The 144,179-nt window shown below is 39.1% G+C and overlaps 1 protein-coding gene and 1 long non-coding RNA gene across 4 annotated transcripts; one reads left to right on the forward strand and one right to left on the reverse strand.

Moving 5' to 3' along the window:
• Positions 1-9,602: 9,602 nt before the first annotated feature.
• VIPR2 (vasoactive intestinal peptide receptor 2) lies at positions 9,603-69,135 on the reverse strand. 2 transcript variants are annotated; one of them, XM_037383765.1, is made up of 13 exons: positions 68,796-69,133; positions 65,685-65,787; positions 51,814-51,921; positions 49,821-49,918; positions 32,619-32,716; positions 27,538-27,679; positions 24,224-24,374; positions 23,240-23,300; positions 21,847-21,916; positions 18,531-18,622; positions 15,155-15,284; positions 15,027-15,068; positions 9,603-13,379 (listed from the first exon to the last, which is right to left on the reverse strand). In XM_037383765.1, exons 1-13 carry the CDS (start codon positions 68,844-68,846, stop codon positions 13,206-13,208), a joined length of 1,320 nt encoding a protein of 439 aa, XP_037239662.1. In that variant the 5' UTR covers positions 68,847-69,133; the 3' UTR covers positions 9,603-13,205. The 2 variants fall into 2 exon arrangements, with proteins under 2 accessions (XP_037239662.1, XP_037239663.1); XM_037383766.1 differs by lacking the exons at positions 27,538-27,679; positions 32,619-32,716 and having other exon boundaries at positions 68,796-69,135.
• A 130-nt stretch (positions 69,136-69,265) lies between these two features.
• LOC119147641 lies at positions 69,266-84,681 on the forward strand. Of its 2 annotated transcripts, XR_005104100.1 has the most exons (6): positions 69,266-69,504; positions 77,843-77,960; positions 78,905-79,037; positions 80,472-80,627; positions 81,852-82,042; positions 82,142-84,681. It is a non-coding gene; the product is annotated as an uncharacterized LOC119147641 (long non-coding RNA). The 2 variants fall into 2 exon arrangements; XR_005104099.1 differs by having other exon boundaries at positions 80,472-82,042.
• Positions 84,682-144,179: the final 59,498 nt, after the last annotated feature.

A 144,179-nucleotide genomic window follows, 5' to 3' on the forward strand; every position in this document is an offset into this window, starting at 1 on the left:
AATGTACCAGTTTCAGTTTCCTGCCCTGAGGGGTCTCATGTTGGTCTCATCCCAGCTGTATCTCTGATCTTGTTTTCCCCCTGCCGTAACGATTCTAAAAATGTATCCAGAGACAATAATAAGGTGCGGACCAACCCAGAGAAGAAGTGTCTATATAGATCAAAGGGAAATATGTAAAACATCATGAAGTATTCACAGTATTGCAAAAGAAGAAACTGCATCCTGAGGAAATGCAGAAGATGACTTACTAACTGATGCTGTAAGATGGGTAAATGTTGGTAAGGGATTCTCAAGATCATGTATAATTTATGTTGAAACCATGAAGCATAAGCAGGGGAAGAACAAGCACTGTTCCTTTAAACTGTGTTTATGATCAGTAAAACGCCAGAACATCTCCTTAAGATCCACTGATATTTTAGGACTTAAATATAGGTTTAAAGGTCTAAATGTACTCCGTTAGGTATTTGAATGGGCGTGAGAGAATGTTCATTTGAAGGAGATGGGCACATATTGCTAGCTGTTACCATACCATCACTTGTACACCCCCAGCAGATACAGTAGAGCAGTAGCTGAAAATATGAATACCTAAAGCAATAAAACTTTATGGTCAACAGATAACCGGATGTTTTTTGTTGCTTTTAGGTTTTGTTGTTTTGTTCATTGTAGAAGCTGAAGTAAAACACATTGCAGAAGTCTTATTTTAGAGCAGCAACTATTTTTCTCCAAAGAACTAACATGATATGAGAACATCTGTGGATCCCACTTGAAGAAAGGCTGTACGCAAAGCATAGGTCCTTCACCAGCCACAGCTTATGACAAAAATATTCCCTGATGGGATTTCTGCCCTGGGAAGGATGTTTAGTCCCTGCTGCAGAGGGACATGAAGAACAGATTGAATGAATGTCAGGAACAGCAGAGACATAGTTGAGGTTGGGATGGGCAATAAATTACATTGCAGGAATTTGATTCTGCCTGCCTGAAATGTATGGCTTTTCAGAGGTAAATGACAAACTTCATGCTGTATTAATGAAGAAACAAAATGTTAACTATTTGCAAGTAGAAAACTGAAGGGCAAATTAATGAATCATCAAAAACTGGTATTCTGTTTAGCTGGTTTTGATCTATACTTTGATGATTTGTAGAGGGATGAAGGCAGTGGGTTGATCAGCATCGATAACATGCAGCTGTGGCCTTGCCTCAGAGGCAGTGGGTTGATTGACATGGATGATGTGCAGCTGTAGCTCGTTCCTGCTAAGTGGTTAAATAGCAATGAGGCAGTGGGAGAGGGGGTGGTGTGTGTGTCAGATGGAGGAGGAGTGGTGGCAGTGTGGTCTGACTTCTGGAGGAAGAAGCAGGAGGAGAGAGAACACGTGCCCTGGATGAGGTGAGACAAGGAGAAGGCAGCAGAGGGACTGTATGAAGAGTGTGCTGGTATGAGGTGGTGAAAGACCTTGTTGCAGCTTGATAGTCTGGAGAGTGCTGCGACAATGGTTAACAGCCTGCTGGCTACTGGGATTGTACCATTACTGAACCATTTGCAATTAAATGGGTACAAAATGGACATAGTGAAAGCCAAGATCACTGTGTTTTGGTTTGGGAAAATGGAAGAATGTCATGCCGGGTCCAGAAAATAATCTCTGAAACAGTGGAAATACTTCAAGCCATATGGAAGTCTAAAGAATTTTATTTTTCTGTTATTGATTTTGGCTTTGGGAATCACAGCAAACAATCCATCAGCTGGCATAGTTAACGCCACAGTAACTAAGTTTGGTAATGAGACCAAGAATCATGATTTATATTAAACGCCTCTGAAATGTATTACCTTATATGCTTATTGGTGTAAAAATGCTGTCTTGGTCTGGTGTGAGAGACTTTTGGCTTTTCTGTCTTTGCAGATGAATCGGTGTTTCCCAATCCTATTCTTTACTCAGAAGTTTTCGTTTTGCTGCATGTAGAGAGCAAAAAAAAAAGGCCTTCATGTCACCAAAAATATGTAAGGCTTCTGTTTAGGAGGACAGAAATGTAGACCACCAGCTGATAGGTACATTCACCTAAACTTTTCAGCCTGTGTAACTTAGCTGTGAACTGGAGAAAAACTGCTCAGGTTTTATATGCAGTGCATGTTTCTAGTTTAGTTTCATTCATACACGCTGGGAATTTTTTGGAGGACTATTTGCATTTCCTGATGTATATGGTCCCCAAGTAGTGATTGACCCAAATGGGATATTCAGCAAAGCTCTTGATTTTTCTGTGACAACCCTTTTTCCACCCACCTCATACTACATGTGCCCCCCCAAAAAAACAAGCATCCCTTTGCCCCTACATCTTCCCAGAGTATATTATTTCTTCAAAGTAAGATTCTTGCTTTGATCCCATTTTCTTCCCCAATCTCACATCCTTTTTCTGTAATTTAACATTTGTGATTAATCTGAATTTTTAAAATGTACTAAAGCAGTCAACTGCAAGCTAGTTGTGAAGGTCAGAAGCCCCTTTCCACCCATAAGGCAATCTAATACTTCAGTATCCCAATTGTCCAAAAAACCCACTATTTTTTAAACCTGATGGCACATTGTGTGAGGAAAGTTAAAACTACTCAAAAGCATTGCCAAATGCTGAGATGAATAATTACAACTCAGAAAATAAACTATTCAGCCCAGACATTTGGAGAACATATATAGAAGTACAGTTGTACTATTCATGGATTGGTATTTGAATAGGTAATTGGAAGAACTTTTCTAGGCTAGGAATGAATACACAGCACAATAGAGGGAGAAGATGAACTTAGACTAAAAATCTCTTTATAGTACTCACATTTTCTTCCAAAGTATCTACGTCAACAGCAGTTGCTGTTCATCCAGGCACAATGGAGCTGTGTCAGACTAAATCTACAGCTGAAACAAATTCAGACTGAATCTACAGCTGAAACAAATGACTGAAATAGCATTAATAGGGAGTTTTATGATAGCAATTGACAACAGATCAAAACCTAATGATTTCTGTGATTCATTTACGTGTTTAGACTCTCAGATTTGGAAAAGTTTATCAATTTTTTTTCATCTTTTCCTATTTCTTCCCAAAACTTTGGGAATATTAATGCAGTTAATACCCTGCCTCCCCCCAAGATCCCTTAGTTTTATGGGAGTGTAGGAAGTATAAGCACATGGTCAGGAGGTCTGACCTTCTGCTCTTTTAGACTCATACCATATTGCTCCCTCTAAGCCATGTAAACAGGAATCTAAAAGTGGATTTCTCCCTAGATGCCATGAGGCTTTTTCAAAACCTCACTCCTCTGGTGATTACAAACAACTTTGTAGCTTCCAGCCTCAGTTTGTGATACCAGTCAATATTTGATTTTGGTATGGAAATTTGCATAGGTAGCAGAACCATAAAAAACTCCTTCTGCTAACATTTGTGCATCCAAGGACAGTTGCTCCTTTTAAATAAAACCCTCCCCCTCATTAGGCTGTTTCAAAGCTATAAATTTGGTATTTCACTGCACTGAAGCTAGAGAAGGTTGTAGAGTAAATGTCTTCCTACTGAATGTCGTGGGAGTGGGACAATAATAATAATGATAACCCTGTTTAAATTAAGATTCAGATTTCATAAGCAGCTGAAAGAATGGGAAAACCCCAACGTATCTGTAGCACAGCCCTGTCAGACTGCCAACGTGAGCGAAATGTGTGCGTGAGGAGCAGCAGCACTGTCAGGGCTGCTGACCCCACTGCAGGGACACGGGCCACCCCCCTGCAGCCCCTCGCAGGCTTCAGGCAGGTCCTTACTGGAGCCTCGGCTGGGGCAGGATGTGAGAGATCCCAGAGGCAGAATCTGTGCTTGGGCTGGATTTTTGGCTTTGCATTCAGCCAAAAAGGGGATTTATAAATAGAACAATTCACTGAGATGTTTAAAGTTAGATAGAAGTAAAAAAGGTCTAAATGACAAAACCCCAGTATTGCCTGTAACTTCCAAGCTTGAGTCAGCTCATATTTGGGGCACCAGGACAAGTAACCAGAGCTATAACCGAAGCAAGGGATATGCTGGGATTTTAAAGGATTTTTAAAAAACTTAGTAACAGTTTTAATTCCATATGTTACAAGACAAAATGGTACTTTCAAGCATCTAAATTGATAAATCATTATCCTAATGCAAGAAACAGGATGTTGTGGTCTTCACAGGCAAAATTAAGATGATTCTTTAAAGATGTTGTGTGTTTGAGGAAAAACTGTTTTTCTTCATGTTTTTACTGTTGAGTAATAAGGTCAAGTTAAGTGTTTTTAAAATCAGGCTATATGGTTTGGGTACTTATCTAAATAACAAGCTAAAATATGCAGCAATGATTACATTGTCCAATTTGTCACCTGGCTAAGACACAACCATCCTTTACAGCACAATTTTATGTATTACTCAGATTATATTTTAATTTTCAAATTGCTTCTCACAAATACAGCTCTGTATAACAAAATGTCCCCTAGTAGTCAGGATCCGTTATTAATTATATTGTTATAAACTTGCTTACTGATTCCCTCATTATTTGCAGAGTATTTTTTTCATATCCTACAAAGAGAGGCAGCCAAAGCCTGAGGCATTAATTAAGAGCAGGTGAAGAATGTAAGCAGGAAACCAGGGATAAGCAGTGGCTGAGGGCTATTGCTAAATAAAGCCTTTCCAAACAGAGGATTTCACAGCTTAACAGGATTGTGTTGAGAAGCAGTCTCAATTACAAAGGCACCAGCTCAGAAATAAAGACGGGCTTCAACATAAAGCACAGCTCTTAATTTTGATTTCTTTTTTCTTCCAAATTTGATACTCATATTTAATTGAATACCCTAGGGCACTGACCATATCCTGTAGGATATCACTAGAAAAAAAATATTTATTTTCCCTATGTGAAAAATCTGTGACTAGTTTGATGCAACATATGCTTATCAAATGGTTTGATGCAACATACATTTACTTAATGGTTTGAAGCAATAGATCAATCTAAATTGCATGTCAGCTAGTTCACAATATATCACAACCTATGTTGTTAAGGAAAGATGAGATATTCAAATATAGTCAATCATAAATAATAGAACTTAATTAATAGAAAGCATTTTATTTTATTCAGTTGGACACAAAGGATCTGATTATTTGGAACTTTGTATTAACTCAATAGCATCGTGCAGTCCAAGGAATCCCCCTTGCAAACTGGAACAATCTTTATCCTGACACGGAGCCTCCACAGCAGAAGTCACCCCCTCAAACTCCACGGACAAGGCAGTGTTGTGGGGAGGGTACACACAGACCCTGCCTTTATCCAGCAGGCTGCAGTTTGTGGTGTAGGCTGCTGCTTTTCCCTATGGCAGGCTCTTAGGCCTCCCACTGGGAGCCCAGTTTGTCCTCCTGGTCTGTACGCACTGCCAAGGGAAAACAAGATGTCCTATAACAGCAGCCTCGTTCTACAGCCCACACCCAAACTTGCGTGCACACATATATAAACACACGCACACAGTTTGCAATACATTTTCTTTTGCTGTCTGCTGTAGTTCTTTGGTTCAGCTCTCTGACAGAGAGGAGGGGAAGGCAGCCAGTCTTTCTGACTCTAGCCATCCCAGTCGCTGATCTCATTTACCTTTTCAAATGTCTCGGAGGCTTCTTGGTACAATTAGAGAAAACCGGCAGCTTTGCTGTGGTCAAGCCTGCCTGTGGGCCAGTGGTTACAAGTACAGAGCTGAGACTCCTGCAGCCTATGCTACACCTAGCACAATGATGCAGAAGTTATAGAAGCGTTTGCTTCTTGAAGCCGCTTCTTCAGTGCGGGCTCCCTTACAATCTCCCATCCCTAATGCTTTTATTCTGGGGACCTGCATTCCTCTAGCTACAGGAGTCTGTCAGCATCGATAGCATTAAAATTATCCAGAAATGTTTTAAAGGATCCATGTTTTGCATTTGACAGGACTCACTTGCCATGGAAACCTGCCTGCATGGTTGCCTGCACTGATGAGAATGGGTGCTGCTGCCAGGGTCTGGGTTCACCTGCACCCTGGCTTTCCTGAAGGTTCAGGCCTATCTGCCCTAAAGCAGCTCACCTGCAGACATCAAGGTGATCTGGTTGTGGGGCTGCCCAGTTAGCAATGGGGGAGAGAGGAGGTGCATGTGGGCAGGGACACTGAAGCGCTTTGCAGTCATGTAATTGATTGCAAGGGTTCAGACTGGTACGCAGCTCACAGAGGCACACGTGTAAGATGGGAGAGGTTGGCAGCTCAGGTCCCTCAAAAGGTCAGGAGACCCCTCTGGGTATTGTAGCTTCTGTAATACTTATGGAAACACACAGAAGGGGATGGACTTTCTGGTCCATAAGAGACAGCAAAACAGCGCTGCATGCTTTGTCCCTGTGTGGTGTTGCTGCTGGGGGAGACACGCTGCCTCATCAGGTGTCACCACCTCCTCCATGCATGCTCACCTCCCTCAATGGCCTCGCCAGCAGCACTGCCAGTGCCACCCCAGTGTGTCTCCTCTCTGTGCCCATTCCCATGGCAGCAGCAGCCTTGGCCTCTTGCTTTTAGTGCAATACAATTTAATTTTAATTACATTGTTGAGGATCCCTGAGCTGCCAAGGCAGGAGGACCATTTTCAGTTTTGAAAGTCTGGTTTATGAGTGCATCTGATTTTCTAAAATGTATACATTACAGATATATAAACAGATACATATTTTTTAGGGAAGAAATACATGTTATATTATGTTCCCTCTTCAGAAAAGATCTCATGGCTTTTTAGCCATGTTTTAGCTCCATCATAATGCACTTCTGACAGGTACCTGGACAAATTAAGCAAGACACAGTAAGTCAAAAATAGTTGCTGGCCTGGCCATTCAGGTGTTGACATACACAACATATGGGATCACCTGGGTCTGCTCTATGTGTGTGCCATTCTCACACCCCTGCAAGCACATCTTGGTTGCATGCAGCTATGTATCCTTCAGTGGAGTAGCTCAGGAAGGGGATGGTTTTCTTTAACAAGTGTGTCTTAGAGCTGTTGAATTAAAAACTGAAATACTGACTTAGCCACATCCTTCAGCATGGCTCTGATCCACTGAATCAGTAAGAAAATGGCATCATTTTACACATTTTTTTTTAAAAAACCCCACACATAACAATTTCTGTGCAAAACTTTTAAAATTTTAATTCTCTGATTCCTCTTCAGTCCATTGTGGTGTTACTAACTACTATTATCTCTAATAGCATAAAGATGTAAACACTTATTTGTTCACAGCTTTATATATAACATATCTCAGAGAAGGCTGTTAGGTATGTGACATTAAAAACTGAAAACAGAACAAAGCAAAAGAGCAAAACCAGAATAAAAGTATAGTGAATTACAGTATGAAAAGGAAATCTATTTACACATGTTAATCTATACAACATCATAGTCTGTACATTCTGTAAAAAATAATCACATTCATTTACATAATGCTTAACTTTTACCATACTTGACAGATAAAAAGTTCTCGATAAAGATGACAAAAGAGAATTTCAAAGCAATACTCATACTAATGTGCCAGGGAAATAAAGCTGCAGGACACCATAAAATTATTAGTGCTTTGGGAAATAAAGGGGCTTGGGACGTTTCAGTCACTGGTTTAGCTGACAATGGAAATGTTACCGACTTAGTTTTAACTACGTAATATTATCATTGGGCAGAAGCCAGGTTCAACACAGAGTGGTTAAACTGTATCACACAATGCTCCTTTTAAATGTTATCTTGATGAACTCTTGTAACATCCATGTTAGAAAACTTCCCCCCACCCCCACCCCTCCCATTAACAGAACAGCACTGCACACTAACTTCTGCTATTTGGTTATGCCAGGGTAGTACTGACAGCCCACAGCTTAGATAGGCACTCGTGGTAACCTGACGGTACTTCTATTAGTCAAAGTATTTCCTGTATCACTATGCACTGACAGTAATTTCTCAGACAATAACCCTTATATACATAGCAGCTTTCTCTGCAGGTTACTTGCTGGTACTTCCTTTTTACCAGGCATATTTAATGACTGATTTTTCATTAGGATGTCTGAAAAATCTGTGTAAAGTGAATTTGGACTTTATTCACAATCGCTTTGCTGAAATGAACAAATTAAGTCAACAGAGGATGTTCTTTCGAACTCACAAAAATAAGACAAAAATAATGTAAATGACGCTATTCAGTCCTTATGCATAGCATGTGAGATGTGCACTTGGCAATGCCTTATATCAGACAGATCCTCTGGTTTGCTGAGGGTCTATGCCTGATGCTTTCCCCTTCACCACGTTAAAGACAGAGGGAAGCCTGTCTGGGGTAAATCAGGACATGAAGTAGATACTACAGAGTAGGGTAGGCTACCTTCAACTTGACTGCAGAAGGCTTTTTGTAAAGCTTTTTTGCCAGCAAATAGTTATTGCTGCTACAGTACAATTCCAATGTATGCTTAAACTGGGTAGCTCCTCGGCGGCTGCCTGCAGCACCCATTGCCATGCTACTTGGGTGCAATCTGTTGGGCTCTCGTGCACTCCATGCTGGAGTGCATGGAGTACTTAAATACATCTCAAAACCTTAACATTTCAAGAAAGCCAGCACTTTCCAATGGCTAAAAGGGTGCTCTCCAAAGTTATTTTGCAAAGCACACTAATGCACCTGACCCAGAAACCAAAGCCAACATATTTTTGGAAAGTTTAAATGGCAAAAAACATGCCAGTGATAATCTCATTGCATGTTACTAGCCAGTTCCTGCTCAGTTAAAATGTAAAGTCAAATATTTCAAAGGTATGAACAGGCGAGCTGCAAGTGGGTGTGAGAAATATGGTTAATGGTGTCTGCAGTCCTGAAGGAGGAGATACTGAAATAATTTCTTTGCTTCTCTTGGCTGAAGCTATTATGAATGGAATGGGGCACAGAAGAGAATCAGGAAGAAAATTTGAGAAAATACCTCACTGTCAGAATTTGAAGCATTTGACATTCAGTTTCTCAAAGAGGAAATAAAGACATGGTTTAAAGGGTGATTTACAAGAGACTTCACATAAAGATAATTTCTGGTAGTCTTTGTAGCACTTTGTTTTGGTGTATGAGCCTTCTGCAACAGACCAAAAGCCAAACACCTAACCCAAAACAACTGCTGAAAGCTGAAGCCAGGCAAATCAAAACAGAACATAAGGCTCTTGGCTTTATCACGGAAGCCAGGCAAATCAAAGTGGGACATAAGGCTATTGGCTTCATTGTGGGAGGCAGTCAACCGCAGTGACACCCTACCAAATGAATGGAGGGATCCTCCATTGCCTGAACTTTTGAATCGTGCTGCACATGTCCTGGAGGATGGCTTTGGCCAGCCCAAGTTACCTGGCTTAAAAAGGAGTGTCTGGGTAATATTAGCCAGATAGCAGAATGGCCTTTTCTGGAGAGATTAGTCTTGCCTAATTTCAGATGTAGAGTGAGAAACCTAGGCACTAGCCAGCCACCCTGTGCTCATTTTATAGTAAGTGTAGAGGAAAAGGTGATTCAGCTTACCTACCTTAGATGCTCAGCTGAACATCAGATGAATCATCTTCAACTAGTGCCTATTTCTCTACGATGACTATGGAAGGCACTTAAAAAGAGTCTTTAGCTCAGAGACAGACATCTAGCTTTCAGATACCAAAACCAGGGCAGATGAATTTCACCCGAGTTTATCAAGCACCTAGCTGAAATTGACTCTGCAGAGGAAAATTTAAGTCAACACTCACTATATATTTAGATTTTGATCATGGTTAGCAACTGGAGAGGCCCTCAGGCATCAGCACCAGGTAATGCTGACAAAAATCACTCAGAATGAATGGTGCCACCCTGGCAGCTCCAAGGAAAGTAAAGTACAACAATTAACCACAGTATGAGAGTGAATTGTATTACCATTCTTGTTTAGTAACTTTACATGAGTTGGTGCTGGCTTTTCAGTGGGGACAAAACCCAAGGTTTCCTGCTCTGAAGACTTTCCAACTCAGCTTGGACTCTGATGCAGCCAAAGGAAAAAAGGCAGTAAAGGAAAAAAAAAAAGGGAGGAGCATGATGTCACAAGGCTGTGATGGTAAAGTGTACACTTGTCTTGCTGCCTTGACCTCCTGCCCTCACGCTGTTAGGATGAGCCAGAACTAGATTTAGGGATGACTGAGGCCAAATGATTATTTCTTGCATTTTCTTTTTGACTCTTAGTGTCACCACAGCACGGAGTAGGAGCATTTAACACCACACCCCCTGTGCAAAATGCAATGAAAGACAAAGCCACGAGAAACTATCTTGTTCCTGGGTGTTGTAAAGATGCAAAACATTGATCGAGTACTAGATGTGTCAAACTGCTTTGCAGCTTTTATATATGTTTAATATGACGTGTATCTGTGCGTGACAAGGCAGCCGGAAGTCAAACAGGTGATGATGGGGTCGATGCTGTAATATTGCATAAAATTATTTGGAAATCAGAATTTTCTGGGAGTAAAAACAAGTGAGCACAGTGCCCTGTAGGCCTTTACAGACATAAAAGTGCTTGCACCAAGCATTATGAAGTTAAACTGCCCCCCAGAAATCTATTTATTGTATTTCAATTCTATGATTTTTAATAGAGGGATAAGGCACTACAAAGTACTGCACTTTTCGCTGGTTAGAAAGAAGAATAAACACAGCATCTCTCTTCCTTGTGTGCCATTCTTCAATGTCCTTTACAAACTTAGTGATATAACCTTTGTTCTCCCACTGGTGCAACTTCATTATCTCATATGACATTAGTCCCTACATGAGAAGCAGAATTAAAGCCAAATGCATCTGTGGCCCTGTTAAAGGAAATTATGCTGTATCATTGCAACTTAAAATGTATTTTCTTTTTTAAGCTTTTCTGTTTTATAATCCAGAAATTAAAATGCAGATTGTCTCCATGCTCACCTAATAAGGACAAAGATAGTTTTTGCTGTGATGCAACGAATGAAAAACATGTATAATTAGTGATGCACCACACAGACTGACAGAAATGGTTGCTTGAAATCTCTATTTCTAACCATCATTCTGTCTGTGTGCTAACTCACTCAAAAAACACCTTTTCAAAATAAAGATGAGTACACTTGAATGCTTGTTAAGTGTGACTTTCTACCCAAGAAAATTTGGGAAAAAAGTACATCCTGCACGTCACATCTCAGCGAGCTAAGTAATCACAACGCCACTTGAGACAAACAAGCCTAAAGTGTACAGATGTGTTTAATTTAGGTATAGAAGCAGCCCCCAGAGCTCCAACATGTCTTCATATATTTGCAGTTAAGAGTTTGTTGATAAGGTTCTTCAGAGATCCAGGAAAAATACTGAAGTTTAGCAGTGGTTTCTGAGTCTGAAGCCTTTGGGAATATATTTAGTTTAAATACGTGTCTAGAGGCGCATCTTACAGACCCCATGGGACTGTCATTAGGCGGCCTACTTCACTCCAGAATCTCATGGTTCACCTAGGGTCAGCAGAAAACGTGCTGACTGGAGGTGATCAGTAGCTTCTTTAAAGTCAAACCGGAAAGTAGTAATTCCTCAAGCGGTTATTAAGTCAAATGATACCTACTACGTAAAGGTTGGTGTCACATAAGATTCACAGTTACTACCAGTTCTGCAGTACTCATGTGAACCACGGGGCCTTTTCTATCTTTGGTCTGACATAACTTTGTATCACTCCAGGGTAATCCCGTTAAAATAAATTGTGTTTGACTGATAAACAGTTAAATCAGACTGAAAGGTGTATGGATACTTTGATGGTTGCCAACAATATTTCCAGCACTTGTAATATCTTCCAGAATGTACATATATGCGTGCCAAGACATGCCCTTGCTGCTGTTCTTCCCTTTACCTGGTAATGTTACGGACCTTGGATTCTGCTAGTGCCATACAATCTGAAATATCAGGGCAATTGTTTTTATGGACCAGAAGTGCTCATGCAAATACATATTGTTCCCACTTGCTATTTAGAGTGGACATGGTTAAACGTGACATGGAAAGTAAACATCAGTGGGTTTATTTCTCTTAAACAGTGCAAAAGTTCTGTGTATATTTATAAGAATCTGTCAGTTCTATGTCTTTTTTTTTTTTTTTTTTGCGAAGTGGCTACATAAGATGCTTGGCGTTGTTGAGAATTCCTTCCATTTATGCCTTTTATGGTAATTTTTAGGGACTCATCTAATTTGTTTTGCTGGAGTCATGGTCAGGACTATATTTTAAATCAGTTCAGAGATACAGAGGATAATTAAGCTAAAAGAATTTACATTGTTCCTTAAATGGGAGTTGTAACTTTATTGTGATAGTCCTTGTTTTAGCTGCTGAGTATGTACTTCTAGAGACACATTCCAATGAAAATATTATATTAAAATGATATTTTCAAAGGGTAATATGCTATCCAAGGCTGTTCATCCTATGCCAGACTGCTTTAGCAATAAAGCACCTCTTCAGAAAATTGTTTAATAACAGATAAATACATATTTCTGATTTTAAACAGAAGAGAAGAACTGATTGCAACAGCACTACTGGAAAATGCTGATGCTTTATCAGCCCTTTCTGCATGGACTACAAAGGTAGCTCTACTTTCTGCATCTAAACATAACAACAGGATTGGAATCAAACTCTGTAGAATGTAACCTCTGAAATGTATACAACTGGCCAAGTACTACCTTTTTTCCCTCTGCATAAATAATGTTAATAATCTCCTGGATTAGCACACTAAAATCCCAGTGCGTTAATTATAGTCTTACATTATTTATTTGTATTTTATTTTCCACAATTAGGAAAGAATTTCCTAACCCTTAAGGAAAGAAATCTCTCCTTATTATAAATAAAGTGTAAGAAATTTTCTTGCTTCCCATCTTAAATTTTCAACATGTAGCAAAGCAGTCTGCATGGAACAGGATACCATACATCTTTTAGATATATTGGAGAGTAAATTTACTCATTATAGTAAATGAGGTTTTGAATAGTTAAGGCTAGTAAGCAGCAAGAGAACATCAGAATTAATATGAATACCATTTAAAAAAACCAGAAAGCATCCACAGGGCAGGTGTCTGTATTAACTGGTTGGCCGCACAAACCAATTTCTCAAATACCAACATGTAGAAAGGCAAAGCACTAAACTGTACACTTTATAAAATATCACATCAAGCTGCATAATGAATGACATCCCATAGGTTTTCATGTTTTGGGGGACATAGCTGATTTATATCATGGTGGTCTCTGTCTGCATAAATGAGTGAGCCCTTGAATTCCGGTGAAGCTGGGAAACACTTTCTGATCCATTTCGAGAAATCGAAGAGCTGTGGAATCTGTAATCCCTGCCTGCTGTCTGCTTCCAGCACAAACTCCGCCATTTTCTTTTCAGCTCCCCTTGCACCTGTGTTAAAAAGAAAATGCACGAGATGAAAATGTTCTTTTACGTGAGGAACTTTTCTATGTTTATTGGCTGTCAAATGGGGATCTCCAGGAATAGAATCGTAGAATGGATTGGGTTGGAAGGGACAATAAAGATCATCCAGACCACCTCCCCTGCCATGAGCAGGGACATCTTTCACTAGACCAGGTTGCTCAAAGCCCCATACAACCTGATCTTAAACACTTTGAGTGATGGAACATCCACAGCTTCCTTGGGCGACCTGTTTCAGTGGTCTCCACCACACTCAGAAAAAATTCCTTCTTTAACATGCAATCTAAATCTACCCCCTTTCTGTTTAGAACTGCTACCCCAGGCCCTGCTAAAAAGTCTTTCTCCATCTTCCTTATAATCCCCTTTTTTTATACTGAAAGTCTGCAATAAGGTCTCCCCAAAGACTTCTCTTCTTCAGGCTGAACAATTCCAACTCTCTCAGCCTCTCTTCATAGGACAGGTGTTCCAGTCTTCCGATAATTTTTGCGGTTGTCCTTTTGACTCGTTCTAACAGGTCCACGCCATTCTTGCACTGAGGACAGTCACCTCTCTCGATCTGTTGGCCACGCTTCTCTTGATGCAGGATACAGTCGGCTTCCTCAGCTGCGAGTGCACATTGCTGGCTCATGTCCAAGTTTTCATCCCCCAGCATCCCCAAGTCCGTCTCGCTGAACAGCTCTCAAACCATTCATCCCCCCATTTGAACTGACATTGGGGGTTGCCCCAACCCAGATGCGAGACCTTGCACTGGGTCTTGCTGAACTTCATGAGGTTCGCGTGTCCCCACTCCACAAGCCTGTCAAGGTCCCTCTGGGTGGCAACCCTCCCCTCTAAAGTATCAAATCAGTTTTTACAAAGATTACAAAACAGAGGCAAAGACTGTGTCTGTGCTGTCTGTAAGGAGATGCCCCAAGGCCACTTTCAAAATCAGTTTTGTATCACTTGTGCTGCAACATTAGCTTTTGGTATCTAGCTATTAATCACACATATTTAAAGCAGAGAATCAAATGATTAGCCCAGCATCAAGCATCTCATGAATATCAAAGACCAGAATAGCACTCAGGAGACCTGACTGCCAATTCCCTGTGCAAGCAGGTGTCGTCTTCAGACAGATTCCTCCTGTCAGACGCTGCATGCTGTTTAATGTATTTTCTACTTAAAAAGTGGCTGATATCAAAAGGAATTCCTTGCATCTCCCTCAGTTGAGATTAGGAAAGCTGTTACATGCTGAGTACTTCTGAAAATCTGCTGCTGCTCTGGGGGTTGGATTCTGTCAGAGGACTATGCCTAAATACTTACTAAATGGTGTTTCAAGTTTTAGATAAATTTCTAGACTTGTTGCACCACACTTGCACAATCCACATTACTTACAATGGATCTAGAATTAGATCATGTTAAATAACAGAAGACACATTTACTAACACCTCGGTTTCAAACAGGTCTTAACTCTTCACCCAAATACACTAATTTCTCCTGTTGTACATAAACATATATTCTATAAATAGGAATGCAAACATCTTCTGAAACAGCTTCATGTATCAGAGTGAAATTAAAGGGCCACTTATACATTTACTAAAAACAGTATTTAACATCCTCCGTAGGAAAGGTGAGACTTACTTCACTGTTCAAAAAACAATACAGGACTGCAACAATCAACCCCTGGAATGAGACAATATTTGTAAGTTAGTAGGCAGCACCAACCTAGGTCAATAAAACTTCTTTTGAATAAAAACTTTAAAATTTACCTGAAAAGATCCCAAACACAACTCAAAGATTATTTTATAATTATTGGAACTGCGGTCAGGAAACAAAGCAAACACTGTGTAGTGAACTCCAAATAACGGAATAAGCAACAATGTGGATTTTGCGAGTCTCCTGGGTAAATAAAAGAGAAAAAGCTGGAGTTTAATGATGAGCTCTTGTTTTTCTAAGATAAGAACCTGATGCAATGTTGTTTACATAAAGCTTGTATGACTTCAGATTGGTAAACAGTCTCACTAAAGCGTTGTTTATTGCAAATCGTTTTCCTGTCAGGTTTGCTATGACATTAGCCACATAGTAACCTCTTAACTCAAAGTGGGCAGTTGCATGTTATACTTGCTCTTGCTGACCTTCCAGCTTTTCAAAAGCTGGTAAAAGGCTACAGAGCCCCTCTAAACCAGCCGACCCTTTTTCAGCTGCCCTCTGGACAGCAGCAGGGTGTAGGACCTGTCCTCTGCTGTGTCCTTGACATACAGCCAGCTCCCAGCCTGGTTTCATGGCACGGTTTTTTGGCGTGGGGTTTTACTGCATTATTCCAGAGGACCGCATCCCACAAAGTGTCATAAACTGCCCTCAGATCTCTCACGTTATTTTTTACCTGGCGTAATGGGTTCAGAGTGGAAAGGAATAATGCCTTGCTGCAATGTCATACTGGTAGATCCTCTTGTATGGGAAGCAAAATCTTTCTTTTGAAATTAATTGATGTTAATTTCCTTTAAATGTGCGACCGTATGGTTAGTCTGTGTATTGCACATACACAATATCCAAACAGTACCTAGAAAATGTAATCCAGAATAATCTCAACAGTGAGATTTTCAGGAGCAATTTCAGATTTACCCTGAAATACTAAAATCTCACAACCACAGTGATGGTATTAAGCACATACCATTAGCTAGTTTTTAATATTGTCAATTACATAATAAATTTTAGCACAATACACTACTGAAGTTAAGGAAGGAGAACTTCAAATTATTAAGCACAGCAGCTCTGACAAACTGCCTGTGAAACCATTGAAATGATGCATTGCTAATTATCCCTTATCTGTCACTTATTTCACTCTAATAACATCAATTTTATGTATTATACAGGGTTAGTCATGCATTATTATGGATGTCTGGTATCAGATAAAATTATGAAATTATAATGTAGAGTCCCATAATTCATCACTGTCTTGATGAATATAACTTGATTTCACAATGAAAGGATGCTGTTGTGAATTTACCTATTTTAACAGAAAAGTCAAGGTATTTCAAGCATATTTTTTTTTCTGTGTCAGTCTTCATGGCCTGCCTTTGCTCATAATGTCTCAGTGGCTGCATCTGTTTATGTGGAAATAATCGGTTTTGACAGCGAAATTTCTCAAGAACAGTAAAACCTTCACATCTAAAGGTGATGCCAGTAGGCGGGACAAATAGGATTTCCTTAGCAGAAGAAATTAATTTACAACTGGAGAATATGACGATGCATCAAATTTCCCCGTTTCCCAAGTGAAAAGGAAAACTGATTTTATTTGAACTTAACATTACCCACTGCAAAAGTAAAATGAGCAACGAAAAGGATGGAACAAGGTACAAGCAAGTGGGACAGAGGAAGGGAAGAAAAATGGTGACTTGTATGAGTAGTATTCATTTTAGATTCATGTCTCACTTTCACTCCATTCTTGTTTTAATAATTTTTGTCTAGCTGATATTACTTTATACTGCAGTTACATTTTAGTGCAGAGACAGACAAAATAGCCTTATTCTTCTCTGTATTTTAGAAAATGCATTTGCATTTTGAAAAACAAGCCTTCCAAACCTTTAATTTGCTCTGTAGATGCAGTATTTCTTGAGGAGGTTAATCTACTGTTCTCCTGGGTATCAGCTAAAGACTATCCAATCCAAACTTAATCAGGCAATCAAATGCTAAAAGTAAAGAATTCACAGGGCTGAATAACGAAGGACAAGGTCGCTGTTAATGAACATTTTATACTATGAAGCACTAGAGTAAACTGTGGAAAATTATGAGACTGATAGGAAGGGAATGTCTCATTTTCATAAAATACATAAATACCATGGGGAATCAAAGAAAAGTTCCTGTCACAGGAAGTAAACTTGAGGAATTTTCCTGCCCATAGGTTGGTCATTGTGCTAAATAATAATGCGGCAACTGTGTAATTTCATCCCAGTTGACTTGATTCTCCCACATTTCGTTAATTCACGCAGCAAACACAAAAAAGGACCTTTGTAGCTCTATGAAGCAAAGCATTATGTCAATCTAGTTGTGTTGCCTTTCCTGCGGCACATCAGAATTCTTCACTTTTTGCATCAAATGTGTCACGTTGTTTACAAAACACATCAGGTCTTAGCTCTCTTAGTTTTAAAGATATGCTTTACTTCAGCACACCATGTTTTGTCTGCTTTTAGGACAGAAATTCAGTATTTCTTAAATGAAGAAAAGGCGTTATCCAGGAGCACATTTTCAAAGTCCATTTGCATGGGTTTGAATTTTCAGTGTTCATGTTAAGTTTTGTCATTGAAATATCGTATTAATGTCCTAAAGTGTCAAACTCAGTGCCTATTTCTGGGCTTTAAACTAAGACCTACTACAACAGACTCTTCAATCCTGCATTACTGTAACCAGCAGGTATTTAAATAAACAACAATAACTGATATGGAAATATAATAAAGAACAAATCCAATTTTAACAAAGTATTTAAATTGCCCCCCAACGTTCCTTGATTCTGAAGCTGTGGCAACGATGGATGTTAGGATTTGACGTTCAAACCAAACAAAAAAGAAGAAAGTCTAAACAGAAATGAAGTTGAGCTAAGTCAGAAACTATTGCTTTCCTCAAGAAAAATATAGATGCTATTTTAAATCAACATAAAACATTACATTTCATTTTTAACTTTTTGGAAACCACATAACTTCTTTCCAGCTCTTAAAATATATGTAAGTATCACAAGAAAAAGTATTTTAGAAACAAACAAACAAACAAATGCTATTAAGGAGGCTGAAACAGTGTTTTGATATTGAAATTTTTGTTACGTCAAAATGAAATATTTACACATTAAAAGAAAGATATTACTCTCCATATTTTTTGCATCAGCATATTCATTCATGGATTAAACTCCAATTTGAGAATAGCTTGTTGGTCTTTATAAAATTGCTTATTTTTTATTGAATTTAGTGTTTGACAAAACAATTAGGTTCATCTCTATTTCAGCATAGTGATAAGATGTTCATTAAACCACATCTAAAATATTCCTAATTAAATGTAATTATATTATCACAGAAATTGTTGGTAGCAGGTTTTGGCAGAGGAAATCTTACAGAGATTATTTTGGTTCTGTATATAATATCAAAAAATATGACTCACTTGTACTGTGACTGGTCATTTCCTCCAACATCTGGAGATCTTAACTTCTGCAGTAGGATTCTTATAATACTAATGAAAAGTATAAAATTCACCTACAAAAAAAAAAAAAACAAAGAAGAAAAAAAAACACCCAAAAAGTGATTTCTGACTTCTGCACTCAACATGCAGCACAAAGAAATGCTTATCAAGTTGGACAAATCAACTCAGCCGTGGGTGCTATGTACCTCCTGCCAGAACACATCCAGCTCTACGCTGCCAAGCCTACTGTCTGTGTTCTGCCCCACTAAGTTTGTTATGTCCAGTGCACCTCTGCATTAGCCAGGCTGGCAAAAGCTCTTGAAAGCCCCAAGTTGTCAGAAATGCCCTCCTTTCAAAATCTCAGCTGAAGACAGGTTTGGAACAGGCAGGATGGGACACTGCATGTAATTTGGTACAATCAAGCATTGTCCTAAATTGTCAGGTGGATTCACAACTGGAAACCCAAAGGAAAATGTGAGTCCGACACACTGACCCTCTCTCTCATGCCTCTCACCTTGACTTTATTATTTTCTGTCTGAATTAGGGGAAGAGAAGATCATTGCACAGATAATCTGTCCACTCCAATCAAGCATAGAAAGGGCCTTTCCAAGTATCTGTCTGTCTTGGGTATTGATGCAGACATTATCACTGAAGGAACTGAGTCCTTGCAGTCTAATTCTTGTGACAGCCCTCTGACATAAAACAGTAGTAATATTTTATTTCATATTTCATTTTCTAGAAAGGCACTTGCATAATAAAAGTTACGATCAGACCCCGATCAATCTAGAAAATTGAAATATAAAAATCAGTAGTTCCCAAGTTTTGCTCCCATTATTCGTTCATCCTTGGCTTTTGGCACCTTGTGTACAACAGCTCTTCTGGTGCTGGCTTGTTTGGTGCAGTCTAGAAAACCACACACTAAATGCAGCATGCCCGTACTAAACTGAGAGAACACCTGGAATCCACGCCTTCACAGCAACAACTATTCTACTCTTCGGTTCTTCACGCTTCCTCCTCCTAAAGGTTTTCAATATTAGCCGCATTGTGGGCTTGCTTTCATACTGTTACATAAGACAGTCAATGAGGGTTGTCAGCTTAGGTGTTTTCTCCTTTATCTTCCTGGAATTCAGCTTCTGTCAGAGTTTTTCTGTCTTCACCTCATTGACTACTTACACAGATGTCCTTCCTGCTACTGAAGCCATTTTTTATTGGTGGTTACCCTTTCCACCATTCTCTGAGAGTCTTCCAGTCTTCCTACATTCTCAAGCAGACTCAAGGCACTGTGTAAGTGAGTACGATCTAAGTACATCATACTTTTATTGAGAAGCATCACAACTCTTTCACAACACCTATCCAAAAAACTTGCAATGATCTGTTTTCATTGTTGAATGGCAGGCAGCACTGACCTCATTATTCAGATCTGAATCTTCAACTTCTCTTTTTTTTTCTAGAAGGTAATAGGAAATGTTGAGGCTTATCATGTGTACGCAAGTTGAAAATCATGTTCTCATGGATGTGGTGTTTTTCAATGACCAATTTTACATGGTGTTTCATTAGCTCCTCTTGCTCTATGAATGCATGCGCTACTTTGCACAGCTGTAAGTTTGCACAGCATCCTAGCTGCCACAATGAATGTGCAGGTTGTAGTTCAATGTTCCAACAAGATACGTTACTTATTCAGCAGGAAAGTGCGAGTATCACTGCTTTCATAACTCCCTTTCCAGCTTAACTTCCCAAATGCAAAATGCAGTTGATCAAACAGCTGAAGAATCATCGAACTGGAGAAATAAGTGGTTTCAAAGTACACATTGCAGAATCACTTGGCCATCTTTAGTTGCTCTCATCCCTAAAACATGCTGCTTAAGAGAAGAAACATATCTGGAAGGAGACAGCAGATCCTAAACATGTGCACCCAGCAAGCCAAAAAAGATTATTTGCAAAATGTTTCCCTATGTCTTACAATCCCTTTGTGTCAAATCAGTAATGGAACCATGAAAAAAAAGAATGGGGGAAAAAAAAGAAAAAAACCCCTGCCACGAATAGTGATTCTGGTCCACCTTTTAAGACATACTGAATTTTTGCTGAGTGACCAGTACTCCATTTTCTTAACTCAGAACTCATTTCCCAGTCTTTGCTAAGATCCAGCTGCCATTAAAGTCTGCCAATGAGCACTTGGATAACTTCTGTTTCCAGGTCTAGGACTTCTTTGGAGGAACACTGCATTCTGGCACATGAAGTTCAGCCATCTACCAGATAGCTGTTAAAATTGAACATCCAGAGAATAGACTCATCTTTCTGTAAACACCAGGTGGTTTGTTTTGCTTTTATCTTTCAGCATATTTTCTTGACTCTGGACCATCCCTCATTCTCCAGCTCCTTTGAGGTACACATATTCTGTACGGATGCTGTAGTTCTGTTGCATGCCCATTTCTTCATATCATAAAACATCTTTTCTGTGAGTCCTTACCTTATGTCATTTCACACATATGCCTACTCTGCTTTCTCTTTAAACACTGCAGAATTTACTCTGATGAAGATGATAGAAAGCTCTCTCAAAATGATTATCAGCAGGCACAGACCCAAAGGCAAGCCCAAGTGTAATGTGCAATCTTGACATCTTGTGTAATCTAATAATGTCCCAATTTTTCTGACTAAAATGTTAAAAATAATGCAAGTGTATCTAAATGTATTAATTTGCACTACGACTGTTTTCAGAAACTGACATACAACCATAGGATATTATGCCCAAAGTTAATTACACAATCATCACAGTGAGCAGGAATTTTATTATGCTACTCCAGTAATTCTGATGAGCTCCACATAGGAAAAGCCCCATGAAACATTCTCAAATGGTATTCTTTTGCAAATACTTCATGTTCAATATATAATTCAGTAGACTACCAATTAAAGAAAGATATACACAGCCATAGTTTTTTATGGCTGCAGTAATATCAGATTCTCAATTACAGGGTTATCTATTTACACACAAAATCAAATCTGCAATTCATTGAAAAGTATAATTAGATTTTTTCTTTCCCCCAGGCTCATAAACAGGAGAGATGTTAACAAAAGAAGAACATACAAATAAAAGCAACTGCTCATTTAATAGGAGGCAGATAAATTTTGAAGGGAACAAATTTTAATGGCCTTGGCATCTGTTTAACACTTCTCCTACAGCGCAATTTCTTTTCATTAAAACAGAATTCTTGCCTATCTGTAACTAGCAGTAAAGAATAATGGCTATATGCACTGCAGAATGCTGTACTGATCTATAATTCATGCTTCAAAGTTTACTTACTATAATAGAAATTAAAATTGGTATTCGTATAACCCACCAGGGACCACCATGCTCATTCGTATCCCAGCAACTATAAAAAAAAAAAAGGAAAATTATGTTGACATTAATATCATCTGGCAAGCAAGACCTAGGAGGAGAAGTATTTCTTATACACAAGTCAAAGCACAGTAAAATAATGCCTGTGCTAGCCTAGAATTTGGCGTTCAATCTTTTTCTGCCTGTAATTTTATTTCCCTGGTTTTAACATGCATATTCAAATCAGCTAAAACATCAGGCACACTAGACTGTACCATTAGACATCACGGAGGATGTCAGCCTTTAGGGAGACCAAGCTTAGTTTCACTTTGTGTAAGGACACTTTTCCAATAAGCGCTTAACACCAGCCTCTGGGCAGCTGACAGATACAATTGAAATGACATTATTCCTTGTGGGGTATTTAGGTTACAGATGGCTGGAACTGGTTTAGGAAAATGTGAGACTGAACCTGAAACTTAGTCTGAAAAACTGAAAATTTAAGTTTTGCTGTGGGCTCAGCACTTTTGGTGCAAATACTCTGATCTAAGTGCTCTGAAAGATTAATCTTGAGCATGGGCAATACCCTTCAGAGTTCCTCTAACTGTGATCGCAATGGCAAAGGAAATAGGAGTCAGGCTTTGCTTTACATGTTAGAGGTCTTGCAAAGAAAACTTAGAAATTAAGTAGGACATGATTTTTCAATTTAATTACAGAATAAATTGAAAAATATTAGCCAGGTTGAAAAAAGAGAGGAGTGTGAAAACTGTCCCACTAGCTAGGAATGCTCTCCCATTCCCTGGGGCCAGCATAAGTCTGATCTTCCTAGAAAGAAAGTTCTTATCTCAGTTCCCCTTCCCAGGGAGAAGCTAGCCAGGCCTAGCTCTAATTAGTCATAGTTTTACCTGACTACGTGCATCTTCAATATGTTTACATCACACTGCTTCACTTCTGGGAATGTGATTTAGATATACCCAAAGTTATCTAGATTTCAATCTTTTAAGTTGCTAATTAGCAAATTAGAATGCCCAGCATCTTACTGTGCTGTACTGCAGCACTGAACCCAAGGATCCCCTCTGCTGTTTTAAATATTATTTTGACCTCCAAAGCACATAGCTCTAAGTGTGGGTCTCAAGGGGTAACGTTAGTCAAAACCTTTCTCTGCTCTCTCCTGCCCTCAAGGTTTTTCAAATAAACAGCATAAGCAGCATGCTGAAGAGCTCCTAAACACCTGTCCCTTTATTGCCGTATCTGAAATTTCAATACTGTGCTCATCCCCTTCAAAACAGCAAACTACCTTTGTGTGAACACCACCATAGCCAAGGCAAGGATTGTATTGGCACATTAGAGGCTTTAAAATTTCTCTCCCCCATGTGCTTACCCAGTGTCCTCTAAAATGATCCGTGTCACTGTCCACGTAATAATGAATATGGTAGGAATTCCTGAAAAATCCCAGAGGTTTAGAGGATGATCAAAAAAATATACGACCACAAAAAAAGAAAAGAAAAGAAAAAAGTTCAGCCTGCTAGTAACCACTTATTCCCCAAACACACAGCACACAGTAAACATGTGCATGGAGAGGCCCATCTGATGAGCTATGTGATGTAAGCAATGTATTGCAAACAAAGACTGCAGGGATAGTGGGTTTATTTCTTATAAAAATGCAGCCACAATGACTAATATACAGAGAACATGCCTTAGGCTTCTTTCAAGCTGTCGGAGTGACCTACAGGGCAATAGATACAAGTTATGCATTCCCAACGCACTTCCAAGGGCTGCAATATAAAACTGAAGTGTAAATCATTTCATAAAGAACCATTCCCACAGACTGGTTTATTCCCATTTCCCAGCAATACCTAAATGTTTTATGACCACCAATTACTGGAAGCTTTAAAGTGCTCTGCGTAGATATCATTGCACTTTCTGGAAATGAAAGGAATACACGTATTTAAAACCAGATGGAGAATATGATTGGGCTTCTAAAAAAGGCAAATAGCATAGCTTGTGGCTGTGCAGGTAAACTTTCTTTTTCCTCCCAAATTAGGACAGCCTGAATTATACGTTTTGCAGTGGCAGTCCTTGCACCATCCTATATCTTGAACACCCCCTGGGCAATGTGCACATCGGCACGGGTCGGAGCCATGCCAAGGACCAAACTAGCACTTATGCCTCAGTACTTTTGTGCCCCCTCCCTCCCATGGTACAGCAGCTGTAACCTCTGCTGGCGCTGAACCGTGGAACTAGTGAGTCCGAGGAGTCATCCAACAGAAATGGCATGACCCCCTTGGTATGGAATATTGAACCTAACTAATATATACAGACAGAAAAAAAAAAGAGTATTATTGGAAGATGTTGAAGTTCTTACCCCATCCAATCAGCAGGTAGACTGTGAAGTGTCTGTTGGGGGAGAATATCAGCACAAGGAGGATGTGGAGGTAAAGCCCTTCAACTAAGAGCCAGTAAAAGTTTGCCATAACACCATACTGAAAAAACACCAAAATAGCCTTGCAGCCCACCTGAAATATCAGAGTACAGATCAAAGTTGTTGCAGGAAAGATGCTGTATTATTCTGTTATTAATATATCCTATAGATCTTAACTCTCCATGTAATACTAGTAACCCAGGTCCAGCTGAAATTTTTTTTTTCAGTCATGCCAAATGAGACATTGTAAACGTTACTGTGTAGATATATATATGAAGAAAAGGAATTATTAAAAAATTATTTAGATGGCTCTCAGCAAATTTGCTCAGAAATTTTGAAACCTTCAATAATTTCAAATTCAAAATAAATATTGTAAAAGGTAACGGTTATCAATAAATGCACACATTTGCAATAGTTAGTTAACACATAGCTATTAGATTAAATGACCATCTAGTAGGTGGTTTATAAATACATTAAAATCCCAGCTAACAGGAAAATTAACAAAGAAACTGCTTTATTAATTTCTCAAGACTAAATGAGAAACTGAGTGAAAAATATAACTTTACATGATGAATAATCTAAGTAGACTTAGAAGAAAAAGACTGGAATTTTAAAAATTACATTTTCCCTGTAGAAAATGCTTTAGCGTTTCTTTAGTAACAAAACACGTAAACACGTATCATGAAATGAAGTCCCAGTTACAGTCTATGTGCTGCTCTTCAGAACTGATTTTCAGCTGTCTGTGCTGCTGATGTTCCACAGTGCTGGCTGCTGCTACTTTGGTACTTCCCAGCGGGAATGTGGGATGTGAGAATTGAACATAAAAATGTTTCCGTTGACTCTGAACTGAGAAATGTGATGATACGGTGAATGTAACAGACTAAACAAAATGGACTTGTGGTGGGTTGACCTTGGCTGGATGCCAGGTGCCCACCAAGCGGCTCTGTCACTCCCCTCCTCAGCAGAGCAGGGCAGGGGAGAAAAAAAGATGGAAACAAACCCTTGTGGGTCAAGATAAAGGCAGTTTAATGAAGCAATAGCAAAAGTCTCATCAGTGGAAGCAAAGCAAAACAAAAGATGTTATTCTCTACTTCCCATCAGCAGGCGATGTTTGGCCACTTCCCGGGAAGCAGAGAATCACTAAATAAAACTTCTAGCTTCTGCCTGCTTTCCTCCCTTCCCCGTTTTAAATACCCTTCATACTTCCACTGTTTCTGTTAAAATTCCAAGTACACCAAATACCTAAGAAGCGAACTCATTAATTTAGTGACTGATTCCTCTGTCTAAACATGGGTGTCTATTATAAGGTGAGATGCCATCAGGGACCTGTCACCAGCTGCTAAGCCAGAAGGTCACTGACTTCCTAGAGACACTTCTTTGTATCCATCAGCCCCTTGTGGTGTCTCGGGTATCTCAGTGCATCCCAAGTAACATACATGCCTATATTTATACCCATGTACATGTCTACATAGACAACCAAATAAGAATCCAAAGGCTTGAATTCATTTCACCTAATTTTAGCTGCCTACAAGCAAGGTTTCTGGTGAATGCTAGCCATCTACTAGCCAACCAGCTCCTTATGCAGCCACGAAGACAGACAGGCATGACCAGAGAAAGTCTTAAAAGCAGATGAGATAAACTGTCCAGTGAGAAAGACAGAAGCCCAGAGAAACAGCGTAGTTCAGTCATCTCATTTAATAAGACTAATCTTACCTCTGGACTTTGCATCCACTGGAGGGATATCCACTGCAGACCAGTAATGGCCAGAAAATTTCAAAATGCAAGTTGTGATTTGCTTTTATGCTTATGACTACTTACAACCAGATTAACAAAGTCTAAACCTTTTAAATTCCAATACTCCCCTGTATTATATTCTCAATTTACACACCAGAACTCCGCAACAAAATGTTTTCCCTTCCTCCTGCAGCTAATCCTCTATCAGGTGTATTTCCAGATGCTGAACAGCGAAGGTATCTGTCAATAAACCGTTAGCCAGAACTGTGGCTCTGTGTCACTCAGATCCAGGACCTAGTTACATTGCATTCTGAATTGCGTGCTTTTCAACACCTGTGCATGCAGCAGAACTGTGGAACATCACACACGTGACAAAAGGGGCAAAGCCCACAGGCTGTTACATCAGAAAGGCAGCATCCAGCCAATGCAAGACAAAACAGCCTTGCTAAGCTGGCATCAGATTATCCCACGTATAATGCACCAAAAATTACTCAACGGTCCACAAAACTGGACATATTCAAATAGGAAAATATGAGGCTTTCAGGCAGGAATAACAGGAGAATAAAAGAAATTGCAGAAATCAAGCAGTATTTTGAGAGTCCATTGACTAATCTTTCAAGGACCTAAGACGTTTTGATTACCCCTGGCAGTCTGCCTTCTAACTACTTTGCCTTCTTTGCGTCTATTAACTCAGAGCCTATTTGTCTTCATTAGAAATATCCCAGATTACAAATTCATGCATACAGCTTGGTAGTCACTGCTAAGAACTTTATGCTGTGGGACAATACAGCTTCATCAATGTAAAAATATCTTCCTTTTTTTTCTCACAAGCTTAAACTGAAGTAAATTAAATTCAGAAGGGCTTCAGCAATATTTGTAGGATTCTTCTGCAGCACTTTTGACTGAAACAAGGCAGGCAGAGAATAGGGATTACCATATAGCGGTCAGTCTTCTAACAGCAAGACTTGAGAATTTTTTTAACCCCTGGGTATGAAAATGTAGTAAACATATTAGCTTGCCAAGAATGCAGATGACAACACTCCTGTCATAGCCAGAAAGTACAGAGGAATTAATAAAGATAGCTCCTGCAAATATTTAATTCCCTGACTCATTTCTCTCCCTCCATTGATACCTGTCCAAATCCTAGACTCCTGATAAAGCCACTAGAACACTTCCAGAAGAGCTGCATTTAATCACTCCCAGTTGATTGGAACTCCTGTTTCTCTTAAACTCTCCCAGCTGATTAATGCAGTGGCCATATTTATTCTGAGGTATAGCTGGTCATGATTTGTTTTGGCAGATGACACGTCCCTTCACGGACATGCAAAATGACATTAACTTCTCTTACTTGTGCTGCAACCTTCTTTCTCTGGCTACTTCTAAAAGACCATTTTGCTAGTCATTATATTCTCTATAGAACTGTCTGCACTGACAGCTTGGTATCGTTAAATATTTAAAAGGATCAGGGAGGAAAATTTAGTGACACAACAGTATTATACCAGGTAGCAAATGAGGTTCATTACCCATGAGGTTTGATCCTCTGGACAGTGAGCTGTGTTGGAGCTGGAATAGAGAATATCATCCTTGACTAAAACAGAGATTGCTCTTAGAATGAAAGAGAGGAACAGGTTCAGGTGGATGTAGTTCCGAGTACAATGAAGTTTTCTAAGAAGAGATTTAAAAACAGACATTTTAGATTTTGAGACAGAAAGCTCTTCTATTAATTTCTGGTCATTTCTTAGTAATATGAACCTTGATTAAGAGCCTATCCTTTCCTCTGTCATATTCAGTGCTACTTTGCTGTTTTCTTTTATCATCATCATCCTCACCATTATTATAGGCTGTCCAAAATACACAAAGTATGTCTTACTCCTTTTCAGTATCACAGCCCAAAAGATGCCAGTGATATTTCTCCCACACTTTAACATAAACTTACAATAAACATAGAATATTATAACCTTCTGTGTGTGCACTGATCCCAGTGTTTTTCTTGCAAATAAAACTGATTATCCTGGATATATTCCAGACATGCTTTCACCTGTTATTTTCTGGTTTAAGTTTTTATTTAACTCCTGCATTTTGCTATATAATGGCTTTTCATCCTATGATTTGAGTGTACGCAGCTACAATTAAAAAATGCATTCACAATATTAGATCGCCTATCCTTTCTATCCAGTGAGATGTAAAACTTCTTAAGTCCAGCAGGCATGTGATAGCCTGACAAACAAATGACAAATTAAATATTCCAAGTAAGTGAATGAGTGCTCAGGAGAAGAAAGTTGCAAGTTCAGGGCTTTTTGCTTAAAAGACATTTCCTTCAAGACCTTCCCATTCAACAGAATTTTTTCATAGCAAATCCTCACAAACCAAACTGCTTTTGGTTTTTCTGGTCAAAACCAGCACCTTGAACTGCACGTGGAAATAAGCCAGAAGCCAGGGCATTGTAGCAAGTACGAGCAATGAAAGAACAAAGATGCAATAGGATGTTATGGTGGTGTGCAGTGGTAGCTTCCAAGTAGTCTTCACATTTTGATTTGCACCAAAGAATGCTAAATAATCCATTCTGAAACTACTAAAACAAGGACAGCTACAATGAGTGTAGGGAAATAAATAAGAGATCTGTCTTGCTAGCCCACAGTTCGGCAAGGGACAGAATACCAGGCTGAACTGACAGCAGCTGTTCAAAGATCCAGTGGTTTCTGTGGCTCTGCATGTCCCTAGCTGAACCAGGTTCTGAGAAAAACTGAAATACCAGTATTATGTTGGACTGCATCATGTGTTCCTATGGAATTCGGAGATACATGAAAGCTGCAAATGGGAGGAAAATGTTTTTCATGAGTAACTAATTTAGATGATTAGTTCTTCACCCCATACAGTAGCTGAAATAATAAATGTTGGATATATATAAGGCTGTCAAACCAGATTTTTTTATATGGGATATGTATGATGTTTCAGAATAACAAAGAAATGCTGTTTTTTAACAATGAAACAAAAACTATGCTGCTTATTCCTTTGATGTGACTACCTGATGACACAAAACTATCATGTGAGGAAAGTTTACGGACAGTTAATGCAAATGCACATGAGAGGCCATCTTTCAGAAATGATGAAGATTCATATTTTTCTCCTCGGTAAGAAACACATATCAGAGAAACCGACATTTTGGGGGGAAGGTTTTGTTATACAGGACTAACCCTGAAGGAAGTATGGTAAGATCTAGAATGTCAGTGTTATGCGGAAATATGCTGTTCTACAATTTATTTTCACTCTGAGTTGGAACAAATAAACCTTTTCTAAAATATCTGAAAAATAATATTTATTTGTAATAATTTTGATTTCCACCTTTCTGAAATTTTATGACATATTAAGACTTAGACATTCAAAATCAAGAAATAGAAACTTGCATTCAAAGAAGGGTAAAGCAAGCAGCTTCTTTTGACTGCATCAAAATGATTAGCTTCACTGTTTATAAATTAAGGTTGGAGAAGCAAGAATGTGCCTGACAAACTGGCAACCTCCAACAGGAAAACATTGTGCCAGAAAGTTGCCAATTAACTTTAATTATGATAAATACATAGAATATTATGTGGGGAGTGGCATATAGTGACTTGAAAAACGCTGTCAGTTTAGTCTGGCAAGGTATTTACAGATATTCATGTTTTATGCCTTTGTTTTGAGATTAAAAGATTAGCCAGATATACAATCCTTTCCTTTTACAATGCTTCTGTGTTCTTTGCAGATACTAATAAATGGGAACCCTTATAATGTTTCTGTAAAGATTCAAACCAAGTCCAGTTCTTTGGAAGAAATGCAAAACAATATTGCAACTGCGTGGAAGGTTTCAGAAAAAACCCTCCTTTCCCCACTGAATGGTTCTGCCTTTCATGTGCTTACAGCTGATGCTGTGAACAACTGCAAAGCACTGACGATCTATCTGTTCTGCTAGACAGTACATAATAATGTAAAATGGACTGCAGAAGTCAAGTTGTAATACGTAAAAAAGAATATCCACTTCCTTGTCATGAACACATCACCCATAATTAAATTAAAATCCACATTATTCCATTTTTTCTTTCATTAAAAGTACTGCACAAATTCAGGATTAAACGCAGTATAATTTGAAACATACATATATAAATCCAGCAATGCACAATTTTAATAATCTCTTGTGTTACTAATATCCAGAGTTCAAATTCTAATCCTGCTGGATGAAGTCAGGATTTTGACAACCCTACTGTGTTAGTAACTCCCAATTTTTAACTCGGTACTTAACTACCAAATCTCCTTTAGATAGTTTTGCTTAGAAGAGTTGTTCTTTGCTCTCCTTTTTAAACACAGCAAGCTGAAAGTTTGCTGGTTACATTCAAAGGTGAATGTGTTTCAGGGGTGAGCGACTGGTTTAATAAACAGTATATTGACTTTACCTATAACAAACTCTGAGACCTTTTAGAGAAAGTATGTTTCTTGGATAGAAGGTGCTACCAGCTAAGTAGTGAAAAGTTAAAACTTACAGAAACATTCTTATTTTCCAAACTCTGTCCTTAAAAATGACCATAATGTATGGGATGCCTTACAACATGCCTGAGACAGACATACATGCGTAGCCATCAGCATTCTCTTCTATTATTGATAATTTACAACTGCTTCAGCTAAAGCCTTCCATGATAATTGGCTGCTTGTGACATGCTTGGGAAACTATATACTGACCAGGTTATTTTTACAACTTGTTTGGGTTCCTAACTCAACTCACTGTGTTAGGAGGTCCCTACACTCCTTGTAGATAGCAGAGAAACACGCTTCTTTAGGGGGAGACTTAGAAGACCCTGTGTTCCCCCCCTGAAAAAAAGCCTGGGTTTTCCACTGACTCAACAGAGAGATTGGGGAGCTCTCAATTTGAATATATAAGGTTTGGAGCACACCTCTGAAATTCTTGATCTGTTTGTTATAACTGACTTCTGGTGATGGACAACATTCAAATGGCTGTAACACACTGTCTTACATGCATTGTTAATTTTAGCAGTTTTGAAAATGCACAATCTGCCTGAGGCATCTCCTAGTAAGAAGAAGATAACCGTGAGTGACTGTCCTGTTTTCAGCTGGGATAGAGTTAATTTTCTTCCTAGTAGCTGGTGCAGTGCTGTGTTTTGGATTTAGTATGAGAATAACGCTGATAACACATTGTTTTATTTGTCACCAAGTAGTACTTACTCTAAATCAAGGACTTTTCACTTTCCCATGCTCTGCCAGGGAGCAGGTTCACAAGAAGCCAGGAGGGAGCAGAGCCAGGACAGCTGACCTGAACTAGCCAAAGGGATGTTCCATACCACAGAACGCCATGCTTGGTATATAACCTGGGGGGGAGTTGCCTGGGAGCCTCTGACCACTGCTGGGGGACTGGCTGGGCATTGGTCAGTGGGTGGTGAGCAATTATACTCTGCAGCACTTGGGTTTCTTGAGCTTTATCTCTCTCTTTTTGTTATCTTCCTTTTCACTACAATTATTTCTGTTGATATTATTATATTTTAATTTATTGCATTATTGATTTGTTTTTATCTCAACCCACAAGTTTTACCTTTTTCCAATTCTCTTCCACATCCCACCAGGGGCAGGGGGAGTGAGCGAGTGGCTGCATGGCATTTAGTTGCCAGCTGGAGTTCAGTCACGACAGTCTCAATTTTTTTCAAACACATTACAAAATATAATTATGGCCTATGTATCTGCTCTTAACAGTATCTGAATATTTAAATACTGATAAAATATGATGACAGACTGAAAGGCTTACAGAACTCTCCACAGGAATATTTCATCAGAGGAATAAGGCTCTGCCAAACAACATGCTTGTCCTCTACATATTACGTGTACTTTTCTACCAAATCTGAGAGATGCATTTTCTTTTTTTTCTTGGTGCAGAGCGGAACGGAGAAGTTGTGTGAAGTTTATAATGGAGAATATAAAGGTTGTTCTATTAGACAGGAAGAAGTGATACATAAAAGCATGAAGGTGGAGAGACTGAGAAAATCTATGATACTGATCATGCCATTTTGCAGTTTCTTTTACCAGCTGGAGATTGCCTTCAGTCTCAGAAAACTCCCAGAAGTTAGGCAAAACTAACAGGCAGTACTGCCTTTCCTAATACTGCCTAACAAAACCATTGCGCTCACAGCACTATCCTTCAGCATAATGATCCATACCTTTACAACCCCACTTGGAAAAATTAATGATTACCTTTGATAATAGTACCCCCGGAAACCACTCAGAAGCTTCTGCAAAATATGGCTGCCCACTTGTCCAGTGCTGAGACCAGCATCCTACTGATTTTCAAGAGCAATTCAAGGTGTCAATTTTAATAATCAAATAGAAAATGCTTTATATAATCCATTCCTAAATGACTGTTCTTTCTTACAGGGGCTGTAATGTCTGTAAATTTGTTAAGTGCTTTGAAATTTTTTAATATGGTACTAGCAAAAATCAAGTTAGCATTATATTATTGTCAGCTGTTTAATTGAGAAAAGTGTAAAATACATGCATTTTCTAAATACCTCAGCAATCAGACAAGTAAAAACCATCTTATCACTGTTCATATTTACTCATGAAAAACACCTACCTGAAAAGGCAAAGAATTATACTTCCTGTTGTAAGAGCAATCAGAGATACGCTGTGTCCAAGGGTATAAATTGCCTTCACCCTTACATAGAAGTTGACCTGCACAGAAAAATATACATGCAGAAACCACTTACTGATATATAAAATTCACTGTGAAATTACATAGTTTTCCATTAAGTAGCTCTGAAGGCTAAATAAATAGTATTGTTTTCACTCTTTGCTCTACAGTACATGATGAGAATATTTTATTGTTATTCCAACATATTTTTGCAATGCAACATCTCAAGCCAATGGACCTCAACAGAAAATTCAGCCTCAGGAACTCAAAACTTTAGACACACAAGCTGGTACAATTTCAGCTGATTATCCCATGCCAATGAGGTCAAAGAAAGCATCAGATTCATCAGCTTCCATAAATGCAATCAAACTGAAGAATGAGTCACACTGAAACAATGGATTATCTCTGAAAGAGAGAATCTGTCTCAGTTCCTTCTGCTCTACTGTACTTTATAATGCATTTATATATGAGTTTAATTTTAAAGACCTGTTTACATCTCATTAGTTTCCTAATATAAATGTTCAAATACTTTACTAAATTGTGACCCAAACAACCCTTTTTTTTTCCTTTAGTAAAGTTATTTGCTAAAACTTGGAAAGGAAATTCTTCAACAGAAGAAAAGCAGACTGAAGTGCACAGGCCACTGATTCACTGCAGCTATCTGTAAATCTACTCCTATTCTGAATGACAACATCAAGAAAACTAATGCTAAATATTCTCAAAATTAAGCTGCTTCTTTTATGCCTACAACAAAGTCATTAGACTGACATTATTTTCCACTCAAGCTAGATAAAATATTAAAACTAAAGTTTTGTACTATGGTATGAAATTAAAGTTTTTAATAGCAGTGTAGAATATGCTATGCATAATGGACAATTTCAATATTCAGTGCATATGGTTATATCACTCTTTAAATAAACTAAGATAGCAAAAGGAAAAGCAAATTATATTTATTTTATAACATGTAAAAGGACAAGTAAAGAGGTAACTTTAGCAATCCCAATTCATGATGAAATCAGCTGAACATCCACTTAGCAAATATTACACAGATACGGAAAAAACTAAATGAAATGTGAAATGAAATTAAGAATCTTGCAACTGCACTATCATAGATATGGTTAAAGGACAAGAATAAGGGAAACATAATTGCAATAGATCTCAAATTTATTCATAGCAACAGTCATGCTTGTTAGGAGCTACAAGTGGTACATGAGGTGCCACAGGAAACAAATCTCTTTTTTTAATTACGGAAGTAAGCTGAGATTTTTTTTTCACAACAGTCCTGACATTTTGTTAATGTTTGTTTTATATAATATTCACTGACTGTAGAGATAAAGAAAGAAAATAAGGACTCAATGAAGTTTCCAGTGCCATTAGAATGACCATAATAAAGTTCCTTAGTTAAAATCCTGAATAAATATTGCCTTTGTTTCTTTTGGTTGTTTTGTTTTGGCTTTTTTTTTTTTTTGGGGGGGGGGGGGGGAATTGTTTGTGGGTTTGTTTGTTGTTTTTTTAATTGGTGTCCCTGGCTGGTTAAAATGGTAAAACCTAAAGTATTACTTTATTGTTCTCTATAAAGAGTCTGCTGTATATTTGCAGAGCTCCACTGCAGTCTTAAGGACTCTGTGAGCATATATTGTAGGCTCTGTTTCACCTACCATGAGGTGTCTACACTGCAAATATAAATATCTAAGGCAATGTAGGGTGTCTTCACAGGGCCTTCGAGAAAGTACTTCTTGTACCTATGTAAGCACTGAACATGGACTTCACTGAATTTATTTCTACAGGCAATGAAGAGGCCCCCCAGTGACTAATTGAAATGTAGCTACCTAGAGCGTACAAATGCCTGCACTTAGATGGATGCCCCCAAAACATCCTAGTTTTCCACATGAATCCTGTGTTTGCCAAATAGGACTCTAAACTAGCGCAATGTTTCTAAAATGGTTTTCAAATACAATGTGAAAAATATTTTTTCTAAATTAACATAATTTCACACAAAATCAGTTCTGAAGAACTGCCCTTCAATTCCCTGCTAGAATGGCAGAATTATACTGCAGTTCAGCTCATTTTTGGACAGCTCTGAAAACTATGCCTACAGATAAACACCACAGACCACCCCTACGCTTCTTTAATTTGGCTTCTGTCACAGCAAAAGGAACATCAGCCAGTCTCCAGGCGATTTTCTGGGAACAGAGCGGTAAACAGTTTCTCAGCAGCAATTACAACAGCCCATGGCACCAACACTGTAAATACTTCAGGTGTCCCCCTTCATTTATTCAACCTGATCTGCTCTGCAAAATAATGGAAAAAAGGATACTCCGATAAATGAGTTAACAATTTGGCAGCCTCATGTCCCCATCAACAGTATTCTGGAAGAAAGGGAATTTTATTTCCCGACTTTGTGCCCATCGGGAGTTGCAAATATAGTGTAAAGCTGAGAAATGACTGACCTGTTTTCAGCTGGGATAGAGTTAATTTTCTTCCTAGTAGCTGGTGCAGTGCCTTGTTTTGGATTTGGTGTGAAAATAATGTTGATAACACACAGATGTTTTAGTTGTCACCAAGTAGTGCTTACTCTGAATCAAGGACTTCTCAGTTTCCCGTGCTCTACTGGTTCTATGTTACGGAACATCCCTTTGGCTAGTTCAGGTCAGCTAGCCAAAGGGATGTTCCATACCATAGAATGTCATGCTCGGTATATAAACTGGGGGGGAATTGACTGGGAACCTCTGATCACTGCTGGGGGACTGGCTGGGCATTGGTCAGTGGGTGGTGAGCAACTGTATTGTGCATCACTTGTTTTTTTCCTTGGGTTTTATTTCTCTGTCCTCTCTCTCTTTTTCATTAAAATTGTTGTTGTTAAAATTGTTGTTGCTATTATTATTATAATATTTTATTTCAATTATTAATTTGTTCCTAAGTGAACCCACAAGTTTTACCTTTTTCCTAATTCTCCTCCACATCCCACTGGGGGTGGGGGCAGTGAGCGAGCGCTACGTGGTACTTAGTTGCCAGCTGGGGTTAAACCATGACAGCGATGCACAGCAATTCCACAATATGTTTTATTTGTTATCTTCTTGTTGGCATTAGCAGAGCCCATTTCTGCTAAGTACGTTTACACTGAGTGTACAAATAGAAGCCTGAATGGTCTCTAAATCAAAATTTCTTAACACCCACCACATAAATATTACAAATTTCAGGGAGGTAAATGTCATTTGCAAAAGAAGTTGCAATGGCAATAAATCTGTGCCATTTAAATACAGAGTGGAAGATTTCTTGTTCACTTTCATGGAAAAAATTGATTTAATAGTAACAGTGATGTTCAACATCACATTACTGCAGAGCAGAGACAGGGGTCTCCCCAGGTATCCTAAAGCCATGCACACAACACCTGGTAAGAATGCACTCAGGGACAACTTTGCACCATTCTCATCTTCTTATCCTGGGAACTACCAAGTAGCTCAACAAATCTTGATATGTTAAAGTAACCACTGGCCTCCTGTAATTTATTTTTTAATAGCCTTCAAAAGGAAAACAAAGCAGAACTTCTAATGTAAATTGTGTCCTGGACTTTCCCAGTGCCCAGCAGAAATTACTTCTTCCCTTCTATTGAAGTTTCTCATTGTGCTAGAAAATCTTACAGCAGTTGTATGGTTCCTTTCTGCTCCTGAGCAGCTGGCGTGTGCTATGAGTTGACTATAAAACCTGCTCCAAAGAGAGTCTTGGGTTTGCCTAAGGAGCAGAAGTAACTCTGAGGCAAGAAGTGTGTGAGACTGACACACACCAACTCACGCATTTGCTGTTACATTGATGGCTAAACTGACCCAGCTGTATATTCTTCTCTAAGTACCATGGTCTTTATACTCCAGACTTAAAATTAGTTCCCTCTGGCTAGACTTTAAACTTCCCCCCATCACCTCCTCGCTTCATTAAAAAATGCCCTTGTTCTGACTCTCTCACTGCTGACATTTGTCCTCATTTTGGCTGGGTTAGAGTCCATTTCCTTCATAGCAGCTCATAGGGTGCTGTTTTGGATTTGTCACCAAAAGTGTTGATAACACACTGATGTTTTAGCAATTGCTGAACAGTGCTGTCTTGTCTGCTTCTCCTGCTGCCCCACCAGTGAGGAGGCTGGGGGTGCAAAAGAGGCTGGAAGGGGACACAGCCAGGACAGCTGAACCCACACCATATGACACGTGCTCAGCAATAAAAGCTGGAGAATGGAGGAGGAAAGGGATGTTGGGAGTTACAGCATTTGTCTTGCCCAGTCACCATTATGTGTGATGAAGTCCTGCTTTCCTGAAAATAGCTAAAACACCTGCCTGCCGAAGGGAAGCAGTGAATGAATTCCTGATTTTCTTTTGCATGCACACACAGTTTTGGCTTTACCTATTCAACTGTCTTTATCTGAACCCGGGAGTTTTTTCACTTTTGCCCTTCCATTTCTCTCACCCATCCCACTGTGAGGGAGCGAGTGAAGGGCTGTGTGAGGCTGAGCTGCTGGCCAGCGTCAGCCCACGACAGCCTTGAAACCATTTTCCTGCAGATCTCATAGATAACTATGCACACAAGATACACAGGAATTATTAGGAAGCTGACAGTACTAGAAACACTGTAATTTTAATGCACAGATCTTTAAAAATATTTGAATTAATAAAATACATTTAGGTTGCAATAAAGTTGTTAGCAATTCTGATTATATAATTCTGTTGCTAGTAGCTACTTAGCCCATATTTACATGAGAGATCAGTCGAGCAGCTATGAGAAATAACTTCAACTTGCAAGTTTCCTTTCAACAATAGAAAGTAGTTGCTCCTGAACACATTTGACATTTTTGAGAACTCATTACTCAAGGCCTTGGCTTCTATCTGACACTGAATATAACCTTAGTTTCTCAAAAATTAGTCATAACATTCTTTATTACTGATTCACCCAAAGGCTTTCTGTATCTACTACAGGGAGTGGATTTTAAAGACTATACTAGGGTCTCATATATAAAGGGTATATGTCCTTACCATTCTAAGTGACTAATCCAGGCTGTACAACATCCACAGACACAAACATACTACACATCTTACTCTCATATATCGTGATTCAGTTAAGCTGCATTAGCACCTTTACATTTAATGTCTTAAATCACAGTCAAAAGTGTGCATTCTGCTTGTCAGCATAGGAATACCTCAACTCATTGTCATTCATTCTCTTCTTTCAAATACGTAAAGGAAAACCAAACAGAGAATCATACATCACCTTTTGGTCAATGGAAGTTCCACCAACATAATAAACTACCTACTTGCCTAAATGTAGTCATCTACTATTACGTGAGATGCTCTGGGGGATCTGAGACATCTGCATGGCAGATGTGTCAGAAGACCTCTTTGCCAGAATGGCAGTGGCGAGTCCAATGGCACTAGATACCTATGTTTAGACATTCACATCAAACCCTGTTTCCACACACTCGTGATTAGACACCTACATAAATATCTGCCTTTAGGAATTTTGATTTGCAAGTTGAATTTCAGCCTTCCAGGTTTTAAAATACATGGTAAGTATGTAAATGCAAACAACTGGAGAGAATTTGATGTGGCTGTGTTGGCACAGACATGACTGAAAGACCCAAGAAATTTTTTCCAGCACCTGCTCTGATGTTCTGCTCACAGCCAAGTCAGTGCCCACCAGATAAGAAACCCTGATGCATAATGTGAAAGGTTTCACATTCAGCTTCTACTCTGAATGGGTAAGAACAAATTTTTTGTTTTCTGATCACTTCTTCTGATGCAATTATTTGCAGTTGAACAAGTTTGCTGCTTATAAAACAGTCATCACTTAAGTTATCACATAATTCTCTTATATATGCATTGCATTTTTATGTTAATGCTACTTTAAAAGGCCCAAGCATACCAGATCTAGAGAGAGACTGTATATTCTCCTTAATTTTTGTTTCATCTTGGAAGTTTTTTAGGAAATTGTAAATTGTTTGGTGCCAAGTATATAAAATTTATATCTATGTTTAGTCTGCATTGCCTTTGTCTGCTTTTTCCATATTTTTGCCCATCTTCATTTCAGAATGAATTATACTGCTCCTACTTTCTTCTCCTCCTCCCATTCCTATCCTAGACAGCACCTGTTATACTTTCATAAATTAAGAACACAGAATCAACTGATTTACAGATTCTAACAACCCACAGTCACTATAGTCTTTAGATGGCATGCACTAAAATGTTTATAAGAATGATTCTGGACCAGCAGTCATTATTGGGAAATTGCAGTCAGACCAATGTTCCCATGGGAAAGCCTTGATTCTGCTTATATGTTCTGCATTGCTTCACGGCAAGAACAATTTGAACTCAATATATCTTTTCCTTCTCCTTTTCTTGGAATCCATTACACTGAGAACAACACTGAAATTTATCTAGTTTATGTAATTCAATTAAGTATTTTTCCATTTTTTGTGGAATAATTTTTTTTGAGATCTCTATAAAGTTGATTTTAGGATAAGCAGTTTTGTCTTCCTTTAAATGTTTTCCGTGCCCAGGAATGCGGAGTTCCTGTTTACTTCCTCAAAGCAAGTTAGAATAAAGTGCAGGACAGTACAGTAAATAAGCAGATGCACTAATAGCCACTGGATTTTGCAGGGATGACTCCATCTGAGGTAGGTATCAAGAATCTCCTTACAAGCAGTGAAGCAGCAGAGTGCTATTCATGTCATCCCAAGACAGGCATCTAAAATAATTTAGAAAGATAGTGAAGTAAAACCACCTACTTTTTCTTCATTAAATACAAACAGAACCTAGAGAAACTAGTGTAGATGCAGATGCCAGACGTCTAAAGTTAGACAACATGACTCTGTCCCAGGAGTTTCTCCACTGATTTGGTCAGCTTTCCATCAGGCAGTAAAAGCATTACAAAGCTTTGGTTTTACGTCCATTAAGATTTTCGTCTTTATTCTTTTTTCCATCTTGTTTTGAAGGCCAACATTTGGAGTCTGGCATTTGGTTTTGCTTTTATTTGTCATTTTTCCATCTGAGGTCTAACTCTCAAGGGATTTCTGAAACCACAAATCTGTTTTCTCAGTAATAATATCATGAATAAAAATGTAACATTATTTTAAACTCTTTCAAACAACTACTGATGACTAGGTTAAATTAATAAAGTAAAACTCGTTTAGCTTAATACATCTAACAGTGGGCTGTAATCTTTCTGAAAGGTAGGCAACTCAACAGAATTAGTCATTGCAGAGAAGGCATAGGCTGTCTGGATTCAATGCTGTTGAGTACACTACAATCTAGTCAGATGAAGTTCATTGGAATTGTAATTCTAGTCACACAAGAGTATGTATTTTTTGCGTACTGTTAAAAAATCTCATCTTTGTAATGTCTCCATACCTTAGCAGCCATCATGCTTTTACTGGTAACTGCACACAGTCCTAGTGATGCCAGTGTGTAACACAATGAACACATAACCCCATGTTGCTAAAGACTCATGAGGAAGAACCCAGCAGTGCTTGGTACAGAGAAATTACAGGGAAGTGAGGGAGGAGGCATTTTTAAAAGGATATTTACTAAAAGATCAGCTGTCAGAAGTCCCTGATTAAGCTCTGCTTCAAGTACTATTTTCCACAGAAATATATAAAATTGTGGATTTTAATCTTGCATTGCATCATTCTCACAATAGACAGGGGCTTTAATATATACATGTACACAGATGTATGTATATTTTATACATCAGTTAGAAATTAATGTAATTCAAGTAAACTAACTTAACAAGAATTAAAGACTATGCTCATCAATTCAGCTTACTTCAAAACTACATAGTTAAATTGATTAACCTTTTTGGGTAACCAGAGTTTGAGCTTTAGTCTTTTTAATTCATTGCTTCTGATGCAATATACATTCATTCTAAGTGAGACAGTGGTTAAAAGCAGTTATCATTCTCAACAGATCCAAAATAAGCACAGAGCACATCGTGACTGCAGTTCCAAATCTAGCTGCTGTAAACTGCAGATGTTATTTTTGTTCAAAATATCCTTTGCTTTTCTCTTAAAAGGTATCTTGCAAAGACAGTACTGCAGAATGATTTTATAGCATGTTAAAGAAAACCAAGATGTCTATTTAAAATTTCTTGCTTCTTAATAGCACCTTTATGTTGCATTTGCTTGAGGAAAAGCTTGATAAAAAAATTATGAGTTAAAAGCCCTTCTCTAACACATTTTTTATCTTACAATCAATGTCTTAGAGCTATGTCTGCTCTTAATACCTCACTGTATAACTTGTCTTTTTGACTTGTACCATCTCTTTCCTGAGATGCGAATCTAAACTCAAATAGGAAGAGGGAGAGAGAATGGTATCATTGAAAGTTTTTTTTGGCCTAATGGCCTCCTTCCTTTAGGAATAAAATACTCTCTGCTGGTTTTACCAATAAGGTATACTGCACAAAGTTCTTGACTGACCTGTCTGTAATAATGCCTCCACAATTTACTGGAGAGTTTATATCTCATTCCATAATCCCTTGGTACTCACAGTTAAGTGGACAAATTGTTCCTTTCAATTCCTGCTCTTGGACTGGCCTGGCTAGACTGTATCTGCCATCATGCTGCCAAGTTAACCAACTTTGGAGGCTGTCAGTTTGCAAAGGCATCAAATAGACAAAAGGAACAACATATGGAGAAAAAAAAGTGATGTGCTTTTAAAAAAATATTTCTAAATATTCAAAAAGAAGGGAAGCGGATTAACTGGATTTGCAGGCAGTCACAAAAGTCAACACAAATCTATCTAACAGCATTTCTGAGATTATTTTTATGTGTAAGGAGTGAATTTCCAAAGTCAGTAGTAAAAGCATCTGCTAAAGGAAATAGTGAATGGTGCAGAAATCCCCTGAAAGCAATAAAGGATTCCCACTAGAGATATCCTTTACTCAAGTTCTCTTGTGCTTCAGATATTAACAACTTGCAACTCAGATAATCTCAGTGCTTAGAAAGCATCTAATGGCCAATTCTATAGCACTGGCAAGAAATACAGGAGCCATCCTATTTACATTCTCCCAAGAGTCATGCCCTCTATATATAAGCCATGTGTCACCTTTTGAAGCATACGGAACTATACCAGTTATGTTAACTATGTTCATAGCATTGGAAGTTGAAAGGTCCTTCACCTTGCCAATTTTGAAGGCATCATAAACCCCATTATTCAAGTTGGGAGCTAGACTATTGTCTAATAACTCCAACTGTGGATGTAGATACATAAATTGCATTAAACTGCATAAACTTACCAAAACTGTTGCCATCTATAAACAAACTAGCATGGCAGGTGTTGATATTACAGAATTGAAAATCTTACTTTGAATATTTTTCAGCCATTAGACTATATAATAAGACAGCATTTTGTACTTTGGCATACAGAAAGTAGCTGTGGTTCAGTGTTGGGCTGACTGAAACACACCCAACAAAAAAGCTGGACTTGTTCCATTTTTTATCATTCTGTGCCATCTTGAAAAATCTGTCCAGATTTGATTTGAGAAAAACTCCATTGACTGACTCTTTTGAAACTGGAGCCTGTCTTACTTGTATCTGATTTCAGAATTCTTAAACGATGGAAAAAAAGGTGAAATCCCACATGAACTTCCAAACAAAGCATCAGTTGTCCAGCCAGACTGGATGTAACTGCACCTCTAATTTAGCCTCTAGCTATGTACTCTGAGCTTGACAGTAGCTGTCAGGCAGGCTGCATGTGTAATGACTCCCGTCACTTCTACCCACTGGGGAGAACAGAAGATGTTGTCTTCCTCCACAAAAAAACACATTATTTAAAATAATGTTTCTGGCATTCCATACACACGCATGACCCCTACAACAAATAGTCAGAGTAAAATCAAAACAATAATCCTGTGTACTTCTAGTCCACCACAATAGCTGTCAGTGTCAGCAGGACTGAGACTATCTGTCAGTCATTCGTTTGCCAAATGGATGAACACAAAACAGCTACATGGAGGTATAAGTGACGACTGAAGCTAATCAGCCAAGAGTATTTTGACATTACCTTAATACTGACCATGGTCATTTTGTTCAAACCGAGTACAAGCAAATAAGAAATAAATACACAATTACAATTGCTTTATCATACGACAGAGATTTTTAATTATTCTCTATTCTACACTTGAAAGTGTAGCTAATAAACACATTTCCTTCTTTCAGACCATCGTACTCGTCTAGTATTATAATGGTCAGAAATCTGAAATGTTTTACTATTTTTGACTGATCAAAAATTTACCCTGCTTTTCAAACTGTTGCAAAGCTAAGTAAATGCTACTACATTTTGATCCATTACATTGAAAATTACAACTATTTAAGTTTAGGAGTTACGATATTCAAAAACAAGCAAAAATGGTTAGTATGAGGCACTTTATCAGTCTCAGCATCAAAGAGGATGCAATCATACTGCTACTTAAATTTCCTGTATGAGTGTAAATAGAAGTGTCTTAATTTGCCTGTAAGAACTCTATAAATACTACTCACTCAGCAAAACAATTGGCAAATTGTGTTCTGAAATTATGTGTTTATTAAATATACATGACCCTCGTAAAGACAAAGAATTAAACTCTGCATTGTGTTGTGGCAGTTACACCTAATAAATATTTGTCACTACTCTGTATTTTACATAATACCATTTAGAAACAAGTTCTTTATATTGTATTGCTGCAAAATAAGCAGACAAAGCAATATCAAATCTGATAGCACATAAAAATCAATATCTTTTATGTAAGATTGGCATATTTTTTTCTTATTTACTATTCTGTGTAAACCACAATTAGTCAGATCTCAATTAAATTTTAGCTTTAACCTCTGAACTTAATATAAAATGTGCAAGATCGGCAAGAATGAGTGCAAAGAAGGTAGAGATTGACCAAAACAGAAATTAAAACGAAATTATACTTGTATTTTTAAAAGATTTTAGCACAGAATAAATACAGCCATGCATATGAAATTGAAATGACATGAAATTTTCTGCAAGTCTAACAAAAATAGTACATTTGCAACAGTAGTAAGAACAGCTGGCCTCTGCGAAATATTCACATGATTATTTGAGCATTACTGATTCCAAAACTGAAATCCAACAATTTACTTTTAAAGTTTTGAGGACAATATGCTAATTAAAACCACTAAACTGAACTCAATAGGTGGTTAGGCACAGCAAAAATCAGTGGCTTATGGTTTTCAGAACAATTTTATGGAAACGTTTACAGAATCTGTAACTGCTTTCTAGACTAAAAGATCTAATCCTAAAATGTTTCCTCCTTTTTTGTGGCTACTTAACAGCTTTTAAAAGGGTACAAAACCCCACAGATATAACAATAAATTTGATTAGTACAAGTTCATGTAACTAGTGTTATCTTCAATACACTTTTTTGAAACATCTATTCTTACATTTTCTTAGAACAGACACCTTTTTCTGCTAATGTTTCCTTTAAAGTTAGTGTCATGTTATTTTTACTAAGTTCAGGAGACAAAATTCTTCTGCTTAGAGAACAGATGTAGCACTGAAGCTTCCTAGGCAAAGTTGACAGTTACTCAGTGGATCTTTTAACCTTGGTTTGGAAGGACCTCTAGGGGTGAGAGGGTAATTTAATCCTGAAGGTCAAAACGCTCTAACATTTAAGCCTTGATTCTTTGTCCAAAGGAGTTTTGCTATTGACCAGAAGCCACCCTTAATATAAAAGAACACCCCACACCTCTTTATTCATTTAACCAGAAATATAACTGATCATTAGTAAAGTACTGGCGATCATTTTCATCCCAAGGGACTTACCATTTTGTTTATTCTGTGGGCTAGTACATTCCCGTAAGAGAGTATAGTATTCGCAGATACGATTGCTTAAAGTTTGTGGTCTTACATTCTCATGATACATGTGTCAGAGTACATTCCATAATATCCAAATATTCATACTAGAAGAATATATCAGAAAACCTTAACCTGCACAAACAATGTAAATCAGAACTGGGCCTAGCAAATGAGTTCAGTGCTTTACAAGCACTGAAATGAGCAAATGCGAATAAAAGTGGAATAAAGAACCCCAGTTCTTCCCCTTTGCAAAATTAACTTCAACAACAGAGTAGCCGTTTCTAAAACCTTGTAGTACTTACTTAGAAGAGAATAAAGGCAAACTGAGATAAAGAGATGGATTCACTTTTTTCTTATCAGGCACTTCTACACATTTTTTAAGGGTGCAGAGAAAACCAAAATTTAATAAAAATGCAATATTAAAATAAAAATATAATAAAAATTGGTATTCCTCATACTATTTAATAACCTCTATACAAGTAATTAATGATAACCTTTTCTGACACATTTCTCTTTCAATTCACTCTAAGCCTAAACAACACCTTAAAAAGATGAGACCAGCAGTGCCTTAAGTATCTCTTAATAATAGTAGTATCATTAATTCTAAGTATGACAGTAAGAATATCTTCTTACTCAAAGTTCCCTAACCATAGTGAGAGTGACGACAATTTTACAGATGTACAGACCTCCATATTTTCATGTGTAAACATGCACCAGCATATATGTGTCCGTGAGTGTGAACATTCTCACTGCATACTGATATTACGCAGTGTCTTTGGACAGTCTGCAATTAATAAATTCAATTCCCACTGTGCTCTAGAAGAGAGAATACCAGTTTATATTCGGAGCTAGTACTTCTCACTTGAAGTCAATGGAAGTGTTGTGGTTTAACCCCAACCAGCAACTAAGTACCAGGCAGCTGCTTGCTCACATCCCCTGTCCCTGGTGGGATGGGGAGGAGAATCAGAAAAAGGTAAAACCCGTGGGTTGAGGTAAGAACAGTTTAATAATAGAAATAAAGTAAAATATTACAGCAATACTACTACTAATAATAATTGTAATGAAAAGGGAGATAACAAAAAGAGAAAGAGAAATAAAACTCAAGAAAAGAACACCAAGTGATGCACAATACAACTGCTCATCACCCCCTGACTGATGTCCAGCCAGTCCCCAAGCAGCAATCCCCCCTACTCCCAGCCAACTCCCCATGCTTTATGTACTGAGCATGATGTCATAGGGTATGGAATATCCCTTTGGCCACTTTGGGTGAGCTGTCTTGGCTGTGTCCCCTCCCAACTTCCTGTGCCCCCCAGAGTACTTGCTGGCAGGCCCTGAGAAGCTGAAAAGTCCTTGACTTAGTATAAACACCACTTAGCAAGAACTAAAAGCATCAGTGTGTTATCAACATTATTCTCATACTAAACCCAAAACACAGCACTCTACCAGCTATAGGAAGAAAATTAACTCTATCCCTGCTGAAACCAGAACAGGAAGAAGATTTTGTATTTATTTTAAGGAATACTGCTCTCTTAATCACATCTCATGGAAAAAGTAATGAAAAATGCAGAATGTAATGTAAATAAAAGTAGTATGAGTTATAGGCACAAAGAAAAAGCGCTGGTAGATGGCTGCCTTGCATTACATTTTGTTGAGAGGGAAGGATTCAATTTAAACTCAGTACAAACAATCCATTAGTCCAATTAGTGCAATGATCCACTTCACAGGCAGTAGTAATGCATCTGTTCTGTAAAGGTGGCTACAGACATTCAAGACAGGGCTTGTGTCAGTCCTGACCTCACTGCCTTGACTACCCTTGCTTTGCGTAACACACCTGCATTGGGTACTAGGTAGCACATCCAGGAGGTTATCTCTGAGAGCAGCCTAAGAGTGAATGCTTTGGGAATCTGGCCAGAATATGGGAACACCTCTTCCATAAAAGATGCTTCTACTTAATCACAAGTTGCAACAGTATCACCATGCTTAGCAGCCCTGAGGATCTCTTTCCATGAATTTGTCTTTGTATGACCCTAGGTGTTCAAATCTCATAGCCTGTAACTTGGATGTATTGGGGTTTTTGTGTGGTCTAATAAATCTTAGGCCAATTCATCGTAAGATCAAACAAAGCTCTATTAACTGACCCAGTCATTATTTTAAACAAAGTGGACACATTTCAGTCCTCTACATTCACCAGGCATCTTGCCGTTTTGTTAATAAAGTTGACAGCGAGTTTAATACTCTGTATGAAGACACCTAGGACACTTCTCTAGCTTGTTCAGTCTAGGCAGAAGATGTCAAAATATGTCAAGGAAAGGCTGCAGTTAGGCTCGGGTCGTGTTAACATACCTTGATGTGTGTTTCTAGCATGGTCAAATCAAGCTATTAATTTTGCCATTGTGCTGCCATGAGCTCAACAGAAGTATAAAAGGAAAAAAAACCACACTTATTTAGATAACTGAGATGAACCTAAATCTTCAAGGTTAGCAGTTTACTTATAGAAAATTTACTTATTTCCTATAAGTAGGTTTACTTATAGGAAAGAGAGTGGAAGTATATAATAAAGGTTTAGATATACAGTCTGATGTAATAACAACATGCAGATAGTTTGTTCAGACACTGTCCTACCTGACATATTGGTCCCCTATTAATACAGACAGGAGTACTAAAGAATACTAGCAGAAGACCTAATATAAGATAAAATACTCAATTTAATGGTGCTGTATCAGAAACTTACGGTTAATTTAAAAATGTTAAGCAAATAATTCCTTTTTATAAAACCTGCTAATACACCATTTGACATGGAATAAAAATTGTACATTTTAACTGTAACTAAAATCAATGCAAACTGTTGAAGCAGACAAGTTCTTTCAGCAGAAAAGGTCTGTATTTGCTTAACAATCTCTATCATTTAAACCTTCTCTAGAATATTCAAAACTGCTCAAGCCAGCAGACACATATCTGGAGAGATATCTGTCTCTGTATATGCATATATACAAATAAATAAATAAATAAATACAAAATATGTATATACATTAGTCCCCTTTGAAGTAAAGACACAAGTCCATATCCTAAAAGACAGCAAAAAAACCCCCAGGAATAAATACTTCATTGGATCTGTAATGGAAACTCATTCAGCAGTGACACAGGCACCAAACTGACGTCAGAGCTTCTACCTACTCCTTTAACATTGTCTTCAGAGAAAGCACAGAGAAGTAAACTTAAGACTCGGTACAAGAAAAGCATTTTGCCACCTTCCCTAAAGTGTTATCTCCTTAGCTACTGCAGTTTTGAGGGCAACGTCATATATCATCTGCAAAGCATACTGTTGCATGAAACTTTTGTGTCCAAAATATCTTGTATCCAAATACTTAGGATTTCCTTTTTAGCTCTTTTTTCTGAAACTCTAGGTCAAATAAAAATGAACTATACTGCTTTATGTTGAGTAAAGATACTTTGTTTTGAGGTGCTACCACTGAGCACTAAGATCCAAATTCAAGAAAGCTTTCTGTGCAGCAGTTGGCTGATGCAGAACCTCAAATAACTTCTGAAATCTCACAATTGCATGATACTTTCATTTTTTTATATTACCTCCCATGAAGAGATGGGTTTAAACATATGCTTTCCTGTTTCCCTTTTCAGATTTTATTCTCATAATTTTTGTCCTTTCTTTAACTAAAAAAAACCCCAAAAACATTTGCATAGGAACAGCTTAGCTTCTGACAAGCCAGCACTGCTGTATCCACTTTTCGACTTGTCACTGTTTAAGTCAGAAAAATTGTCTTGTCCCACTGAAACAACCAGTTTATGACCTTCAGGCAAAGAATATTCCCTAAGCAATGACACTGGTACTTGAGAAAAAGGACAGTGCCCTTGGGCCATGTTGCTTGAAGTGCAATCAGTTCTTGCATTTCTCCTTTCCCTCCCTGCCACATGCTGTGCATTTGCTCCATACCTGTATTAGATAGCTATGATACTCTAGCTGTTGTATTTTTGTTAATAATTTTTTTTCAGTATCTGCTTTTCACATCTCTTTTCTGATTTTTAGCTTCACTGGTTTCTTATTTGCTCTTTTCCAGGCTTTTGTAAATGTTACAACTATTTCCTATTTCCAGTTTTTCTAGGTTTACTACTGCAAGTATAGTCAACTTGAACTTCATTCTCCTTCTTCAAATTACTAATGAATATGTCAAACAAACTGCTCTTCTGTTATACTAGTTCATTTGCTAATTAAGTATTTCTCACTACTAGAAATGTTATCCTCTGTTAATTTGAATTTTTAAATCTTGACCCATTTTCACTCCACATGACAATTGTCTGGGTTGACTGATGGTGTCTTAAAACGGCTGTTTTAGCAGTAACGCATGTTTGCTCCCAAGCTGTCAGATGATACCAATGTTTTAGAATATGTCTTCAGAAAAGTTGGGAAAAAACATAATCTATACATTTTCTTTATTATCTATTTTCAGCTGCAGTAATGGTTAGGCTTTTGAGTAACGAAAGACATGGCATGAACTGCATGTCTTAGCTAGAATGCCAGTACATCTCTGCAGACCAGACGGAACAGATCTGCCAAAGCCACTCTACACATACGAAAATCCAGAAAAACCCAAGCAGCCAAATATCTTTATTCATAAGAGGACTCCATCTGTTCATGATAACAAGTTTTACTGATACTATGAGCTCATGCTTATAAACAAAATCTTGCTCTGTTAGCCTCAGCAGGAAAACAGATAGAAAATAGGTAAAATGTGATGGAAAAAGTACTTTCCTCAACAAAAAGAACAAGAAATAGTATCTGCAAAGTGATCAAATTAATTTTTCCATTTATAGTGTATTTAAGATATCTTGCTAGCTTCGTGAACCACTTCTAATTGCTAATTCAATTGAAAGTCCAATATAAATCTACAATAATTCCAATGACCTAAATTCGTTCTATTTTACTTAAACACATACCAGCAATCAAGTGATGCATGTATTATTAACAGATTATTACACTATTAGGATTTGTTATAACAGAAACAATGTAAAACATACTGTGTGCAAGCCAAATAACACTGCAATATTAGAAATACAGATGCATTACTGCAATTACCAACTGATTACAGCCTTGAGTTTCAGTTACTGAATTCTACATTTCTGATTTTATCTTATATGACATTTGCAATCCAAGCATATGGCAAGACTGCTACTAAAAATTACTACCGATTTTCATTAATTCTGATAGAGTAAACCAGTAATTATTTAGAAACAGAACATGTCTGATAGCTGTATTGAACATCAGCATCTAAATTCATAGAAAAAGTACTTTTCCTACCTTATAATCATCTTCATAGTCATTATATCCACAAGTACTTAAAATGTCAGGAAAAATATCTGACCATCCGTTAGTCGTACAATTTTTGCTAATATTTCCTGTAAAGCAACGATAGAGAGTTTAAATCAGAAAGATTTTAAATTCTCCTCATCGATGAATCTTTGGACAACTTTGTCATTCTCTGTTAACATCCTGTATTTCCTAGCACACCTGTTAAAGCAACGCAGCCATTTCTTTTCATGTGCTCTTCATTCATACTACTTTGGCTTTTAATTTTGCTCAGTTGCCTTTGCACTAGAGAAAAACAAAAGTAATTCCAAGCTATGATGGCAGGCTTCCACTTTGGTATAATAGCTATTTCTATTACACCTGCAAAAGCCTAAAATATTTTGATGTTTTATCTGAAGTATTCTAGAGGGACTCTTTCAGCTTACTCCATAAAGCCGATAATTCGGAGGTAAAGCAATTTGATAGAAAAGTAATTTAAGAGAGAGTTGTTCTAACCTCCTATTTCAGCTTTTCTGAGAAGGCAGTGCCAAATGATCTAGAGAGTTATAAAAGCTCTTAGATAATATGGCAATGATTTACTGCTGCAGCAAATGTTTGTAGAGTTGGCAATGCACTTTAAAGGCCAAATTACGTGATAGGTTAAAGAACAAGGAAATAAGTATGCATGCTGAATCTCACTCCTTGAGCCAATTCCTGAAACAATGTAGCCCAAGGAACATGCAGGAGATGTGCGAGTATGGCTGGAAAGCAATTTTGAGCATCTATTAATTTCAGAAAGGATTCTTCGGTTGGAACGGAGAGAAGTTGACTCTTTTCCCAGACAAAGTCACGCAGATGAGATGGGGGCAGCCCATGATTCTGCTCCTTAATCTAATTAATATGAACTAATGTTCATACAACATGGAACAGCTTCAATAGGAGAAAACTGAAGAGTCTGATGTCAGAATAAAGAATAGTCATTAAAATTATTATAACTTACTTTTACAATGTTAAATTGTAAGCAACTTGCCCTCACTTTTCATAGAGAATTTTTATATCCATCATACTTGAAATATATAATCACATATTGCTTTAGTTTTCAGTTTACCATTGTCTTAACTGACTTAAAGATGCGTGGTTTTCACCACACAAGAACAAATTTATGTGTCACAGATCAACTTTGGCAAAGAATAACCAAGCGTGTTTACATATACACTTCAAATTAAAGCTTTTGTGATTTTTATTTTGCTGATTGGTTACTGGAATTTCTTCTCCGTTAAAGTCTTCAGTGGAAAGTTGTAAATACCCTACAAATGGTTGAACAGCAAACAACCAAATCGTTCTGGCTTATAAGAAGGCCTTGACCTCAAACCACAGTGTCTCCTCAAACACCAGGACCACTTCTGCTATTTGGCATAGATATGGAATTTTTTAAAGAAAATGTAACGTATTTACACACTTTGAAGAGTCTTCACTTCAAAAGTACATCATGATTCTCTGACTAGGCAGAGAAGAGGAATGTGTTACCAGCATGACAAATTACGTCAAAGCCAGTTTTGCAAGAAAATGACTCTTAAGTACTCAAGATGCTGAAGTATTTTCTACTACATGTACTGTAAGGCCTTCTACCTTAGAGAGAATTAGGCAATGTTCTATGGAAGACACTGTTTATTTCTACACCATCATTCCACACAACTGTTAAAAAGGTTAAGGCTGCCTTAATAATGAACACAGATAGATCAAAAAGAGCAAGCAGTATCTTCAGCTTTGATGAGTAACACTATATCAGAATACATATTTAGTATCTGACTCAAAGAACACCATATGGACCACAAAGACCATTATTTGGTCTTTTCATGATCTATCATAAATAGCTCTGTTAAGAATCGATTATCATTAAAATGAAAACAAAAACCTTCAACTGCAAATAAACCATTTTTAGCACAGTATGTTATAAAATACCAAAGAGAAGTAAGCAAAAATACACCTTAAAATGAAAGAATACCTGGTTTGCCAGAAAAAAGGCTAAATACTTTTGGACAAGGGACAGTGACAGTCTCTCCAATCTTTGCAGGACGCCAACAGGTGATGTTATCCCAAACTCCAACACATCCTGAAACAAAACCAGCAGTAACAGTCTTGAAAGCTCAGTATGGCCTGAATCACTGGACTGTTATCTACCTTCTCAAGAATTGGTGGAAGTTTTGGATGAATAGCTCAAGAAAGATTAGACTATTCCAAGAAAGATGCAAAGGTGGTATTTTCTATGAAAATGTTAGGAGAATCTTAAGAGTTTGCTGATTAACCAGCTTATTTTTAGGTCAGTTAATATATTGTTTGCAAAACGCCTCATTAAAACTATGTCATTTTGATGGGATGATGCTAAGAAAAGATAAGAAATGTTACAAAATAACTTCTGAGTATGAATATGGCTTATTAACAAGATTAACAAAGTTTTGAGAGTCTCTTAATCACAGAATGAACTTTTTTATCTGCAGTAATAGGCAGATTGAACATCACAAAGAAATATTTAAGTAGTTCATTGGACTCAGCTTCACAAGCACGATACGAGCACTTCATGAGTGAAAAATGAGGAACAATGGGTGTGGACTTACAAAATCATCTCTCCTAAACTAAATAACAGAGATTTGAACAAAGAATGGTTCTGTATATTGATTTCAGGATGGGGGGTGTGGTGTGTCATAAAATTTTATAGGCATATTTTTTAATAGTACTAGTAATAACTTGTAACTAGTAGATAGTCACAACTTGTTACAGCTTTGCCCATGCTGATATCTATATAAATGTGGCTCAAAAGCGGTATCTTCTGAATGAACATAAATCTTCCTCTAGCCCGCTACAGGCACTTGGATCAACCATGCTCTATTTGCTTACAGGTGTCTACTTATAATGCATGCCTTCTAACCTAAGTGAAGAGTGATGAAGGTTTCTGAATATAAGCCTTAGGAAGAATTACGAGAAAAAAGTAAGGAAATGTTACTCATATTGTCTTAGTTCAAGTTATCTCAAAAAAATAAATTGTGCAGAATTCTGGGCATTTATGTCTTCAAATAAGGCAACTGACAATTGACAAGTTATGTTTTTAATTAGCACTAAAGAGAGAAACGAAACTTTTATCCTACCAGTGTTATCTCCATAAGATTATTAGAAACTGTAACAGACAGTTTGTTCCTTTCAGTACAGATCATGAAACTTGGATTAGGAACTGCTCACATTCATGTATAATACTGTTCTTCACAATAATTATAGTAATAGAAATTCACTATTCATTTACTCTGTACTAGTGAGGTCATGCCCAAAATCAAGCCAACTGAGTTAAATGAAGCTGAAAAAGGAATATTTAAAAGTTCTAAACCACATTAGAGCAATTAAACTTGGACAGCTTGTGTTGACTTAAAGTGTCTAGTACCCTACTTTCAAAGTTTTAGTTACATTCAAAGTACATGTAAAGTAGAGAACCCAGGAATGTGTTACAGAACTGGCAGATGGATTTGCACCTGTGGGCATGTCCTGTATGCAGCATGAAGGAGTGCCAGTGGCAAAGCATTTCCATGGGCTTTCCTTTCCTTTGGAAGACATCTAAGTGTAACAGTTGGAAGGAAGCCTCTCTGCTGTACCAAGAACAGGGTTTGGAGATGAAAAAAGAAGATGAGAGGAGGATTATGGGGCAAATGCTGCATTCAGTCACCAATTCCATAGAGTCCCCTTTACACAGTTTCCCAAGGAAATGCTATTTTCTAGAGGAGTCACTTGTTCATGGGGACTGAGTCTTTCTTCACTCCTCTTAGGATTGTACAGCTCTAAATGCAGCATCTGTTCTATATTCAGAAAGATGACACCAAATATAAGGGTTTACTAATGGGAACACTTCACAAAGTTTATCTGTGTGGATAGATAACACAAAATCACAGAATCATTTAGGTTAGAAAAGACCCTTAAGATCACTGAGTCCAACCGTAAATCTAACACTGCCAACTCCACCACTAAATCATGTTGTTAAGAGCCACTTCTACAATTCCTTTAAACACCTCCAGAGATGGTGACTCAACCACTTCCCCAGGGAGCTTATTCCAGTGCTTGACCACCCTTTCAGTGAAGACATTTTTCCCAGTATCCAATCTAAACCACTCTTGGCACAAGAGGCCATTTACTTTTGTCCTATTACTTGCTACTTGGTAGAAGAGACCAACACCCACCCTGCTGCAGCCTCCTTTCAGGTAGTTGTAGAGAGCAACAAGGTCTCCTCAGCCTTCTCTTCTCCAGACGAAACAACCCCAGTCCCCTTAGCTGCTCCTCAAAGGACCTGTTCTCTAGACCCTTCACCAGCTTTGTTGCTCTTCTTTGTAATGCCTTATCCTCCACTGCCCTGTATACCTCCAAAGAGGTACGCAAGAAATGTACTAAATGTTCATTACACACACACTGCCATATTCACATATTCTTTTCCAGCCAAGCATTAAAAATCTCCAAAGATGGAGATACCACAACCTCTCTAGGCAACCAGCACACACACAACTTCCTCTATGAAGAATTTTTCTATGCATCTAATTAGGATTTCCCTTGCTGCAGGTTGCTTCCATTGCTTTCTGTTGTGTTTCTTGGTTGGTTTTTTTTGTTTTTCTGTTCACCTTTGGGAAGACTATGGCTCTATCTTCTCTATAATCCCATTAGGTAGATGAAGAGAGCACTCATATCACTCTTCTCCGAGTTAAATAAACACAGCTTTCAGTTAGTCATTATATACGGCATATACCAGTGCCATCTCCAAGCCCTCAGTTCAGCCAATTAATGGCTTTTCTTTACACAGGAGCCCAAAACTGGACACAGTACTCCACTGAGATGCAGTCTCACAAGTGTCAAATAGAGACAGACAATTGCTTCTCTTGATATACCAGCAGCACAGTGTATGAAGGGTGCACTGCTGACTCATGTTTAAATTAACTTAAGCCAACTCCTAAAATGGGTCAGAATTTTGAACCTAAAAAAAATTGCTTATTTTTTCCCCAAAAAGCCTGAAGTTGTGAATCCAGTTGCAGAGTCTAGACTCTAGGTACCTGTGTTTACTCCAATCAACCCCATCCTTATTTTCTTAATATTGTGGGATTAACCTCAGCTTGTCGAATTCTCCAGTCACCCGAAGAGGATTAACTGTTTTGGTTCCTCTAGTACAGAGTGTAACACACTTTGAACTCCATATACGCTCCTATTTTCCCCATTGATCATGCAGAGTTTGTCCTTTCTAATTTATCTGCCCCTACAGGTGGTTCATACATTTATTTAAGAATTAACTCATGAGTTTTATCTATGCTCTGTTTTACCTGTCTACCTGGTACTCCGTTGTAGCTCTTGTGTCTTTTATCATTAGTTATAGCATGTCTGAGATGATATTGACTTGGTCATCTGTATATAATTTAAGGGGTTTACATGTGAGCAAGTCATCTTCACATCCTTTGAAGTCAACAGAACTTAAACATGCTGAAGTGCTTCCTGAGTTGCAGTACTGGATCAAAACAAAGTCCAACTCTTCATGATGCAGCACCAGGGCTTATGCAAAGTAAAAGAATGTTCACCTCAGCCAATTCAGGTCATGCTTCCTCCCCAATTGATTTTAAGCCAGAAACATCATCAACAACATGACATACAAGTAACCAGAGAGACAAAGAAACTATTTTCTTCATCTGCCAGCACTCAGAACTATAGCGACAAAATGAAACTCTTTTGGCTTTGATGGATGTACTGCCTGAGCCAGCATAAACAAGCCCTGGAGAACACAAGAATAATTAGCATCTTGTGCAACTTCAGACCTTTTTAGTTCATCCCCATTTCCACTAATAAGTGAAAGCTGAGATGAGTCATGAAAGTGTTCATGCACACCCATAAAAGCTGATTACTTTCACAAATTTTCCCTTTTGTTCAACATACTCTCTGAAAGATGGTGGATTTGCTACAGTAATCTGCAAACAGTTCAGAGGCTTTTATAAATTTTTGCTACACTGCTATATGAACTAGGTGAAGATTTTGCTTAGAAGGCATCTGAACAACATGGGACTTCAGAGCTCTGTTATTACATTTTCCACAAAATCCCACACAACTCTTACTCAGTCTTCCATTACATGAAATATTACACAGAAAAACTGAGATCCAAGTCCTATTCCCACCAAAATTAATCAACACAATTTGTATCAGATCTCGAAGCCAGCTTGCATGAAGGGAATCAGTATACAAGTTTTTGATATTCAAAACATTACAAGTCCCTAATGTTTTCTGGGGCATGTATTTTTTACCTCAATTTTCCCTCAGTATTTTAGGACTTTACAGGCATGTATGGCACAGCTGAGAATACTTTTTCAGACTCCTTAAATCAAATAGATGAAATAATACAAAAGATGTACTTCTTACACCTAGACTACATTCAAATGCATCAGCAATCATGAGAGTGAAACTTGAGTGGCTGTCATCAGAATTCCAAGATGAACATAAAGCTCCATTTCATGTATATTTACAGGCTTATTTATTATGGTACAGGATATCTGAGAAAACTGTTAAAATGTCCTGGAGGCATTTATATTCACTGAATGCCCACAGTGTGCCTCTGAAAACTGGTCTAGGACTGAATACTGAAATGATAGTGTTACTGGTATACTGCTACAGGCTGCTAGAAGTACAACTGTTAAACAACATGCACTTTTCTGGGCTTTCAGACCACACCTTTCCTCATTTCCCCTTCCTCTGTTATGACAATATTGCAGTCATGTATCTTTTTCTTCTCTTAGCAAAAAATACCCTTATGCAGAGGTGGGATACAATTAACAAGTCCATTATTACTACACTTGCATCAATTTGTCTCTTCCATTCCAACAACATATCTCTATTGTACAGCATGAGCTTAATTGTGCACAATTGGAATTAGCAATTAATTTCTCACTGGTCTTGGAAATTCAGCGTGTGGCACAACTGGACACCGTGGTGATTTTCACAGGTCTTCAAGTAGATATTGTTCTTTATGCACCACAGTACCCTTTTAAAACAATGACATAAGTGATATTGTCAGGGGATGGCAGAGGAGGAATCACTTCATCCTAAAACATATGAAAGCAGGCCAGATTAATTGCTCCCAACAATTGTCTGTTTCCCCCCAGTGACTACAACAGCAGCCTACAGTGCTATAAATACCTACACTTGGAAAATGAAGGTGCAATAAATACTAGGTTAAATGTGTCTCTTTCTGCACGTAGAATATCTAATTTGATCAAGCTTGATATTCTCCTCTCTACTCACTCACTGTCTACTGCTCTCTGTCCAACCATTAATTCAATCAGTGTTAGGATTTCTGGACTGTCATCCATCACCGCTGCACTTCATATAAACCATTATGTATGCTCTTATTCTCCAGAAACTTCACTCATCTCCCACGTATATAAGCCTGTTTCCTACTTTCTCCAAAGGATATTAATCAACAAATATACAAAACATTTTTATCTTTAGCTTTAAATAAGGTTTCGAGTTTTACTTCTAATAACAATTTTACCAATAATTCTACAGAAAATATCTCACATTTTAAATAAGACTTAAATTGCTTCAATCTTTATATCCTATAAAGTCTTCAATTTTATCATACTTTTAAAAATATTTTAAGGACCCAAAAGTATTTTCATGTACATTTTTATCCTTTTACTTTTATGTTCATTAATGGATTTAATCTCTATGTTTTGCATCCTGCTTCAATAAATTCTCAACGTTTTGGTCCTTTCACTCCGATATGTACATTTATAAAACCAGTCCAACTCTTTGTCTCTCTTAGCTCCTCAATTTTTTCTGGGCATCTCTACTACTACACTCTTTACTGGCTTCTTTACCAATTAATAAAGCTAGCAAAGAAAAAAAAAAAACAAACCCAAAAACAAACCAACCAAAAAACCAAAACCCAACAAAAAACAGCCTCCTCAGGCCTGCTTCTGTGGTGTCTAGAAGAACACTCCTGCACTGTACATACAGCAATCTCTTTTTAATCTCTTCATTTGCATCATTTATTTCTCTGGTGTGTCATTCACAGCATATCCAAGCAAAGAATCAACCTTCTCAGAAAACCTTTACTCAATGACTCGCTCAAAAGTGTGGCCACAGTGTCACTCCTCTACTGCTCTTCCCTCCTGTTCCTCCAGATGATACTGCAGATGCTATTCTTCGCTAGTTTCAATGAGATCACTTACTTTATTTGAATATTTAGTCTTTAATGCTTGTGATGCCTTTGCAGATAACTTCACAATGAAAGGAAACATAACAGACTATAAACTACATTTTGTTTCTCATTTTTTTCAGCTTACATAAGCATGGTCAACGCATTCATCACCCTGCAGTCTGAAGGCCAGTCTTTGAGCAACAAGTTTGCTTACCTACCTACATGCTTCTTCATCTATAAAAATGTGTAACACTGGGTTTGTACTGGAAAGTTTTGTTTATATATACATTTATCCATACATTAACCACTAGGTGGCACTTTGCATTTGTATTTTAAAAATTTCCAATTCAAAGAGAGGCCTAGCGTTTTTCAAACTGCCTAGGCGTGTGTGATACATGGAAAAAAGTGAGAGTGCTTTCAAAATCAGCCAGAAAGTTGTCAGCTAGTCAAGGGTTTATTTTTCGAATGGGGAAACATTTTGATTTTTTGTACTTTACTTGACAAGGCAGAAGCAATCTCACCTCTTACGGGAAAGGTTTTCCAGACTGTAGGTCTGAATGCCGCAGCATGTTATTTAGACTACATGAGAATTTATGAACGTACACAGACTGAAATTCTTTCTGCTTTTTCACACAAGTAATAATGAAGAAAGGGAAAGGAGGCACTAAAGAAATAGCGAGCTAGCAAAGTGGAAGCAAAGCCACAGCAAAACTGCTTAAAGTGGTAATAGGAATAAGACGGTAGCAAAAATACTATGGCCTCAAGCTAGTTTGCTGAAGTTATTTGTCATCTACTTTTTGTCTGGGCCCTGAGCGCACTAATAGGCCTTAACGTCCCTGTCCCGCCTCACTCCCCTGTCCAGGGTCCCATCTAAGCTCAGGTCTGGGCCTCCAGCGGTGGTATGGGGCACCTGACCAGCTTTGCCACAGCAGCACCTGTGCCACCTTCTGCCTGGGCACCCGCCCACCACTACGGCCCTGCCCGGCCATCCTAGGGCTGTGTTCGACCCTGGTCCCCTGCACCAGGCCAGATCCTGAGCCCTGCCCTGCAGGCTAACGTCCACAGCTGTCCCTACCCCTGGAGGTGCCCAATGCCCCGGGCTGGGGCTGGCCGTGGCTGCCCTTTGGCTGCCTTGGCTGCTGGTGGGACAGGCTCTGCCCACCAGCCCCCAATCCCCCTCTGCTGCCAACCTGCACCCGTGTGAAAACCAAAACACTGGCTGCAAACTGCAGCTCCAATATGCTTATGTTGAACTAAAGCGCTGTTGTGAAATTGTGTAGTGTATACAAGCTCTGATTAGTCAGGAATACTGAAGAAATGCAAATGTAAACTTTTTAATTGCCAGTCAACAAAAACTACTCCTACACAGCATGTAGAATTTTGGAAGTCTACAGTACACATCAGGTGTAACTAGTTACACAGAATGATGAAACCATTAGAGTTTATCTCATATTCACCTAAAATGATTGCAGTTTATAGGTTTTCAAAAGCCACTCCTATTACCAGGCATGGCAAAAATGTGCTTACCGAGATTTCTAGGGTACTACTGACTTTTCACTAAATGAAATATTTCAAAAGAAATGCCTTATTTCTCTTCTGAAGAGCAGTTTCCTGTTAGAGAATCAAAAATCTATAAGCCAATTATATTTTTTAATGGAATTTACCTATTTTTAGGGTTCCATGAGGGAATACAGAAATTGCTAAAAACTTTGGAAAAAATCCTCTGAAAAAGAAAACATATTTCCATCCAAATTCTTCAGCAAGTAAATCCTGCTTTCCAATTACTCAAAATGTTCTTTGGAGGCAAGAGCATTTACTTCTGTATGACTGGACCGCACTCTAACCTTACCATAAGAAAACTATTTTCCATTATAGTGCAAAGATATTAATGGGTGTATAGTCAAAGCAGTAAGAGGTACCTTCATCTTCGCATTGCTCCAATTTAGACATGCTACACATTCTTTAAAAGCTACTATTAAATCTCAATCTTCTGTTTATATAAACCACCACAAAATACTAATGGTCTCTGTAAAGTATTGGAACCGCGTATTTCCGTTAGTTTGGATTATGCCTAACCCATGTGCTATTTGTTGTATTAGCTGGAGCTTTTTTAGTGCTTTGGTATTCAAGGTGGCTGCCTTGTGGTATTTGAACTCTGGATATCATGGAGAGCGGGCTGCCATGGCCACAGCTGTCTTTATCAGGACTCAAGTGCAAAACTATGCGGGGCAGTATTTCTTTCAGAATCTTCGAAAAACACAATAAATTCACTGGCTGTGCAGTTTTCCTTTTCAGGGCTCCAAATGCCATTTATTAATGTTGACTGTTGAATTGCTATTCATGTTTTGAGGGGGTAGAAATTTCAGACCTTCAAAACTGTAGAATGTATCTGTGGCTACGTATTGCCTTTCTTCTTTCCAAAAAAGTTTGTTATTTTCACTCTTAGTAACCTTTATTATGTCAGATTTTTGAATAGAGCTGATGAGGACATTTTCTTGGTCTTCAATGTTGATTTCCTGTTGGTTATTTTTCAGTAGACAACTCCTTTCATTCAAGGTTCTTTCTCACCTATCGCCCAGCCTCCTCAAAAGATGAGCCAGCTCTGCCTCTCTTCTGCCCTCAGATAATTAAGTATAGCTTCCACAAAGCCCAGACATCGTGAACACCACAAGGACGATCAGTTTTATGTAGTGTCATTAACGATGACACTTCAAGTAACGGAAGCCAAAATAGACAAACATTCAAAGCAGCCCCTTTAGCTCCCCTCATAAAAAAAAACAACAAACGCATGAACCAAAAAGTAGCAATATGTCTTACTACAGCTAGAAAAGCAGCAGCACAGAGATTCAAGAAAGCTAAAGTTGTCCTGCCAAGAGCTCCTGCTGCTACATGAAAGGAAGTTCCATGATCCCACTCTCTCATGTAATTCTACTTTCAATGCTACCTCAGATAACTAAAGAGCATCGCAGCCTGAACTGACTTATTTTACAGAGGAAATAGCTGAAAGACCAAACAAAAACTGACAGAAGACCCTGACGAGATTGGGTGGATTAAGAAAGGGGAAACCTTGAAGAGATTCCTTTTCATGTAACAAAAGAAAGGTCTCATCTGGCTTTGTGTGTCTCCAGTTTACTGACATGGAGGCGAGAGTGATCGTCATGTTGGTTTTGTTATACTACGTCAGTCCTTTTGTGCAATACAGAGATATATGTGTGTGCGTACGTGTGGGTTTGGACAGCAAAACAGGCACCTTTCTTACTGGAGAAATAACCTTAACAGCAGAGGTTAGTTGGATAAACTAAGTTTTGGACAACTTCCCACGGGTCCAACATTTGAATATGCATCCCACTATTCTGAAGAGCTTTCAGAAAAATGTGCTCTGTTTCACTCACAAGATCATGAGCTCAGCACTGGAATCACTGAGTGAAATTCTACTGGCAGCCTAATCCAGGAGACTGGATTATATAGCAATATTGGTCCCTCTTTCTTTAAATTTATGAATAAGTAAGAGTGTCATTTTGGTAGTCCTGTCTGTTTTAATTTCCCATTACTAGCTGCATTATGAAGCCTCACTGAGAGATTTATGAAATTCTTCCAAAGATATTTCTCCTTCCATCTACATCCCTTCCTCAAAGTTAAGATGTCATATCTAAAATTAAAAATGTCATCTGGCATATGGGGTCTCACAAAAACACATTTTGGAAAGCAAGAGCCAAGAAGACTCATATAACTGTGCAGCCACTCAGTCCAAAATGAATAAAAAAATCCTAGACTTCATTTTTTCATAATAAAATCTTTTTCAAACTTTTTGTTGTAGAACCCTGTTATAAAGTCTACTGACTGAGTTTTAACACTTTTTACCATAAGATTTCACTAAAGGTGAACAGAAATGAGACAATTACTTTATAAGGAAAAATTCTAAATAATAAAGACAGAAATTTGCAGTGGGCAAATTTTTATGTATTTTCAATCACTTTTATTGGGACCTCTCTATTGGGACAAGCTGTGGGTAGTAAGTAAAAAGTAAACCAGTGTTTTTCCACGTAGACATCAAAGTTCGTAGCTATTATAAGCTATTTAGAATGCAATTCATCTGCCCTCCAAAAATGAGTATGCAAAAAAAAAATCTCTGCTAGGCTTCCAGCTAAGGTGCATCCATACCTCAGGTGTCAAATTATAGAAGCAAAGAAGAAAATAAATGCAGACAGAAGCTAATGCAGTCTTCATAAGATAAACAACTAGAATTGCTAGAGCACTACAGAGAGGAAGGCACTGCTACAGATCTTTGGAGAATGACTTTCTTCCCTAAATGGAGTGTAATGCTCTCCACTAATGGAAGAGTATGTGCTAATGCCTGAAAATCCCCCAAAGGGTGCAAAGCAGGAGGTCCAGATGTCTAACAGTTTGGCATTGGCAAATGAGCAGAATTTAGACAAACTGGGTCCTCCAGTTTTAACATATCCTTAGCATTGTTCAAAGGATGTTTACACAGTATTTATACAGTGTTTCCCTGCAAAACACACTATTGCTTTATTCAGCCATGAAGTCAGAAAGTCCTTCACAGATTTCATAGTCAGTGATTTTAGGTGTGCTCCAAAAATTACTCAGTGAAATTCTTCAGCCCATGTAATGAGGCAGCTCAGGTAAGGTAACATCATTTTATTACGTAAAAACAAAACAAACCACAATCACCACTAAATCTTTCCTTTATGTCTCCCTAACTGGGAGCTGAGAAGTATTAGATAAGGTATTAAATACGTAATTGGCATCTATGACAAAGGAGAAATTGCCTGTCCCGTAAATTTGGATCCTTCAAATTCAGTAGCTGTGCACGCCAGCCGAATTCTGGAGCATGTTACACAGAGGTGTGAAGGCTTCTCAGGTGCCCAAGAATTTAATGAAAAAAATCCCACTTACATTGATAGGGGAGGCCTTGGACTTTCACTGAGATAGTGGAAAATCTCAGTAAACCTTTATTTCCAAATTCTAGACAGGACCTTCATAGATTTCATGATAGCTTTTCTAAGGCAGGTAGCAAATACTAAAGTTAGAAAAGCTTGACAAAGGCTGCATAACCACCTTTCCAATTCAGGAAAAAGTGAAATAGGATTTGTGAATTTCTTGTAATGAATTATGTTTCAAAAGTACTACAAGTTTTAGGTGTGGAGCCAGGACTTGGACTAGTTCCAGCTTGCCAATTTTCATTAGTAATTCTTCTTTATCAGCAGTCAGAGTGTCACTGTGACAATCTGCAAGTCTCTGTTCAAAATACTCCTCACATCTTTGTATGAATACAGAGAGTTTATCAGGAAAATAAGGACACATAGAGAATGGGTATTTTTGGAAATGCAAATGCATATATTTAATGTAGGCTCTTCTGAACAGGCTCTTGGTAAAGGTATCTGTAACGTGAAACATAGGATAAATTCTCCTGTAACATTAAACATACAGTTTTTAAGGGTTCATTACCACAGGGACTTTATTTATGTCTCTGACAAAATGAAATATACCCCTAGATTCAGCCAGGCATTCAATTAAATGTGTAAGTCCTTCCACTGCTGTTTTATCACTACCTGCGGGGCTGAATCAACACCATCAGACACGCTGTCTCTTCCTAAGACGTGAAGTTCTTCCACAGCAGTTTGCCTTCAGGAGGCACCCCTCTTTTCCAGTGAAAAGAGGCTGTGAAGAAAATTTTGACAGAAAACTTCTTTCTTCCCCTAGGGAACCCAAAATAAAACTGGTGTGCATCACAAGAATACCCTTGGAGCAGGCCAGAGTCTGGATCACAAAAGTGGATCTTGAAGAAAGCTTGAATTTCAAAGCTGTATAATAGCCAACAGTGAATTTATTAATTCAAGATTTAATTCATTAAGCTGGGCTACTAATTATTTCTCCATCTGGCTTTACACCAGTGTTATTTATTTAACAGCCATCTCTCTTCACCAGTCATATAAATAAAAAAATTTAAATGTAGAAGATTTATTCCACTAAGATTTTGCTTGGAGAGATCTCCATGTAAATTTGTAACTGTTATTATAATTTTTCTAATTACCGATCTTGAGTAATAAAAAGGAGGAATTATCATAACATACAAACTGCTGATGATCCTTTTAATTATTTTAGTGTATACAAATTGGTACCAGACTATGCACTGAGGGAGTTACACATTTACATCAAGAAGACAGGTGGAGAAAGTATCGTGAGTTGGGATTCATGTTTATGCTCAAAGGGCACCGCAGATGGCAGGTCCCCGAGGTACCATAGTAATCTTCGGAGCACATTCAAAACGGACCGAATATGAAAAAACAAATACACTATGTATCACCTAGTTCAGCCAAAGGAAAACAACTGCACTGCAAGAGCTGTGGTATTCCAAGGAGCCCAGTTATTCTGAGATTATACATACCTGGACTACCATAGCAAAAGGCAGGACACCGATGAGGTTTAGGGCTTTGTGGAACCAATTTGAAATTAAATACTTCCAGCCACTTAAAGATCATTTAGCAGAAATTTAATAATTAGTTTTAGGTGTGACGTTACTTTGTAAAAATCGAAATTGTAGTTTGAACTGAAAAAAAAATCCAGTTTTCTTTAGATCTAAACTTTCTTTCCCCTTTATCTAAGTCTCACTGAAAGTCCACCCTTCCTTTCAGTATTTCACCTGTCACCAGCAAATGAAGCACTCCAAGAAGCACTTCTACTTTCGCACCAGCAGGTGTGTAGAGACTCCTTTCTGCTCAGAAGTTCTGGCATACAATTTAACGAACGGTAACTAATTATAAAACATCAATACCTTTGTCATTAAAAAATAAATACACGCTTCCAGCTTTCCTAAAAAGCCAAAAATTTTTAGCAAAGTTTTTCCCTTGTTACTTTAATGTTACAGATTTGCTTTTCATTTGGCTGTCTGGGTTTGTTTGTTGCCTTCATATTTTGCTTGCTGATCAAATGGCTCTATCAGTAGCTCTAACTCCCAAGAAAAAATGTCATTTTTTTCATAATCTTATTTTATAGTCATGAAAATGTAGCAAGGAAATTAGTAAAATCTAAAGTTAAAAAATAATAAACTACATCTTCCTTCTTTCTTCTATTAAATTACAATTGGCCATATTTGTATGTATATATTTATCTTTCTATTTAGAGAAAATAAAACCAATAAACTAACAGAGATGTAACGTTGCTCTCCAGTTTTCCCTCTGCATGACTCCATGGTACTCTGTGTGTGAATCTGATGTTACGTCTGAAACATCTTCTGCCTGGGAAACCCAGTGATTATTCCTGCCACTGTAACCTTACTTCTGACCATAGCTAGAGAGAGATGCTTGGATCCAAGGCTTTCAGCCTTTCTTCAGACTTGTTCTTTCTGCTGGTCCTGTCACCACCAGCCTGCAGCTTCTCCACTAGTCAGAAAATACTAGCAGCAACAACTAAAACATGTGAATGCATTTGCTCCCATCTAGTGTCCCACCCAGTGTGTGCCTAGCACCTGGCACACCTCTCACAACACGTTTGCTGCAGGTGTACCTTTAATGCAAAATCTGCATAAATTCTAAAATACATAAAACTATAAGTACAGACAAATATGGCAACTGCAACCACAACAGCAAATAGGGTAAAGGGAGAAAATTCTGAATACTCCAGTCGTCCCTACATCACAGCTTATCTTTTCTTACCTTTGTAGTCCACCGGCTTTACATTCTTTAGAAGTTCCATGCACCTTGTTTCTTCCTTGTGAATCTCCAGCTGAAATCTGCACTCCGGATGGACACCATTCACCTGTGTCAAATTAAAAAATAGGCCAGGATCTCGACAGATGAATTAAAATGCTTTATGAAGGATGCAACTACCAATAATGAAAGCCACAGCTTTAACTGGCACTGGCTTTGCCCAAGTATTTGCTAGGCATTTTAGAGACACAGTCATTGCCCATTTTAGCTTCTCACACATTGACTTTTCAAAACAAAATGTTAAAATAAGCTACTAGAGCATTCACTGGTCCTTCCCGTAGCATTTCAAGGCCAACTGTAATTTACAAGAAAATATTTAACTTTCTAGTGCATTCACCAATACTGTTTCATGAGACTTTTTCCTCCAAGAAAAACTGAGTTAAACTGAAAAAGAAAACACGTTTGCTTTTTTTGCTTTTGTAGTAAGTTAGGCAGCTGAAAGTTTAATACAAATCACAGAACACTAAAACCGATCAAACTGCATTCTCTTTGACATGGTAAATTTTGCTTTTCTTCCCTTTTCAGCCATGTATATTTTATCTCCTGAAGGCCCCAGAACATGATTATTTGATTCAAGCAAGCGCTACACTGGAAGAAAACCCTACTCCTTTAAAAATGAAAGCACTATTGCCTTTAACTGATTTAGAGCCCTGCCCCCAGTTCCTTGGTTTTCAGAAAAGGCTATTTATGTCCACAGGAAGAGACAGGGATGTAGGGGAAAGAAACAAGACGCTGTGAAGTTGTACTGAAGACAGGTAGATTCAAAGAGGCAGACAGAGCCTAAATGAGAAACACATGGAGTCTGTAAGGGACTGCATGGGAGAAATGACTGTAGCAGGTGACAAATGGGACAGTAGGAAACTTCACCAGAGCTGAAAGGACAGTGAGATTAGCTCAAATGAAATAACATCATAATGAAATAAAATGTGAATATGCAATACTTCAGTCACCCTCATGCTTGTTACCAAGAAAAGTGTGGGCTCTCTCCAAGTTTCTGTCTTAATTTTTTTTTCAGGAGATACTTAATAATAGGATCTGGTAATAATCTCTGATTCATGAGACAGTATTTTTTTTTAAATGGTAGTAATTAAGCTGTGATCTTTGACCCAGAAACTAGGACCCAGAGTTAGGACTGAGGACCTAGTTATTCTGCAGTCTCCTTGTGGGCAAGCCATTTGCACAACTTTTAAAAATACAGTGTAATAGCCATAAGCATAACAGCAGGAGCTCTTATGAAAACTCAAGAAAATCTGTCTCTTCTCCAAATGTCTCATTTCACCATCTACAACATCAGAACCTTACTCCTTTTCCCCCATCTTTTCTCTACATTGACTATTGAAATTGTATGTTTTCAGGGCAGATTTTTTTTCTTTTTAAAGTGAATTTGTACAAATCCTTAACAGAAATAAGGACTTCTAATACTTATAAAAGAAATTCTGTGTTATACTGAAAATTTATGTGTTTTGTTATGTATTATCTACTTGCAAGATAGCTGCCATGTAAAATAAAGTCCCATGTATACATAATAGTTTCAATTGCATTTTCCCTTTCACGTAACAGTTTTTTAATATTTTTTTTCCCTGTTGGAAACATTTGGTAACTGAGAGTAGATCTACTCATCAAAAAGTATTATAATTACTGGGTCTTGGAAAGTTAGATGCCAGTAAATATAAACGTTAATTAAATGAGGGATAAATAAAAGCAGCTACTACAATTAAGAAACCTGCCAAAGTGACTTCTCTGTCTCTCATACTTCCAAAAGAACTGCAAGCTTCCCAGTACCAGTGACCTAATAGTGATGGTTACTTTGAGAATATAAATTTGTTAGGACCCAAAGGTAAGGCATTACTTTCCAAACCTGGGACACCTGCCGCACTGTAACATACTTTGTTCTAATACATACACCCGTTTCATTCACATGTACTTCACCAAGCTAAAGAGATTTAGGGTTCGAGACTTTGTGGCACTGACCACATCCCTAAACACATCAAGAACCCCAAAATGGATTTTGAGGGCACTCTCCACCTTTCAGGGCTGGTGCTCATCCACCTTTCCCTCTGCTTTCCCAAGGGTAGGATACCCTTTGTAACCACCGAGTACTGAGCACACTGCACAGGTTCAGGCACAGCGAGCCGGGGGTCTGGCTGGGGGGTCTCCCTGCGGATTTAGCAGTTTCACAGTCATCCAGAAAAGCAGTTTGACTGGAAAAACATTTCTTCTGACAAAAGCGGCTTACATTTACCTTCAGTGCAGCTTCCCGACTTTTGGTGGAAGCGATGTTATTTTGAACTTACAGTAAAAAAAGATGGAAACATTTATAGGGCAGATTTTTTTATTTTTTCGTAAATCGCGTTGCCAGCAACGTTACAGAGTTCTACAAATAACCAAAGAGATGCTTAAAAAATACAAACACGTTAACAACAGACGCCCTAAATTTGACGACTTTGCTACTCTTGAGTGCTTTGCACGTTGTTAGGCGGTAGGAGAATTTAACCACGCGGCAGCTTTCCCCCACATGACGGCTGCCAGCGATCCTCCAGCCGCAACGGGCAGAGCTTTGACAGCTCCGGCGGACAGCGCAGAGCAAAGCCCCCCCCCGACCCACGGCCCGGCCGCCCCAGCGCCGCTCCGCCGGGGTGGGGACGGGCCCAGCCGCGCGGCCCCGCCGGGGCGGAGCCGTCCCGGCCCCCGAGGACCGCCCGGGCGTGCGGGGCGCCGGCGCCCCCCGTCTGCGCGTCCGGCCCGGTGGCGGCTGAGGAGCGCTCCCCTCTGCAAGAGCCCTGCCCGGGGCGCCCGGTGAGGGCGAGCGGCGGGCGTCGCTTGTCTCCCGAAGTGAGCGCGGTGGGGCCGAAGTGTCCGCACCTGCTACGGCTGCCGCTGAGCCCCCCGCCGCCGCGGCCGGGAACGGGGGAAGCTGTGAGGCACCCCCAGCCCGCGGGGCTCCGCGCAGGCACCCCAGGGACTGGGGCGGCGGGAACAGCCGCAGGGGTCACCCCGTCCGCGGTCTGGAGGGGCCAGTTTTACCCTGCTCCCGGCGGCGAGCGCGGGGTGACTTACCCGCCCCAGGCTCCAGCAGAGGGAGAGGAGGAGGACCGGCAGGTTCCTCATGCCAGGCGAATGCCGGGGCCGGCAGGCTCCGCTGCCCCGCGCCGCTCCGCGGGCCCCTTTCTAAGGCGGCGAGCAGGGGCCGGGTCCCGCCGCGGCACCATAGGGCCCGGGGGCCGCCGCCGCGCCCAGCCGAGCCCCCGGCCCCGCGGGCGGCTGCCGCCCTGTGGCTGCAGGCGCCTCCCGCACCTGCCCCGGCCGCCTCCTGCCCGCCGCTCCGGCGGCCGTCAGCTCCCGGCCCGACTGAGCCCCTGCCCACCGCCTCTCTGCACTCAGCTCCTCCTCTAGATCCTGGCTCCCTTCCCTCCCGCTTCTCCTCAGCCCCTCTCCTCGGCTTCCTTTTCTCCTCCTCCCTCTCCCTGCCGCGGTTGCTCCCCCCATAAGAGGTGCGAGCCGCTCCCCGCCGCCGGGACGCCCCCCGCCCGTCCCAGCCCCCCGCAGGTGCTCCCCCGCCACCCCGGGCTGCCGCCGGCTTACGGACGGCATTTACCCCTCTCTGCCTGGCTCGGTGTGCCGGGGGAGCCCCTTCTCATGGGTTCACACGCAGCAGGGCCTGGGTGCCCGTCCGGGCAGCCTGCCGGAGCCGGCACCGGAGCGCCGTGAAACCGCTGAGGTAACCGAGCGCGGACAGACACACACGACCCCCGCCCCCCGATGCGGGGTAAGTGAAATGATCCCTGGCAGGGTCAGTCTTGTCACCGGGTGGATCAGCAACTGTATCACAAAATCTTTCTTCCCCTCAAGCTGCTTCTTTTTCGAGGTCTCAACAGAGGACCAAGTTGAAGGCAACTCGGTGTGGTTGCTTGGCAGTTTACACCAGGTGTGGATCTTGGGTTCACCTCACAAGGCATATAAGATATATAATTAAGTGACATTTATGTTAGCCCATGGCTTCTGTAGAAAAAGCTGAGTTTGTATGCTGGTTTAAAAGCTGAGAATGAGAATAAAGTAGTTGTCTTTCCCCTGTATTGTATGTGCTGTAATTTAAGTACTGTGTGTGAAAAGGGACTGAGTGGGCAACGTAAGACTCTCCTAAATAGTCATATGCCACCCAAAATAACCAGCTATAAGCAAACCAAGGACACTTCTGCAAGAAAGCTGAAGAGACTTTTCACATTTTTAAATGCATTTGCAAAACTTGTTTTCATATATTGGGAAGAAAGACCTGATTATAACCTCTGATATCATTAAAAAGAAATACCACAAGCCATAATGAGCAGTGTTATAACCTGCATGCTGAGAGCAGAGGGAAACAATGCAGAAAGAAAAACTTCTTGTAGGATAGCATATGATTAAGTAACGAAAATACTTTTGTTGTGACAGAAAATAGTACCCCTTTGGACTGACTTTGATCTGTACGCGACAGGTGTACTGAAATGCCAAATTGCACCTACTCCTGAAACAGCTGGGTTGGAGAAGAACCTGGTTCTGCCGCTAGCTCTGAGATTCCTGGGCAGCCTCTCAGGTCAAACCTCTTGGAAATGGAGAATTGCACAGCGGAACCCCGCTGGTTCCCGACACCGATGCCTGAGGTTCCTCTGCAGGCTCCTGGTTATTGACACGTGCAGCCTGGGCGCGCTCCTTGCAATTTCTTAAGAGCCGTAGGTCTTTTCCAAACCATTTCTCAAAACCATTTTTTAAATCTTATCTTTCACAAGAACTTGATGTCTTATCATTATTGCAAGGCTTTGGAAAAATCCTTTCTGTCTTCTCTTTACAAGTTTGGGGTGGGTTTTTTTTCCACGTTGTAATGACTGGCATCCTGCTAAGAAAGCAGTCACTCTCATGAGTGAAATTTATACATGCCAAGAAGGCTCTTCAGCTACTTCAGCAGTAGACCCAACAGCAGTCTGTGTGTGGAGGAGCTGTCAGACAGACTGTCCACCAGCAGCACTGCCCCAGCTGCTGAGGACACAAGAGTTGCCAGACACCAAAACCCAGTGTTTGATTCCTTGAGCAGATGATTCATTAGGCTATTGAAGCTGAGTAGCCTGGGAAACCAACTAACGAATTAGTATTAACATGCTGTGTAGAAAGAGTCTTGGGAACTGTCATCATTATTCCTTCCGTGGAATGACAGAAACTAGTATCTTGGGTAGTAGGCAGTCCACATATCCCACAACTGGCAAAAAAAGTTTTGAAACTTGCACCTTTTCTGTAAGAAGATTGTCCAGAGTCAGATTTTTGTGATGTTTTGTTTGCAATGAATCAGCATTTTTAGGTGAAAAGAAAAATCATCAGTTATTTCTCAGCCGTTTCTTCTGTCGCTATTCCCAGTGACTCTGACATGAAAGAGACATCAGATGAAAGAGATGCATCAAATAGTAATATTTTTTTAGATATAGCTAAGTACTTTTTTTTTTTTCCTGAAGAGAATACAAATTATTGATGGATGAAACCCATAAAATGTGGTTCAAATTCTTTTCACTTAAACATAGCACAGTTCAGAGTCCTGTTATAGCAGAAGCAGAGGGGGGAAAAAGAACAAGAATGGAACTAAACCAGCTGTTTCATATATATGAATGGTGTATATTTATGTTATATATGTCTATGTATTATATAGATATATATAAGAATGAGACTGATGCTTTTATTCAGCAAAGAATGGATAGGGTTATGAAGGAGCCAAGGAGTCATATAAATTTAGACAGTCAGTGTAGATTTGATGCCATTTCCGAGAACAACCTGTCAAGTTCAAAGGAAAGAACAAAGAGGGATTTTGTGGAGCTATCCATGAGGCACAGGAGGACTGCACAGACATGGAAGAAAAGGATGGAGTCCAAACATGGAGAGAAATTCATCCTCTCTTCACAATAAAGCTGGTAGAAAAGTAAATGCAGTTTGATTGAAATAGATACTGTTTTGAATTCAGCAGAGCCTGAGCGTTAACAGTGAGGGCAGTAAAAGCTGAAATCAAAAGTTCAGCAGCAGGTAATGGACGTAGTGGCAAGCAGTGCCAAGGTACCGCAGGCTCTCTGCTCCCACAGCATATGCAGAAGCCAAAAGGTTTGCTCCAATTCCAGCTGTTAGATAAGTCTAGCTGCAAAGAAAGGTACATGCCAGTGCGGTTAGAAGTAGCAAGTACCTTCTGTCTGGCTATCTGTTTCTTCGGAATCCTCTAATACACAGTGTTGGCAATAAAGTAGCTGATGTGATTTTGGTCAGGCTTTCCATACTGAAGCAATGTCATCCATTCCCATTTTAGCTTAATCCTTATTTAAATTGTTTGTGGAGTTCAAGATGTTTTGACAACTTGTGTTCTATCCACAAATCATATTCATGTCATGTGTATAAAGACTAAAAAACTATTGCTTTCATTGTTTAAAAGGAGGTTGACTTTTGTTCAATCATCTAAAAATTACTGTTTACACAATGCAATAACATACAGTTGCCAGAAATACCTGAACCACATGAAAAACTTAGAAGGGTTTCCCTCAGAGCATGTGTACAAGATGTCTTGGATAACATGCCTTTTCCAAGGGTGGCCATCTCTTGAGCTGCTCAAGTTATTTCCCATGTTTTGAGTCCTGCTTTCAAGACTGTAGAGAGATTTTTTGCTTTCACTTTATGCAGAATTCTGTACTAACTCCCATTGCAAAAGGAATGCACTTCCTAAGTCTTCACACTTAGCAAAGACACTAGGTCTTCGTCAGATATTCGCAAATCTCCCAAAGGCACTCTCTACTGTCATCCTGCATTTTGTTAGGCTTTCCACGCCACCCCGCCCCCAGAATTCCAGATACTTAAGATTCCTCAGCCATGGAAATAGAGGTTAGAGAGGGTTTCCAGGAAAAAGAAATTGTGACTTTAATGTACACGCTGTTTGGACCTTTTATATGGAAGAAGATTAAACTTTCCCAAAATTTTAGCATCAGTAACTATTAACATGAATGATCCTATTGAGCCTCTTTCAATGATCAGATGGAAGCATATCAAAGAAGGTGCCAGGCCTGAGTGGAGCAAACAGCGTGTGTCCTGCTTATGACAATGGGAATCCAGATCTTGGGCAGGTGCCGGGGGACATAGGGCTACACACCCCCCTTTCAGCAGCAGTGTAGGGTTGCTACTGTCCAGCAGCTGACCCTCCTGCACCAAATGTAGTAGCTGCAGTAAAGAGGATAAGGTGAAATGTAGATTCTCTGAATAAACAAAAAAACCTCACCAATGTATTTTGTCTGCAACTCCAGCAAGTGTTCAAAAAGTTCTAGTTATTTTGAACTTCTTCTGTTGTTACTGATCATCTTACTTGAACCTTATACTTGTTTCTTAGAAAAAGAAGCAATACCATGCAGAGGGAGAGTTTTCTAAGAAAAAGCTATCTTTAAGGGTCACCTCAACTTTTTAATTCTCTTCCATTTCAGCATCCCCAACAGTGCCCCGCTGTAGTAGCTTCATGCTGTAGCTGAGAGCATGTCTTTTACTGGTGGTGCACAAACTGCTCCACAAACTGCTTTTTTTGCTGTAGCCTGCAAAATGGTAATTTACCAACCTCAGCATGCCAAATGCACCGAAACAGTGCATATTCCTAACCAACAACATAGCGATATGAAGAACTCTTCAGAGTGGTCTTTCTGTAATCTGCAGGTAGCTTGACTACTCAAAAATAGGTCTTTGCAGATTAGAAGCACAAAGAAATTCTATGAAAATAGACTTTTCTTTTTGGTATGTTAAGCCCAGGACTTTTAAACTGCTTGTTTAAAGAGATGTCTACAACCGTGAAGTCTTCGGTCAGGATATGGCACAGGGACATTTTTCACAAAGACACAGCATGTAGTCTATAATACTACGTGTGAAGTATGCAATTTTATCACCTCTCCCTCAAATTTGTAAGACTCCCGCATCTTTTGTAATTTCAAAAGAGCAAGAGAAGTCCCTTCAATATAATAAACCTCTCCAATTTCTAGGGTATTCTATTTTTCCTATTTCCATTATAGGCAAGAGAAAGGGCCCTTTCTGGCAAGTCCTTTCATTAATACTTATTGAACGCATTCCATTAGTAAGTATTCTGTTACATTCATGTATATAGGTGAAGCAGAATCTGATCTTTTAAGTTTATAAATTAAATATAAAATAAATTATTTGGGTATCTGGCATAATGGAAAATACTTGGCTAATGTAATTTTAGCCACAATATGCTACAAAGCTCCAGGCTTGATCAGTGGGCTTTGAGTCTTTTACTGGCCATGAAGACATCTAATCTTTTTATTCTGATGTATTTTTTATTCTTATGCAATGAAAGGAAAATTTTCCCTATTATTTTTAGGGGTTTTGTAATGATTAGTTATTATGATGATAATGTTTTTTTGTACAATTTAAAGGGTAGACTTTGCCACAAAATGCTAGAGGCAAAACTCAAAAACTGCAGAAAAACCCCCAAAACAAAACAAAAAACAACTGAGAAAGTGGCAGGCAAGGCTTCAGAAAAGTAGAGAAGAATACGTGCAGAAGGGAAAACAAATGGAAAATAGAATAAAATACAAATAGTATTTATCAAGAGAAGTCAGTATCAGCTTGATTCAATACTTTTCTTTACCGAGAAAAAGTAAGAAATTGTCTTACTATACAAAGAAAAGGCACTAGATTTATTCTAGACAGCTGTCAGTAAAGTATTTGATACAGTGCCATAGAAACTGCGAGTTAAAATTGAAATGATGGAGGTTAATGAAAAATCCCTTTGGCCAAAATGTGGTTAAATGAACCTGACAAATAATGCTGATGTGTAAATAGGAGGATAAAAGGAAATAGCAGCAAAGCTCCTCAGAGATCATGCTGGGGTCCTATTTTATTATTTTTAGCAATTGTTTTCATTATTGACAAAACAAAATTTGCTAATGATTCAAGGTGTTGTCAATAGTAAGCAGTATGTGGATATCCTACAGAACTGGAACAACTGAAAATGAAGTACTAGAAAAAAGCTGGAAATAAAACAAAGCAAAATGGAAGGTCATGTGCTAAAGAGCAAGTGTTTCCACCATAAGCTAAAGTGCAATAGCAGGATGTCCTGTGTGTACAAGTCAGTGTGTGGCAAATACGAATATTAATGTGACATGGCTGTGAAAAATAGCTGTGATCTTAACACATATGGGAGAGATACTTGCTGGTAGAGGTAGAAAAGTAATGAGGCTAACTAACACGCAAAGGATCGGTCAGATCTTATCTGGAGTGTTGCATATAAATTTAGCAATCCACAGCCAAGAACGATTAATTTAGAAGGTGCACAGCAAATAAATGAAAACCTAAGTATTTTAGAGAACACTTGGTTCAATCGCCTGCTAAAATATAAACCGAGATGAAATATGTTGCCAGGAAAGGAACTATGTAGACTAAGGAAATTTGGCAAAAAAACAGGTGGATTAACCTAGGTGAGAGTAAATGCATAGATTGATATCCAGATAGCTGTTCTGGACAAATATTTTAACAGTGAGGGCAAAAAAAGAAGAGTTTGAATTTGGTAGAATTTGATCAGCCAGTGAAAAGGATTTTGTGTTGTGTTCCCGTGCACAAACAGGAGGCCAGGCTTTTCTAGAGGTCTTTTCCCAAGCCCGTATCCTACCTTGTGGTAAGTAGTCCCCCTCCAAACCTTTAAAACTGTTCTACAGAAAATTGGTTGCTGGAGTTTTTTGACTTTTTACACAGAAAAAGTAATTCTCTATACAAAGTGCACACCTTTGTGGAAAATACCTGTTTTCCATCAAAAATAGGTCTATTTTTTGCCAGAAATACAAATATTTAGCTTTTGTATAATTTTTTTCATTTGGGGCTTTTCAAAACAACCATAGATTTTGCTAGAGGGGGAAAAAAAAGTCTCTACCAGGCTCTACTTTCTGAAGATTTTTCACTCAGTGGGACCTTTTCTTGGTACAAAACAGATTTTAGGCCAATTTACAAAAGCTGGATCTGGATCTTCATTTTTTGGTAATCTGGGAGTATTTGTGTCAAGAGCCCTGTACTGGGCTCTTCTCCAGAAACAGTGGAAAATGAAACATTAAGGCTTGTACTAAAGGGTGATTAAAAAGGAGATGAAAAATCCAGGCCACCCCTAGTCTTGGTACATTAGAGTGCTAATTCTGAAGGATTTTAGGTCTTTTAATACAGCCAAGTACATATATAGTGAATTCTTAGTCAGAGTAAGTTACAGCTTGAGGTTGCTTTGATTGTTAAGGTTTTGTATCTTTAGGATAGAATGTTGTTTATACCATGGGGTTTTTTTCCGACACTTCAGGAAGAAGACTGAAGCTTGGCATACCTTAGAAATCCAGAACATTATTGTGCCAAAACCTCTGAATAACCAACAGCCTAATGGGTTATACATAAAGCAAAAATTCAGAAAGGAGATGAGATTTCAGTGTAGTTATCAATATGGGACTTGATTTCTCTTGCTTAGCTCAAGTATACCCAGGAGACATGAAAGGAGAAACTTAATCTTTAGTGTAATCAAACTTCTAAACAAATGAAAATTGCTGTCTCCATTAAGACAAAAATTCAACAGCATAAGGTAGTAATTGAAGCCTAATTGTTCAGTGTAATGCGATCTGAACGATGCTCTGATCAGGAATGGATTACTGAAGTTTGTATGAGGAATTTTCCCACATAGCAGGAGGGTAAAAGAAATACATGTTGACAAAACAAGCCCCTGTAATCCACAGGAATGTTCCACAGACAAAATCAATACCACCCACTTCAGGCGCCCAAGTTAAACAGAAAAGTTGTCACACAGGCTGCTAGTGTTAGTGGGTGAAGAAAGATGGGCATTTGTGCAAAACGAAATACTAGGAACAAAGGTGTGCTTTGTCGTGTGGAGATGGCATCTTTGATACTTTCTCTTTGGTTGATATGAGCTACTTGCTTTGAAAGTTGTTAGAAATGGATGGAAAATGACAGCCAGATTCATGGTCCAGCTTCAAGAGGAGACATGGAGGATGCATTTGAGCAGAGAGAGTAGATCGGACAGCCAGGAGCTGTATGTTCAAACCCTTTCAGGCTTACATGGCTCTGGAAACCCACATTTCCCACTTCCTGGGCCAGTGCATTGCTGTGGTATTACACAACAGATGTGTCTTAACAACTATGGCTTTAAATAGATGTAATAAAGTGCTTGTAGGCCCTAGATGCTCACATCTTGCTGGAAAAAAAAGTATGTTTTTGGGCTGCATCTTGCCCCATATTTCCTGAATCATTCTTTAACAACTTGTAAGTCCTGAGAAACTAACTCTGAGATCGCTTGCTCTGATTCTAGAGGTGTGTTGAGTGGCCTTGGGTTTGTGTAGCTGAAGTGGGTATTGAGGAAGCTCAGACTGGAATCATGGAACCCTCAAGAGAAACTGGATGTTGGCTTGTTAGCCTTAATCCTGCATTTGTGGCCCAACCCTGTTCACTTTGAGAGCAATGACAACAGTCCCATTGGCTTCAGCTGGGAACACAGTCAAGCGCTTGGCTTGAAACCATGTAAATACTGCTCCAACCTAAAATTTCTATAAATCACACTGCTCTTTTTGAGGTGAGCACATAGCTGGCTGGGCTTATGATCATCAGAGGAATGATGGCACAGTCTTCTCCTTTTTTAAGTATCTTATAGTACCTATAGTGTAGGGCATTTCATATACTGAGGAATGATAAGCACTAACTAAATATGCCAGCAATTAGCTAACCACGCCTGCTGAACTGAAATGCCAATTCAACTTTTCCCCAGTTGCAAAGCTATTTTGGGTTGGAAGCTTAGAAATTAATCCTAAGAGATGTAATTTCGCTGCTTTAATATATACTGTTTTTAATGGAATTGTGCAGAATGATTAGTGAGAGGCAAATGTCAAAAAACCAGACAGAAACTGACTCACCAGTCATAGGATTTAATACTAAGGTCAAGCTATGGAAATACAATGGTGCTCAATCTTTATTACCTTTCACCTTACGTAGTGATTTACGTGGGAGAAAAATGACTGGAGTGGATGTAATGTCCTATTTTTCAGATTTTGATGAGATTTTACATATTCCTTCCACAGTTGTCAGCAATGGCACAGGGCAAAAAGCATTTAAAACAAGACAAGAACCCAACACAAAGGAACAAGTTCAGAATGTCCTAGAAGATGATTATGAGCAATTGCCTACAGAGATTTTAAGGTTTACTTTATTTTTATATTTTTGGGGTATAGTGAAATGTGACATTCTGCCCAAATAGAGCATAGTAAGAGCACACACAGTGCACTTTCCCTTCCTAGTCATTCCACTTTCCCCCTCTTTTTCTTAATGCATTTGCATATGCCGATTGGTAATAAACCTTTAATGTTGATGGTTTTTTTTTATTTGCAAAACAGCTTTCATGACAGAGCTTTGATTGCCTGGGCTGCTCTAAAGTAAATGAGCTTCAAATTACATTATGCTTGAACTAACTGCATGTACTCACTAGAAGTATCTCAGTCCGTAAGTGGCACAGGAAGACAGGAAAGATGAAATGCTAACACCAGGTTTCATGCAATACTAAATTTACATGTTGGTATTACTGATTTTCTTCTTCTCTATTGCTGAAACAGCCCCCAGCTCACACATTCTCTAAGTCTTTGCTGAAGTTCTGTCCCTTAACTGCTACTCATCACCCTATGCTACTGTTCTGCATTTTGGTTGTGGTATGGTGATGAATTACAGGACTCAGATTCAAAGTGTCATCTACTTGTGTTCTCACTGTTCATTTTTTCATCTGGCCTTTCTGCTCTGCTGTCTATCCACCTTGTACTGGCTGGGCACTAGATAGCGTTTGGTAGTAATTTTACTCTTTTTTCCCTCAACAGCTTCTTAAGGTCATTTGCCAGCTCCCACTTGTCAAGCCATGATGCTGACTTACCTGGGGAGCCCAATGTGTGGTCAATATCAGGATTTCAAATTACCCAGTGACTAAGATTCTGACCGCAGTAGCCACAGCAACTTCATTACTACTTTGTTTTGAATATATTGCTCGTAGAGGTCACTTGCCTAACTGAATTTGAAATGAACAGCCTTTCTGTTATTTCTGGAAAGAATTATGTGTTTCTGAAAATGAATGGTTGGGGTTTTTTTCTGTTTTCTTGTAGCTACTCTGAAATACGAAGGGCTTGCCATTCTGCCAAGGGATAAGTGCATTGATTATGTTAATGCTGATGGAAAGAATGATGAAGACATGATGCTGCAGAAAGGATACAGAAGGGAAGAATCAAATTCAAGGAGGTAGCACAAATCTGAAGACATAGATGGTTGCTCATGAAATGATGAAACGCAATAAATGTTCATGGAATGATGATGTATTCCATACAAGGTGTATAGGATGATACTTGACACTGTCACTTTCTGTGGAGTCTGATTCCCCTGGGCCTCTTGGGTTAAGGGATAAGTGATGTCTGGGTAAGGCATTGGTGTCATTTTCAGTTGTGGTAGGAGATACATAAACAAGAATGCTGTTCCTCTTATTTTCAAAAAGATTTGCATGCAGAGGAGGAAGGTCAATAAAAAGGATAGTCACAGGGTAACACTCTGGCAGGTAGCAGAGACTATTCAAAGATACCACATAGGGATTCGGGGCAAGTGCATCCAATTTTAGAAAGACCAAAAAAAATCCAGCATGGCTGAACAGAAGGGTAGGGGAGGTTACTGGAAAAAAGGAAGAACCTTTCAAAAGCTGAAAATGTGCCTAAATGAGGAAAACCAGAAAATCATAAAACTTCACACATTACATGTAAACAAGCAGAATAGGACAGGAGATGAGCTTCCAAATGGCATCAGTACTAATAGTAAAATCTTTCTCAAACGCATCAGAAGCAACAAGTCTACTGGAGGGTCAGTACAGCCAATAGAGGATCAAAGTACATCAGACTTTTAAAAAAATAAGACATAGAAGAAAAATTAAATGGATTCCTTGCATCTGTGATCACAGTGAAGGAGTCTAGAGAGCTCACCTTGGTAAACCCTTGCTTATAATCAGTGTTTCAGGAAAATCTGTCTCTAGTAAAGATTTTGGTAGAAGTTACAGAACAAAGAGACAAAAAGAACAGTAACTACCAGCTCTGGCAATATTCCCAAAGGATCCTAAAGGAATTGCCAAGTGAAAGATCCAAGCTGCTAACAACAGTGTGCAATTTCTTACTTAAAATTTGTTGCAGAAGATTGAGAGTGAGCTAATAAAGTACAGATTTTTAAATGGTATTCCAGGGGACATGTGTGGGTAGCAGGAAGATGAATAATGAAAGATTGCTACTACTCTCTCTCAATAGAAAAAACTAGTTAGGACATGACATTAAACGACCAAAAGAGCTACTTTTTTCACACAATGCATAGACCTTTCCAGAGGATGCTGGGGTTCCTGAAAGTTTATACAGGTTAGATATTGATCAAATTAATGGAAGAAAAACCCACAGAGGGTTAAGTACAAAAATGTTACCATTGGCTTAGGAAATATGTTAAATGCAAGTCACTGGATTCTGGGAGAATACTTATGAAAGACCAACTGTCTTTGTGCTGTTTTTATACTCTTCTCTACATTATTTGCTGTTTGCTGCTGTCAGAGACAGGGTATTGGATTAATGTGGAAATCCTGATGGTTTTTAGGTATTCTTTCTGTTCCAACAGTTTTAATAAGCAAATTTGTCTTTGCTGGTTCTTCTGCAGGTAGTTAACAGGAAAAGGGCAAGTTCCTTCTCCAGAATCATCCTCAGTAACCTGATGTGAAGCGATTCCCTGGGAGATGAAGAAATGAGGCAAATAATCCCTGTTTATTTAACTCCTCTACAGCTTTACCCAAAATGTGTTAGAAGTGACTGAAAGGTAAAGAAACAAAAATCAGGAAAAGGGCAGGCAGCATCAAAACTCTGCCTTTTAGTTAATTTTTTTTCACATTAGTTTTGGTTTTAATTTGTGCTTTGGATTTTCATACACTTTGTGTAAATGTATAGACATTAGCAAATATCTTGTTTACTAGTTTGAAGTGCACATTTATTTCTTGTTGACTGGCAGGATTATTAATAATTTTTAATGATTATATATTTGCCATTTTAAGTTTGCTTAAGCACTTTTTGGTGTTCACTTAATTGTAAGGAAACAGAAAACTGAAATCATATCAACCTCAAAAGATTTTATTAAAGGGTAGAAACAACAACTAGTAATATGTATTAGCCAAGTCCACGGTACACTGTGTTCCCAAACTAGTAAGCAGAGAAAGATCCATTTAGATTGATGTTTTATTTGGAAAATAGATTGATTCTTACACCGCTTATTCCATAAATTGATTAGGTATAACATACCTTATACAGTCTAGGAGTCCCCTCATCCTTGAAGTTTAAAATAATATTCACAACAGGAGCTCCAAAGACTTGCAGCATTATCAGGAATACTCACAGTATTTCACTGCTTCCAAAACAAAATTTGCATTAGCAATCAGTTACTCTCTGCAGCATGGCTTGCCTGCGCCAGAGATAGAACTAAAAGAACTTCCAAGATGCTCTTTATTAGCTCTTGGCAGCATAGATGTGATATTCCTGTGGAATATCATGCTCTCCTAAGCCAAACAAATGCAAGGAATGTCCGTTTAACACAACCCCTTACACAGGCTGAACATTGCAAAGTTATGGAACAAAAAGTGGGCAGGATGTAAAGGAAAAAGACAATATACCTCCTTAAAGGAAAAGCAATATACTGTTTTGCAAAGGGACTTGAAGAAGAATGATACTCTGAGGTGTAAGGCTACAGGCAAAACACACTCAGGAGAAACAGGTTTCCTCTCATCTCAAGTAGAGAGGACACGAAGGAGGAATGTCTTTTGCAGGTACTGTTAGGACTGAAAAGCCTCTGGCTCAAGAGCATGGGTGTGTGTATAAACATATCCTAAAGGATATTCCCTGAAGGGAAGCTGTCCTTGTATGAGTGTCATTAATGATTTGGCATAGTGTGTGAATGCCATCCCCAGAAAGCTTCTTGTTACTTACCAATAAATGGGAAGTAACTGATTAAGCAACACCTATTAGTCATTTGGCAACATGTTGCTTTCTACAGTGATCAGTGAGTACCTTGATAGAAAGAACCAATAGCTTCCATATTGGTATGGGAACATGGGATACTTCTTCTCAGACTGCAACATTGCTCACAAGTTTGCGCTGGTATGGCTACTGCAGCAAAATGGATATGGGGTTACTCGGAAAAAACTGCACACAGAAAGGACTATTTTCTTCCTCGAATCTCATTAGGTATGTATGGATATGGTGACAGTATGGCTGTGTTTGATTGTATTATTTCTAAAGACTATCCAGATCTCTCTCACAGTTAATTTTCTTTTTTCAAATCAGGAAAAATCTGGCATAGGCGAAGTTTAAAAAATATTGTCCAGAATTCAGCTAAAAGGAAAGTTTTATAACTTCAATTGCTAGTGGACAAAAGAAAAATGTATTTCAGCAGATTCTGGGCTCAACCCTGGTACTTGCAGACTGTCCTGAGGAGAAGAATTGCCAGCTTCTGTTTATTTTCCTGGAAGACTGTAATTTCCAAAAGCATGTATCAATGTGTTTCTAGACTTTGGCTATGATTTTAGGATTCCATCCTAAAAAAGTGCTGCTAGGTGAAGACTAAGCAGCCTTAACACCACAAGGCTGGATTGGGTCCCAATACAAATGCTCAAACTGTTTAGTTAACTCCAAATATTTATACTTATACAATGTATTTCAGTAACAAGCTGTATATTATTTAGTAAAGTTTTCCCTGGAATTACCCAGAAACATAAATTAATTTCCTGCAAGGTCAGTATTGCTAAGATGAATACATATCCTTGTTTATTATTTCTGTTCCAAACTGCTTCATTCCTCTGTAATAACTTTCTCTGAAAGATAAATCTAATTTCCAAATCCTTCCTACTGAATTATAAACAAATCAGATAAACAGCTATAAACCAGTTCCATCCACAAACAGAAGATGGAAAATTTATCCCCCAGATTTTAAAACATATAATTGGGTATCAGGTAAAAGAAAATTAAGTACATTTGTGAATGTTAGCATAGGTCTTTGTTTCCAATTCCTCATTCCAGATGAGGTAAAATAGCCCAGATATTCTGTTTGAAGGCTTTGGTAGCAGTGCTTGATTGTGAGACCAAATATTAGCCACTGGATGGCTTTCATGCCTTTCTACCTGATCTGCACTAACCTACTTCAAATAAAGTTATGCCAGAATGAATATTGCAGAATTTTTGCTTTAGCAATTTACTCTCTAGTACTCCAACTATTTAGTTCATATAAAAAGATGCCCCTTTAAAATATTTTATTTGTCTAAAAATAAGTCTGACTATAACGTAACAAAGTTCAGGTTCTCTTTTGTGCTTCTATGGGCAACATGTCTCATAAGAAAGTTTATGAAGTGCCTCCAAATTGCTACTGAACACCCTGAGCTCTCGGTAGGGGGTGTCTACCGGAGTAGAAGATAGCAGTCCCAGGTGAATTTGTTTTTTTACTTTGATCTCTGATCCTCCTCTTCAGCTGTTTGGTTTTCTTCTTAACATCTCCACAGTCTATGCATAGGCTTTTGCTATGCCAAAAGTTTTGATCAAGTCATTCCTATTTCTAAATACCTCCAACTCAACAACTTCTATTATGTCAAAGCTCTCATACTGCTCACAGAGTTCTGTAGACGTCTTTCTTCTTCTAGTTGTTCCTACTCATCCTGAGTCAAACTGTGCTCCATCAGTTCTCTTTGTCCCCAGTTACAAACATCTTTCTCGTGGTTTCTCAGACACTTGTGCATTACTTTTTCCTGTCCCTATCCATTGATCAGAAGTATTATGAAGTAAAAAGTCTCTCCCTAGTGCCTGTGTAGTGAATGTGGGGAATTGTCCTATCTCAGAAGAACTGCAACAGCCAACGCTGTGAGTGGGGACAGCTGAAACCGATCTCCAGAAAACACGGAAGAGAGATCTGTGAGCTAAGGCTCCTCTGTCACTCCAGCATATCTGCGGGAGCTCAGGGTCTCAGGCAGGCCCTCCATTGCTTGGACCTCTTGGGTAGAGTCCACTGAGAGGAAAAAAAATAATTTTGCTCCAAACCCTTGCAATTAAGAGTATCCAATCAGTGCAGGGGAGCAGAGTTCTTCTTTATGTAATGGGGCTTAAGCCCATCATTCAGAAAATGTTTGTTCCGGGAAGGAGCACTTGTAATTTCTCATGTTGAAATTTGTACCTCTGCGCACGGCATTCACAAGACCCCAGCCAGCCCAAACAAGCAGTAAAGCTGAAGTTTCTTGGAGAGATGAGGTGGCTTTCCTGAGGTCGGTCTATGGGCCAGAGGCTGAATTCCACTCTCCTGAGCCCAACGGTCCTATTTGGTCTTCTAGGCTGCAGAAAATGAAGAGATGCTCTTTTTCAATGTCTTTGAGATCAAATTGTGGCATTTGTTCAAAATACTGAGGAAAGCCTGAGAATAGTTACTGCACTTCCGAACAAACCATTAGGGCAGGAAATATGCGATTCTTCTCTTTTGTGTATATTCCAATTGCTAATAAAACAAAAAGTAAACGTTCTTTTAGCAGTTTCCAAAATGAGATTGTAGTCTCTCTCATGTACTGCCTTTTATTTCTTCACTTCGTTGTATATGCATAGGCAACTAGTTGAATGAACTTGGTATCTAAGATATCCTCCACTTCCCACCCCAGCTAGTAAAGTATCTTCCACCACTTCCTGCCCCCAAATGCATAAAGATATGAAAACAAGCTGTATTAAAATAACTAGATGAAAAAGATGGTATAAACTTGTTGAAATACTGTGTCAACATAATTTTGATAAAGGTTATTTCAGTTTCACATCAGCTGACCTGAAAATAATAATAAAACTTGTTTTCATAGTTCCAATTTCTAGAGTATTACCCTGAAATTTTCATTTTAGACTCATACTCGTATACACATTTTTTAATAGTATTTTTCCTTTGCTGAAGGTGGAGCGAAACATGGTTCAGTTATAGACCGTAAAGCATGTGTCAGTGAGGTCTCAGCCTTTAAAGTAAGAAAACTTCTTATCTCTTATGAACACACCTGCTAAGATTTAAGATGAAGAGGTTTACTGGAGATACTTGGCTGCAGATCTGAAGCCCTGTCCTAATGGTGGTCTGCAAAAAGTTGTATCTGGTTTCTTAAGGCTGTGAGCCCTTTGTGATCACACTGCTGATATGTATCTGCTCTCCACCAGTTGTAAAAATTGGGGTTTAGGTTGAAGATTGTTTGGAGGGTTTGTTTGTGCGTGTCCATCCCCCACCTCCCACACATACCCACCCAGCCCTGTAACTTAAAAAACTCATAAATATCAACTCTTACCTTGTTTTGTTGAATAATTATTTTGATAAAACGGATGTTTGTTATAATCTGTTAATGCCTGTTATCAAATGTGATGAATGCCGAATATTTTTAGAAGGGTTAGTTCAGATCCTGAAGTTAAGTAACAAATAATAAAAAGACATGAAAACCCAAAACATTTTTGTTAGCATGAAAGAAATTCTTTTCTATTCTGAATAGGTCTACTTTCACTGCCTGAAACCTGAGATGTCACTTCTGATCTAGGATATGTCACTATTCTACTGATCTTTCCAGACAGACATTACAGTCTGCCCATATTAGAATAAAAGGGATATAGCTTTTATTTTTGATGCAACCTCATTAAACTCCATATACTATACAGAGAGGAAATTATATTTTAGCTTGTGGTTTTTTAGCAAAGCAAATCCTACAGGAAGAGATTAGGGTTTCCATAAGTATTTAATGTAATTGCTTTAATTGCTTAAAAACTTGCTACTGAAACTAGCAACAAGATTTTCCAAAGTTCCAGGGAAAATTATACGCTCCTACCATTTTAAAATCTAAATAGGATCAACCACAAAATAATAATTGCAGGACCCATGGAAGAGAACAGTTTTTTTCAGGTTTTGTGTTTAGCTTTAGGTGAGAACATTACTGCAGGGATCTTACATGGAAGAAAAATCTTGAGGGTGGAGTGCATTCATCAGTGCCTGACAAGGTAAAGTTCCCACTGACATATATCTTGTGTTTAAAACTTTTCTAACATTTCTGTCTTCTACGAATTCTTTTCTTTGTAGCAAGTCCTGAACTACGACTACATTCTTCTCATATGCGAGAATTGATAGACTGATGGAATACTTCCCTTTTTGATTCAGCTAATTTAATAAAATTCCTGGCAACTTAGTATCTGTCTTTCCATAGTACCTAAGGTGTTATGACTTTGGGAGGTTTGTACTGGAATGCAAAAAAACATCCTCAGTATACTGTGCTGCATATAAAAGTCCACTGTAAACAAATTAAAAATGGAATTAACCAAAAATATTTTTCTGGCTATCACTCTTTTTAAGTGAGAGAATTGACTTATACTGCTCTAAGAATACATGTCCTCAGCTTTAGCTTTATTTTATTCACCTACCTTAGTTATATGATCCTAATGACTATAATGACTCAAAATCTGTGTAGCTTTTACTTCCAGAGCTCAGCTGATAGTTCAGGTAAGCCCATCCCCCTGGTTTCATAGATGAGAGGCTGAGACACAAACAGATTAAATAACAAAAGAATAAACCAGTAAAATAACAATAAAAGAAAAAAGTTATCATATGGAGGGGTCAAAACCTCACTATATGCTGCATTCTTGATGATGAGCTTCCCTGCTGCATGATACTTTGCTTCTGCAAATGTCCTGTAGCATCTCAGGTCTTCGCTTGCAGAGAGATTATCCAAAAAGCCATTCCAGAGTCACGAATTAGAAGACATATCTTCATTTGTTGCCCCTGTCTTTGATAACCTGAAAAAAACCACCAGTAAATTAATCATTTTGATTGCTCTTGCTTTCAAAGCACAGGCAGAAATTCCCCCTTTTATTCAGCAGCTAAGCATTTTTGAAAGACAGTCCTGAGTCCCCAAATGCTGCTTATGTGTTTTGTCTAACACTGCTTATGTGCTTCACCTAAAGAGCTCTCAGCTGTGACGCATGGGCAGCGCTCCGGGCAGCGGCAGAAATGGAGGGCTCCTTCCCCCCAGCTGTCAGCCTGCCATGGCAGACTCACATTTAGGGATGTCTATCATGAATCCTTGCTTTATGCAAAGCAGTAGAGCTTCACCAAGGGCACAAAGAATTCCCAGACCATACAATAGCTGATCGTTGCTAATTAGGGCACTTCCAGAGATGCAAGAGAGAGAACAGAGGAAGGAACTACATCTGGATCTCAGAGATAACAATAGCAGTGAGCACAATAACAGCTGTAAACATCAGTTGTGTTGCCCAAACAATTTTTAATAAGTTTTGGCACATCAGGTAATAGAACTAGCCAGACTATTTCTGTCTTAAGAGAGGCACCTCTCTGCAGCCCTGAGCAAGGACCTAGTGTGAGGCAGAATTCCAAATATGCTCCCTATAGCCTGTTCACTATTCCAGACAGCCCCCTGCTTCAAGTGTTGCCAGTTATGATCCTGTTTGTGCTTTCTTTGTACATTGGAAAGTGTGGCGGATGGTGATACCCTTCATTCTTCAGAGAGAAGCAGCAATACGTTTATTGGTATAAACCAGTGATTTAACAAAGTTTCATAGTACATGCCACAGTGGTTGAACAAGATTTGATGGCAAGGTACATAATTATTTACTGCGCAGAGGACAGGGTCATTCAAAACTGTCAGGGAGACCCTCCTACTGAGTCATGAGGTTCAGAAAGGACCCCCTTGCTTTCTGAACTTCTCAGAGGGGAATTCAGGTGTGGCTAGATCCAGACTTAGTCTCAGACTTGGTAAATGGTTTATATCTAAAGGATTATGTGTGCACAATTGATCCTTTATACTACTTAGTTAAGATTTCAAGTTAAGATTCCTCGGGCGCCATGCTGTTGGTCGCTGTTCAGGCATGTACTTTGAAGAACTGTGAGCCAAAAGAAATTAAGTGACTTCTCCAAGATCACACAGCAAGTCGACACTCTCCACATGTATCTGTTAATACTGAGGGTAGAGGCTGGGGCTGTGTTTTTGCTGCTCAGAAGTCATAGACCCTGAAATGGCCACGCACGAAGGGTGCTTTTCCTGCTGGCCGTGTGGACCTACCTCGCCAGTGGGCACCTGGGGCTGCTGCTGTGCCTGCCTGCCCGGGCAGGCAATGCAGAACTAACCGTACATATCACGCTGCACAAATGAGCTTATTATAAAGAGCAGAAACAAGCTACAAGCTCATTTTTCATCCCACCCTATACCTCAGTATTACAATGTTATCTAATTCTTTCATCACTCTGCCCATTAGCACTTGCAACTTGCAATTACAGTTTTCAAATATTGTCAAGGCAACTTAATGTAGTTCTATGGATCAGCAGCCCAAAATCTCTCTCATTGATTTAGGAATTTTATTCCTGTGGACAACATGAAGTAACAAATTTGAACTGTCACTTTGGTCTGTTGTTCTCCGAGTTCTCCATCCAAGTTCTGCTGGATCTCAGTACACAGTAAGGATAGGTCACATGCTCAGCACACATTATCGCAGAACCATTGGAGTATTCTGTTTTTTTTTCTGGATGCTATCAAGCTCTAAAAAGCTGGGGAAAATCCAGTCAGTTTGAGATGCTTGGAAGTATTTGCCTTCTATAAAGCTGTTGTATGTGTAGAAGTTGCTTTCCTGGTGGCAGAAAAGGTACTGCATTCAAAAATGCTCTTCTAGAATAAGAAAGAAGGCAAAAAGAGGGGAGAAAGGAGGATGGAAATAAAAAAGAAAAAGAAAGGAAAAGAAAGAAAGTGTACTGGGTGTGGCTGGTGTAGAGTTAATTTTTTTCAGAGCAATTCATACAGTGCTGTGTTTTAGATATGTGACAAATACAGTGTTGATATCACGTCAATCTTTCAGCTATTGTTGAGCAGTGCTTACACAGCTGCCCTGCTGGTGAGCAGGCTGGGGGGGCACAGCTGGGACTGCCTGACCACACCATACTGCATCATGCTCAGCGATAACAGCTGGGGGAAGAAGGAGTAAGGGGGGATGTTCAGAGTTACGGCATTTGTCTTCCCAAGTCACCGTTATGCACAATGGAGCCCTGCCTTCCTGGAGGTGGCTGAACACCTGCCTGCTGGTGGAGAGTAGTGAATTCATTCTTTATTCTGCTTTACTTGTGTGTGTAGCTTTAGCTTTACCTATGAAACTGTCTTTATCTGAACCAATGAGTTTTCTCACTTCTACTCTTCTGATTCTCTTCCACATCCCACCTGGGGTGGGCAGTGAGTGAGCGGCTGTGTGGGACCGAGCTGCCTGTCAGGGTTAACCCACACTGGGAAGGAGAGGAGAGGAGAGGAGAGGAGAAGGAGAAGAGAAGGTCAAAAGAAATTATGCACCAAAGTTTCAGAATGGAGGATTTAAGGTTGTCTGTAACTTTCTATTGGCTTTCTGGCATGTGCATTACAATTCAGGCCTTCATTACATGATCATATTTTTCCCCCTGTATCTGCCACAATCAGTGCATGGATATATAATATTTCCTTTTATTTTTATTCAGTATGTGACCTTAGAGATCCTACTTAATTCATGCTATCCAAACCCTCCGCAGAACAGAGATTCGTCAATTTTCTCAATGGCTGTTCTGATGTGCTCACTTGCAGAGTGTTTGGACACTACACAAATGTAATGGATTCATTTTCACAGCACCCAGCTGATGTGCTGCATTATTATTAGCCCTTTTATAGGGACCTAGAGATGAAGGTCAAAAGCTAACTACCTAATTTTGTATTCCAAGCTGAAAAGCCTGGAGCCTAATGGCTAAGGACTTCCTATAGTACTTTCTAGCAACCTACAAACTGCAATTTTAAGACACTTTGGTGACAGTGCCTGCAAAGATGATGAGGGGACTGGAGCATGTCCCTTATGAGGAAAGGCCAAGAGAGCTGGGCCTGCTTAGCCTGGATAAGAGAAGACTCAGAGGGGATCTTAGCAACGTCTGCAACTATCTTCAGGGTGAGTGGCAAGATGCTGGGGCCAGGCTCTTCTCAGTGGTTTCTGGTGACAGGACAAGGGGCAACAGGGACAAACTGCAACACAGGGAGCTCCGTCTGAATGTAAGGAAATAATTCTTTACCTTGAGGGTGCCAGAGCCCTGGCACAGGCTGCCCAGAGAGGCTGTGGGGTCTCTTTCTCCGGGGACATTCAAAACCCGCCTGGACATGGCTCTGTGCAACCAGCTCTAGGAGAACCTGCTTTAGCAGGGGTTGGGCTAGATGGTCTCCAGAGCTCACTTCCAACCCTGACTGCTCCGTGATCCTGTGATTCTCTGAGTGCTTCAGACAGTCCCAAAGAAATCAACATGGAATGCCAGACAGGCATCTACCCCACTACCTTTCTACCATCCTGCAAGGGCTTTCCAGCACTTTCCGCCTCATCGCCACACTGTGCACCCTGTGACCTGCCGTGCAGCCTGGCATGGCAGGCGCAGCCTCCTGCCTTTGACATGATCAACCAGACTTTTGTGGGAGAGAGAGAGTGAGGCCAGACTGAACTTCAGCCTCTGCAATGCCACATATTTCTGCTGTACCCGCAAGGGCCCATCTGCCCCTACAGACTGCTAGCAGGAGAGGGACAAGTCTTTCCTTCATGGTTTCAGATCTTTTGAAGGACAGCATGGGGACAACTTCTCTGGCATTCTAGGCCTTCAAGCCAGGCCTACCAAGGTGACCCGTGTATGTCATCCTGTAGGGACTGGATGCCACCTCCTGCAGGAAGCTTCCATGCTTAGCTAAAGCCAACAAAACACATCAGCACCTTGCATGGTCCCTTGGTGACAGCAGTCAGGCAACCTTCCATGTGTTTTTATGTCCAGGAGATAAACTGCTATTACACTAGCTAGGACAAAACACTTCTGGTCTCCTCAGTCACGTGTGGCTGTAGAAAAAGAAGCCCTCATAACCATTTTTAAATATTAGTTGAAGATTTGCTGCTACCAGAAGCCACTTTCCTCTGTTACCTAAGGCAACCAAACAGAACCACCAAGTCCTGGCTCAAGCCTCCCTTTCCTTGTAGTTCAGCCTTCAGCTCAAAACAATGGCTTGTTTCCTTCCATAAAACTGAGGAAGAAAACGGAGCAAAAGACAAGGCAACCCACTCTCAAATAGGAAAATACTAAATAAACTATAGGACACCCACACTTCCAGCGTGCAGCAGCCTTTTCACTGCTGGCACCCTTCACCACCAGGTTGTTGCAGACACACAAACTCTTTTGTGTCCTCATCATTCATCTTGCATGGCTCTGGTTTCGGGTGTGGCATAAGGAAAGTCTGGGAAGGTCTTTTGGCCAAAATGTTTCTGTGATACATATTATGAAGGGTCCCTAAGTGATTTGTATACCTTGTTGTCTCATCGGAATGTAAGCAGTGAAATGGAGAAGAAACCAGCATAAACTTCATATAAAGGAAGGCACTTTCCCTTTCTAGCATAATGAGCTTGAGAAGCTCCAAGACAGAGCTATATGTGATAATAATTCTAAGAGGAGCAAGGGAAGAGAAGTTTGTGGGTGGAGAGTTGAAAAATGGGATGAGACCAGACCCAAAGAAAATGCAGAGATCCTCACACTCTTGCGTGTGCCCTGCAGCCAATGCAGGCATGTGGGCAAGTGCTCCCTGACCAGCGTGGGGACGGGGGTGGCTCTGGGTGGGTGGCAGGGGCCATGAGCTCTCTGCTGCTTTGCTGTGTACCAGTAACTGAAAGTCTGGAAAATGGGAGCTTAGGAAAACAGGAATGACAGAAGCACGTGGGTGTTTGGTATCAAAGCAAAGATGACTGCTGTTCTGCTTTTCCTGCTGCTTTCTGTTAAAGCATGTCACAGTTGCTTGGAGAGGCTACTCATGGAAGCGGGGGGGCAGGAGGCAGGGAGAGGAGGAGGCAAAGGAGAGAGAGAAGAGGAAGGGAGTGGGGGTGGAGAGGGAGGGAAGAAGGAAATTAAAATGAACAATAAATAGGGTTAAATGTGCAAGTATAAGGAACAAAACAGTGAGGGAATAGCCACCACGGTGATGATACAATTGCATTCTGAGTGTGGAGGTGCTTAAGTACTGGGTGAGTTCTGCCTGCTTGGAGGCTCCAGCCTCAGCACCCTGCTACTAGTGCCAAAAAGGACTTGTGGAAAACCATGGGGGAGCACAGGCGTACGTATTGCTGCCCTGAGCTGCCACTCTGTGTGGGGTGAGTGAGCTCTGTTGGGGCCATTCATTAGTACAGCAATAATTAGAATTCAGTATTAGGTTCTTCACTAAGATTTATATCTGGACCTCACCATAACACCTGTGCACATGACACCTATGCCCACCTCGTGGTTCTTATATTTTGAAATCTTGATTTTCAGCCATTACGTAAGTTAATTTTGGATATAATTTCAATTTGTGAAAATGGTAAAATAACATCAATAGATATCCTATAGGTAGATATCCTCAATATCATTGAAGTATTTGTCATGGATTTCAGGATGCTTTTCTGGCATGTGTTCAGAATTCCAGGTTTTGCTAACTATGCATTATTTTTATATTATACCCTGAATATTGTTTCCTCTTTCTTCTTTTTCCTTCTTCTGTGCTTCATGCAGACTCTCTTTCCCCCTCTCTCCCATGCCATTACTTTTTCTTCCATACAATAGGTATATTGAGAGAACACCAAAATCTTCATAATTATTTCAGCACCATCAAGAGAAAAGAGCAATTGCAAGGAAAGAATGGCTAAAATTGTCCAGTCATGGATTGCAGCACACTGAGTACAAACAAAATCTCTAGTGAGTTACCTAGCTATTAAATGCTAGCAAGTTTCTATTGCTGACTGATTTTTCACAACTTTGCAACATACCCGGATTTGGGAAGATTTACTAAGGAATGAAGCCAGGACAATCCTCCAAACCACAGAGGTCCCCTAATTTTTCAGTGGAACAACGGTTTTAATGTGTAATTATTACATGCACACACCCCCACACTCCCACCCCCACCCCACGGAGCCTGTCCCTGTTTAAGAGGCATTTGGACAATGCCCTTAATAACATACTTTAACTTTTGGTCAGCCTTGAAGTGGTCAGGCAGTTGAATTAAATGATCATTGCAGGCCCCTTCCAATGGATATATTCCATTCTATAAATGTTGTAGGCAGCCTCAAACAGACTCTTCAATGGAAATGCAGGTCAACATTCATCAGCTCCAACCACATTACTTTCTGCCAGAATAGCTATATAGAAAAAATATTTAGTTATGCTACTTTAGCCTTATCATCGTGACATTGATGGGCTTTTAGCAACCAAACCAGTTCATTTGCAGTATATTTGCGCTTTTATTAAATGGTTAATAATTGTGGATGTCTATGACACAGAAAGTGCTGGAACTGTTTCTTAGAGTGTTACAAAACAGTATCAACAGTAACAGAGTGTTACAAAACAGAGTTTTATCTACTTTCTGTGTATTCCTGCTTCATTTGATATTGGTGAGTTACAGAGAACTGGAAACAGTAAGTACCTTTATGAGGGAGAATTAAATGTACAGAAATAATGTACCTTTTTGAGGAAGAATTAAATTGAAACAACAAAATTTGCAGTCTACCTATTAAGAGCTTTACAGTTATGCATAGATTTATTCCGTACAGGTTTAAACATGCTCAGTGCCTTTTGAAGACTGCAGTGATGAACCCAGATTAGATGGTAGCTCTAAATAGGAGCAGAATAAGTCTTTTTGTACTGAATCTGGACAAACCGACATCCCTAAGGTCTTCAAGAAAGCAGGCATCTTCCTGTTTTAAGGGTGTTGCATAGAGCGCCATCCTTTGTTTTCACTCTGCTCTGGTTTGATCTCTAGCTGGTATTTCTGGCTTTCAAACTATTGCCATCAAATCTGTGCAGTGCCGATGAACTCAATGAGTTTGCCAAGCACACAATATTTTTAGTCAGTAAAAAATCCACACTGAGTATTTCAACCCTTTATGAACAAAGAATAATAACCTTTCTAAATTTATTTAAAACTTCCCAGAGAACACTACTATAGAGATATGATTATCTAATGAATTCTGTAAGAGCTTGAAATTATGCATAATTATTTATATTTTTCAAATTCTGTATTTTAAAATCTGTTTTATAAACCTAATTAATTGACATAATCCCATTTAATTGCAATTAAATTCTATGGAACTTTTCCATAACGATCAGTATGCTAATTCCTGAAAATTGCCTATTAATTTTACTTTCAGGAAGTAAAGCTTGGCCTTAAATGCCTGACTTCAGGCAAATTCTTATTGAGGAATCATAAATTTCTAACTTATCACTGTCAGTCTGGCCAGTGTTCTAGTGATCTGCTGCCTTTACCCTTTCCACCTCTACAGTAACCCTGAATCCATATGTATGCCTGGTGGAGGGTTTATTTGTTTTAAACCGGTGGAATATTTGTAAATATGTACAGAAGGAAAAAAAACAATGTGTCTGCAGTGTCGTGGCAAAACACAGACGCAACAAATAGGAAATGGTGCTGTATCTGTAGTCACGATGGAGCAGCACTTTCTACAGCTCCAGGTGCCAAGCAGCAAGACTTCAAGCACTTTCTCTTACTGTCTGTCCCAGTTCTGAGCCCTGGACCGAGAGTGCAGTCAGGGATGGAAGAGGAGAAGGATGCAGATGAGCAGGACTACATGTGCACAGTGTCAATAAGAAGTACGTTCTTCCCATGAAAGCCAGCATCCTGGCTGCTTTTTACGTCCACATGGCAAGCCAAGACTTCAGCCTTCATCATTTGCCCAGTAATACCAAAAAACAGAGCTCAAGTGGTAGACTCAGGTTTTGAGTGAGCTGGTGACTTTTATGAAAGACTACAAATCGTTTTAAAGCACTTTCTGAAGTTCAATGGGCCAAGCATTTTGTACAGATAAAGCCAACGTATTTTAATTTTTTCCCTAAGTGAAGGTTTATATGAAGACATCTGTTAGCTGGCCCTAAAATTTTGCTCACACAGCCTGTCTGAGATCAAAGGAAGGGGTGTAGGAAGATGAAAAGCTGGCAAAAGGGGAATTAAAAGGGTAACCTGAAGTAATATGAGAAAGTTTTGTTGCAGAACTCATTTTCACAACTTCAAGCTATATTAATCCTTCTCAAAAAAAAAAAAAAAAAAAAAGAAAAGAAAAGAAAAAGAACTGATTTGCTGGATTGCTGACTGCTAGAGGTTATTGGTTGCTGCTTCATTAGTTATATACTGTGTCTTGACTGCCATTTTGTATAGAGTAAAAAACACTTTCAGATGGTCTGAAATATTAATGTGGAATATACCAAGAAACTTCTGCAAAATCTCAGGGTTGCACTGTGATACTAATAAAGAAGTTGATGCAGCTGAGCTTTACTATCCTGTGTATATTCACAGCTACAAGATGTTTGTTTAACTACTTTTCTGCAACACAGTCATCATCATGTTTCATCTGCGACATGAAATCATGAAGAGTCCAACAACAGGCTGAAAACATCTTTGCTAAGGGAGAATTATGTTTGTCTGTAGCTAATGTTAGCACTGAATGATTTTTTCCACGAGTCATTTATTAACAAGAAAATATGCTTTTGAATAACCCCAAACCACTTGTAATTGCAGATTGAATTCAGAGAAAAGTTGTTAATGAAAATTATTACTCATTATACACTTATTGCATACTATAAAAAGTTATTAATAATTTATTTTCTATTTGTTTTAGAGCTAATCTGATCAAAACAGTGAAAAAGAAGTCATCAGTTAGATTCACAAAATACTGGGAGAAATTGTATCCTGTCATACAGCAGTTAGGCTTTTACACAAGCAATGGAGAACATACACGAAACCGCCCTTTCTCCTTAAGAGATCTGCATCCACCGCTCCCACTTTCCAGGTACCTCACTACCCTGTTGATAGTCGACTGCTAACTATAAAATACTAGTCACAGAAATGGAAGTCACTGAAGCACGACTGCACACAGGAGGGGGCAACAGCCATCCTATAAAGTCACTCTTTGTCTCAGTGACAATCTTGGTATTTTATACTTCATACAGAGCAGGGCAGGAACGTGGTGGAGAATGTGGAAACCTTCTAAAAAGAGCAGAGGAGTCAACCTCAGTGCTCTAACCAAGTGTGATGACCCACCTCCAGTTGTACAGAGGCTAACATCACACTCATCTTTTCATTACATCACAGCTGAGGGTGATGCCTGATACCCAAATGAAACATTTTCTAGCTGGACACATGAAAACATTTAGATTAAATTTTTCATAATGAAGAAAGAAAAAAGATAACTTTTTTGACTTTTCCCCCACTGATTGTTTGATTTTAGCAGATCTACCAAAAGAATTGTGCTCACAATAAGCATTTGTATCACTGGTATCTTCCTCAATTTACAAGAGAATTGGAAGTGACCATAAAGAGAGCTAGTGCAATGAGCAATTGCCTTTAGTTCAAGATCACAAGGAACTGAAAGGCAGTCACAGGGACAGCGGACATGGCAGTGTAAATCATCTAAGGGAGGTAGGAGGAAAAGTTGAGAGTATGCGGTAGCTTCTGGCTGGAATTTCCAGTGCTCAAATCCAGATACTGCTCACCAGAATGCATATTCCTTCGTTTAGTAAAATAATTGCAAAAGGATTTTGTCAAAAAGATTAACAATGTTAACAACTTAGCAGCATTTGTATTACAACAGCTCCTGTGAGAACAAAGATCATCTTATCATGCTAACTGTACAAGCAAATGTATCTGATCTGTACAGCTTAGATTCAGACACAGTAAACAAATAAAACAAATGGGGAGACTGGAGAAGAGGACAGGAGGGAAACAGTGATAAGAACACTTAGTTGCATAGACCATGTACATGCATAATTGCTGCTCTATTTATAAACTAGAACTAAACATGAGATATTAATGAGGTTAGTAATCCCTGCTGGCCAGCTCCGTAGCCGTTAAAGGGAGGACAATTTGTCTATAAGGAGAAAATTCCTGCACCCCGCTGTGTTGCTGCATGGGATTTTATAAATGCCATGGGGCTTATTCAGTTTCTTAATTCTGCTGGCCCTATCTTCTTGAGTCGGCTATGCAAGGATAGGAGTCATACCTCTTATGGCTACATATTCTTTTTCTTCTGCTTTAACAATTACAGCAACTAAGGGAGTCCTTTCTCACCCCATTCTCTACAAAGGAATGGCTTGATATATCAGGATAGAAAGTACATCTGTAACAGAAGTTAAATGTGGCTTCCTTTTTACTGACGGGACTTCATTTTTAGTAGTAATATAATCTGTTATAATATGCAGCTACGTTACACGGTAATAAGCATATCTCAGTGATAAGAACTTTGGATCAAGATCAGCCAGTCTCCCCCCTTCTTCTCTGCCTCATGAAGCTTAATCCTGATTTAAAAGGCTGTAATTGCTTCTTATGGCACTGGGATTTGCTGTTAACACAGTGCTCCATGCAATGTTCCGCCTTCCATGTGGCCCTCAGCCTGAAGAACAGAGGCGCTGCTGTCCTCAAGGCTGATGCTTCCACTCCCAGGGAGCAGCAGGCGGTGGCTGTGGGGCCGGGCTGAGCTGTGCTGGTGGGTGCTGTGGTGTCAGTGTGTTCACAGGAGGCACACACATGTGCCTGACCGAATACTTTCCTGACAGGTAATTCTGCCTCTGGATTGCCATAGCTGCCTCCCTCTGTGTTGATGCCTGTCTCCTGGGAGACAGAGCTCTCTGTTTTTGTTCGCAGAAGCCAGGACCTGAATCCAGGGAGAAATTAATTAGCTGTTGTTGGCAGCAGCAGTCAATGGGAGGGAGGTTCACCCCCACCTTCCCTCTACCCTTCTTTCATTTCCCACAGTGGTTTTGAACTGCTTTTCCAGGCTGGCATAGATAAAGTAAATCTCCTCCCGTTATTCTTTGCCGGAAAGATGCTCACACCCTGCAAAGTGTCAGCTGTACAGGGAAAGATTAGCTCAGGGCAATGGGGGTTGTTTGTGCCTTATGAGGTGGTAGGTGGGCAGTGAATTCACAGGTAGAAAGAAGATGTGCAGGAACTACAATGTCCCTGCACCCTGTGGGAAGGGGCTGCATAGCCCGTCTCCTGAATAAGCATTGCTCAGCACTGGGATGCTGTCACTGGCTCAGGAAAGCCATAAACCACAGGCCACTGGGAACAGTCCCAGGGAGGTATGAATATGTGCTTGTCCTGTTCTTGTACTTTTAACTTGGCATCTACTGCTGGTCAGATACCAGGCTAGACAAATTTTTGGTCTGAGTAGAGCCATACTTGCATTTTTATGGTCTTATCAACTGTCATGCTAACTTCTGGTATTAGGGGGGTCATCTCAGATCAAGAAACTGGCCTCATAATCTGCCCTACTCCTCTCTCCTCAACTCTCTTATCTGATACCTCTCTTTCAACTTCAAGCTTTTAGGCAATCTTAAAAATTATTTTCCATCTTTGTTTTCACACTGCACCACGTCTCTTGGGACTAGAATGGGAGTAGCCAAAATACTATGAGAAAGCCTTTTCTCAGGCTATTTACAGCTTATCCAGAAGCAGAAAGAACTAAAAAAACTCCTAAAAAAGCAGCTCTCACATGACTGTCCAACCCAATTTAGCAGATAAAAGGGATTCGAATAGCTTCAAGAACTATTCAAACTTTTGGGTGGTTCTCAGTCCTGATCTTTATCAAGAGTTTATGGTTTACAAATCACAATCTGTATTTAATGTCACTGTTAGGCAACCAAGATTTGTTTCTTGCTTGTATTGCCTGCACAGAAGTAAATTTTACCCTTCTTTTGGAATACAGTGAATTTTACAGTCAATGAAGAGAGATAGATGCCTAATTTATGCACATTGCATCCTCTTTCAGAGCCATCAGAGACGACACATCGGACTTGGGCCCCTGATTTAAGCAGCTGCTACATGCCTAAGGTTTAGTGTTGAATATTCCCTTCAGCCTCAATGTAACAAAATTCTTGCCTCAAAACAGCGTAAGTCATTGTGGAAAGTCTCAATACTGTGGATCCACTCAACAAGTGAAACTTGATTTTCAGGCCATAAGCAAAGCTACTTCTGAAAAAAAAGACAATTTTCAATTTTCTACATAGTGGCTTTTCAGACAGATGGCTGAAAGGCTGTCCAGAAGGTGAGAAGAGTGCTCATTTTTATACTTCATGCTTTGCTTGGAAGCTAAAAGGGAATTGGTACTGGAGAGGATCCAGTACAGATAAGTGTTTTAGCTTCTATGTTTTCCCTAACAAGAAATTTCTGATCAGATGTAACAAGATCAGATCTAACAGGGTTGTAATCTACAGTCCTCAAGGTACAACACTGGTCTCAGTAAATTGAGTGGCAGAACTCCCATTGGCTTCAGCTGGATCCAGGTTTCTCTCAGATAATTTTGTCAAGAAAGATCTTCCCTGAGGTGTCTTTAAAGAACAAACAAAACATATTACAGAAATTTGGAGCAGTGATGTGATTCTAAGGAGACTCCAAACCCACCCACCAACCAGACAATCGACCCCAAATCCCTGAATCCTATACAAAAATGAGCTTTTGCTCCTAAGTTTTGAGCAGGGGTATTACTGCCTACTCAATAGTGTTGTGGTACCCTTAACTGAATTAACTCTGCTATGGAAGACCTTAACAGAGGCTGATTTATCATATCGAGAAGCAGCTTGCACTGTAGTCATAGCCATCATCTTCAGCCACACAGCTACAAGTGATTAGGAAGAAGAACCAAATGGACTAGAAACAGTATGGCAGCAGTCTGTAGCTCTACAACAAAAGGACAGAATGGGAAACAGCAGTGATGATGAATTTGGGGGATTTCAAGATGAATTACCAGATACTTGGCGGAGTGCAGTGCATTACTTCCTACATCCAAAACTCAGGCTGAAACACAATCTCTTTTTCTGTTAAACTCAGAACTTCAGTATTTGCAGGTAACACTGTAGCTACCAACCAGCACAGCAAGACAAACACAAGGAGGTTATCACTATTTTTTACAGCAGCAGATTTGGGGGCCTGCTGTTTTTACACATCGCATGTGTGGATGTTTCTTTTTTGGTTATGGCATAGTAAAATTATTTTCTGAGCTAAGTTAATGCAAAGACCTCAGACAGTCTCTTTGCATAACATCAATATGTTGAGCAAAAATTATACTCTATGGTGATCAAGGGAACCTGGCAATGACAGAAGGAGTAAATAGGCTGGACAAGGTTAAGTCTGCATTTGCAAAGATCTTCCATTGCAGATACAGCTAAAAGAGAGTGAGCTGGAGCCTGGAAGGGAGAGATGCCAGATTCAATGGAAATTCATTGAGAATTAATGTCAAATTCCCATTGGCATTCCCTGCCCCCCCTTCTGAGTCATTAGAATTGCCCTGGAGGAACAGACCATTTATTCTGGATACAGGCAGGAGTTTCCAAAGGCTGGGTGGGATTTGGGTGCAGTGGTGGAGAAGGGAGGAGTGGCAAGGAGCCACTGACCATTTCAAAGTGGGGAGGGAATGTAAGGCCAGTATGGGTGATGTCAATTAGTTGTGAAAAGATGGCAACAAAATCAAGGGGGTCATGGAAAGCTTAGGTTGCATGTGCATGTTGAGGAGACAGACATATCCCATGCCTCGCTCAAGAGGAGACTTAATTCTGTTTGCTTTTATGCTGACCCAAGAGAAATCCTTGTCTGAATGATACAAATATCTGTCCTGCTCTGTTTATAGTACTTCCAGTCAAAAATAGCAGGGACAGGAGGGAGTCATGTAAGGAAAGCAGCTTGCTTATGAAAATGGTTTTTTCCTGTTTGTATACCATTTTTATATACACCCACGCACTCACATGTGCAGAGGCACATCTCACAGATGAGTTCTTTTTCCTAAAGAGGCTCAATAGAGCAACCACGCATAATACTTTCTCACAGCTTTGCTTACTAGCAGTGTTCAGAACAAAAAGCCCGGTTCAAAGTCCATTGGAGTCTGTGGAAAGATGCCCATTGACTTCATTGAGATTTGGATCAGGTCCCAAATCTTTCCCTACTTAGAAGTTGGAAAATAGGCTGCAATTCCTCAGCTGTATATGCTGGGCTAACTGGGCCTGAAATGAAGTGCATAGAAAAGCCCGGCATAGCCAAGGTCGTACCTTGCAAATGAGTCTTTTGTTTCTGTCTGCTCACGGATCATTGAGTTCTTCAAAGTCAGTCAAACAAATAATGCTTCTAGTCATTAGATTTTCTGTCCTTACAAGGTTTGGCAGGTCTCAGAGATGTTATCTGCAAGATGTAACCATTTCTGTGGTCATGCCAAAAGATACCAATTTAGTCTTCTACAACAATGAAAAGTAGTCTTTTTAAAAAAAAAAAATGGAGGAAAAAGAAATATATTTTGAAGAAAACCTTTTCAGGTTCTCTTCTGCAAAATAGATATTCTTCAGTTCTCCAATAAGCTTCAATAAAAATAAATGTTTGCAGTTTAATCTTAGCATTAGCACTTAGCTTTCTTCCTAAAGCACAGTTTTATCAAAGCAGTATTGCAAAAGGTTTAAATGAATGACCAGTAGAATCTTTTGCATGATGAGGGATGCATTGACCATGCTGTTGATCTCCTTCTTGAAAATTAATTAATTAACTGCCTTTGTACCTTCTTTTTTCCAGACTTGCTTTCATTTTTTTGCTGTAATAGCAACTTAGCACACTGAAGTTTTGTTTTGGTTTGTATTTAATTGAGACATTAACATTACTACTTCAAGCTTAGAATAGGCATGAATAAAATAATAGGCTAGTTCCTGTCTTTCATCTATGAAGAGATCTGCAGTATTTTGAGGCTTTTTAGTATCAGTGAGAGTTTTCCCATTGATTCCAATGTGAATTTCATAGATTTCAGGCTCAGGAGAAGGGACAAAGGCGGCTTTAAGCTGGAAGTCAGCACTGTTACTTCTGTACCAGAGGAATCTGTTCCAAGTCTATTGTTTCATGCAGAGAAACATTACTAAAGTGACATTATATGTTACTAAAGTGACATTACTATGTGGGTGGCATAAGATTTATGATATCCTTAATTATTCATTTAAGTGTTTGTGGGTTGCTCTTAATGTGACAGATGTACACACTTGTCAAGGCACCAGCTGAAATATCTTTTTTTTTAAATAAGGTTATTTACTGCTGGAAAAAAACCCAGATGTAGATAGTCATCTATTTTCTCAGTTTAAATTTCATTCAGACTCATAAGAGAGTTTGTTTAATTTTCTTATATTCATTATATTTTGATGGCAACCTAATTATTTTAGAAAGATTAATAGTTCTCTACTTCCCTATGTTAAACATGAGAGAGTATTATGCACTAATTATAAGGAGTGAACTACAACTGACGTCAACAAAATTTGTGTGACTGCACATATAATAAATGAAATCAGAGTATTATACAACAGCTGGAAGACAGTCTAAGAAATAACTTCTTGAATGCCATGTTAAGGAACATGCTGACTAACACATTCATTTAATTCAAGAATCTCTACACAAATATTGTTCTTGTCTACTGTCTTTCTTGTAGCTTGGAAAATGCAAATGAACCGATTTCCATGCTCATTCTGCCCAAATGTAGTGATTCATATTTAAATACATCATTTGTACTCTGATTAGAAGTTGGCTTAAACAGCAACAAAGGCTGACATAGGCAGAGTCTGAAGAGCTCAGGGTAGTCACACCTATTGTCACCATGAGCATACAAGTAGAGAAAGGCTGGGAAGGAACCTCAGCAGCAGCTCCAGGATTTTGAAAAACAGGTGAAGTCCAACGTCCTCCTACTTGTTGTGCTCAAGAGCTCCTTTTAATATTTGGGGTAAAAAAAAGAGCACCTTGACTTTTGATCTTTGGCTGCATCTATCCCACTCCTTTCTGGGTGCAATTGATATTCTTTTTTTGCAACACTCCATGAAGCAGGCCCAGCTGTGTGCTAGGGGAGTTCCTGCAGATGGGAATGGCAGGCTCGGAAGCAACCTGTGGGAAGACCATGGAGAAAGCAGTGGACTCATTTCTAGGCTAAGGAATTACTTTAAGGGGACAAGACTGAAACAACATTTCTCCATTCATACATCTAACCTTATAATCTCATAATTCACAAACTTGCAGTGTTTGTTGCAGGCTCCAGTTCTAGTACACAAATTAATTTGCTCAGACATTGGCAGCAGACCTCCCCAAAGCCCCAGTCTATAAGCTAAAACAGAGATCACCAATAACGTCTGTTCAAAGCATAGACAGTAACTATCTAGAAATATAACTAGTCTTCTTTACTGTAAAGTCTTTATAGTCATTAGCACACTGACATTCATGATTCTGTGGAGTAATATGTTGGTAAGAGAGTGGCCGAAACCAAGTGAATGTCATCTGAGAATCAGCTCCTGTTGGACTCACTCAAGAAAATGGAGCATAAATTGTCCATTAATCAAAAGCCATTTGCCATTTGCACAAATCTTTGGTTTGATTGACAAGATTATATTTGAAGCTTATTTTAGCAGGTACCTATTAGTATTCATTATATTTAAAGTAACATCAGGGACCTTTGTTTTCCCAGGCTTTTTAGGGAAAGGTTTTCATTTTTTTGCTGCTGCTGCCCATTCTTCATTTATACCTGAAGAGGATTTACTTTGGTAGACTTTGAAGTTGTTTATGAATTTGATACAACAATCCACTCTGGAAAGAAATTGATAATTTACTCCAAAATGACTTGAGTTTTACATTCCGTATATGTTTTTGCTTTTATTAAACTACACTGTTACTCCACAAAACTGTTAAATATTGGATACCAGAAATCACCGGTGTATCAAAACAAATGAAACATAAGTATGCTTAAGTTGATCTCCCTTTTTTTTTCATCTTGGTAGCCTTGATGAAGCCATCTTGAGCCCCAAAGTTTTAAAATTTTTCCAGGTATATTATATAACTTGAACAAACAAAAGTTTATAGTATTTCCTAATTCCATGCTTTCTGCACACTGGTACAGATCCAGCTGGAGCAGTTTGCAGCACTCCTTTTCTGAGCAGCTTGTAGCTTTATGGTGAGGGCATGTTCCTAAAAGATCGGTGCAGAGCTGTAAGCTGAAGACATACTTGAATGTCTTTCTCTTACTTAGGGTTGTATGCTCTGTAGTGCAAAGGTGTAAAAGTAGGGAAAGTACCTACATTTTGAGAAAAAAAAGTTTTACTCAGGGAAAAAAAAAAAAGGAAGAGAGAACTATATGTAGCTCCCCAAGGAATGGTTACAGACTATAGAACTTAAGTATATAGCAGTGCCTCTGTACAGCCCTGCAAAAAGTACTGCAATGCAGGCTGTGTTTTACATGTAACCTCAGAGCTTACTCTTGGTTTGCTCGGGGGGTCTGTGTGGTGAGTGTGACCAGCTGGTGTTCATCCTCAGGTGCAGTATGAGGGTGAGTGCGGTGGACTCCGTACAGGGACGAGGCTTTAGGTGTTCAACATTAAAGCATCTAACTACTAAGTTTCTAAATCTTTAGATGTATCCCTAAAGCTTCAGTTTCTGAATATTTGCTTACCCCAGAAGGTGTGAAGAAATAAGGCTAACCAACAGGCTAGCTGAAGGGAAAGGGGGCATTTGGGACTGAAGTAAAACTTAAATTGCCTTTTAAGGTTGTAATAATTTGCTGTGTGGTAGAAAAACTTTATTACAAAGCAGTCAGGAATGCCTAGGGTATAATGGACTTTAGTTTTTGTTCACTACTGAAATCTACCCAGTGTGTTAAGCATATCATTTTAATTCAGTTTCTACTATATTTGATTCTTAAATGTTGTCCTCTACTATGTTTCCTATGTGAATAGCAACTTACAAGTTTTTTGTCGAAAGATTACTGCCCTGCTAGCACTGGCAGTCAGTCTCTATTTATCCTTCCAGCAACATACAATCTTTAAAAATTCCCATAGCTACCTGATATTTATAGGCACATTTGTTATCCAAAGCATAATTTTACTTGTGGGAAGGCACAAAAATGCCCTGCATTGCAGAATGTCTGGTTTGGGCTTTTTTCCCCTCCAACATTTCTCTGTATTTCTTAATCTTAGATGGGATTCATTCACCTAAGAAAGTATTTGAATGAAATTAGTGGTCACCTTTTACCAGCAATTTAAAGAAACAAGCACTTGGGAAGAAGCGATTCATCTGAACAGTCTGGAAGGTCTAATTCTCTTCAGGGGGTGCCTTTGTCCCATTGCTGAGTTGGAGGGTGCTTAGATGTCATGCCTACCTTTTAAATGGTGATTATTAAATGAAATGAATTCTAGACCATTAATTTACAAAAAAACTTTACATGTTCTAGGTAGTACTCTGACTGATATCAAAATCACATTTAGCTTCCGATTACAAAGATTTAACTCACTGTTTTTAACAGAAAATTTTGCACGTGAGAACTTATTTTTAACAAAAATATTTTAATATAAGGAAAAAAAAAACATTCACTTCCAGAGCTAATGAAAATAATGGGTCCATGCAGTGACTTTTATTTGCACCAACATATAATAGGAATACCAACATCTATGCAGTCATTTCTAGGTTTGGGTTCTGGCATTAATTGTGTTCAATTCCCATTCACAGTGCTCTATTCCTCTATTTTTAAATGTGCAAATGCATATGCAGAAATCTAGGTATTTTGGATAACAATAGAATTTTTGTCTACATTAGGAGTATTAACTGAATTGTGGGACATAGCAAGGAGCAGACATGCAAGTGAATGAAGCAAAATTCCATTCCAAACAATGGAAAATGATAAAAAATGTTCCTGTGTTAAGTATGCCTGTCCCTCTACTGGACCAAAACTGGTTAAAAAGAAAAGTAAGAGATGCCTACTGCAGTGACAATGCTAAAGTAAATTTTAGTGGTTCTGCAATGGCAAGAGATCAACACACAGACCTCAGCATGGACATTCTGCGACCTCACTCTGTACTGCAGGAGGGAGAATGTTTTCATTGTCTCATTCTGTTGCATTTAGGGGAGCAAACTTCCTATACACAAAATACAACACAGCAAATGAATTCCAGTCACTGTCTACAACAATGGCATTAATACAAATCACTCTGTTGCCCATGCACCAAACCACATCTATACTGCTACTTATGCCCTGTGGTAAGAAAGGAAGAAGCAGCCTAAACACTCCAGGGAAGAGTTTCTGGACATTCTGATTATACGGGGAAATTCAGTGACTGAAGCAAAACCCTGAATACTTTTTTTTTTAAATTTAATTTTTTTCCTCTGTTGTGAGCAAAAAAGTTGTAGACATTTTGTGCTGCTGAATTCCTCTTGAGCTACATTTTGCAATATATGGGGCTGTGTGCCCTGGGACTCACAAAATCTCTGACCAGGCAAGCAGTGATATAACTCAGATCTTTGCTGGTAGGGGAGGACCACTACAGTGGGTTTTCATCACTTTTCAAGTGATTGTTAAAACTCTCAGCAATCATTACTCGAGAAGCAGGGTACCCAGTTCTCATTTTGCTGTTTTACAAATCCATTAATGTTTCATACTAAATCCAGCAATATTCAAATCCCTGACCACCACCAATCTTCAACAGCAAATGGATGAAGCAAGATTTGCTGTTACCAAGACTGCATTAACTAAACAGACTGATGTACCTTGCCAAAACCCAGGAAAAATAAACGAAGTAAGCATCCAAAAAACCTGGCTGAATTTTGTTCTGAATTACCCTAATGTAAACCAAAGAGAACATGTACAAAGTTTTCTTGCACGTACAGTAGGTAAATATTTGGGTGGTATGTTTTGAGGTGCATAACCAAAATTTTGTTTTAAGTTTATAAAAAAGTCACAGATTTTGCCATACAGATGTAAATGCAGACAGTCAGTGTTCTGGGACACACAGCAGACAGAAAAACTCCTAAAACTCTTGATTTCTGTCAGCTGTCCAGACTGTCAACAGAATTACGGACATTATAAGTTGTATGAATATGTTTCTTTCTCTTAACAATCTTCATACCCCTCTTTGAGGGAAGCACAAACACACGGAATGTGAATAAAATTTCTACTATCTTTCCTCCTTCCAGTCTTCAGAAACTGGGCAAGCTTTCAGCCTGCAGCTGCCTATTAATAACTTTAGCTTGTTTAGTTGCTTTTTCATGCCCATTTAACAAATGCTTCACGCTGGCCTCAGAGTTGGCACATCTGAAAATATTTACCTCACCATTTCTTTTGTTATTGTTTAATCTCATCTAATATTTTCAAAATCTTATTCCACAGGAGATGGGCTAGTTGCCCCACCAAAATATATGATAGATATGAGAATATGCTTGAAGCATACCTAGTCAGCAATTTAGGAAGCAGATTCTTGTTACACTGATTTTTTTTGTCCCAAAAGTTTGTTACTTACCTGGATGTGAGAACTACCATGAACTTCATCATATACTTATTAAGGCTGAGTTCCTTCTGAGACCTGCACAAGGAGATGCTATATCAGCTCATGAGATGGCACCAGCATGGTTCACTTGTTGACTGGGACCTCACTGGACTTCTAAGATAAGCGACTCAGAATGTCTTCAGGATTCCTTTGTCCTATGCACTAAAGCCTATACATAAAAATATTCTGCAAATAATCTATTACATACACATACTTTCTTTTGTTTAGATTTTATTTAGATAATTTTTTTTTAAGGAAAAAAGTTTTTGCTTTCAGAAAGCCTAGGATTTACTTTTTAGACAAAATCTGTTTGCAGATTTTTTGCTAAAAAAAGGAAGCTCCGTATGATGTACATTAGAAATGGCCCAAAGCTACATGACTTGATATTGCAAACCAATATGAACTTAAATTCATTTCTGCTTGTCTGTGAACCTTCAGTTTTGGAGCATGTAGCAAAGTTTTGGATGACATATTTTAGTATTGATAAGTCTTATTAAAAAAATAAGAAATATAAGACCTTATTCTTATTTTAATTCCCTCATACTGAACTATAATACCTACACTAACATTAAAAAAAAGTTGGTTTATCTTAGAATTGTAAATTAGATCTGCCCTTAGAAGTTATTTATCTGAAGCAAGCTATCTCCTTTCTCCTTTTTCTAATCTAGAATATCTAAATACGTGAACAAACAGAATGAACAGGTTGCAGTTGAAGGAAAAAGATTGACTTGCTTATCTCTCAGATCCATACCTGACCCAGGCCATACCCATTAAGGCGACAATCTTCATAGAACCACAGAGGGTGAACAGGAAATTACGAACAGATGACTATAGAAATGTAGTAAATACAGTCGTGGTAGCTAAATGATGCTTCTGATATATTTTTTTTTTTGGCTGGCTGAAGTCCCATTTCTTCCTTCCAATTCCGTCTCCCTCCCTCCCTTCACTTTAAAAAAGCTTAACGGAAAAGACAATAGAAGTAACAGAATTCACTTAAGCAATAAGTAATATTTTCACAGGGGAAAAAAAAATCAAAAAAGCTACCAGGAAGAAAGAAAAACATTTCAAAGATGCACTTTATGATAACCTCAATCATAAAAGAAACAATAATAGCAGGACTGGGAAAATGAATTTTCACTCAAATAAATAAATAAATAAATAAATAAATAAATAAATAAATAAATAAATAAATAAATAAATAAATAAATAAATTAATTAATATCATGTCTTTCCAGATTGGAAAAAGGCAGAATAGATAAATAATCCTTTCATATTCAAGCCATATAGCACAAAGTGAGAAAAAGGATGCATCCTGACAGATTTATGGTCTAAAAGCACTGGGAATTTCCACATTTTTAATGACATACTGAAGTAACTTAACCCTGGAGCAGGGTATATGTATTTTATAGATATTCCAGAGACTCTTCCAGTACTAAGTGAAACAGTAGACTACTTTTTTTTATTAGCAAAGCAAGAACTGATGCACTTAGGGCTGGCAGCAGTAATATGGAGACACAAAGCCCCAAAGAAAGTGGAAACAACACCTCTAGCTTTCTAGTCAGCAGCCTCAAGTGATTCAGTGTGCGCTCTAGGCACAGGGCTTATACAGGCATCACACTTGGGTGGCTTCAGAAGAGGCTGTGGTACCACCTTGGACCTACTCCCACGTCATTAAAAATAGGCTTGAGCTCATCTGCTTTGCTCTGTGAAAAATCTGATACACATTTCATCGTATAGCAGCGTGTTGGTATCGGTGGATGAGGCTTTCTGAAGCTCCCCTATTGCTGCTCTGACCTAGCTGGACATAAGCTTCTTCCAGGCTGGAAGTCCTTTCAAGGAGGGCATGCTCCAGCAGATCTTTAATGTGGCTGGACCATACTTACCGAAGCCAGGCCTAGGCTCATCTGCATTGACATGGACAGACATACCTTTGGTCCACCTGCCAGCTCGGGGCCTCTCAGCAGTGTGGGCACTATTTTATTTTCATTTTCCTGCTCCAGGACTGAGGAACCAGGACTCAGACCTGACCATTCCTGCTGAGAAAAGAGGGAGGGAAGCATGATAAAATGTAAGCCAGAGATCAGGGGCAAGCTAAAGAAGTGCCACAAAGAGCTGCCTGACAGCAGGAGAAGGTGGGAGCATTGGCTCTGCTCCTGGTGGAAGGAGAAGGGGTTACCAGCACCCGCTCCTCCTGACGGGTGCCCAGCGGTCTCCTGCCAAGGCAGCAATGACTGTAGGTTTTCAGGTCTCAGAGGCAAAAGAAATAAGCTGTGGTTCCACAGTGGCTTTAGAAACTGCGTGCTTTACCTGTGCCTAGAAATTACCCTGCCCACCAGGTCACCTGCCAGGGCAGCTCTGTAACGAGCTGCTCTGCGGTGCCTGGCTGGCCCTGTCCACCAGCTGAGTGTCGCTGCGGAGCTTGGGCAGCCACGTGCAACATCTATCGCTGTACCAGCACAAACAGCACTTCTGGGCTGCACGTGGGCAGAGGGGAGGGAGGATGAGTTCTTCGCTTCCAAAAATAGTTCTTCAGAAGGATAAGCTAACCCTAATGACTTTCAAAAATCAGTACTGCATATGGCAAATAGAGAAAGCTAAGAACTTTCAATAGGCATTCCAAAGTGCCACTTAGCACTATAATTCAACTAGCAATTCAATTTTCCAAGGTCTAAATTCAGGATATGATTTGCAAAAAAGACCTAATTCAAAAGACATATGAATGAAATGGAAATGCAAGCGTGTGTGATTCATTCCTTCAGCATCATCATCTTTATAAATGCAGGTTCAAAATACCCAAGGTCAATATTTCTCAGCTATAAATCATGAAAATCAGCAGTAGCTTTGGAATTGTAACAGAGGATCTTGCTGCTTCTTTCAAAAATGAGTTTTCCCCAAGGCATGAAAGGTAACAACAACTGCAGAGATCTGAGTGTCAAAATAGTCAATGGTTTGGTTTTTGTCTGAATCTGGGCTCTCCCATAGAGTCAAACAAGAGCAAAAAGAAAGGAAAAAAAATAATGCTTTGGTATTCCCATTTCATCATCCCATTTACATTCTCGAAGTTTGCCCAAACCTTACTGCACTGCAAGTTACCTTCATTGGTCCTTTTCCATGTTTTCCTGTCTGGCAGTGAGACACCCTGAGGCTTCATTCTTATCACATACTGGAATTATTGAATTTTAGGATAAATCTATGGACTTATAAATTAATTTCTGCTGAATATTCACTATTTTCTCAGTGCGCTTGCTTTTAAAATTACTGCAACATCCAGATGTAAATTGGAAATTATATTCAAGACAAAGATTAGTTTGGTCTTGAGTTTCAAAATTTGCAGTGGCCAAATTTCATTTTAGTGAATGATGCAGCTGACTTCCCAATTCATAATAGAGTTTCCATCCAATTATTTCTTGGATCTACATGAAAGCAATACTCATTGCTACATATTGTTTTTATGACTGCTTGTTAACCCATCTCTTTTTTATAGTGTTCTGATTTGCTTGCCTGTTAGGTGATTGTCTTGTATAAGAGCTGTATCATTAGCAAAACCCAAGTAATGTTCTGCTCCTGGATCACTTTTTTCTCACTTTACCTGTACAACTCCATCTTAAAAACTTATAAATTCAGTGCTAAACACCATGTTGAGAATGTCTCCGACATCAGCGCTGATGTTGCCTTGTCATTGCTTGTGTCTACTTCATCTGTGCAAGCTATATGCTGATATAAAACCATCATATTGTATTTACTTTCTTTTTGCTTATATAGCCTTCCAAGAAGGAGACTACCAAATACTCCCTTAAAATCTGTAGTGCATATTTTAAGTATTCGTTGTTTGAGGCATCTTTGGTATAGTCTTCTATGGCTAAACTTGTGGTTGAAAACTGGTTAAGATCTACTCTGTTCTTGCTAAGCTTTGTCTTTATTCCCTTTAAAATGCCTCATAGAAGCATTAAAATGCTTCATAAAAAGCATAGTTGGCCTGTTAATTCCGTTGTTGAACTTTTCTCAGGTTGAGCTTCATAATTTGTTTAGCCCCAATTACTTAAGAACATTATAGATTAAGGTAGTAGGCCTTGTGATTTACTACCATCTTTTTCAACATTTGTATCGATTTCCTTACTGTTCATGTAAACCCTCCTGGATTTTTCTGTACTGCTTTTCTTGATGTGATTTTTATTTATTTTGCTTCACATGGAAGAGTTGTGGGCTTGTTGGAGTTTTCGAAAATGTTTTTTTGAAAAAGTTTATTTTGGCTGATTTCCTTTTGTTGATCGAGCTCTGTATTTTCTCATTTACCCATGCTGAAGGACTGCTGCTCTGAAAACTGGATTTTTTCCAGAATTTATGATACTGTGAAACAGAAAGGGACTCAACATGTTAGCATTGATGTCTTCTGATGAGTCAAGCCTTGCTCCATGTGAAATCTTTACTTCAGTTTGAAAATGCTGTAGTAAATAGCACTACTCTTAGTCCATTGTGGTCAACTTTCTCTTTTAGTTTTCAGAGGTTTGTTTTCTTATGTTTCATCTGCTTTCTTATCTCATATAGTTTGTTATCTTTGGTACTGAGGATTATGATCATGGCATATCCAGATATTCATCTAAGTTTTTTTCCAATACATATATGGTACCTGATAGCTTGGTTGGGAGAATTCCAAAGTACTTCATGGATTTCTTCATGAGGAAATATAATTCACAAGCTCCCGTGCCAGAAACAATTCAAACATCTATGCATCATTCTAGTCTGGAAACTCATGCTATATTTGTACATTTATTCTGAGATGTTTTCCCAGCCACCGGGTCTGAAGTTCCTCATTAACCTCTTTGCTGTAGGCTTATGAAAATAAAGTGGGGTTGAAGTTTATGTGAAAACAGGAAAAGTTCTTGCCTAGATTTTTCTGTTTAGTGCAGATTTGTTTTATTTGTTTGTTAATTTCTTTTTTTCTAATATAAATAAAGCTCCCCACAGTTAGATTTAGGTACTATTACAGGAATGGAATGAGACACAGTCAGTCAGTAAATATTTCTTTAATTATTATCTCACCATGTCTTTGACAGTATATTTATCTATAGAGTTTTTTAAAATATAACTAGAAAAAACATAATTTTTGCAGTCAGGAGGTCGTCATATCACAATACACAATAAGAGGTAGCGTGCCTCGTTAGGTGCACCAGCTCTCTGGGGTTTGTTTCCAATAAAGCCTCTGATACTGTGTATTTTCACCCTGAGTTGGGAGTAAGCCTGCAAAATAAACTTTAATCTCTACTTGATAGGAGTAACCAATGTTGCCAGTTCTTTAACTAAAATGTAATCTGGTTTGAATTTAGAAGTAGATCTTACTTTCCTTCCAGCTAGTGACCTCTTAGGCATCTAGCTAGTTGTTATAACCAGAGGTAGGGAGCAGAGGTGCCATTACCATAACCATGTTAGTTTCAAATATTTTATATCTTTTTTTTTACTATCCTATTGTTGATATGAACTAGGGGTTAGTAGCACATGGTTTTGTTCCTCTTGTCTCTAGTGACCAATTTGTATTTCATATATTGATGTACATGGCAAGAATATACTGCTATGTATTGAACAGAGAGTTAAACCAGAGCAAGTGAGTTAGAATGAGGCCTTTGGAATACAGTTATGTTCACCATATGGTAAGAATTATTATTATGCAATTTATAAAGGTATTGTTTTCAGTTAAAACATTTAGAAGGGCCCTCTTAAAACTCTAGATGCTTTTAAACAATTCATCCAGATTCCTAATCCCTGAAAGGCCTTTTGGGCCATTAATCAAGCCATGCTGGCTTTTGCCCTTCACATTTTTCTTCAGACCAATCTGCAGAAACAAGCAAATAAATTACGCATTAAAATTTATGAGTACAAATTTTTCCTTCCCTCTAACTAATGTGTGTGATTTTCCCTGGAGAAATTCTCTCCTGCATAAGAAAATCAGGCTTTTAAGCAAAACATAGCTCCACTGTCAGGAAGAAAAACAAAACCATTGCTGTAACCATGTTATTTTCAAACATTTCAAAATTTTGAATACTATATTGTTCATATGAATGAGGGCTTAGTAACACATATATCCATAGTTAGCTCCTGAATATTGCAGCACTGTAATAACAGTATGAAAAAAAAATTCATAGGTTAAGTAATTTTTCCTACCAGCAAGGAGATTTTGTAAGTTTGTTCTTTAAAGAAGCCTGAAAGGGAATAAAATTCTCAAAGCAGCAAACCTTTCAGTTCTTTTGATCTCCTGGCAACTGAAATCAACTGCAGAGCCTATGGACACTTTGGTTTCCAGTCTAGATTATGAACATTTGCAGAGATCATCTGTTTGTAGGGAATAGACAGATAAACCAGATGCATGACTTGAGAAGGCTGTCTCAGTTCAGATGAAAATTTTCATCAGTTTCTGAAGACTCAGCAAAACTCATGGATAAGTTGTTATTTTAGTCAAGAGTAATACTTTGAGGTCAAAATGAACCTTTTGAAAATCACAAAAATGTGGATGCAAGCATTTTAAACTCCTACTTGATAAATCGCAATGTTATTGCCACTGGAGGTTACTGCAGCATACTTATTAACATAATTTTTATATTGGAATGCTTTTCAAAACCAGATTATTTGTACAGAAGAGTAAGGGCTTTATCTTGGCTTCCAAGAATATATCCAGTGCAGTTATCTGCTACACTATAAATACACATTTTTGCAAGAGAGAAGGCATAATTGTCTACTGCCAGTGGAGTTGATTGTTAGAAGATAGTTATTTTCTTGGGTCACATCAAGACGGAGCCTTGATTAGTTCTATATTAAGCCACATTAGTCTATTGCAGCAAACAGTTGAGCCAAGCAGGCCTTAGTTTTAGCATAATGTATGTAAGAATGTTATCTATATATTGCTAATGTGACTTTCCAGCTGTAGTGTGGAAGGACCTGCAAAGGAAGAACCAGCCCATTGTTGCTGAAATTTCATCTGGTACTTACCGAACGTTTTTAACATCTAACTTTGGTTGTAGGCTCCCAGCAGTAAATGGTCTCACAAAACAGAGAGCTGTGGACTGACGGCCTCTTTGCAATCAACCTGTTCAATGTAATTATACCTTACTGTGCTCCAATATGTGCGTTCTTCTAAAAGGCAGAACAGAGGACTACATTACCTGGAAAACAGCTTTACTGAGATCAGCTGGGTATTATACATACAAGAAATAAAATAACATAATTTAAAAATCCTAATTACAGAATAGGTTAGAGTCAGATCTGCAATATACTGGCAAGTAGTTTTATCCTATACAGCACAAAAGCAGGAAAGTTCACTTTTTCTGAGTTACACAAAAATAGCATTAAAATACAGTATTAGAAGTTATTAGAAAGTTTGTACTCTCTCATTTTATCTTGAAGACAGCTTACCTGGGGGACTTGACTTTTCCAAAGAGGGGGTTCGGGGTGGGTGGGGGTAAGGCTGGATTATCAGACGAATTACACAAATGTTTACTTAGCAGCCAGATACCAAAACAGAATTTAGAAGGGAAATGCACCCTGTTTATAATACACAACTCCCATAAATCTTAAAACTACAGAATTCAGCATGCAACTTCCTCTTTGGTCCTGACTGCTCAGCTCCAGATTTTCAATTTCAAGGAAAAATTGACTTTTTGGTGCAAGGCAGAGGTTTCTCATGTTCCATAACATTCAGAAGAGAGCCTGCTGCGCTCCAGAAATTAGTGCTGCCATTTTCACTGGGACCACCAAGCTGTACTCATTCTATGGACATGTTGAAAAAATGTAAAGGACAAAAAAATCTGACTTAGTTCCTAAGCTTTCACCCAGAAAGAAATTTAATGGACCCGAGAGACAATACGGTTTCATACTTTTTGGAGAGAAAATAGTTTTCAGAAACAAGAGGGTTTGCTTTTGAAATAACTCAGAGGCACTTTGGGGCAGGTTGGGAATAAGGTCTTTCACATCAAAACAAAAAAGAGAAAGGTAAGTATAGCTGAAGAGTTAGATAAACCTCTTTGACATAGCTACATTGTCAGTTTGAGTAGAAAGAGACAGAATTGCAGGTTTGAAAAAAACAAAACCATGAATACCTTCATTTTCTTTCAGTCTGTTTAGATCTGCTTTATAGATTGAAGTTCAGTAAAAGCCACTGAGATTTTGGATGGTTAGTCTAAGACCAAATTAATAGCCGAAATTTTGATACTTAACTCACTACAAGTATTGGATACAAACATTATCTTGGACCTAAACTGGTACTACTTGTTCACGTAATTTAGGGGAGGAACTGGGGGGGTTGCTATTTTGTTTTGTTTGCTTGTTTGAAAACTTAAATATGAAAATTGCCAATGACTGTGGGAATGGGTACTCATAATAGCAGCTTTTTGTGTTTCTCTTGACAAGCTTAATCAAAGTATCTGATTATAACCCTTCCCTTAGCACTTCATGTATTGTCTCCTTGGGAGCACAATAGATGTAATTTCACTCTTTTAGACTAAATGATTTTCATGGTAATTTCTTTGCCATTATCCATCCCACACGTGGTGGTTTTGTATATAAATGTGTCTGACCCATGGCTTCTAACTAGTAGCCTGAAAAAAAGTAGCTTTCAAACATAATAAAAAGGTAGAAGTCACAGCAGAGCTAATAGCAGCAAGTACAGATAAAAATACGACTTGGATACAACAGATTGGCTAAATAGAAGCTGAGTTAGAGGAGGATTATGAGAGCATACCTGATTACTCTTCAGTGGCAATAATTCTTGTAAACATGCAAGTTAACTCTTGCTGGATTATTCTGCATATCAAATATTTCATTTGCATAGAAGTCTGATGTATCTCAGATGTCTCGGTGGAAGATAAGAAATGTAATGTGATTCACTTTTGCCTCTACTATTCAAGTATTACAGATTTGGAAGAAAGTAATGAGATAGATGAAGTGTCGAGAGAGCAGACCCTCTCATTGACTGGAGGTCAGTGGAAACCAGTAGTCCAGCTGAAGAAATCTTAGTAGTAAGAATTCTCAGTGTTACTGCTTGAACATATCCAAGAGAATCTCTCTTCTAGTACAAACATTGCCGCCTTCTAAAACACGAAGGCAATGAAACAGAAATGTATAAACAGCAGTACAGCAGTGTATGATGAGATATTACATGGAGGTCACAAAACTTGTTTATCCATTATTCAGGTATGAAAAAGTACAGAGAATTAATCTTGCAAGGACCCTGATTACAGGGGAATTAAAAATTCAGGATTGCCTATACAATGCACAGACCAAGCTCCCCTGTGGAGCAGTTGGCCTGTGCTGCTCCCCAACAGTGCGAAGCATCGTAGCTACTTTGGGGTTCACAGCCAGCACCTGTCTCCCACAGTTAACCAGCTGTATCTGTTCAGTTCTTTCTCTAAGACAGACCCTCACCTGATGGTGAGGCTGGCACAGGGGGACAGATACCCTGTCGAGAAACTGGAGTTCTGAGTTAGCTGTCTCCCTTATCTTGGCTGGAATAGAAACTTGAACCGTTGTCTCCCACCTTGCAGGTGCGTACCATAACCACTGATATATTCGGTTCTGTCCCACTGAAACTGTTCTTATGCAAAACACCAAAATAACTGCTGGTCAGAGAGCACTTGAAAACCATGGAGGGTAAGGACGCATACATGGGCCAGAAGACACAGGGCTTAGCTTCTGCCTCACTTTGGGTTGAAATCCAACGATCTTTTTGCTCTCCTGGGACTTCTTCCCCCTCCACTTACAATGCTGTTGATACTAAATGTTTGAGGCTGTACTGAGCCCAAGTATTTTTTTCCTCTTATAATTGGTCCTTTCAACGAACAGGTAAGTTACCCTTGTCCACTGCACTGGTAAAGTTGCCCTTATTGTGTACCGGGTGGCACATGACTATGAAATACTCAAATTAAGTCAACACTGCATCTAAAATTCCCTCAAGGCCTCAACAATTTGAGAATAAAACCCACTAAAATGTAATGGTCCATGCTCAAATGGCTAGAGTTGGGCATTAAGGGTCTCGAGAGAAAAGCATATTTCTCTAGTCTGTGCTAAAAAATGTCTCTTCATTCTTCCTTGGGTGATGTAGCAGGAGCTCTTCAAGCTGTTTTAAAAGCATCTTATATTTTATTTATCTATCGTTGTCATTGTTATTTTAAATTTCATTTCAGTATGTGTGTTTGACAGTTTCAGAATGATGTTGATGGGACAGGTAAAGGGAAAATTTGAAGTTATTTCGATAAGAAAACAAGTTCATTATATCTAATCATTTAACCCAGGAAGTATTAACATGCTTCCATACACATAACACACTCTTTGAATGTCATTCATGCAACGTTTGGTTCCTTTTTAAAAGCTTTTGTCAGAAAGACCAAGTCAGATTTGAAACTCAGAAAATATACCAGAATATAATTTCAATTTACTTTGTACTAACCTGATAGCCAAATCCTCCCTTCCTGTAGAGTGACAACTTACTGTATTTTAGCACTCATGATAGCAAGTGTACCACAAACGTATTCATTATTTTTCCCAAATGCATAACATCTCATGAAGGAACCTTTGCTTTAACACAAGCCAAACCTGAATTCCTTGAAAAACAAGATTAAATGATCCAGCCTCTCATGCATCCTGGGTTTCAGGTAAAGTTGCAGATCATCTTGAAGGAAGCATCACATGGTGAGATCACCTTGGACTGCAGCAGGGCTAATGTAACCTGCTTGCTGTGGGTTGTGTCCTACTCCCAGAGGATCCCTTAGCTCCTGACAGAAGACACGTGCTGGGTGGTACGTGCCAGGTGGGTACTTCGTGCCTCTGATATTCCCAATCCTAATTCTCTCACTGCTTTCCCCATGTTTAATGTGAATCTCTTTTTGTGCCTGTTTCAGTGGAACCATTTACTGTCCATTTAGGCTTGCAGGCTGGAGCGTGGGCAATAGCCAATGCTGCTTTTTGTTTATTCCTGGCCCTTCTCTTTCAGAAGACTTTGGGGAGAGCAGTCCTTGAGCCCACTCTCATGGCCTGGGTGAACACATAGGTGAGGCTCAGAAGTTTCATCAGGTGTCCCAAAGCCCCCATAGTTCCCATGTGCCAGATGATGGGCTGTCACACTCTAGTCCATAGATGGGACTGTTGTCATGGAAACAAAACTACATGGAAATACTAAAAATAAAGCTGGCCCAACAAGCTTGATAGTTTCTAGGCAGAAAACCGAAGTGAGGGAGCGTCATGGATATACTTAGATTTTAGACAAGCATTTGATAAGGAGGCGCAGGATAGATTAGGGAGAAAATTAAATCAATTTGGCTTAGACCACAATACAATTAGTCCAACCAAAAGCTGGCTTGTGAGCAACTGACAATGGAAAATTATAAATAATTCATTAGGGAGAGAGAAATTGGCTGGTGATGTCCCACAAGAATTGATATCAGGCTACCTGTTTAAAATTTGGATAAATATATCTACAAAATTCTATCAAGAGTAGTGAGTTATTCAAGGTAAATGTAGAAGGCAGGACAACTTGGACTGCTTCACTAAAGTAGAAAATAACTAGTATGTATCCCTGCACTATTTTCTGTGAGGTGTTTGTGGGTGCTTATGAAAATACATGACTAAATTTTTCAGCCTTCACAACCCAAACACTTTGGGCTTCTACCTGTCTGTGGAAACTTTCAGATAAACCTGATTTTACATGTCTCCTTCTAGCAGAATCACAGTAATAGTCTAAGAACTGGGCCTTAGTTTTACTGGATGGACAACCCAAAATTCCTCCACTTATCATTTTGTCACATTCAGAGCTACATTTCCCAGTATTACCTTTAATATCGACCACACCAAGCAGCAGCATAACAGACGGCCCACTGCTGCAGGTCCCTGGGCTGGTATCCAGCCACACACTGAAGAATCCACAAACCCCTTCTCCATCATCAGGTAGCTCAACATACAGTGGCAACTTTATTCAGCTGTGTTAACATGCATGATTAAATTAGGCTCCTGCTAGTGGTGTCTCTCATAGAAAAAGGTAATTATTTTCTTTTACCTTCTTTATAACAACAATATTTTTGCCATCTAGTCTCCCATGCTGACACCTTGACCGTGGAAAGCACCGTGCTAATAAGGTAAATGGACTACACAGAAACATTTGGGATGTTAGTTACCCAGTCTCTGACTCTGCTATTAATCATTTAAGTCATCCAACTTCTGCGAACTTCAACTTAAAATAAACACCAGCCGCTAAATTCATAAATATACCAGCAGTCGAGACTTGTTTACGTTTGAAAATGTGGTGAAACAGCCAGAGTATCTGTTTCATTGGAAATCTTCAAATAGCCACTATTTTCTGAGACAGCTACTTCACTTAACTTCTGAAGATAGACAACCTCTGATTTTTAACCTCTCATTAAAACTATCTCCCCTGTCAATGAACAGTTTTTCAGATAACTAGTTTTATTTTAGATCTCTTCCTCACAGTCTGCTAATTTATCTATTATTCAAGTAACTGTTTTCTTCTGTCCTTTAATTATTTAAGTTGTTGTTCATCCAGACAAACATGCTTTCCCAGATCTCCAGTAAGATTCTATTATAAGCAGATATTTGTGTCTAATCATATGCATTAGTGAACGTAAAGACTTAATAGTTCTAACATTACAACCCTTCTTGGATGCAAGCCCCATCAATACTATTTATAAAATACTTAGAGCTTTCACTTTATCTTTTATATGCTAATTACCTTTTTTGTTAAGGCACCAATCTGGCTGTGCTAAGTACATATTCTCCCAAAAATTAACCTATGGAACCTCAGGCTGAAGACAATTTATATTAGTGAGTTACCACCTTAATCAGAGTATTATTGTATTATTAGCCTAATACTCAATAATGCATTTCTTGTAGATAATTTAAACATGAGCCAATGTCAACTGATTCCCCTGAGATCAAACAAATTAAGGAACTGAAAGATGTAAATAAAATCTATTTATTTCAAATTAAAGCAGCAGCAGAAAGTTTAAAGAGACTTCAATCTGAGACTATTATGCAATTGTAATGCAGGGAAAATTAGCTTAGGAAAAACTCATCAAGAAGTTGAAGTAACCTGTTTTAAAGCAGTCGGTCCAGAAAGTATTGAGAGCACTATGTCCAAGGCTTCGTCAGCTGCAAAGCATACTTGAGAAACTGTTTTGCTATGGTAAGGAATGAGCATCCTGACTGCAAAACATATGAGGGTGGTTTGGGACTGCAGCTACACAAAGTGTGGTGGCAAAGTCTCTACGGGGGGAGAGGGAGAGGCACTTGAGCAAAGTAGAGGTGTTTATATGCAAAGTTATAATGCAGAACACCCAGTCCAGAAACTCCAACACCCCACCCCCATCCCCAAAGTGGGAGGGCTTCTTACTCCAAAAGGCAGGTTTCAGACACCGTAAATGGCTTTAAAAGGCTGGAGAGCCTCTGTCTCTGTCTTTGCTGCCAGGAGAGGAGTTTGCTCAGGATAATGTCATTCAAATAATAAAGATTTTTTTGTACAGTATTTGTGGTACTGTTTTTCACAGAATAGATGTGTTCACTAATAGAGAGTCTTCATCCTTTCACTTGAAATTATTGACGGGACACTATTCAGAGGCCCTTTCAACTCCCCAAAAATCCCGCTTGTGCCATTGATAAGTGGGTTTGCTGATGTCTCCATGTGGTTTCAGTGGACCATGGCATTAAGCATACTGTTTATTCAGAGACCCTGATTTCAACTTGTTTTGTAGATCCCACACATCTTCATGTCAGTTATACCTTGGCATGAAAGTAAAATTTTAAAAAGATATCAACAGTGGTGTGCATTTGGATACTGAGAGTAAAAAGAAGTGTTAGACGAAAGAATTTATGGATCGTACTTAGAAGCTAGTATTCCACGAAAGGAAAAGAGAAATCTTAGAGACTTCTAGTAACACAGTTAATTTCAGAACTATTTGTTTGGCAAATATTTTCAAATTACAAATGAAGTTATAAATGGAGTTCTGCCTCAATGGCAGAACAAATTAACACAAAATGTTTATGAATCCTGTGATAGTATAAATACGTATAGCCATAGGATGGTACCAAACCTCCTATATAATGATACATACTTATTGATCTTAAGTAATTATTCTTGTGGTAGGATTTCATTTTCTCCTAATCTTTGGAAAGAACAGGCTTTCCTGAGTCTGAGATAAAACAGTGATGATTCTTCCAACCCCCAAAAAATTTAGTAGACATTGTCTGCAATGACAATTTTGTAGCAGCCTCAACTCACATTTTTGAGATTCATATCTTTGTATAAAACATCGCTTGAGGACCTCAGAACATACAATGATTTTTTTAAAAACTCATCAAGATTTAAACTAGGTATAGCTTTTGCTATATTGGTGGTACTGGAAAGTTGCTTCAGACTACACTGCTTAACAGGTAAAAGTCCTGACTTTCAGCCTACCTGTATTCCTAGACAGTCTGGATCTGTTATCTGCCTTGTCAGTCAGATTAAGTAGTACTGACAGCACATTTATTTTTTTTCCTCAGCTCTGACATATTTCCAAAACCATGACATTCCCTCTCAGCCTTTGCTTCACTTAGTTAATGATGATGATTCTTTTAGACCTTTTTCTCCCTGGTAGTTGCCTGCATTTTTTCATGGAGACTAGAACACAGGTGATCAAATTTGCATGCAATATTTCTGCAGGGTCCCAGCTGTGCCTTGCGCAAGGTCATTAAAACTATTCTTTCTCTAAAGAAAGTACTCAGCCTATAGCAATCCTACCACTGTGTTTCATTTCTGATGGGTGCGCATAACAACAGGTCATTCTGTGACCAACTAATTTAGCCAAAGTTCTTTTTATTTCAGTGCAAAGAGGCGATAAGCAGCAACAGCCAGAGAACTAGTTTGTATTATCTAAGTACAGCGCACATTCCCATTGCATCAGCTCTGCTCTCAAATTTGCTACTTCAGCACGGAAAAAAAAAACCAGTTAAAAACCTGAGGACCACAGTGCTGACTGGAGCCAAACGACACAGAACTCCAAAGCAGACTAATGGAACATGAGAGAGTAAAATAAAGAACGTTACTTATAGCAAAAGCCACAACATGGAAATTACTACGGCGTTTTATCCTCACACATTATTGCACATAATAACATGATGTATCTATAATCCCCAAAAGCATATTAATGTAAATATACAACAAGATATAAAAAAAAAATATTACTCTGCTAAGTATTAGCATTACAAATCCACAGACTTGGATTCAGAAGTGTTCAAACATTTGTCTTAGCAATACAAGTAATTCGGTGTTATATAATAGCTTGCACAAAAAATCTCAGAGGAAAGTGCTATTGTAGTGTAGCAGGATAATCTGTTCCTTTATAAATAGGAAAGCATTTTGAAAATAGCTTCCTTTATATCATGAGCAGTCATGAGTCTAAAAATGGATGCATTTTGGCTTTTTAAGCAAATTATGCCCTCATCTTAGAACACAAAGTGATGTAAGTCAGTCTGTAGTTCTCATGCACTTGTGTGATACTCTGAGGTATGTGTATCCAGCATGGCAGAAACAGGTTTGTTTTAAAAAAAAATTATTGTTTTCATTGATGTTTTCAAAAACTTTGTAAGTTTGTTTCCAATTAGTCCATTTTAGGAGAAAATCTAAAACTCTGGGTCTTAGTGTTGCCTAAAAACTCTCTTATCAGTGTGCATGTTACTAACAGTAACCCAACTAGAGAGTTCACTGTTGAACTAAAGAAGAAAAACAAGTATTTCTATTTTAAGAGACACATGAACCTCATTGGAATTAAAATACACTGGAAATGTAACCCCTGAAGTAGCAGGAGTCTTTTAAATGGTTTTCTGAAGTTTCAATGGAGCTGCATGTGCAAGGAAATGCACTGTTATTGCAATTCTGTCAAACCCCTTTAGCCTAAAATCCAAGTTCCATGTATATTTTTTGCCAAAAGGGTGGCAGATGACAGTCAATGCCTGAAGCAGAGTTTCAGACCTGAAAACCCTCACAAGTCCCCTGTCAGGTAGGCTTACAGCCAACTACATATTATTTGTAGCAGATAAGAACCAACATAAGCCTGAGTTTTGCCCAGGTTGAGGCATACCTATAGTTTCGCTCTGGATTTTTCATACTTCCTATAGCACAAAAAGACCAGTTTACTTAAGTGCCTGGATCAAACTGAAACAAAAAGGTTTAATCATCTTGCAGTGATGAAGATGACAGTGTTATGAGATACTAGTGCTGTGTGTCAAAACAAAACAATCAATCCCTCTTACCCCAGGAGACCCAGATATTAGTGGTGGGATATTCCTTTGAATCAGCAACTGTCATTTCTGTAAAACTTTATTTCAATTTATTAATTACTATGCTGAAAAGAGAGAAACCTGATTCATAATCCATGCTGCCCGTTTCGAGCTGAACAGCTTACTTTTTCCTACTGGAAAATCTTTCCTCATTGCTTGTGACGTCTATGCTCCAGAACAGTAATATATGGGCAACATTTCACCCTAACCAGTTTTATTCCTGATGTATCTGTAATACCATCGAGCTCACACTTCACAGGACTTTTTAACTGCATCCAATGAATAGTTAGGCAATAGTATATTTTACAATTTTCCCTTTTTAGGCTGTTGCCCTAAAGACAGAGATGGAAGACACGAGAGACAGGGAGGATGGAAAAGAAACAAAGCGAGGAGAACCTTCACGGAAACACAATTGCTCATGTGCACTGTATGCAAACTATGGTATAAAGTGAGTGAATCAAATTTTGTCTTGCCATATCGTACTTCATCAAGAAGCATCACACTCTACAAAGTGTGGCCTTGGAGGAAACGGAGTACATGGATCTTTGTAACAGAGCACCTGGGGAAATGCAATAAGAAGCAAAAAGAGAATTCTGCTGAGGATCCAGAGTGGCTCTGGCTCCTGCTGTCGTTTACCTCCAGGAAGAGTATCTCCATGCCCTGCACGATGATTCAGGATGCAGTATTTGCTGTGGTCCCATTTTACAGGTATGGAGACTGAGTTCTGGAAAAAAATGTGAGCAAAAATAATTTGCTCACAACTTGACCCATCCCTCAGAATCTTCCTCATGCCTGACTCTGCTTCTCACTTTCCAAAACCCCTCATTTATTTATTCCAAGAGAAAACTCTGGTATGGTTTTCCATGCATACTCAACTCATCATCTTTAGCCCTCTTTCCTGTGTTTCTCCCCCGTCTCTAGTTACTGACCTCAGTAAATAAACCCTTCTATCTCTCTAACGGTTCCTTCTGTATGTTCTTCAGTGAGTCCCTTTCTTTTTCCATCTCTCTTTGGGGATCTGCTACAGGTCTGTCTTTTCTGTATACATATTTTCTAAGTAAATGTTATCTACAAACATAAATTCTTCTACTTTTGTGCCTCACCTCTACCCTTGTATTATGTCTCTGTGGATGGGATTCATATGTCTGAACGTAGGTATTTATTTCGAAACCCCCCATTGTAGGCTCTCTGTGTATTCTGAAAATCAAGCCAATATTTCAAGAACTGTACAGTGCAATTACACCAACTGCTGAAGAACATCTCTAAAATAAGGCAGCTGAATGATGATCTAACTGTGCTTCTTTCCTTTCACTATAAAGAGCAATATCTACACTGTAGCTATATAAAGTTAGACAGGATAAATCCTACTCTGTTGTCCAAACTCAAATCCTAGTCTCTAACACTTCTTTGTAGACATTTTGGCCCAATATAGCTCATGTAAAACTAATAACCCCCATAGTATTTTTCTGCTTATTTCTTGTGGACAGAACTATCATGAATCTGATCACACTGGACAATAACCTGACCTTCATGTTCTTGAAGTCCTTACACTCATTTTTAAAGCATCTTTCTATCTGACATCTCTTAAATACACCATTTCTGGTTCGTTCATTCAGCTCCAACTGTTATCCAGGCTCTCATCTCATGCATGTGTCATGCTTTCTTGGGCCTGAGTAAATCCCATGTCTCCTCTATACACCCAGAAGACCTTTGCAATGATAATCTTCCAATTCTGTTACTTTATCCATGTCATTAGTCTCCTTCACTGTCTCTCTGAGATTCCTTCCCTCTCTCATATTACAAAAAGGCTTTTGAGGACCTTCCCAGCCAATAAGCTGTTGGTTTTTTTGGTTGTTTTTTTTTCCTGATTTGGCTCTGAAGCCAGCTTCAGGCTTTGTTCAGAGCATGTGGCTAGCTTGTACCTGCCCCTTGGCTAGTTTGGTAATGTCCTGGGACAACTGTCCTCTCTCCTGTTGACAGGCACTTATGTGACTTTTGTTGTTCTGCTGCCTCTTCTGGCACATTAGACTCCTGAGTTCTCAGGGCTTTCTGTACAGATCCTAAACCACCAAGGTCCTGGGACATGTGTTCAAGTAGACCACGTTATCTCCTCCAGCTCAGCAAATATGCCGTATTTCAGAAACTTTTCATATTGGAAAGATCCAACAGACATAAGGATTTTGACCAACAGGTTCATGCAGTATCTACACTATGCCAGAACTGATTTATTTATATTTATTTCTTTCCCCAGCAGAAAATATGTTGTACTTACAGAGCATAAAGACTATCAATTTAAAGCACAGTTATAAAAGTATAGGTGATTTGTCCTAAGGCATTGGGCATTAAAGGAAAGGAGGTTTAAATGTTAATGCAACTGTCAGGCATAGAGGAAAGAAAGGAAACCCCCACACGTTTATTTAATTATTTTAATTTGGATTTATTTTACATTCTTGATTAACCAAATCCAATAACAACAAGAAGCTGCTGTGAATAATCTCAGGTTAACTTGGAAGTAAGGGGATAATACTGCAGGTGGATATTCTAATTTCCCTTGTGGAAGTAATGGTTTTAGTGCATAGCGCACTGAAGCAAAACACGGTGACAGATGCTCTTGAAGTGTTTCTTAAGTGGACAAATGGCCTTTGTAACACAATAGAGACTCAATGTTATTTATCAGAAACTGTGCAAAAGCTGTCATTCAACTTTACCTTGGGGATCTGGAGTCCCACTTTCCTCTTCTGTTGTAAGGCAGCAATTAGTTCTGAAAAATATAAAGTCAGTCCTCACATAATATCATTAAGGTGCTACATAAGTGTTAACAACAATTGCTGAAAAGGCTAGTAAAATGTGCTAATTAAAGGTGAACTGCCTGACGTAGCCAATGCAGCCATCCATTGCTTAGATAGCACCAGCTATCCAAAGTTTGAACTATTGGTTTAAACAATCAACAAAAATTAGTGGGAGACCAAAAGGAAGATGTATCTGTCATATTGGCACAAGGGAGACAAGGTGCTTCATTCCCTCCTCTGTCTACTTCAAAAGCACTATGCTTTATTAACTGGTGTGTATTTCTCCTCCTGTGCTACTTGGAAAGAACTGATGACTGAGTCGACCATATTCTTTTGGTTCTGCAACATGTCTGTACAGGTACAATGATGCTTTCAACCTCGTTACTTCCACTTCATCGCAAGACTTATTCAAAACAAGATAAATTCAAAAGAAAGCGGCATCCTGTTCACCTCCACAAATGAAACACAGATGATAAAACAAAATGATTATAAGATAAAGGCTGCTACACAGAAGAAATTAAATGAAGTTCTTAAAAGAAATCAGAACATTAAGGCAGAAAAATGTAGAATTAAAATAATCATACATGTGCCTGGGAGAGAAATCACAAAGAGGAAATATCTACTCCTCTTTAAACGTTCAAGCTACTTTAGAAGTAAGAATTATAAAATGCTTTAGCCCCGAGAATAGGGTCACTGAATGCTGTCACAATGGTTTACAGTTGCCCTGGTACACTAGATGCTGTTTTCAAATAAAACTTGTTTGGATTTATCCTCATGGTAATTCTTACCTTTCTGAGCTTTTAAAGCCTAGCTAAATAGTGATAAATGTTTTTGTCACACATACAAGGTCCATGTTCTCAAGTTTAGTATCACTCAAAGTGTAATTTGAACATGAGTAATAATGTGAGCGTCAGTGCTTTGAGAGTCCTACAAGAGATGTAAAAAAGTAAATAATGGGCAAGTTCAAAGAGAGCTAGTTAGGAAAGCTAATTTGTTTCTGATATGACTATAATTTTCAAAGAGGGAAGTCTGTTACAGCTATTTGAAATGCAAGACCAGCTTCTGAATCTAGTAGTTTGGAAAGAAAGGCTGAGATTTAATTTAATTCTTGTAAAATAGTGTAATTACTATCCCACAGTTTTTTCTTACTATCCTTGTTGTTTTTCTTGGTGCTTATGTACAAGTAGTGAAATCTAACTAAATTACCTGGATGCCGAGAAACGGTTTGAATCTGGAGAACCACACAGTGCAGCAGTAACTTGAGAACATCTCAATCATGAAGAGAAAACATCACTTACCCTCATGCCACTCAGCTATTGCTGTTTCTTGTCTTGTGTATCAGTTTGCAGCCCTTTGGAAATATTTGAGCTGAGGAGATTCTCAGGATGCAAATTGTGAGCTTGAGCCTTAACTCTTTTTGAATAACATTTTGTTCCTGCAGGTCAGGATCAAGTTCACATTAATTTGAGGGGATTAGGCAGGAGGGGGCTATATACAAAAGCCCCCTGGTGCCAAGATGTGTGCAAGGTGCCTAGGGATTAGACAGGCACCCAGCAGGGAAAGACCTACACACCTATTTGTCTCTCCTGTGGCAAAGACACTTTTTTTATGAGTGCAAAAATTAAGGATGTCTTCAGGAATCAGAAGGACTGAAGAGTTAGATGGTTTCTTGGTGGACCACCCATTAATGCATAGATGCATGAATTGCACCTAAGCTCCTTTTACAGATACATTAGCACTGAAGCAACCAAAAGATGAAACAATGCCTGGATGAAATGCCAACTGTCAAGTCCCCAGTCACAGATCTGCATGCAAAAACAGAGTCTGAAGCTATAGAAGTATATGAAAATATACAGTAGGATGTAGCAGGCAGCAAGTCTCAGTCTGCTGTGCCCCATTCATTCAACTGTTCTTGCTTAATGTAAATGTTTCTCTTTTACAAAAACATAGATAAGCAGCTTCTGAGTGGAGCCCACACTGGCGTCCCTGAGATTGTAGCAGGCTACACGTGAATTCAGTTCTTTAATATTATCATTATGAAGCAGAGTGGCAGAAGGCCAGCAATTGCTAATAGGGGAACAATAGAGCTAATTACAGCTAACTGCGAGCTGAACAGTCACCAGACAACAAAAATTCTCTTTCATTATGGCTGACTCCCATCCTGAATTTCATTTCAATTCAATCTGCTCTGAACAGGAAGAAGTTGGAGGGTAACAAAATCTTTTCCAAGGCAATTCCTGGAGCAGCAGCTTACAGGTTTTCCCAGCTCTGGTCTCGCACGCTGGTACACGGCAGCCAGGATTCAGTGCCCTGCATAAACTGTGCCGATATCCCGGCTCATCACCCAGCACAACTCTCCCCAGCCGTCATGGAGACACATCCATTTCAGATTTTAAAGAATAACAAGTTGCACCTGAATGACCCTTTTCTGAGCTATGTTTGAACATTCTAGGTGCTACCAGACTTAATGAAAAACAGACATTGGCTGCTAGATGGAGGTCTGTAGTATTTTTTTAAGGGAAAGAAATGGCAGGGAAATTTCATATTCCCCAAGGTCTCAACTGAAATTGTGGGGCTAGCTAAGGACTGAGCTTACTCTTGATATATGGTAGAGTTTTCTCAAGGTTCATCCTAATAAAACAGATCTGACCTTGCTTCCCACTATTGTAAAATGAGCCTGTCACCTCCCAACTACTTCTGCATTGACATACACATCACAGACACAAAATGTTCTTTCATTATACATACAAAATATTTTTTAATTGTAGCAATGTTGAAATATAGCAAATGTAATTAAACACTAGAAAGAGAATGAGTGGTCTCTCTCTACCACTACACCACTAAGTTTTCTCTAGAAGAATCCAGCAGTTTATCTGTTATTACTGATACCAAAAAAAAAATATCAAAAATAGTCTCTTGGAAGTCAATCACACTGTAATTCTCAATGTCATAAAGACAACAAAACTGATAAGCAATAATAGCAATACCTTTTTAGCCCTGAAAGAAACACAGGATCAAAATAACAAAGATCTATCTTGGGCCCGTTGGCACAGAAAGCTCCACCATAAGCCCATCCTTTCCTCCACTCAGAGCAGGGACTACAACAAGCATGTAGAAATGCTGGTTTGGCACCAAACACCCTGGTGCTCCCTCTCATCAGTTTGCAAAGCTCTTTTTCACACATCCTGGTTCCACACTGGAGAGCTGGTCCCATATGTGATAATCTAGAGGATCAGACTTACTCCAGAACAGTTTTAAAATCCACAGTACTCCATAAACGTGTCCTCTATTGCAATGAGCCGTTGAGCCAGGAAGGCATCACTCTGTTTTCATCAGAACACTTTTAAACAGACACCTCTTTGCTTGGCAATCCTCTTGTTGTCTCGAGTCCTCTCTCAAGGCCTCATGAGGGACGTTGGTACCACTTCACATTGAAGTGGAAAACATTGTGAATCCCAGAAGTACAGATTCAACATCTTTTGGTGATCAGATTCTTGTCATACACATAACCATTTTAAACCAGCTAATCCACTGGTTGCAGTGGGACTGTTGGCTATGAGAATGACTATTTAAGACAATTTATATGAAAATAGCATGGGAATGAATACACGTTCACCCTCTGCTATCTTTCAGGCCACTGATCACAGCATATGTAACTGACCTTACAATATTTGACCAAATAATGTGCTTATGGCCAATTAAATTTTGGAACATAAACCAGTGATCTGGGAGCAAACCAAGTGTCCAGGAAGACCTGATTTAGGACATTGACCTTCACAAGCTTAATATGGCAACTTAACTGCTTTTCAAAACCAAATGGAAACCTCATGATTCAAAATTTATCACCATCTACAGATGGGTGACAAGGCCCTGGGGAATAGGACACTGCATAATGCAGTAACAATGGAAACTTAAAGTGTTGCAAATTTTCTGATGAATAACCTGTAAATTAGTACTTTCTTGTGTTGGACATGAGTGTTATAAATCCCTGTGGTATTTTGAGCAGGGTGGGGTTTTTTTTGTTTGGGGTTTGTTGGGTGGTTTGGTTTTTTCGCATTCGGTACCCTCTAAAGCAGGAAAACTGAAGTTTTCTGGAAAGTTTTCATTTACCTTTCCAAGCAGATAGGACTGCAATTCTATAGCACACATTTTAGTTTAAATAATGTACGCAGGACTTCGCTAATGGAAGACTGCTCTCATTATTTTAAATGTTATTCCAGGTGAATTGAATCTTTCAATAGGAAATTTTGCATTTGTTTTCCTCCTTTTGCTGTGCTCCTATGCCAGGAAATGGCCATATGGCCAAGGTAGAAGATAGCATCTGGAGAACAGAGCAAAAAAGGGAAAAAATGCTGCAGGTCAGGTTAAGAGTCTTGTTCTTATGAAAATGGAATCAAAATAGCCCTCCACCACAGAAGTAGTACAATGAAGTATCTTTCCCTACATTTTTAAAGCTACGGTTTTATCTATATAAAGAAGGGGAAAATTACTGAGTTTATTTTTCTTTGTAGGAGAAACTAGATTAAACAATTTCCTAAAAAAACTAGATCTCAAATTTAATCAAGAGTCAAAAGGATTGCCTTCATTGAGCAAAACAAGCTTCCCACCACCACCCTCCCCCCTTTGTTTTGGGCTGGTGAGTGCATATGAGGTATTTAAAGATGGAAAACAGTTAAAACATAGCACTTTCCTCTTGGCCAAAGCCTGTTAGTTCAGGGACAGAGGGCTAACTTTGACCAGTTCACCTCTTAGTAAAATTAAGCCTTATTTCTTGACTATTGTCTCTTGGGCTAGCACTCATATTTCTTACAGACAATAAAAAGTTATGAAGAAATTGATAGAGCAGCTTAGCTGCTTTTGAATAATCCATTGTGTTTCCAGTTCATCTTTAGGAACTTAACTATACTCAAAAATACTTCTTTGCATACTCTGAGATTGAATCCTCTCTACATAGATTAATTGCATAAATAAACTGGAAATGTAGAGCTCAATGCAGCTTAGAGTCCATGGCAAGGGATTTAAAGAATATTTTTGAACCTTTTCTGTTTCCACAGGGCTGATGCTCAGGCTCAGTGATATGAAAGAGAATGTAACGATAATAATAACACTCACGGGTTCTCTTTTAGCTTCCCACAGCCCAGAAAAGGAAAATGAAGTAACCTGAGATGGGTTTATGTATGATTTGCTTGTACTGAGAGATGTGTCATGGAACTTGGCACACTTTCTCAAGTCACAGACTTTGCTACCACAGTTCAATGTGAGCAGTTTAACCCAATGAAGTAAAAACAATAATTTCCTATTGCTTAATCATAAAATGTTCCTAAGTAGACTACAGATAACTCCCCCAAAATACTACAGAGCAGTGGCTGCAATTTGGATTTGTTAAACCCATGCAGTAAGAAGGCACACAATTCAGTGGTTTTCCCAATGAATTGGCATTTCCAAGAACAGCCTCAGATTATGCCCTTCACTTCCATAAACAGAAGAGGACCACTGGCACATAGAAAGTACTCCCTTGGTAGTGTCAACCCTACCTCAGAGCTCTGCTAATCTAGTTTCTAAACTGAAGGAGAAAAACCCACCTGGATTATTATGTAGTTTAGGCTATTTTTGAATTAATCCCTTTGGGACGCTGAAGGAAAATTGCCCTATGCTTTTTGGAAGACAGTATTGTCTCTGAGATCCTTTCCCATTTTAAGAAGTTAATAATCACTAGTGCAATCTCCTCACTGTGATTTAAAGAAAGGTTGGGATTGCAACTACTTGCAAGCCATGGAGAATGGGAAGGATGGGAAAGTTCATCTACGCTTTAATTACAGATAAAAACCTGCTAGCATTTAGAAGACCTTTAACAACGTAGTTAGTACATGAGTATTTCTGGGATATTTTTTTTCTTTCTAACAACTACTAAGTATTCAAAAAGCAGAAAGATCAGTTCAGCCTGCAAGTAAGAGGGCAATGACAGCTCTGTTAATCATCCAGAAGTCATCTGCTTGGGACAGTGTGATAAATAACAGGCAAACTACCCGGCCAGTTCTTGGAAGCAGAGACGCTGATTTGGAACAGTGTGAAAACACAAATACTATCCATGTGCAAACAAATGTGACTTACAGTTTATCATTTATATTTGAGCTGCCCTGAAAATGTCTTTCCTCTTCCTGAATCATTAACTTGTCTGAAAAAAAATAGAATCAGACACATATTAAAGGAGGTCGATAGAAGAAAAACAAATGACAAAAATTAAACAAAACAATAGACTGTTATGTTTCCATGGAAAGGCAGCAAAGGAAAAAAGAATGGCCAAAAAAAGAACAATGAAAGGATTAAACAGAATATAACCAATATTTTAGTAAACAGTGGCATGTTTCTTTTCCCTTTGAAAATGTTTCTCATGTATCAGTAGTTACAGGTCTTATCGTAGTCAAGCTGGGGAGAGCTCACTCTGCTGAGGGCAACTCCTCCCTCCTCGTTACACACTGATAGATTTATTTTGCAAGTTATTTTGAAGATTGCTTTTAATTTCCTAAGGCCTTTTCCATGTGTTCAGAATTATGTTAAGCAAAGCGAAAAAGGTGGTTATTGCCTACTTACACAAGTGATAGGCGATTACTACTGTTATTACACACAGAGCCTGCGTTTGTGGCATATCTGTCCTCACAGCCCCAAAGACATTCAAATCTGAGAGCTCTTCCAAGGAGATCTTTAGTTTACCATTATCTTTAGAGATATGGCTGAGTGAAAATAGATAAGTGGATGCTTGTGTTTATATGAAAGCCTTGACAAACAGAATCTAAGGCAGTTTTCACAAAATATATTACCCCGGTAATTGCAGAAGTGACAAATAGTCTGTAATTGAGAACATCGTATCAGTGGGTAAACACAACAGACAACTGTTGAACACGTGGTGGTGTCAGAAGAATATGAAAGCAGGACCTGACATGACCACATTTACTCTATGGTAAGAGTTTGAGGAACAGGCTTGTGCTACCCACTCTGATTACACATGGAAATCCATTTTTGCAGTGTACTGCTCTGGCTTTCTATGTAACATTAACACAATTTTGAAGACGCAGAGCACAGTTTGCATTTTTTCCACATGCACACAGTTTTGGGGGCTATTTTTATCGCGTATTAAAGCCATAAAATAAACATGATTCTAAATATTTGTAAAATATTTTTCCCATGCTGCATTTATATATATTCTTTTACATTTGATTTCCATTCTGCCGGTTTCCATTCAGAAAAGGAGCTAAAGGGGAGAGAGGATGATAAAAAGCAGATATCATACGACTTGTGGTTTTTCTTGCATTTTACTTTTGTTTTTTGGCTATGCAGAAATAACTCTGGAAATTAGGATATATTTCCTTTAGGAATTTAGATTTAAAAAAAAACCCAAACAATCACAACCCAATGCAAGTTTGTACAAAGGTGATGCCTATTTCTTGTGGGTTGTTTTCAGAAGGATAAAAGAGGTGGGTTTCATCTGCTGTTCTGATAACACAGAGATTTGTCCTGGAAAAGAGAAAATTGGATGCCTCTTAGAAGATCAGGACAAAGGTCATGACCATGGTAGTTCTGTCTAGCATTAGCATAAAAACATGACCACAAAACTCTGATGTAGCATTTTCCAGGTTTGTAACTCCAGTCTGGAGATCAAGGACCAGCCCCTGGCAAATGGTCATAAGCACAGCGAATTCAGAAATGCTTCCACAGTTTACACAGGCTGGCCTTTTGTTTAGAGAGGCTTGAAAAATACACACTTTTTAAGTAAAATGACCTAAACACGTAGGTCTGGAAAGAAAGAGGCTGCATATTACTCCCTGATACATGAAAGCCTTTGTCCAAGACAAAATGAAGCAGCTACTTTTAAACATTTGTTGTCTAAAAGGATGAACGTGCCTCCAATAGACAGCGTTATAAATTAACTTACATTCTTGATGCAATATTTGAATTTATAATAAAAGTTGCTAGACCACAAATCCTTTGCTGGGCACAGTGTCATGCTTAGCAGTTGCTGTATGAGCATAATTATCGTGGTAATTCCATTTAATTGTTCATCTCAGCAGATTAGACTTGGGGTTCTAGGATTTTGCCGCCACAGAAAGCGAGAAAGTCTTTTCTGGTGTAGCACGGGAAGTGATGATTTCTCAGTGCCGTGGGAATCCTCAGGTACACAGATTTTTCTTACATCTGGGGACTGATACTGGTATGTCTGGTTTCTGTTAAATGAGATCACACCCCTTAGCAAACCCGTGATTTTCTGTTTCCCTGTTGCAGTGCTCTGACCGCTGGCCACCGCTTCCCATCAGTCAGGGTCCGGGTCCTGTCACACCGTGCCACCCGCCCGCGCCATGGGGAATGAGCTTGTCCTCTGGCACCTGCTCTGGCTTGTGCTGAAGATTCTCTCATGTTAGAAGAAAGAAGTTAAAAAAACCTTTGGTGTTAAACTGATCTTGAAACACTACTAGGCACCTCTATTTCAGACTTTTAAAACTTGTGTTAGCTGTGAGAGCGGTGGCAGACAGCACCAATACCGATGACCAGTTGCAGTCTTGCTCTGTCCTTAAAGGCATTGAGCTCTTTTTGTAAATTATTTCCAACAGGGTTAGAATTTTACCTAATTTCCTATAGCCAAGATTCTCTAATAAGTATTTTGCTGAATATCTATCAGTGTATGGATGTATGACTTACATACATACAAAGGATTTTATGTTGCTTACCAATTAATCATGTGGAAAATTGCTTTAAATTCACCGCTAGTAGTACCTATGCACCTTTTGATACTTATTTGGCCAGAGACCCATACATACTGCTGTACCACAACCACAGCAGGGTGCCAGAGTCACTATTAGAGAGCGTTTACTTAGCAGGAGACAAGGGAGTGGAAGAAAGAGAAGGGCTGTTTCTGAGAAATGCTGCCACGAAATCTCTGCAGTCACAAGCTGTGCATGCAGCACCTTGCAAAAAGCATTCAGCCTCCCAGATTCATGGTAAGGAAGCTATAAATTGCTCAGTAATTCAACTTTGTGAAGGTAGGTTTGTACAGCGCAGCTGCCCAATGCCACCTAATCATGACAATTTTAACTTCTGCTTTTTGAATAAAAATACTTTAACAAGAGCCTCCAAAAACCCCATAACTTCCTTTTTTATCTTTTCCACTGTTTTCCTTATATTCACAAAAAACCAAAAAGCAGTCCCACAGACTAGCAAAAAACATGCATTATAAAATACCTGATAAATGGAACTTTACTATTTTGCAGTTTTTACCAAGATTCAAACCTGTGTGAAACAAATGTAGAAGTCAGCTGTCCCACTGGGAAGCCCTCCTAGGAGAAAGCAGAATTCAAAGGCATTTGCTGTGAAGTACCACAGCTGCCAGCAGCATCTCCGAGCACACAGGACTGCCCTCCCTCAGTGATAAACTGGTCTCAGGGTATAACATAACTAGGGATTTCACAACATTTTAGAAGCACAAAGTTTCTGATTTTAATCTAGGCAGATAGCACTTCACATAATTACAGTTCTGATGGAGAGGACAAGGATTAACGTTTTTGTAACAGTTTTCATGATTTATGTTATCTTACTTTTTTGACTCTCTGATCCTAAAAGGCATCTACAGAGCTGTATTAGCCCTGCTGTTTCCTCTCCCAGGAGCACATATGAGCCCTGATCCCTCCCATCCCCACACCATGAACTGCTGGATGGCCCTCTGGGAAGAAGAGAAGCACATCAGGACTGCTGCACCAAGGCAGAAAGAAGCAGGGGTAACTGAAGACAGCCCCAAGATGCTGCAGCACAAACAAATAGGCTACAACAAGGCTTTACCATTGGTCAAACCCTACCATCTGTGCTGCTTCTCCTTCCTCCAGAGACCAGACCACACTTCTCCTCCCCCATCCAAGCCCCTCTCCCACACTCCTGAGGGCTATTTAACCACTTAGCAGGAACGAGCTACAGCTGCACATCATCCATGTCAATCAACCCACTGCCTCTGAGGCAAGGCCACAGCTGCATGTTATCGATGCTGATCAACCCACTGCCTTCATCCCTCTACGCTGAGGCATATAGCAGGGCACTCGTCCACGGACTCAGGATGACCTGTGTTCAGGTAACTGCATTTTTCACTGCTGAGCCCTTACAGGAGCACAGCCTGGTACATGATGCAGCTCTTCAGAGCTAGCTCAGACAGTATGCATTGTCCTTCATTCACACCATCACACCAGCACTGGGGTGCTTCTCACCAAAGCCTCTCACGCAGAGCTGCCACCAAGGGCTGCCCAGTAGCGATGGAGCCTGCCTTGGCCACGCAGCTGGAACCTGGCATGCTCCTCTCCGTTTGGCACCATTTTCTCCTACGAGTTAAACCCCTGCAACCCTCAGTGGTGGCACGAGCTGGTAGGCACTTACAGCGTCCCTTGGTGCAACACAGCCTTGAGACCTCGTCTCGGTTTAACCATGAGCACGGCCATCGAGCTGAAAGCAGGGCTGTGAGATGAACCCATGCAAGGTAAGAAAAGCAAGAACAGAGAGGTGTAATTGCTGGGACATGAGTAGCAGCTCAGTGAGCCAAGAGAATAAATACGAGTATAGCAAGGTATAAAACCCCGGGGGGGGTGGGGGGGTGGGGGCGGAAAGCAGGGTATAGGAAGGTGGCAGCTCCACAGCACAAGGACCAGCAGCAACCAACCCTTCCCACAGGGCTGACGTCAGCACTGCCAGTGAAGGCTTGCAGGGTTTCTCACTGGAGATGGTGAGATTTATTAATGTTTAGCCCAGTAGGTTGTAAGTCCTGGCTTTTTGTTGCGTGCATTAGCCAACAGATAATTGCCCTGTCCTCTCAAGTGGGTATATCCCACCTAGAGTCTCTGTCTATGGCAGTAGATGTTGAAGCAAATGTGACCCACTGAGAGAGGTTTGTCACACCGCTGCCTGGGGCTGGGACAGGCTGGGGACTATAGGGACTCCAGTTCTCCCAGCTGAAGATGAGCCTAGGACACCAGGTGCCAGTCACAGCTTTCTTCTCTGCTCAGTGACATGGGCTTGCTGCTAGCTTGAGGTGCTTTCCGTAGCTGGCCCTGAAGCAAGCCTGCCTTCTGCCACATGTTGTAGTGCTGGCAATTCAGTCCCTATCATGGATCCAAGCCACTGCAAATAGATAGGGCCATAAAGAAGAGGCAGAAGAGCGCAGACCCAGCAGCGACATCGCCTCCTGGCTTGTGCCTAGCTGTGTCCATAGCCCTCCTGGGCCAGGTGTTGGGAAGGACTCCGATAACGAATATTTCTGGGAGGTTAAAGCATTGCAAGTGTCACCTTCCCTGTGCCAGCCCAGCCAGTCAGGCTGGGGGTCAGCACCAGAAAATTCACTGCAACGGGGCTGCTACACACTGTGCCTGTTGGAACCCTGAGCCAGCTTAGCCACTTTCATAGCTGACACAGCAGGAGATGATGATCAAGGTACTGCAGAGATCAGAAATACCGTGTTGACCATGAAGACTTGTCTATTTCTGCTGTTTCTCTGCTTAGACAAGAAACTAAGTCTATTTGCTTACTCCCCTACTCTCACAAACTGGACAGATAATCCTGGTTCCAGCACTGCAGACCCTGACCAGATCTGCCTTCCCACGGGACACCTTGCACCAACGGGGGCTCCTTCAGTCTGCTCACAGCTCTTCAAAGAGAAAACAAATGGACTAAAGGTTTAAGCTGCAACCTTGAGAAAGAAGATTGCTTAGTTATTTGCTTTCTACAAAGATTTTTTCATTGGACTTTAAATTAAATTTTACTGTAAATGATTTTCAAGAATATAAGTCCATAAACTCCAGTGCTATACCCTAGGATGTACATGCCCCAGAGGCTGGTACCTGCCAGAAGGCTCAGAGAAACTCTAGTACAGCTAACCACCAGATAACTTTCTCCCCGGTAATTTTTCTTCTGTTGTCTCTTTTCCAAGGAATGAAAAGCTTACTGTTGAACCAGAACGGAGCAAAACTGAGACCGGCCTCTAAGGATGATACAACTGCAAGAAACCAAGTGGCGTATGTGGTGATGTTAGCCTCTCTCAGCAGAGCTGGGGTAATTGCACATGGTCCTTGTTTTTTCATAATATGAACTAAAATATTCTTGCTTAAACCATTGCAGAAGGCTACAGTGCGTCAGTGAAGATGGTCGGTAAAATTCTTTTATTTCCCACTGCACCTGGCTTAGTTTCCACACAGTCAGTCTTCAGGGCTGGGTTGCAGGGCAGCTGCTTCCAGCTGACAGTGGCAACTTCCGAACTCGTGATGCTGACAAGATTCTGAAACACAGGCTGGCAAAGAGCCTACCCTCAGAGCCTACCCTCTTTTGAAACCTCCAGCCCTTTGCCTCAAAGGAATGGCTCTGGTTTTGAACACAGACTCTTCCATCCATTTCAAGGCAGCGTGTGAGGCAGTCACACTGGTAGAGAGGAATACTGTCTGTCTTTCTTCTCAACTTCCATCAGTGCTGATTTTGAAATTGCCATAGGAGTCATATAGAGCCATACTGCTGAGGTTCATGTTCTCTTAGCCTAGTCCAGAGCCGAGTAAGCTGGCCTTATTGTGATTCCCACATGGCCTGTGCAAGGGTTTGGATACTTTATCTTAAATTTTAAACTAATTAACTTTAGCCATACTTGACCTGAGATGCTTGTGTGTCATCCGAATAAAATAGCTTATTATTTCCAATTTCCCATGGGACACCTGCTTCAAGAGCTCCTGTCCCTGGATGATCTGTGCTTCAAGTACAGGGATAGCTAATTAAATAAATCCTGACATTAGAAGTTTTATTCTGGAGAATCTGATTTACTGCAAAGCACCAGTAAGGGCTAGGAAAATGCTTTTTCTTCAACCTTTGTGATCTTTCTGAAGTCATGAAGTCATCTTTAGAGAAGAGAGGACAGTAGGGAAGGGGATGAGAAGGAACTGCTTAGTGCCCTTATGGGGTGAGGTCCCTTCGCTTACTTAGGCTCCTCCATCTCCTGAGATCTGAGCTTTTTCTTTTGGAATCCGTGTATGCTTCAGATGTTCCTTTCCAAATTCAGGATAGAAGTTATCTACCCTGTGGATGCATACATCTCAGGTACCAGACTGTAAATAAAAAGGCACGCTCTTTGCACACAGTAAGGACATGGGTATGCCTCCATTGACCCATTTAGCTCAGCACCTTGGTGCCAGTACCTGTTGACAGCAGATACCAAGTAAACATTATAGGAATGGGGCAAGCATAAATCGCCTGCTCCTGTGATGTGCTCTCTTGCCTTCCAGCACTCCACAGTTTTGGAAGGTACTGACCCAGAGATATTTTCCATGTGATCACCAGGCATTACCAGATTGTCTCATTGATTCTTTTCTCCCTAGGGATCCAATCCTGTAAGAGAGTCTTAAAAAAAACCCTCAGACACCTACACGGTACATTTTGAATCTGTCACCTCATAGTACAAGAATAAGGGGGCGTTAATGAAACTAAGAATGGTATGAAAATAATTCCTATTAATCTACACGATCTTTCTGATTTTGTAGATGTTTTTTAGAAATGCTTTTCCAGACTGACAAGCCCCAGTTTATTTACTTACTCCTTGTACTGAGGCCATTCCACACCTCTGAACACCCATCACATTTCTAAGTCCTTTTCAGACTGGGACTGTCCACATGCCTGAGACAACAGCTCAAATGACAACACCACCTCAACAGCTGTAACTCTCAGGAGTGACCCTGAAGAAGAGAAAACATGACAACATCTCTTTCTTGATTTGTAGTTTTTCTGAAAGCTATCAGGTGAGTCTTCAAAGCCCACTCATTATAAGACTAGCGTTTGTAAGGGCACTCAAAGGTACACATCATTAGATCAGCCATTAGCATTGCTTCCCAGCCTCACCTACTGATAGCAGCATAACCACAGCCCTGGGGGAGCTGTGGCTCCTCTGGTGGATTCATCTCACCAGCCGTGGACACCTGCTTTACATCTGTTTCTGATTTGGCCACCAGATAACTCTGTATAGGTAACAGAAAGAAACAGGCACTACCAGGAAGCATTTAATCCAACTTAAATAAGATCCCTTTACTGGAACAACTTAAAATATGCCACCTTCTCTCCACTGACTATCTACTGAATCTAAATGAGTAACTCAGATATTTAATCTAAGTTTGGTAAGATTAACCTTACTTCTTGTGTCCTTAAACACCTGTGAAAATTTCTAGTTGTCATTTTTATGTGTTTAATGGCCCTTTGCTCACTCCTGCCTCTTGTTTTCCACACATTCATTCATTGGTTGGATGAAAACCAATGTTAAGTTCTTCAGATGAAACAAGAGAACCTTCCCTTTTATATGTAGTATTACACTATATATATTAACATCTACGTATGCATACCATACATAATATATGTGCTATACAATATTACAATATAGCAATATTGTGTATAGTATTATACGTTTGTCTTTCTCAGGACTAGTGATGAACTTTCCTCCCTGTTGTCTGTAAGATTAAAGAAACTTGGCTCAAAAGGACTCCTGATGATGGAGGGAGGAATAGGGGTCTACTCTATTCACTGCTCCAGCTTGCATTCATCCAAGGGAAAAATGAACCAATATTTCTGGATTTTTGCCCTACTATAACCTGGAGATCAATACTCAAATGAGCCATCTGCAGCACTCATGAATGACAAGTGAATTCCCAAAGAATAAAAGGAAAAGGGCTTATTCACTACAGATTTTTCAATCACATCCATTTCACTTACAGATTTAAATCATAACCTGGAATTTAACCAATGTTTCTATTAACTTAGCACTTCATATTATATCAATAAAGCAATTATTTTAACTAATAAAGATAATGGAGTATGAGAAAATAAAGAACAACCAGAAGAAGAAAGCCATCTATATAGATGCTAAATTAAAGTTGCAGAGAATATGTTTGTGTGGTTGTGAAAAAGTGGAGTATGAGTCACTGCAGAAGCAGTTCAATGTTACCTAGAGATGAGTCTTAATGGGTTACATGCTCTTAATTCCTTCCTCTTATTGTTTCTTTGTCCTGAAACAAACCCAACAGTATGTCTTCAGATCATCAGGTTAATGAAAGATGTGTGTATGTGAAGGTCAAGTAAGGCCTCTGGTCAAAGAACTTTCAAAACAAAAGCCTGAAGCAATTTCAATTTTTCTTGTGCTTCTGATTTCCTAATGCAGCCAGTAAAGAGGCAATTTGACAAACACAAAGTGCTCAGGGCTCTTTGTCCACAGTTGTCAACTGTTTTTTGCTCAGTAAAAGCCCAGTGGAAAGAACGGGCTTTAAACAGACATTTTGTTAACAGAGAACCTGGATTTAATACATGTGCATCTGTACCCAGTGGTGCTTTTTGCACTGTTCTTTGTAAACTGTAAAACCCACTGATGAGGCATGTGCAATCTGTATGTGGGAGCTCATCTGCCTTCCCCTACTGCTCATGCTTGTAAAGCAACTTCTCTTTAGCAATCAGTAGGGGAACACAATGTAAAAAGGTTATTAAGAACAAACAAGCAGATTATTTTAAGTGTTTTCCTTGCACTTTTCCTAAAAAAAATCATATTTCTGATGCACACATTAATCTTTATGCAACTCTTTTCAAGTTTTATTTAAAAGCTTAAATAGGATTATGTACCACCATGCAAGGGAAAAGCCCTCAACCTAGAGCTCCATGAACAACATTTAAATCACTGGGTTTACGTAACTTTCAGTAGGAAGGAAATAACTCAGTGTTTTGTTTCCTGTTTCTTTTTTTCTAAAATCTTTGCTCTCTGGTTCCATTCGTGCAGAAAATAAAGATACATAAGAGCTAGTCTATCAAGTAAGATTAGCGGTTCATTAAACATACTTTCCTCTCTTCCAATTGTTGAAAATGCTAAATGCTGGCATGAAACTCCATGACAGATAATTATGGATTTTTTAATTTGTGTGGGTATGTGTACTAACCAACTGCCAGGGAAATACCGACTTACTTTCATACTTCAGTGGCACCTATGAAAATGTTCAGGGACTTCCCAGGAGCCCAAGGCAACATGGAAACTGTAGAGTCTGCAGAGGTTGAAGACAAACTGCAGGAAATGGATGGGCCTTGGGACTCACAGGAAAAAGATAGTCAGGTACCTTCTCATCATTACAGTTATTGATCTTTGAAATAAAAATTAACATGTAAAAAGTGACTGGACTTTTAAGAAAAAGTACACTGGTGAGTCCAGCTGTCGGTCAGATTTGCAAAACCCCTTAAATTATTAAATGCATATTCTTAGGGATACAGTTTGACTTTGCTGCTTCTTGGATTGTTAATGATTAATTTTTTTTGTTTTCCAGAGGAAATTAATTTTGCAAGAGCAAATTGCTGAAACTTGCTTTCAGACCTTCTAGCTCTAGTATGTGAAGGGAGAGACAGGATGGTATCAGGTCGCATCAATAGATGATAAAACCATTATATTTTAAAAATGCTGGTGAAAATCAAGGAGTGGAAGTACAAGGGAGTCCATTTTGTGAAAAGAGAGAAGAAAACTGACTTGATCTCTAGGTTTTCTCCTTGCAGACACTTATTTAAGATTTTTGCCAGCCAGAACCATTCAGAAGATTAAGATTCTCTCTGAATATCAGATCTTTCATATATTGTAGCTCATTAAACCTACCTAAAAAGTGTGCACCAGGATTTATTCCCATAGAATAGTGTCCTAATTTTTAGGCTTCTTCTCCTATGATGTCTTTTTCTCTCCTTTCTTCCTGCATGATTCTGATCATATAGTACAATCTCCTGGCAGCTCCTCACCATTGCATGTCTTCTGTATGTTTAATGAGCATCCTCCTTTTCTATCCTTCCATTGTTAATGAAAACAGGCTCTGAAGCATCCCCCTTGATTATCACTGCAGAGTACGTATTTCCAGCCTGTTTTACACCTCAGCCTGTTGTAATTCCATTTAGAAATAAATTTTCAAAACCTGCTTGTGAGAATGCTCTATAAAGCAACGTGAAAAGCCTTATTACAGACACCTCACAGGGTATCTTCCGCTCCTCTTTCTTTCACACAGCTGCAGAAGGAAATTTGAAAGGTCTGACAATATTTGTTCTTTCCAAGCCAGTGCTGGCTGTCACCCCGCTCTGTCTTCACCACCCACCATTCTTCCTTTTGCTCTGGCTCCTATGCAGTTGCTCCCACCTCTACAGCTTTTCTGCCAGCACGCTAAGGTCTCTTCCACTGACAAAATTTTCTGCTGTCTGTGGGATGCAGTTATTATTCCCTTGATTTGCCATCTTCAAACTTTGATTTGCATTTCTTTTTCACCCTCTTTTTTCCAAATGCTTTGATGTTTTTCTATCTGTGGAGAAAACTCACAAAAAGGCTTTCATTCTTCTTTGTCTCATATATTCCACCTTTCTGGATTCTTCCTCAATTTTCTTCTCACTGCTGTGTCTATGTGTTCCCCTCTTCCTCTAGTTCTTCAGATCACTCTCTAACTTCCTCTTCTTTCTCCTCTTCCAAGAAGCTGCACAGCTATTTCTATCATCTTTAAAATCTATCCTTTACTTGCCATTTTTGCTAATTTGAAACAACAAACAGAAAACCCTTTTCACCTCACCTGCATCACATTATCCTGCACCACTAACAGATAGAAACCTTTTAAATACCTTTGTAACTTCTGAAAATGAAGAGGAAAGGTTAAGGCACTTTTACTGATCTCATTTAGGACCCCTGAGCAGTATGGAATGTAGGATTTGTTTCTCATGGTTCTTTTTTAAAGCATGTGTAACAATATTCCTATTTGCTAGTTTGACATATCACAACAACAGTTATAACTCTTTACAAATTGACAGCAATCCCAATGCTTCTGCCCTCCAAACAAGGCCATTCTGA

The sequence above is a fragment of the Falco rusticolus genome, chromosome 4 (genome assembly GCF_015220075.1).
Source record: "Falco rusticolus isolate bFalRus1 chromosome 4, bFalRus1.pri, whole genome shotgun sequence".
Taxonomy (NCBI): domain Eukaryota; kingdom Metazoa; phylum Chordata; class Aves; order Falconiformes; family Falconidae; genus Falco; species Falco rusticolus.

Coding starts and splice junctions, on each gene's coding strand:
- VIPR2 (XM_037383765.1), bottom strand. CDS start 68,846: ATGAGGAACCTGCCGGTCCTCCTCCTCTCCCTCTGCTGGAGCCTGGGG. Junction 51,922..65,684: donor AAAGCCGGTGGACTACAAAG/GTAAGAAAAGAT, acceptor GTTTTGTTTCAG/GATGTGTTGGAGTTTGGGAT. Junction 24,375..27,537: donor CAGAGGATCAAACCTCATGG/GTAATGAACCTC, acceptor CTGATATTTCAG/GTGGGCTGCAAGGCTATTTT.